Source organism: Arvicola amphibius, chromosome 3, assembly GCF_903992535.2.
Source record: "Arvicola amphibius chromosome 3, mArvAmp1.2, whole genome shotgun sequence".
NCBI classification, from domain to species: domain Eukaryota; kingdom Metazoa; phylum Chordata; class Mammalia; order Rodentia; family Cricetidae; genus Arvicola; species Arvicola amphibius.
In genome coordinates, this window is record NC_052049.1 from 154,863,233 (window position 1) to 155,007,411 (window position 144,179).

Below are 144,179 nucleotides of genomic sequence, written 5' to 3' on the forward strand. Positions count from 1 at the left end.
AGAAAATTCTTTTATAGACCGACATGCAATGGTGGAGATTGCTCAGGGAATCTCAATTTGGATTGGTGTTTTAACCAGTTTCTCCTAAATGACTTCTGTGTGTCCATTTGTTCGTGGGGTCCCGGCTGGCAGTCTCACTTGCATGAGACATTTCACAGTACTTATACATGACTGCAATGACCGTGTTCTTCCCAGATACACATTCTAACATCTCCCAAGGAAAATATTTAAAATAATCCCAACAAACAACAACAAGAACAAAGGTATTTGGGGAATCCTGGAGGTACGGCCTACTTTAGGAATACGCAAAGGTGAGGTGTGGGCATCGACTGAGGTTCTTCCCGCCCTGTGCAGTTGCTGTAGTTCATGTCCCTGCTGTGTGGCCGCACTGGATGTACATCTGCATTGCTACACCACAGATGCTCAAGACAGATGTGCTGGCAGTTCGGTCCTGACACTGATGTTACTGCTCACAGGTCTCGGTGATGAGGCTGATGCAAAATCTCAGAGGTGCTGACACAGTCTCTTCTTTCCCTCCCTGCTTCCATCTCCCAGAAGTTTACACGGACTGCATGCCAGGCATTCGGTATACACACTCACAAACAGCATGTCTGACTTCAAATATGTTCTCGGCTATGGAAATAAAAGGAAATAGTGGCTACATGGTGTGAGGTCTAGACAGCTGCTGACCCAGTGGCTAAGAACTAGCGACTTTTGGCCCCACCCTCTTGCATGCATCTGAGAGCAATTGGGGTAACTGTGAATGGACTGATGAGTTCTGCTCTTGCCTTTCTCCATGTGTGCAGGGTGGAGATGTCTGCCCAGAGGTTGACTTCTAACAGAACGTCCCTGCAGTCGGCTTCTAATTCTGACTACACCTGGGAGTATGAGTACTACGAGATTGGACCAGTTTCCTTTGAAGGACTGAAGGCTCATAAATGTAAGTCTCGTGCTGCTCCCTGGGGTCACCGTCATATGTTTCTGTTAACCTGTGAAATCCCTGTGACTGTCTTTCCCTAATATACTATCTTCTTTCAGAATGGCCTTCTATCTCTAAACACCAAGTACCCCTTCCACAAAGGCTGGTTGTTCTGGAATGGTATAATATGGGGGCATTGGTAATTCTAATTTTCAAGGAACCTGAAACAATACCCCCTTGGTGGAAGAGTGTGGATTCGTGTTTTATCCTTAGAAAAATCTTTAAAAAAGAAAGCATTAACTATTCAAAAAAAAACTGCTCCCTCAAAGCCTCAGTGTTTGAAGAGCAACAAAAAAATGTGTATAGAAATAGGATCTAGAATGATTGCATGAAGACTCTTCTTTTGCAATAGACAGTAGTATCATTTACAAACCTATTAGAATGATGAAGAGACGGCTCAGCAGTTTAGAGCACTGGCTGTTCTTCAGACAGACCCAGGTTTTGTTCCCAACACCCACAGGGCTGCTTACAACCACCTGTAACTCCAGTTTGTAGGGATACAGTGTTCTCATCTGGCCTCCATGAGCACTGTACAAAGATGGCACACATATACTTACAGGCTAAGCACTAAAGCACATAAAATAAAAATAAATCACTATTAAAAAGCATTTCAAAAATCCCATTGGACTGCTGGATTCCTAAAGAGCGGTGTTCACAGAGACAGATGAGAGCAGCCTCCCCACATATACTGTGGAGATGTAGGCATCAGTTGCATTCAGGGAATTGGTATGGTTAGTGATCTGCCACAGAGCAATGCAGTTCTGTAAGAGGGCACTGCCAACCATTCAGGGTCATGCTGTAACTATCCCTGTGATGTCCAGTTGTTTTGAAATGTATACATAAATACTGTAAACATTTTATACTCATTGTTAAGATTTGTTTTATCTATCTATCTACCTACCTATCTACCTACCTATCTACCTACCTATCTATCTATCTATCTATCTATCTATCTATCTATCTATCTATCTATCTATCTATCTATCTATCATCTATCTATATCTATCTATCTATCTATCTATCTATCTATCTATCTATCTATCTATCGTGTGTGTGTGTGTGTGTGTGTGTGTGTGTGTGTGTGTTTCCTTCAGAGGCCACAGTTCTCCTGTAGCTAGAGATACAGGTAGTTATGAGTCACCCGATCTGGGTTCTGGGAAATGAACTTGGAACTGACGCAAGGACAGAACGCGCTCTTAACTGCTGAGCCCTCGCTCCAGCTCTCCATTTTAAGCTCTAAATTGATCCAGACCAAGTGGCACATTGGGAAATGTGAAAGATCAGAATCATAGGCATGCTCTTTTCCCTCCCTACTTCTTCTCCCTCCCTTCCCCATGGGCAGCAGTGATCCTTTTACCCACCAGCAGCACTCATTCCCTCTTTCACTGCAAGGAGGTTTCTCTACTTTGCTTCCTTAAGCAAAGCCACACACTAAACCACCTCTTTCACACTTGCAGTAACAATGAAGTGCTTTTCTTGTTCCTTTGTTGACATCTGCTCAGTACGTATGGGGATGAAGAGGAAGTGCATAAACCTCTTAGGACCTGCAGTCGTTAATCATATGAATAAGGGTCTTGTGGTCTGAGTATGAAATCACCCTCCTAAAATCGCTAAGTCCGTTAATCTGTTGTTTTTAATGGAATAACTTCCAGGAAAGGACACTTGTCTGTTGTGAATTTTGGTGGAAATCGGAAAGACTGGCAGAGTACCATGTTCCCTGTCATGTGAGCCTTTCCATCAGCGCTATGCCCATCTGGTCCTGTCTCTTTTCCTTGGTCTAAGGAGCTCCACAGGTAGCCCTGCTGCTCTCATTTCCAGAGACAACCAATGCAGCTCTGCTTTGAGCATTTCTTTTTTGTTATAGAAATGATTATTGTTTGAAAAAAATAGAATTTCCTTTAAAAACCAAGGCAAAACTGTGGCACATTGCATATTATTAATGACAATTCTTTTGTTTAAACCCTAACGTCATGAAAATACAAAGGTGTTCAGGCATTCGCTGCGCCAATGGGAAAACTTTGACCAAAGGAAACCTGACATTATATGAGGCCAAGAGGGAACGGAACATACACAGCTGTGCCTGTCCCCTTGATACACAGGAAATCCACAGGAATGTCCGCCATGGGAATGTGACCATCTGTACATTCTTCCGTTTTATTAGTTTTATTTATTGTACGTGTATTAGTGTTTTGTCTGCATGTATGTCTGTACACCATGTGTGCCTAGTGCCTGCAGAGCCCAGAAGAGGGCGCCAGGTTGTCTGGGACTGGGGTTACATATAGTGAGTCATCATATGGATGCTGGGAATCAAAACCTGGTCCTCTGCATGTGCTCTTAACTGCCCGCCCATCTATCCGAATCCTGGACTAACATTTAAAAGAAGCAGTAACCCTTAATGGCATGCTGTTTTACTGTGTGACCCAGAAAGCTGGTCTGGCAAGTAGAATGACAACAGACCGTTTCCAGAGGAAATGTATATTGTGGGCAAGAGTGGTCATCATGATCCACTCCCTTTACGTGGACCTCGTTTGGCAAGAGCAGGTGCGTCCTCAGATGACCTTCTTCAGCCTACAAAGATCATGGTTGCTGCTCGGTGTGGAAATCATTCATTCATGATTTCAGCATATATCCTGAGCACCTATTATGAATGGAATCATGTTAGGCACTGGAGAGACAGCAGTGAGCTGAAAATCCAAAAGCCCCTCCTCTCACAGCTTGGCTTCTGTTATGCCTTGGAAGGCTTTGGTGAAAGGGAGAGATCTGAAGGAACTGTGAGATTGAGCCGTGTCGGAGGGAAGAACAGGCCAGAAAATGCTCCATGGCTGGGATGAACTGGAACATGCAAGGAAAAAGGAAGTCATCCTAGTGCCAGGGAAGTAGATTCCATACAGAGTGGCAGAAGCCAAGTGTCAAGGAGAAGGGGACAGGGTGGGGGTGGGGAGCATAGAGATTCGGCTAAGACTACTGGCTTTTCTCTAAGGAGTCAGATAAGGCTTTGAAACAGAGGAAAAGCCTCTGCTTTAGGTTCTACTGGGATTACTGTGCCTGAGGTTGAAGTGAGCGAGCTTGGAAGCAAGGACCATAGCCACTGATATGCCAGGGTGCAGGCTAAAGTAAGCTGGCAAGAAGTACATGCATTTCAGAGTTTAGAAATGCAGGGTCTCTCCAGATTTGTCATGCTTGACATGGCTTAAGAGAGCAGGTAAGGTTGCTTTGAAGTTTTGTGACCAGAGAGAGTAACTGGCATATTGGAAATGCCATTAACTGGGATGAGGAAGTAAGGGAGAGACCAGTGTCAGAGAGGAACATTGGAGCTCAGTTTTGCACCTGTAAAATTAAGACACTTACAAGACATCCAGGAAGACAAGGCGGGGGTGGGGGGATGATGAAGGCATAAATCTGAGAGTTGTCGGCATTTAAATGCCTTTCAAGGCCAAGAGGTTAGTGAGGGGGTGTGATTAGGAAATGGGGGGTGTCCTGGGATTGAACCCCAGGATACAGCTAACATCAGAAGGTGGGCATCTGTGTAACTTAGTGTCTGTTAATTTGTCACATAGTGGAGTAACCTGAGCAGACCGGTCTCTCAGCCATCAGATTTGGCCCTTGTACAAGTCTGAAGGCATTTTCTTGATTAGGGATTGATGTGGGAGGGGCCAGGTCACTGTGGGTGGTTCCACCCCCTGCAGGTGGTCTTGAGTTGTAGAAGAAAGCTGGTTGAGCAAGTCCAACTCAGTAAGGAAGGTTTCTCCTCCGTGGCTTCTGCCTCAGTTTCTATTCAGGTTTTAACCTTGAATTCCTGCCTTGACCCCTCCTGCTGCACTGTAAGGTGAGACAAGCCCTTCCTTCCCCAAGGTGGTTTTGGTCAGTGTTTATCATGGGGTTGGGGGTGGGGAGGAAGCTAGCACAGCAGTTGGTACCAGGGAAATGGAGTGCTGCTGCTTCCTACCTGACTATGGAGGAGGAATTTGGAGCTTTGGGCTGGGAGCTCAGTGAGCTCTTGCGAGAACCTGGAAGGAAATGCTGCGCACAGCGCAGGTGACGCAAGTCTGGACTGTGAGGTTTCAGAGGGAAGCACAGACTCTGTTGTGCTCTTTGTGAGATATATCTCAATTAAGACTAGAGAAGCAAAACCTTTGTTTTCCTGGGGAAATGGATGAAGGTGAGCTGGAGCTGAGAAATCAGCTGTGATTGAGACTGGCTTCTTCGAGGTAAAATCTGGTCTGATTTCCAAGTTGGCAGCTGAACTTTGTAATCTGTAAGTCTCCCACATGGTACTGGTTTTTAAAGCATGAAGGAATCAAGGAAAAGGGCTGAGGAGCCCAGGAGAGGCTATGGATGCAGGTGCTGTGGAAACCCCAGGAGCGAAGGGGTCATGGAGAGAAACTCACACTTGGCAGCATGAGGCAGAGTTTGAGTCCTAAAGAGAGCAGAGGAGAGGCCACTGGTGACTGTGTGGCCTCAGAAGCAGTGGCCACTCCAGGGTTTTAGGGACGCTGGGCTACAAATGGCAATGGCAGTTTCAGCTCCTGGCTGTAGCGTCACTCCCAGCATCCCTTCCCTTCTCCTCTGCACTCCCTGCTTAGGAAAGTGGAGGTGTGCTGTGGATCAATCTGCTGATCCCTATGGAAGCTGCAGCTGTGGGCTCTGAACAAAGAGACTCGATACTGAGGCTTCCCTGGGAAAGCAGCTTTTAATCACCATAGCAATCCTGGGCCAGACAAACAAACAAACAAACAAAACCCCAGAGCAACCAATACAGTGAAGTGGGGCCTTTTATGTGACTTTTGTTTTCTGTCTGTCATATTGGCAAACATATAATTTTATTGACCATTTTAAATCTTTAAGGTGGGAGTCTAAAGATGGCCTGAGTGTAGAAGAGAGGGATGTTCCCAGATGGACTAGTATCCTACATACGCATTTTAATAGAGAAGAACCCCCAGGGACAGCCACTCTGCTCTTCCTTTGAGGACTTTGGGAAGGCTTATTAAACAACAAGGGGGTTACAGGAGAGACATGGTCAAGTTTTGTATAGTTCAGGACATTGCTCAGCCCATGAGACTATTTTCTTTCTTTCCTTGGGTCTCAGGGACCCCCTACTTCACTCTCCTCAGGAGAGACCCTCTCAGTAAACAGATCTGGAAATCCCACCCATCACAGTGGGACTGCCTGCTAACTTTAGGACAGAAGCATGACACTGGCATGTAGTTTGAGGGTTTGTTGTGGAATGTTACTTTAAGTCGGCAAAGATGTGTTACCTTTGTTTGTGCTGTGGAATATTATGGAATGTTACTTTAACCATGTAAAGATGTGCTACATGCATTTGTGCTGCATTTGTTTGATTATGTAAAGATGTGTTGCTCTTTCACCTTGTCTGCCTAAGGCACCCGGTTGGTCTATTACAAAGCGGAATGGCCAATAGGTTGGTAGAAGAGGGATAGGCAAGCCTGGTGGGCAGAGAATAAGTTGGCAGAGAGAAATCTAGGTTAGAGGAATGAGAGAGAAGACAGAATGAAGGAGAAAGAGTGGGGGAGACACTGGGGCCAGAAGCCAAGGCCAGATACAGAGGAAAGGAAGATATGCAGAATGAGAGATAAAAAGTCCTGAGGCAAAAACGTAAATAAAGAGAAACAGATTAAAACAAGAGCTAAGATAAGGCTGAGCATTCATTACTAATAACAAGTCTCCATGTCATGATTTGGGAGCTGGTTGGTGGTGGCTCAACAGAAAGCCTGTTACAGTTTTAGGGTTGGCTCTTTCTGTGAAGCAGTTGCTAAAATACAATGTGTAGACCCGAAGATAACCATACACCATTTTATCATAACACATGCCCAGGTGTATTGAGATTTATAATTTCAAGTCAGCTGTACTTGAGTACATATGTTTGTGGTGATTTGCTTTATGTCTTTTTATTTATTATTGTATGTGTGTATAATGTGTGGGTGGGCGCACACACATGCCCTGGTATTCCTGTAGAGGACAGCTTTGTGTTTGGTTCTCCCATGGCAGCTTTCATGGGTTTGGAACACAAGCTCAGTGTCAAGATTCCTCCACAAGTGCTTTTTCTGCTGAACCATCCTGAAGATACCTCCCACATCCTCTTTACCTTTATGCCTCATTCCCATTAGATTAAAAGGCAAGGGCTAAAGAAATCGCTGGTTTTTTAGCACCTGGAATTACGATACTAGAAATGAGACATTAATTTTCACCCAGAGTGCTAACTATGCAGAGTGGACCCTGCAGGGCAGACTTTGACCAGCTCCAGAAGGGTGAAAAATTCTGTTCAAGTGATGGTGTGAGGAAGGCTTAGCCAGGAGCTAACACAAACTCAGGGATAGAGTGTCCCCTCGTCTAAACGGGATTTCAAGTAGGAGTAAATTAGGAGACAAGGGTGGCCATTGTAATAAAAGCCAGCCCTGCGGGATATCTTCCTGGCTGCGTGGTAAAGTGTTCTGAGAAGCACTTTTTTTTTAAAAAAAAAATCTTTTATTTTAAAAGAAAACAAACTATCCTTTTTCATTTTATATACCAATCTCAGTTCCCACTCTTTCTCCTCCTCCCATTCCCTCCACCTACCCCCTCACCCCACCCCCATCTACTCCTCAGAGAGGGTAAGACACATTGCTTTGGGGAAGGTCGAAAGCCCTCCCTACTATATCTAGGCTGAGCAAGGTATCCATCCAAAGAGAATGGGTTCCCCAAAAGCCAGTAGAAGCAGTAGGGATAAATCCTGGTGCTACTGCCAGTGGCCCCGCAGTCTGCCCAGCCATGCAGCTGTCACCCACATTCACAGGGACTAGTTTGGACCTATTCTGTTTCCTTCCCTCTCTGGCTGGAGTTGGTGAACTCCCATTAGCTCAGGTAGACTGTTTCAGTGTGTGTCCCCATCATGGTCTTGACCTCTTTGCTCATATTCTCACTCCTCCCACTCTTCAACTGGACTTTGGGAGCTCAGCCTAGTGCTCCGCTGCAGGTCTTTGCCTCCGTTTCCATCAGTTGCCAGATGAAGGTTCTATGGTGAGAGGCACTTTCAACCTGCCAGTGTAGGCCAGCCTCAGCGTCAGAGCCGGGATAAAGCTGCTTGTGCAGAAAAGGGTCAAGGCAGGGAAAGTAGAAGGGATTCATTCCTTTGTGCTGATCAAGAGGCTAGGCTATACGTCCTTTTCAGAAAGTGGCCAAGACCTGAATTGCATCAATATGAACATGAATGAGCTGGAGTGGAGTCAACTCATTTTAAATATCTCTGAAAGAAAACAATCTAATCCAAGGCCGCAAAGTAGAAGATTGAAACGTGGGACAACCTGTGACCTGTCTTCATGCCCCATTGTGATGGTTGACTGACTTGTTATATTCTGTGCACCCTGGAATCTCCAGGAAGCTCAGCATCCTGAAATGTTTCTAAGCTGATTCGAATCCCACCAAACACTAATTTCACCATCCCTGTCTTGCAGATTCCATTGTGATCGGATTCTGGGTTGGTCTCGCTGTTTTTGTGATTTTCATGTTTTTTGTGCTGACTTTGCTGACGAAGACAGGTGCCCCACATCAAGAGTAAGTCTGGGCAGCTCTCTGCTTCACATAGAACTAGACAGGGGTGTTGGGGGCGGAGGGAGGACCAGTGCTGGGCCGATCCAGAGATGGGGAGGTGGGCAGGGCAGGGATTGCTACCCACCCAGATCTGGGTGCTATCTAGGAGAGATCACCCTTCCTCCCTGGCTTCTTGCCTCTTGTTGCCCTTATCAATTCAGGCTTCTTGGTCCTTCCCTGCCGTCTTCATGCTGATCCCAGATCTCATCTTTATGTTGACATTAGGACACATTTTCTCCCTTTCCTGGAAAGGGTTTCTGTGGAGGAAATTGGCTGCACATGCTGATGTGTTTACAGAGGTGAGCCTGGCGGTCTCTCCTGCCTGTTGTAAGTTCTTATATCTAGACTTCAACTGCAATGGAGATCCCAGTGAAAGGGAACTGTTCAGCCCATTCCTCGATTTGCTGGAGATGTCAGGAGCTAGAGAAATCCTCTAAATACAAACATTCTAAAGGGTGGGCAAATGCTGTTATGTTAAAGTATAAGCTGATATATGCTGGAGACCCCTTTAAATGTCACCAGAAATATTCTCCTTTTTCCTCTCTCCTCTTTCCCCCTCTCCCTTTTCTTCATCCTCTTACCTCTCAAAAAAAAATCCCACACACCTTTGCTTTTCATAGAATTGTTCTAGGAAATCCAAACATGTGGTGACGTTTGTAATAGGAAGAAAAGGGAAGGTTGAAACAAACAAACAAACAATACAAACAACAAACACAAAATAGATCGGAGAGATGGATCAGTGGTTAAGAGCATTGACTGCTCTTCCAGAAGACCCTGGTTTGATTCCCAGCACCCACATGGCAGCTCACCACCATCTTTAACTCCAGTTCCAGGGGATCTGATGCCCTCTTCTGACTTCATTTGGCATCAGGCACACAGGTGGCAGACATACAAGCAGGCAGAACATTGCACATATACCTAACGAGGCCATGATCTCTAGCTATTTGGACAGACACTACTCTAAGTGTTTCTGTACATGTACTTTTTTGTAAAGATGAAGTTAATACTTAAATCTGTATCCTTTAAGTGAGGTCTAGGCAGATTACCTTCTGGAAGGTGGGTGGGCTTCATTCACTCAGCTGAGCGCCTTTCAGGAATAACCCTGACACCCAAGACAAGAATCCTTCCTCGAGTCTACAGCCTTTGGGGCTTACAGAGTATGAATGAGTCAGTTCTGGAGTGAAATTTCTCTATGCACGCATGCACATAGTGGAGGGAAGAGGGAGGGGGAGGAGGGGGAAAAGGAGAGAGGGAGCGGGGTAGGTTTGCATTCTCTTGTTTCTCTGGAGAACCCTGTCTAGTCTACTTCCCTAAGGAGTCATCCTGAAGTGCGCTCAGCCATAGACCAGGACTCCCTGGGACCCTGAAACTCCTAACAAAGTAAACGGGAATGTCCTTCACTCTCAGGAAACTGGATCAACCGAGAGCTACAGTTTAAATACTGTTCACAAAGTCTGAGGCCACGTTAAGTTGTGGCACTGGTAGGGACTCATTGAGTTAATCTGGGTTATGGGCTGTACGAAGGAAGTCAGAGGCTGAGCCTTCAAGTGACTGGCAGTGGGGGCTTCCATTAGAGCAGTGGTTCTCAACCTGTGGGTCACGACCCCCTTTCATAGGGGTTGCATATCAGAGGTTTACATTAGGATGCATAACAGTAGTAAGACTACAGTTACGAAGTGGCAATGAAATTTTATGGTGGAGAAGACCACTACAGCATGAACTGTACTAACGAGGCACAGCCTTAGGAAGGCTGAGGACCCCTGCTGTGGAGCATTGCAGTCTCCATCCCTCAGCCTCCTCAGATGGGACAGCATACTCAGGGGTTCTGACCTTTCTGTCCTTTAGCTAGGAGTAGGTACACATCCTTTCCTCCTGCCACTCAGAGATCAGAACCAGCTGTGCCCACGTGCCGACTCGGGGCTGGGAACTGTGGTGGGCTTCCTGTCTAGAAGAGGAGAGCCAGGTGCCTATGGTCATGAGGAAAGAAAGGTTTGGAGGGAGGGATCCAGATGGTCTCCTCTTTATTAAAACCTTTTAGGCCTCAGAAGCAGCTTTGATGGTGGTGATAATTTTCCCATGGAGTATTTTTTTTTTTTTTTGGCGTGTAGTGGGGAAGCTCTTACCTGGACGTCGTGGAGACAGTGAGAAGCCATTTTGTCCTGCTTGTCAGCGGGGAGCCCGAGTGGTTTCTTGGAGCATTATAGCCCATTAGCACACATCTGACACAGAGAGGGGTGGGGTTAGAGAGGTCTTAGATCCATTTTTATGTTAGATATTTTAGACTTCTTAAAAAAAATTCCAAGCCTCAGACATCTATCATAAAAGGCCTCCTTTTGTAGCCTTTGCTAAATGACCCATATCCTGGTAGAGGTAGCTCTTATTTAAGGGTGAATACAGGCTTGCTCATGATCTTATAAAACTGGGAATGATATTTTGTCTCAAGTTGTAATTTAGCAGACTATGGCACTCACTACAGGATGGGGTGTGTAACAAGAGCAGACAGCATGAAAATATCAGTGCTGGGAGTCATTGGTGCTGACCGCAGCCTTGGAGCAGCTGGTAGGGAGCAGACATAGTGAGTGGTTGCTAGGGAACCCTGGGATCTCAAGATGCCAGTGGCCACTGTCAACAGGCAGAAAAGCCGTGTTGGGTCCAACCCCAGAAATCTTTGCTGAGTTGCCTCTGTTTTACCATCAATTAGGAGGTTTTACTACGTGTGTGCCACTGCTTACCCAGGGCCGTGCTGAGAAGAATTCTAAGGGTAGACTTTTCTCTGCCCACACAGCCCGACACCTCCCTGCTAATCAGCAGAAGGTGTACACAGAAAGGATTTCACAGGAGTGTGTGCTCGGCACCCCAGTCAGGCTGATTTATACCTGTGTATAAACTCTTGGCACAGGCTGTGTCTCCCTGAGTGGCGATGGCTATCTTCTCACAGAGTTTCATTCTTAAGAGGATGTTTCTCGCCTTATAAGAGCCCCGTGGAAGTGGCTGCTGGAAATGGCAGGTGCCCCAATTCTGCTCAGCTCACCTCCTTCCCTGAGTAGATGAGGAGGGTAATTGGTTTGCGGTGACTCAGCCCAACAACCAGCATTTCATTTGTAGGGAATCAGGGAAATTCTTAGGGGCTAACTCAGGGCATAACCTGTGTTGTGCTCTGCAGTTAGGGGTGTGTTTGACTTTCTTTGGGTTTCTATCACAAATCTGGGGATGGCTGTATGTCTCATAGCAGTGAGGGTTTGGGACAAGCCTATAGATACAGTCTTGATTCAGTGTTTTATATAGCAGCCGTCGAGGCCATGTCTTGCAAAGCCCTTTGAATGACACAGATATTTACCAATGTGCACGTCTGTGTATAGGAACAAAAGACCAGAAGCAAATGCCTCCTATGGAAGGCAGAAAAGCATAACCTGTGAGAAACCAGAAAAAAGACAGCAGGATAGGGGTGGGTGGACACATGGCTTCCTGTTGAGTCTTGCCTTGGAGGCAATGACCACATCAGGCCAGAGGCCTGATGCATCACAGATGCATGCATGAAGAGGGGCAATCAGGTCCATTGTGGTTCTACTGTGGAGTGAGGGGACATGGGAAGGGACGAAGGTGAGGGGCAGGGTCAAGAATGTCAGGCAGAGGGTGTGGGAGTTGAGGTGAGTAGAACTGGGGGAGGCATGTCAAGGAAGGACCATCACTGCACAGGTTAGAGAACTAGCTGGGCCCTTCTGGGAGGGGCTGTCTATTCTGATGCAGATAACGCCACAGGCCTGGAGACTATAGGAGAAAAGGCCAAGGTTGCGGACAGTGAAGTCTAGCTGGGGAAATGGGATGTTAGAGATGATTAGTGAAATCCAAATTAAAAATAAAGAATACACATTCTCAGAACAATGCGAAAACGGGCTCAGGTTTCTAGCAAAGTAAAGAGTATTTATTTCTCAGCCCTTAGGATGGTGTAGGAAGACGTCTAGCCAGATTCTGGCTTCAGAACAGCAGTGTAGATTGGGTGTGAACTGTCACAACTGACTTGGCATTCCAGGGCATAGTATTTCCTGGCAGTATTCTTTGAGCACTCTCTTACTATGATGGTACCAGACATTAGCCCACTCTTTCAAAGTTCCAGCTCTTGAATCTTGAGGTTTCTGATTTGAGATAGCATTTTTAGCTAAGGTGGAATTTAAGATGTTTGGACCTTGTAATTTTCTATTTTCACGGGCATAACCAGAACTGTGGAAGAGTTGGCTGGCCTTAAGCATCTTTTAAACTGCTATTATAGATGTTGTATGCTTTAGTTTCCCCCAGTACCTCCCAAGTTTGACAGGTTGAAGTTGCAGGGAGCCCCACCCCCCCCCCCCCGTCATGAGAGGAGTGGCACCCAGGCCACCATAGGCACACATTCTATGAATCTAGCAATGATGTGTGTATTTCATTCTTGACTACTGATGGCAGGGCACAGCTGCAAGCTCCCCCACTGCCCACTAGAGAGCATCTTTAGCTAGCCACTGCATCACTTACCTAAGAGTATTCACAGGTATGACTCAACAAGGAGCAAGCTGCTTTAAGATGACTACCCTCTAGCATGCCTGTATGAACTGAGGCCTGTGGGCTGTATGTTGCCAAGGATATATATGTATACATGTGTGTATATATATATATGTATGTATATGGCTCACAAGATCATAAACTTAAAACATAGTTTTTGTAACTTGAGGTTTTTTAATTAAGAATTTGTGTGTGTCTTTCTCTCTCTCTGTGTATGTGTGTGTGTATGTGTGTGTATCTGTATGCCCTATGTGTGCAGGTGCCCACAGAGGCCAGGAGGGGGTGTCAGACCCTGGGATCTGGAGCAATAAGTAGTCCTAAGCACTCAGGTTCTCTGGAAGAACAGTCAGCGCTTACTCTTGGCTGCTGTACCCTCTCTCTAACCTGTAAGCCAAGGTCCTTGAATGTGAACTTTGTAAACAACAATGCTGTGTTATAGCATTGGACATCCTTGAGGGCCATTTGCACCAATAGCTGGAAGATAGCCTGCTCCCATGGTATCTCAGCCTGTAAAACCACCTAGGCAGTCAGTTGTGGAAGTACCAGATGATCTGTGCTTGCCAAGTACCCTGGGGAGGAAGCCCCATGGCAGATTCTTGGGCAGCTCTTGGAGATGCAGGGAGCAAAGACAAGGTGGTTTCCTGTAGCCAGATACAGATGGAGGAGAGACCCACATGGGCTGGTCGATGGACTTTCCATATCGCTGTCTCTGGAATCTACACTCAGTACCAGTTCTCTCTCCATTCAGGTTCATCTGCTTCTGGTTTTGTGCCTTAGCTGAGCATACCTTTGGCTTTTTTCCCCAGCCTGTAGGATCTGTAGAAGAGGTATCTTGCCAAGATTTGCTTTAATTTCAGATATCTTCATAATTGATGTGTTCATTCATTTACTCATCCAACAAAAATCTGCTACACAATTAGTATCTATATACCGACACAAAAATATTATATATATATATATATATATATATATATATATATATATATATATATATGTTCTTGGAAGTGGGGATGTGGTAGGCAGGAAGCACACAGTGCCACCCTGGAGCACTTACGACATAAAAGAAGTGACAGAGAAGTGAAGAAATACGCATAACACAGAAAAAGATGAATGAGGAGAAGCACCCGGTATCCCTGCAGGTTGTAAGGACTGGGAAAGGTTTCTTGCAGAGATGGCTCCTAGATGCCTAAAAAGGGGCTTAGAGGAAGGAGGCAACTTGGCAGATACTGACAGGGCTCCAACCAGGAAGTGCTGTAGGCCTGTGCTGTCTGCTAGAGGCCCATGCTGTATGCTATATAGGCCTGTGAATTTGAACATCACTCTAGCAATGATCGTTGGGGGCTCTACGACAATGCTGATCACTGAGTATCTCCAGAGGTCCTGAAGGTTTGCAGGACAGGACTTTGTTTCTTCAGAAGCACCTGACTTGCCATTGCTGCAAGGATGAGAGACAACCTAGTTGCTTAAGTGACATCCATGCAAGTTTCAGGCCCTGATTCTGGATCCCCAGAACCCACATGAAAACCAGTGTGTGGTGTGTGACTGTTTTCCCAGCACTGGGAAGGCGGAGGCAGGAGGATTCCCTGGTTCTTGCTGGCCAGCCAGCCTAAGCTGAATCAGTGAGCCACAGGTTCAGTGAGAGACCCTGCCTCAAAACAGTAAAAAACAAAACAAAACAACAACAACAAAACCAAGAAGCAGAAGCTGTGGAAACAGGGTATCAACTCTTGGTCTCTACAGGTGCACACACACTAACGCATATATACACATAAACACCACATATACATAAGCACAAAATCAAGATTAGGAATTGATTTCAACTCAGGAGAGCTAAGAATCCCTGGAGTGCTTACGGGATGCTAGGGAGTGGGGTCCTGCACCCTATCTGCCCTCAGGAAAATTCAGCAGCTGTCCTCTGGAGGCTTTTGCCTAGGAGTCCTATGCTTAGTGCTGGTGGTAGTCCACATGCCCTTAAGGGACACCCAGGAGGTGCTTCATGGGAATCTCCTCCATGAGCCAGCAGGCCAGTGAGCTGAGGATCGGTGCCCTTTCCTTCTTGTCTTTACAGCAATGCAGAGTCGTCAGAGAAGAGGTTCAGAATGAACAGCTTCGTGTCAGACTTTGGAAAGCCACCGGAGTCAGATAAGGTGTTCTCTCGTCAGGGCAATGAGGAGTCCAGGTCTCTCTTCCACTGTTATATCAATGAAGTGGAACACTTGGACAGGGTGAAAGTCTGCCACCAGACTACAGCCATCGACAGTGATGTTCATCTCCAGGAAGCCATCCGGAGCAGTGGGAGGGCTGAGGAGCAGCTGAGCAGGTTTATGAAGTTCGACATCCCCAACTTCGTAAACACGGACCAGAACTCCTCTTTTGGGGAGGATGACCTTCTGATTTCAGAACCACCTGTTCTTCTAGAAAATAAGCCGGTTTCCCAGACCTCACGTATAGACCTGGGCTGAGAAATGGCGCTTTCCTGAGTTCTGTCTCTGTATAGCAAGAACCCTCCACCACCCCCTCCCACACCCTGCCCTCCTGCCCACGTGTGTGTGTGTGTGTGTGTGTGTGTCAAGGGGAGAGAGGATGATGTTTAAAGTTTAAGGCTTAGGCTAGGGCTGGGACTTAGTGATAGCCATGTAGAGTTTAGAGATGGAAGACACCATTTTGTTTTTTGGGGATGGTGGTGACTTTGTTTTTTTTCCTTTTCAGATTAAAAACACAGTATTAAAGTTTACTTATTGAAACTATTGGCCACATATGCAGTCGAGCTCCCCTAGGTGAGGGTTAGGTCACTGCATTCTCATCTAGCCCTTAGCCACTGTTCTTTGCCTGTGACAAGCTGCTTTACCTCTCTGGACTGCCATGGCTTTAAAGGTCAGGTGGCATGTCTGCGGTAGATGACCCATCCCAGCTCTAGTGTTTTGTGACGTTCAGATTTAGCATCCAACATGAGCTAATGTATATATAAGCAGTAGAACATAGAACATGGCATCCTGACTCTGATGGCAGGCTCTCCAGGCCTCTGTGCCCCCCCCACCCCCGCCCACCTGGTTCTTCACTAAGTCATATTTTAGATGAGGAACCTTTACCAGGATGCCAGGAGACTCACACACACTGTGATAGTGTTTCTGCTGAGTTACACCGAGGCAGTTTACCTGAGGAACTCCATCCGTCTGTGCTTTAAACCTGGGACAGCTCTGGCCCCATGGATGCCACCCTAAAGTATTTCACAAGCATTTCAGCTCTCAAAAAAATGGTAGGGCAGATTGTTATTTGACTGACGTGAGTCTCTTCTGGCTGCCCGTGGTTACGCTGCTGGATTGTTTCGCTTCAGAACAAGATACTATATGCCATGTGGTCTGTCTGCCTGGCATGGAACGGAGATGGCCAGTGGCTTGTGTGTACAGTAACAGCTGTTCAGGGTGAGGGAGCAACATGATGTTCATTTCACAAAGGAATCCGCCCTACATTGCTGGTGTCGAAAACAACTCAGCTCTGCACAGTGAGTTGTGTGCATGGCCAGCCGCTAATCTTCGGGTGGCATCGTCTTTGTCCACCATTTGTCTCGCTTCAGTTGCACAATAAACGCATTTATCGCACAGGAACTTTCTCTGGTTTGATTTTTACACGGGCAAGTTTTCATTTATCTAACAAGCTATCCCATGTCTGCAATGTCTCTTGATTTCTGAGAGTGTGTGCTGGCAATGTCATCTCAGGGATCCTAGACTCTGTCATACAGGAGCAGGGTTGGGAATGACTCCATCCAAGTAAATGCCTTTCCCAAAATGGCTTTGAAGGGAAGTTCGATTCCTTAAGAGACTAACAAAGAGTAGCAGAACAAAGCATGGACTATTTAGTATAATATAATTAAAACCACTTTAATGAATCCTTACAGATACATGGTACCTTCATGTATATTTTTATGCAACACAAGAAGACCTTATTAACTTGCATGAGTAGTGACAATTTATTCAATTAAATATAAATCATGGGCTACTTCATAATATTGATCAAAAGGTATTTGAGATCATATTGTGAAGTTGATTAGCCAGAAGAGAACTTGGAGTACTAATGAGTAGGAGGAATGTTCCCGAGTGCATCTTAATTTTAAGTACTGAATGTTAAGGACCATGAAAATCCTAAGACTTTACAACCCCTTAAAAGTTTAGTTCTCTCAGCCTTATGGATGCTTCTTGAAGATACAAGATTTCTGAGCAAGACCAAGAACTTCATTCCAGCCCAGCAGGCTGCAGGTAAATCATGTAGACGTTGGGTTTCTGAGTTAATTTTCCATGGCTGTTATAATGAATTAGGGTAGACAGTGGCTTACGTATTTTCTTACCATCATAGTATACAAGTCTAAAATCAGCCCCAGACAGCTAAAAACAAAGTACTAACAGTGCTGTGTTTCATTTAGAAAAGTTGTGGTTTGGACTTGGAATGTCTTCCAAGGGCTCATGGGTTGAGTACTTGGTCTACAGCACAGCAATAGCCAGGGTGGGATTCTGGGAGGTGATTGGATCATGGGGGCTATATCAGCTCATTAATAGATAGTGGGTTCCTAGTTTAATGAACTAATGGAGGTGTCAGAAACTTAGGAGGTAGAGAACCTCGTTGTTAGTATACTTTTGGAAGCTGCTGGCCCTTGTTCCCTGACCACCATATGCTCTTGCTGTCTTGATGTATCCAGAAGGATGAAACCAAAAGACCATGGATTGAGGCCTCTGAAACCATGAGCTAAAATACACTCTCCTTAATTTCGTTTAGGTATTTTGCACAGGAAGGGAAAGAGACTAACATAGGAGGCTCTGGGAAGAATCCACCATCTTGCCTTTATTAGTTTCTACAGTGGCTCAATCTTTGGATCATGATCCCATGTTACTGTGACATCTTTCACCATGTCTCTGACTGTAGTGATGAGCTGCGGGCAGGCCTGCTTTTCATCCCGCCCGGATCCCACACGGCTAGCTTTACACGTGAAATAATGACATACAAATTGTATTCTTTTAAACACTGCCTGTCCCATTAGTTCTAACCTCTTACTGGCTAACTCTCACATCTTGCTTTAATCCATATTTAGTAATGTGTGTAGCACCACGAGGTGGTGTCTTACCGGGAAAGATTCAGCATGTCTGACCTGGTGGCTGGCTTCATGGCGACTGTCCCAGAGAGGAGAGGCAGCTGAGGCATCTGCCTCACTCCCAGCATCCTGTTCTGTCTGCTCCACCCACCTATGTTCTGACCTATCAGGCCAAGCAGTTTCTTTATTAATTAACCAATGAAATCATCAGATAGATAGAAGACACACCTACATCATCTGACTGCCCTGCTTTTCACTGACAAGGACTCTGGTTTACTTCCATTGGATACTGAGGATAACCCACTCCAAGTCTCCTTTTTGTCATGGAAAGTAACATAGGACCAGTTTCCAGAGATGAGGATATGGATGTGTTGACAGCCATAAGCCTTTCCTGTCTTCTTTGCCCAGTTTGTCTTCCATGTAAAACATCTTTCAATTCATATCAGCTTCAAGCTATATATTGTCATTATTTTTTAACTATTCCAGCCAGTGTCAGTCCTGGGTAGAAAGTCATCCCCATCTATAGACCTGTAGAACTAGAAAATATTTTTGGTCCCCTGGTGTGAAAAAGTCTAAGATGGAGATTATAAAATTCCTGTTCATGGGTCATAGGTCCCGTTAAATTTCAAAACTCAAGGGAGACAATCCCACTAGGTTTCAATGTAGCTTGTGATCATACATCCTCTCACCTAAGAACCTAGCCTGATGCTGAGCTTCCCAGATCAGACGAGATGGGGCATAATCACGGTGGTACAGCTACAGACTGTTATGGAATGGTCCTTTGTCCTTCAATGGGAGAATGTGGCATTAACTGAGTATTTACCAGCCTGCTTCTTCATGAATAATTTTACCTTGCTCTCTTTTTTCCACCTTAGCGTATTCAGACAGTCAATTTCCTACATAATGTAAGGGGCACTTAAAACATATTTGGAATTGTGTAATTCATTGTTCAACTTCTCCAGCTTTTCTTTATTGCTGCTGCTTCACTTTCAGGAATAACGAGATAATTATTTGCCAAAGTACCCAACCTCTAAATGGCTTGTGATGATGTGTGGCTGTATCTCAGGGACCTCTCCTCTCCTCTCTGTACCCTTGGAGGAATCAGATCCTTAACAATATCAACAGCATCTGGCCTCTGAGCTGCTGTATTCCTAGCCCTGTTCGGGCCCTCCTTTAGGAGGCACATGTGCCCCTGCTTGTAGATGCCTGCTGCTGTCTGGAATTTTGGTTCTACCTTTCTCAGTGATGTGCGTCAGCTGCCCTTTGTGTAGCTTCAACTATGTCTGAGTGGAACGGACTGCAGGAACTCAGTGTCACTGCATGAGAGAATCGGCCTTCCCACTGTACTCAGATGACTCTCACTGGGGGATGATTTCTCCCGTGAGCAATGTGAAGCTGAGGTCACTTATGAAGGCTCCTCATTTGGATTCTTTCCTTTCACTCTCACTACTTCTGGTGATATTATGGAAACCCTATTTATTTGCAGCACCCATTAATCCTTAGAAAAGCATCATGATTTTAAAGGCTGATTTATAAATAGAAAAGCGCTCCCAGAATTTTGTCCTAAGTAGAATTTCAGATAATGATTTGGGAAATCCAGAGCATTTAAAGTCCAGAATGGCATGCCTATAATCCCAGCACTTAGGAGGCTGAGACAAGTGCAATGCCAGGAGTTCAAAGCCATCCTGAATCACATAGCAAGCGCTGTTAAAAAAAATTCTCAGAAAATGTAGTAAACTTTATTTTATAAACCACTATAGCAGCATAGCCATTGCCTTGGAACTGCTATTTCTGTGGCACTTTGCTAGCAGGGTTTCTCCTAGGAGTCACGGTACTATTAGGGATCAGGAGGCTTGAAAGTCATCCAACATAACCCAATCAAGTGTCAGAGCCAGAGTCCTGTCTCATGTCCTGGTAACACCAATTTTGCAAGTGATGGGCCAAGTATTATACTTGGATCTTCTTATAATTTGCAATACCAAAGGACACAGAGAGATCACAATGTCACTTTTTAAACTTTAAGACACCACACAGAGGGAAGGTGGAGGCACCAAGGGCTTTGCCGAGGCCCATGGGAAGGCCCTTCCCTCCTGGCAAAGCATCGCTATCTCATCCCTTCAAACATACTTTTCTTTCTTTCTAACCCTGCTAACATTGCTTTTGGTTAGAAGGGATCTGAATTGTTTCTCAGACCCTGGAGACACGACTTTCTGAACTGCTAGGGAGATTAGCAGAATTCTGTTGAACAGGAAGTTTCCTGGTAAAGGGCAAAGATGTCATTGTCCCTTTGGAATTAATTCAAATGTGCCTGTCATTAATCAAGATGGAAAAAATGTACTGCAAGAAGCTGTTTGTTACAAAAAACTTAAGTAAATAGTAGAAAGCCCACCTAAACATGTAGCCTGGCACAGTGTCCTCCCGGACCCTAGCAGTGTTTTAATATTTACGTGACAATTACATGGTAACATTCTATCCCTAAACGTCTCTAATTTACTATCAGTCATTTTCGATACTGTTTCAGCCAAGCTGTTAGGAGCCCTTTGTAATTCCTTGAAATGCAAAGTTTAGTTTTGAGACAGGATCTCATCTAGTCCAGCGCTGGGATTTGAACACAGGTCTTGGTGCATACCAGATAAGTACTCTGTTGACAGAACTACATCCCCAGTCAGAGGAGCTCTTTATTCAGAATCTCTGCTTTGTGGGTATATATCCTTATGTTTGGTCTGAACTGACTTTAATGTTCCTTCATATGAATTTTTATATCAATCCCTTAAATTCTACTTGAATAAGAAACCCCACAACTCCTTGAGGGTTACAGGTTCATATCTCACCTTTGGGAGCTTGTTTGGACTCAAGTTCACTTATAGGTGTAGAAGCAACCAGGGTTGGTGGCTCTTTACCTCAAGGTAAACCAGCTTTAGATGGCTTGCTTAGCACCTGACTTAGGATAGGCCATTAATATTTCAGTCAATGCAGGGCTAATGCCCTCTGGTGGTGAAAAGCTGTCATTGCCCACTTGCGAATAGAGTTCACCAGGGTGGGGATGTGCAGCTCAGTCAACAGAGTGCTTGACTAGCATGTACAAAGGGTTCAAATCCCAGCACTGGACTAGAAGAGAGCCTGTCTCAAAACTAAAACACCACTACCAGCACCATCAGAAACAAAACCATTGGGAGCCCACTTGGGTGATGTTTACACCTTGCAGTCCCAGCCCTGAGGAGGCTTAGGTAGGAGGATTTCAAGTTTGAGTTAAACCTGGGCCACACAGCAAGACTGTCTCAAAACAAAGGGGCATGCGTATGGTGCTCTGGATTGGATGCTCTGTACTGTCAAAAAGGGGAAAAAACCCTCACTGGAATTCAGCAGCTCCACATCCCCAGCCCACTCAGTCTTCACACCATGTCATTCCACTGTAGGTCACATTCTTTTCCAAGGAACACCTCCACCCTAGCGTTGAAAACTTGTGTTCTATGCTCTTCACTTCTCTCTCACTCTCCTAAGCCATCGTAGCCTCTAAACACATTTGGACCAATAAAGCCAGGATGCCTCCACTTTTATGTTTCCAAGATGAAGCTCAAAAAGATAATTAGACTTTTAAGGACTACACAGTAGTAAATAGGGCCCTCTCAACCCCATTACTTCACTAAGAGTCACTGCGTAAGCTATGCCACCCCCTCTTGTGCAGTCTCAAGACCACTGCAGCAGCCCACCTTACAAGGCAAGGATGCTGAAACTGGATGCGGCCAGCAGGATTGCTATAGCTCCTGGATACGCTAATCCCCATTTCTCAAGTTTGTGCAGGCCATCCATATACAAACAGAAATAATGCCTTTGAACTTGGCTTATTAGTCAACATTGACCTTTTCTGCAATTTCCTTGTTTTAGAACCAGCTTTATACTTTGAGTGGCTCAGGCTCATATATAGAACCAGCTCCCCCCCCCCCCAAAAAAAACTGGGATGGGGTGGGAAGCTATGTATTCATAGCCATGTATGCTGATAAACACAAAACACAAATAATAAATTATTTGTATTATAACTTTGAAATGTTGTACAAGAAAAAATTGAAAATGTTTCACTCCCCTCTCAGAAACAAAATACATTATAAAACGTTGGTGTTAAGACAGTAATTACACTTCTTATATTTAGCAGGTGCTGTATATACTTCCCAACCTTTGCTCACGCGGTCACTCACTTGTCCCTTATGGAACATTCTACTTAGCAAGTATTACCTCAGAACTGCAGTTACTGGCACATGCAGTTGGAATGTAGTCCAAGTCAAAATGTGCTATTAATGTAAATTATATTCTAAAGATTTAGCTCACAGTTTTTACATCTTAAAGTGACTAAAAATTAAATTTACTATGCAGCTCTTATGCTGCCTGGGGCTACTAAGAGCAACCAGATGTCCTGGGTGACCAGGGAGGACCCAGTACAGACACCAGGTGTGTTTCCATGGACAGCACACTCTCCAGCAAGGGCTGTACGACAGACTGGGAGAGACACGGGAAAGCCAATTGGCTGTGACATTGACTTACCATATGTTATATATCTCTGATTTGCTTTTAAAGATGGGATTATAAAATAAGCTAGCTATTGTTATCAGATTTTTCCCCCAATGGACACAATAGCTCTTTTTCAACAGAAAAAGTAAAACTTCTTATATTGTTTATAATTTTAGAGCTGCCAAAAAATAGGACTGTCATTTATAGACCTGACAGTAACGGACACATCAAACTGTGCCAGTAGTTGTCACTTTAAATAAGGTCCAAAAAGCCCAAGAAAACTTCTGTTTCCCTGTACAGAAGTTACAACTGTCATCTAAATTACCGAGGATGTTCTACCTCAGTTGACAGTTGATGAGACTGTCCTCAGCACTCGGCCCACATTCCTTTCCCCAAACATTTCCCAGAACACGAGAAAGAGCAGATGTTCTGTCGTATGGAAAATGAAAAGTACACACGTATGGTATGGATAAAACGGGGCTGAGGATGAGCACTGCTTTCCTTCCCCGGTAGCCTGGGAGCGAGCCCTTCTGCAGTAAACCTGGCTAGTCACGGTCTTCTGACATTAGGGAACCTGCTCTGAGTCATCTCCGATGTGACTAGCTAATGGTTTTCAGTAAACTCCACCATGACCAATGTTCTTTTCCTTGCTGGTTCCAGGCAGTTTATTCTGACGTAACTGGTGCTGTTCACACACATCTGTACTAGAACCTTGTTTTTCCAAAGCTGTCCCTACAGTGGCACATCTTCATCGGTCTTGTGGTGAGGTCACTCAGATCCAAGTTCCAACTAAAACCCTGCTGTGTTTACTTCATCTGCAAGGGCAACCGGCACGACCACCCCTTGTCGGTGCAGCTCCCGCAGCACATCTAGGATGGAGTCTAATTCTGTGCGGAACTTGTCCAGCTCCCGATTCTTCAGCTGTGCAAGTCTCTTCCATTTTTCAACTTCCTTGTTTTGCTCAGTTTCTACTACTTGGCGTGTTTGCTGTATTATCTGAAAACATAAAAATTTACATTATTATTAATCCAATTCATAGTGGAAATGAGAAACATTTAACAGTTTTAAAGAACAGGAGAATATTGAATAGGTATACCCAGGGCTTCTTGGGGGAAACTCAAACTCAGAACCACCATCAAGCTTATGTGTTTGGGTTTTTTTTTTTTTTTTTTTGTTTTTTTTGGCTTCAAAGTTTTATGTAAATTTCTTACTACTTGTTATGGACTGAATGTCCACATGTTGTGGTGTGGCTGTATTTGGAGTAGGAAATAAGGTTAAATGAGGTTGTACTGATGGGGCCCTGAGCTCATAGGAGCAGTGTCCTCCTAAGAAGAGACACATCAGAGAACTTTCTTGCCTCAAGTAAGTCATTCAAGAATGCAGTTTGTAAGCCAGGAAGACAGCTTCATTAGAAACCCAAAAGCCATAGTCCTGGCTTGACAACATTTGATCTAGGAGACTTGTCATGACAGTCTGAGCTGACTGACTGCGTAAGTAAAGCTGAGCATCAGCACCAAGGCAGCCCTAGAACATCACATTCTCTGTCTTTCAGCACAGTAGCCTGTGCCTAGTGCTAGGGATGTACCACATCAATGACCACCTTTTAACATAAATTTTATACATATGTGAAATGATTTGAATATCAAGTACTATTCCCAGGGTAACAAGCATAAAACTTACTAGGTGCCTATCAGTGCTTAAGGACATGATAAAAGTTTTTCCTCTCAAAATATAAGGAAAATCAATATTAAAGTATTTGAGATTTTAAGTCTTAGTTTTAATTCAAAACTATACTCTTAAGGAATTAAAAAGACAATGGGGAAGTTGCTGGAGAGGTGACTCAGTGGTTAAGAACACTGTCTACTCTTCAAGAGGTCCCAAGTTCAATTCCTAGCACAGCACCCACAAGGTGACTCACAGTTGCTTATAACTGTGGTCCCATGGGATCTAATGTCTTTCCTGGAGTGCAGACGTACATGCAGACGAAATATTCATATACATAAAATATACAAATAAAAGATAATGGAAACACTTGAAGAGTGCTTGGTAGGGATGTAGAAGTCCCAACAAGGAAAGTTGCTTAGAGTTCCTGCTCTCCTGCAGCAGTGTCCCCAGCCCTGCTGTGTTTACCTGCTGGAGTTCCTGCTCTCTCTGCTTATGCCTCATTTCCATTTGCTGGATTTTCCTTTCTAAGCCCATGAAATGTTTCATCTCTGGTGTATGGTTTTCTTTGGCTTCTTTCAATTCTTCCAAGAGCTTTGTAATCTAAAATTGAAGTTAGAATGGAAAAACCACAATCACAAGGAAACAATTATTTTCAAAGAGATAATCTTGAAAATGAAGAATATTTGTATAAAATTTCTCAAGTGGCACCTTGGATTCGTCTAGAAATTAACAACTTCCATTCTTATGTTTAAGAAGTAAAGAGTCACTCTAGCTGGGCTGAGCTCACATTCTAATTGGTTCCAGATGTCCAGACCACCTTCCTCCCATGACTATTTCGGGGTTCAAGAGAGGTGGGTGCTTTCTTCGGCTTCAAGGTGTTAGTAACTGTTTTTAGAATTCGAAGTACAGCTCAGTCATGCAGCACTGAGTGTTCTATGCACAGAAAGAACTCATTTTATTTGTAATTCTCTGGTGACCCCTATATGACTTAGAATTTTAGTAATTTGCTCCACAGATAAAGGCTGCTGGGCAGAGGAGAATGGATTAGAGCCAGGGTGGGGAAGGTGGAAGGAAAGATGTCTTTCCTGGTTGACTGCTCTTTGGGACCCCAGGATATAGAGAGATGAAAGGCACAGTCTTTGCTCTCATGGGTTAGGACTGCAGCATCTCTGTCTTCTCAGCACAGGGAAAGGGAGTTATTTTTATAGCACTGGCAGCAAAATGGAGGGGTTGAGAGACTTTCATCTTAGACTCAGTGAAGCAACTAACTGCATTTTCTATCATATAGTGAGTCATTCTACCAGAGATCTGATTCCACCAATTGCTGTATCAAAGGCAATAATAATGATGGATAAAATGAAGATGGATACATTACCACAATCAATCATGTTTTATATAAAATACCCACTATCTAATAGTCACAATGCTACTCTCTCAATCTTACCTGAATTAGTAGGGAAAGTGAACACAAAAGCATATTCAATCAGAGGCAATCAAACTATTTTAAATGAGAAACATCCTGATGATATCACAGTCGCCACAGAAACATGCTGTCTTGAGCTGGGGGTGGTTTGCAGAAAGCCCAGGAAGAGCCTAATTGCTGGGCATGAAGATGAAGATGGTATATACTATGCAATGATTACTAAAAATTATTTAAGAAAAAAAAAACCCAGGCATGGTGACAGAACAAAAAGCTGACGGAGTCATAATCACATACAGAATGGATGATCAAATATTTTGATTTTTGTAAACTTATTTTTGGAAGTGAGTTCTGAGGAATGAGTCAGGGGTTTCATGTACCCTGCTGTATACTATACCTCTGAACTACATCACCAGTTCCTCATAAAGTTTTCATGGTTGGAAAATAATTTTGTCATTCTAAGTTATTGCTGTCTTGCGTAACCACCCACAGTGCATTCCTGGTCTTTTGAAGCCAGCAAGTAAATGAGAATTCTAACATGGCCAAGGATTTGTAGGGTGGGGAGAACTCCTAAGAGGTGGGTGGCAGGATCCAAAGGCGGACGCCACTGGCTTGAGTTTTAAAGAAGTCTTAGTGGACAAACTGCAGTGAGTTAGTGCTAAGAACATTATCGATACCAGCATCTTATTATATTTACATTTGTTTACTGTTATTCCACAAAATGTAAGGGTCACAGAGCAGGACTTGTTGACAACTTTGTCCTCAGTATTTCTAGAACCTAAGTTTTTCTACTACTGATGGGCTCAATGCTAGCATTTCTTTCTGTATGCTGGTCAGTAACAATGGTAAAGTTATTTCATTTTCTTGACATAAACCACCTTTATAATGGGAAAAACAGTAGCCACTCCTTGGATATGTTTAGAATCAGATACACTAATCCATGTCCTTAGCATAATCCATTCAGACCAAACATTCCATACTTGTTTCTACTATTGTCAATCTTGTTAAATGGTGTAAGAAACAGCTAATGAAGCTATACACCAACAGAAAAATCTATCTCAATATAACATTTTAGATAAGACTTTTAAATGTTTAAAAATCATATGCATCCACATACAAATGACTACGCCTACACAGTGCACCCCTGTATGAACAGGAAGAGACATGGCAAAATATATTTGGGGTATTGGGGCTACAGCTGATTTTACAGCTTCTCATTTCTAACACCTAATACTAGTATAAGATAATATACTGACCACTAAATCCATGCTCAGTAGGTATTAAATAGTATCAAGAGAAGCCTAAGTTATCTTAATAGTTAATAGTTATTTTAATAAAGAGGGTATTTCATGCAGATTGTATCAGCAGAGGTGGAGTTACAAATGCTTGTAAGCCATCATGTGGGTGCTGGGATTTGAACTCAGGTCTGGAAGAACAGCCAGTGCTCTTAACTCCAGTCCCTCAGTCCCTGTATGCTTATTTTTATGTCCTGAATTTTTTCTGAATTCTTGTAAATCACTTAACTGCTTTTTTAAAAATGGAGAATTTAGAGTTTTCAACATATAATGCCCCCAAATTTGCAAATATAAATCATTTACCTTCTTCCTTTTCAATGTGGATGCCTTCTGTTTCTTTTGCCAGGATCATAGTACTGAACAAGAGTAGTGACAGTGGCTGATTGTTTTTTTGCTTTGTTGTTCTAGACTTTAAGGGTAATCCTTTTGTTCTGTGGGGTATTTGATCACGTTTACTGTTTTGAATCAAGCCTAACTATTTTTGCATCTCTGGTAGAAGTTTCAGCTGATCACAGTGAATGAGCACTGTGATGTACTCTTGAATTCAGTTTGTCAGCATTTTGTTGAGAATCTGCATTCAGTGCAGATACAGGTCTATAGTTTTCATATTTTATCATTTGTTTGGTATCAGGGTAATGGTGGCCTCTAACAAGTTTAGCAGAGTTCTTTTCATTTCAGTTTCTTGGATTATTTTAAAAAGAACTGGAATAATTTTCTTTATAAAGCTTTTGTAGAAATCTGGGTAACTGAGTTCTGATTTTAGACAGAAGACTAAATTATTGCTCCAGTTGTATTACCATTTGTTCTACTTATATTTCATACTTCTTGATTCAATTTTGCTATGTGTGTATGTGGGATTTTATTCATTTCTTTTTGGCTTACCAGTTTCCCATATAATTTTGCATAACCATTTCTTACGATCCTTTATTACTGAGTCAGATCAGTAAAAATGTCTACCTTTTGGTCTTTGGCTATTATTTTTCTTGATTAGTCTAATTAAAGGTTTGTCAATTTTGTGTTTTGCCAAGCAAGCACTTCTGCATCTTTTGTCTTGGTTTTGCTCTCTTACCAGCTCAGTGCTCTGGCTGTGCCGCAGACTCTGATCTTCCGGCTTGGGTTTGCATGCTGTCTTCTGATGTACACATCTGCTGCTACAGCTCCGCTCAGCGCTGCTGCGGCTGCAGACTTTCATGTTGTCCCTTTGCTTTCCTGTTCAAGACTGAGTTTTTGATTTCTGCTTTAACTTCTTCGCTTTCCAATGTGTCGTTTGGGAGAAGGTTGTTCATTTCCCACATTTTGCGTATTTCCCGTTGTTCTTTTTGTTGACATACAGTTTTATCCTGTTTGTTGTCTAAGAACATACAGTAAGATTACAGTTATTTGACTTGTGGCCTAATGCATGATCTACCTTGGAGAATGTTCTGTTATTAGATGAGATGACTTTGCTCCATGGCGTTTCAGTTCATGTTTCCTTACTGGTCTTCTGCCTACATGACTTGTCAGTATTGGACTCTGTCTCTTTGGAGCTGATATTATTTGCTTTATGTATTTCAGCAGCACTGTGCTGAGTACCTAAACCTTTACAACTGGTAAACCAGTCTGTTTTATCACCATGCCATGATCCCTTGGTTTCTCTATAGTTACTGACTTAGCACAGCTAGTCTTGTCTGCTTTCATTTTATATCATTCCAAGTTCTTCATTTTACATTTGTGTGTGCATCTTTTATTAGTAAAATAGATAGATGCTTTGTTGGCAGCACGAGTGCCCCCGCGAAAGTCCATTTTGTCAGCCTGTGTCTTCTGATTAGTGAATCTATTCCATCTATGTGAAGTCAAGATTATTAATTACAGGTATCAACTTCTTCCTGTCATTTTGTTAACTGCTTTATGTATTCTCTTCCTTTCTACCTCCTATTATTTACCTTAGTGGTTTAATCTGATTCTCTTTTAGGTATGTTTTCCTGGTAAGTTTTGTAAGTAGCATGATTATTATTCTTTTTAGTGTAGAATATTAAGCATTTCTTGAAGGCCTGTTCTGGTTGTGATGAATCCCTTCAAGTTTCTGCTTATCTAAGAAAAATCGGTTTTCTTCTATTCTAAAGGTAGCTTTCCCGAGTATAGATTTTTTCAGCAATTTGAATATATCATTCTATTCTCTTTCTGTCTATAAGAGTTTATCAGAAATATGGACTCTATCTACTAGGCCTTATTTTAAATATAACTTGAAACCTTCCTCTTGGAGAATTCGGAATTTTAGTATTTCCTGTTTTGCACTTTTAGTACATGACTGTATTATGGCCCGGTGAAGGTCTCTGTTGTTGAATCTAGCTGGGGTCCTTTGAACTGCTGATACTGGAATGTCCATTCTCTTGGAAGATTTGAGACACAGTGGAATATTTTGTCAATTTTTTTAATGCCTCTGTCTTTTTCTTCTACAACTCCCACCATGCAAACACTGGCTCACTTAGTGGTGCCCCACTGGCTTCACAGATTTCCCCCCTTTCATTTATAATCTCTAGTTCTTTGGTAAATTTTTCATTCATATTTGGAATTGTTCTTACTTCTTTGTTCTGGTTTCTTATATTCTTTTGCATGAATTTCTTTAGGATCATTAGTTTGAATTCTTTTCAGGCATTTCATAAGTTTCCCTCAACATAGGGTACTGGAGATTATGTTTCTTTTTTTTTTTTTTTTTTTTTTTGATTTTTTCGAGACAGGGTTTCCCTGTAGTTTCTAGAGCCTGTCCTGGAACTAGCTCTTGTAGACCAGGCTGGCCTCGAACTCAGAGATCCGCCTGTCTCTGCCTCCCGAGTGCTGGGATTAAAGGCGTGCGCCACCACCGCCCGGCGAGATTATGTTTCTTTAGGCATACTATTTCATGCTTCTTATATTCTGGCATTGATGCTTCTGTACCCACTGTGGTTGTTTCCCCCAGTTTTGGGGAATAGATTTTTTTTTTTTTTTGGTTTTTCGAGACAGGGTTTCTCTGAAGCTTTTTCGTTTTTTCTTTTTCTCCAGTCAGATGTGATATAAAGTGTCAGTAGGGGTAGTTGCTTTGGTTGCTGTTGTAGATGAACTTAAAGTGCAGTGTCTGAGATGTCCTTGGCAGTGACTGTGTCAGCACTGACCACGAGCATCTCCACAGTGCACTGCAGACTGTGTCAGCACTGACCACGAGCATCTCCACAGTGCACTGCAGACTATGTCAACACTGACCACGAGCATCTCCACAGTGCACTGCAGAGTGTGTCAACACTGACCACGAGCATTTCCACCGTGCACTGCAGAGTGTGTCAGCACTGACCACGAGCATTTCCACCGTGCACTGCAGAGTGTGTCAGCACTGACCAGGAGCATCTCCACAGTGGACGAAGACTCATGAAACTAGTTGTAATCACCGACAGGTATGAACTTCGTGTTGTTTGGAGACAGGTTTCCAAAGCTGTATGTCCTTATACCCCACAGGTGAGTGGTAATGGCACCAGAGCCCTTGCTGGCAGCTGCCTTGTCTCTGTGGTTCAGGATAGGGAAGAGATCTAATCCAGGTATTATATGTAAGAGCAAATGACAAGGACTATATAGCACACATAGCCACAACCACAGGATGTCAACAGAAACTTTTCCAGTCCCTCAGGCAGAGCATGGGAATGCTTGGGCCTATGTTCTCGCACTGCAGGAGTAGCTCCAGTTCTGGCGGCAGGAGTGAGGTTCCTGACCACACTGCACCTGCACTTAGGAAGCAGAGAGACTCATCTAGCTTCCTTCTCCTCTTATTTCAGTCTAGACCTCAGCCCATGTGCTGAGATGGTGCTGCCCTCTCTGAAAACATCTCCCCAGGCAGGCAGGCCTATAGTGTGCCTCCAGATCCAATCAGCTCCCACTGAAGATTAGCCGTCAGATTTAGGCCTATAGTGTGCCTCCAGATCCAATCAGCTCACACTGAAGATCAGCCGTCAGATTTAGGCCTATAGTGTGCCTCCAGATCCAATCAGCTCACACTGAAGATTAGCCGTCAGATTTAGGCACTGAAGGACGAGCACCAGTGGTGCTGGGGCTATGGCACTAGGGACACAGAACTGAGGTGATGAAACACAAAGGGAACTTTCCTTAGGTCTCGTGGGGCAATGATATAGTCTTGAGGCTTGTGGCACTGGCAGCTGCTGGAACTGGATGGATATTCCCCAGATCTGAAGTGACACATGAACCCAGTGCTGGGGCTTTTGGCACTGAGTTATGGAGGAACTGTTTCTAGTTCTGTGGATGGGCATTTGTTGAGGGATTGTGGCTGTGTTGTTTATGGTCCTGGAGGAGCACAACATGGAAGGGGATGTTCTTAGGTCACATGGAGAAAAGTGCTGGTGGAACTGGCATTTGTGTTGGCAGTCACATTCCTAATTTATGGGCCCGGATGGGAACACTGTCAGGTCCAGAGGAACAGGCATGAGTGAACAGTTAGCTTCCTGCATCAGCAGCTGTGGGGGTGAGTGCTGCTGCTGCTGTGGTGAACGGCTACATTCTTGCAATTGTATGACATGGATGGAAACGTCTCCTGGGTGTGAGGGGACATAGTGAGGTGACAGTGGAACTTTTTGTACTACCAGCTCCACTGGTGGGCGGGAGTTATTAGGGAGATCTTCCTTAGTTCTGGTAACGGGCAGTAGACTTTGGTGGTAGCACTCCTGGAGCCATGAGACACAGCTGGAATCTTCCTCAGTTCCTCATGCTCAGGCAAAGGTTGCTGTCAGGGGTTTCTAAATTATAAGTAGCAATCCCAAGGCTTCGGGGCCATGGGTTATAGGGAAGAGCTTTTCTAGTTCCCATGGGGCAAGGCAAAGGCAGCCTTTGTCATGGATCTGCAGGACACAGAGAAGTGACAGCTGCAGACACCAGGATCCATCTGCTGCTTAGATACCTAGGATGCTATCTAGCAGTGGCTGATGTCTAACAGGTTTGCCTCTTCAGTTGCAGGGGTTCCGACTGGGAGCAGAACAGTCATTCTTAGATTAGCCAGCTACCCAAAACACACCGTGAAGAGCATGGGCATGTTCTGTAGTGAGGACTGGCAGTCTGCAGCTATCACGGAAGCCACTGGTGTTTTCCCATCTATCTCTTCTAGCAATTCCCCCTCCCCTCCCCTCCCCTCCCCCATGGCCAGGAAACCAGGCTTGCACCTGTACTTTTCTTTGTTCTCTAAGTTGCCTTCCAACTCCAATGCTGTTTAGGGAGTGCCCACTTCCCAGTTTTAGACCTTCCCCTAATCTCTCTTCTTGAAATACAAAGTTTCCCTTTGTCAAATGATTCTTTGGTGGCCATTTTGCAGGTAGAGTGTCCCCATTAGTCATCCCGAATCTAAATGTTAAGAGGTGGGATCTAGTGAGAAGTCTTTAGGTTACTGGGAGGTTATGCCTTGGCAGGGGATTGGGTGATTATGGGCCCTTCCTTTCTTTCTGATCTTCCTAGTCACAAGGTGAGTAGCTCTGCTCTGACATATGATCCCCCATGATGTGTGGACTTCATCCTGCTCTAGGCATCTGGGCCAACTACTCCTGGATGAGACTTCAATACTAATTTTTCTCCCTCTTAGCTGGCTGTCTCAGGGACTGCGACAGTGATGGAAAGCGAATGACACAGTTAAGGATACAGACACATACAGATCTTACCATAAACCCCGCCATCTCCCACTGCCTGCTCAGGAAGTCACTGCCTCCAGAATATCTAAGATAAGTTACAGTAAGCACAATATTTTTCACATTTTTTTTTTAAATCATGGGCCTTAAGAGTCCCCAGGCTCAAGTCAGATTCTGGCCTTAACTGATTTCTTTATTTTTCCTTTTGTTCTCTTATTCAGACAGGGTTTCAAATGTAGTACAGGCTAGCTTGGAGTTTGTGCAGCTCAGACGGAGAATCACAAGTACTGGGGTTACACTCATGCCACCATCACACCCAGTGTGGCTTCTATGAGGGATTGCGAGCCCGCATCACTATGCCCAGCTCGGTTTCTATGAAGTGACTATAGACTTTTTCTCAATGGTGACATTTGTAATCAGCCCTGCATCTGTCTTTAGGAAGTCTGTATAGAGATTCAAATCCTTTCTCTACAACTACAGGGTGCGAGGAAATAAATGAAGACTTGAGTAACTACTGAAAATTTGTAATGACTACTAACTCGAGAAAAATGAACCGTTTTTGTGAAGGGTATCATAAATCCCAAGATAGAAGCCAATATGTGCCTGAGTTTGCAAAGATCGATTGGCAAGATAGCAGAGGTTGACTAAAAAATCTGCACCCTTTTGCAGCAGGTGTGACCTTAAAGAGCTGTGTGATTTAAAACATTTTAGATAAAAAGGTTTGGACAAACATGCGGTCTACAGCAAAGTCCTTCCCAGCATCAGCACAGTGAGTGAGAGAAGTAAATTCCCAAGGACATCGAGGGCATTTGCTTTAACTAAATTTTGAAAACAACTAGGTCACAGCTTTCTGATGGTCCTTATACAAATGCATAAACAAAAGATCTAACAGAACTCACCACTGTTAGTGCACCTTCATTTGTGGCTATACAAAGTGACAGGGATTAAATCCTTCCCCGAGGAACTAGAACACAAAGTAAAATACACCAATCAGCTGCTTTCAGATGCTGGGTAACAGCTCACAAGACTGTGACTCCTGAGAACAGGGCTCTGTCACTGCCCAGTTTATCATGGTATAGTTCAGCTTCAGAAAAGCAGACTCCTAGTTCCTGGAGGTCAGAAGTGGAAGAGTTCTCCCTTCTAATTGGGATGCCCAGGAGCAGCAAGTGCTCATCAGTGGTAGGACTCTATCAGCCACGCTATGCAGCTCCTGTAAATGAACTGCGCATTAAGCAGCAGGTATCAAGACTAGGCGCACATCAGTCGCCTTACACAGTCGTAAAGGGACAAGGCTTCAACACACACTGCAGCTGTTTGGCTTTCAGTGCGTCCTCCCTAGTTAGGACTGAAGTTGTCACTGGAGGAGCGAGTGAGTTATTCTGGAAACAGGCTGTTAGAGAAGCAAGTTTGGCTCTTTCCTACCCCTCTACCCTCTACCATGGGATGATGCAGTATAAAGTCCCTCATCAGATACTGGCATAATGTTCTCGAATGTTTGAATTAACAATGGTTTTTGGTTAATTATCAAATCTAAGGTTTGCTTTTAACAAGACTATAACTTGGGTTAACATGGACCTTGATTAAGGCTAAAAACGTTCTGTGTGCATCTTGAGTGCTGAAATGAAAGCTAGCACACGCGAGTGTGCGCACACAGACATACACAGACACAGACACACACACACACACACACACACACACACACACACACACACACACACACACACACACACCTTTCTAGAATCAACGGGATGGATCTTAGGCTGAGGAGCAGCAGTGGTTTTCCGGAGGAGCCTGTGTCTAATGATATTGCTGCTGATGACACTGCATGACTGCATTTCTTTGACATGTTTTTCAGTAGATGATGACTGTGACAGAACAGGAAAAGCCTAAGGCAGGATACAGTCCTTTACTGGCAACAGTTTAGTTCCTATCAGATGAATCTAAAATCAAGTCTCACTCTGAAAGTTTTCTCCCATTTATTCCTTCCCACAGTTCCCACCTTTGGAACTCTGGCTTTCCAGTGTCCTACTGGGTCCACACGGGTTTCCTCTTCTTTGCTGAAGGCAGAGCTCCAAGTCACTGCACAGTCACTTTCTACTGAGTTTTCTCCTGCTTGGTGAGCACTGTGAGTGCCAATCAACTCGTTTGCCTTCTTCAAATCTAATTAATCTGTTGCTCATTACTGTCCCAACTGAGAACTCAGGGCTGAGTAGCATCATTATCTTTGAAACATCAGTTTCTAGAGACTCAGACAGGGCTCTCTGGAAAACCCTTCCCGGAACCTAGGGATGGGATCCTAGGGAAACTGGCAGTAGCCAGTATAACAGAATTCTCACTAAAGCAAGTTTCCCCACATCTGTCTTTCTCTCTCTGGCTTTCACTCTGTAGCCTGGGCTGGCCTGAAACTCATGCCTCAGTCTACAGGATGCTAAGATCATAGGCACGAGCCACATGACTTGCCTCCCACAAGAGAGAGGGCGGTTCATCTTTCCCTGGCTCTTCCTTTACAAATTCCGAATATCAGCAGGAAACAAACTCAGCTCTTGATATGTGTCTCTCATAGAATTAATTGCAGGTGGTTATCAGCTGTGGACCTTGAGACTCCCAGAGAGGCCACTGCACTCACTGTCTTTTTTGCCATGTGCTGGAAGAGACTCACAAGGAGAGCATATACCAGGTCTTGTAAGTCTTACTGTTCAAGCCAGGATAAAGGACTGTGGGGTTAACAGTTTTTATAAATGGACACATTCCTCCCTCTTTTCTCTGTCCTGACAGGTTGGCTTTTGTGACTAGTGAGAGCACTAGTTTCTGCTAGCTAGAGGGGTATAAATGTAGGCAGTTTACTAGAGGGACTGGGGATAGACCACCAAGTAGCGTCCCCTCTAGCTGATGGCTTTGGGTCCATCAGGGGCCTTGGCTTCTCTGTCTTTGTTGGTTGGTGCTGCCAACCAGGAATAGCTGTGACTGCATCTACAGGTCTGATCTGACTGGAGTGGCCTACATTCTGCAGTCACTTGAAACAATGTCTCCATTAATACCATTCTCACCAACAGTGTAGTATGTTGCTGCCCAGATGTCTGTGGTCTCTGATGTCTCAGCCATTTTGGGAGGGGACTTTGGATCTTGAGCAGTTATGCCCAGGAAGCCTGTACTAAACACAAACTACAAGACTTACCAGTTAGAGAGATATGAAGGCTGACTGTAAAACAGATTTCTAGACTGATACATTAAGTTACTACTAATTTTTCTATATGTGACAGACTTCTAGGTTATGCTAGTATTTGCATCTCTTTGAAAAAAATCTATACATAAATACTAACATAATTGAAATCCCCAAGAAAAACTTCCAATATTTTGGTTATTTCTCACTTTCTTACCTGGTTCTGTAGGATTTCTTCCCGAACCTGAGAAACTGCAAGGGATTCTTGTTTACCTTGCAGCTCAGTAACTTGACTTTGGAAATGTTTTATAAGCACCTAGGGAAATAGGACAAGTAGGGTTAGTCTACAGCTACACATCCCTGGATGTGCCAACCTTGTCTCATCCTGGATGCTGAGCAGGTTTGGGCCTGGTCAGGACTTGGGTGGGAGATGAATTTGGTTAACAAGGCTCCCCCTTGAATACTATGTAGATAATATAACCCAACTCAAGACTGAAAAAAGCCTTCAGGCGTAAATCTCTGCAAAGTCTAAGTTTGGAAGTGGGTAAGTTATTGAATAAAGATAACAGTCATAATCTCTGAACTAAAAATGCCACATAATAATTTTAGACAAAGGAAGAGATTTCCATCAGACATTCCAAGGACGTGTGGAACGCCTGGCTCTCTTCTCTGCAACGCTGCACCTTCACTGTTCTAAAGAGCTGGCGGCAATGACGTCCATGGAAATCTATTACATTTATCATCTTGGGAAAACACATTATCTGCGTTACTATGGTTTCAGAAGAACACTGCTCTCTCACTGTCCAGATTATCCCTGCAAATCACATGGTGCAATGTCAGCTGCCTTCTGACACCTGGCAAGGATCTGCAGGGCTAGGTCAGGCAATAACCTGAAGAATACTTTAGAAAAGCATTTAAGATACGTCTAACTATATTACAGGAACTGTACTGAGTTCCTTACATCTCATCCCCCACGTTTCAACATGTACCTCTTTGTAATAGGGCATTTCTCCAAAGGTATAACATTTTTACATCTGATAATTTACAATGATTTAAAAATGTTTAATAACCCACCCCTCTTTAAATTTCCCCAACTAAGGCTTTGTCTGTATTTCTGCTGGTAATATATTACAGAAAGGAGATGGTAGTAGCTTCTTGAAGCCTTCCCTTAAGCTTGTCTTATCAAAGTAAAAACCTCCAGGAAGGATGAGGAGCAAAATAAACACTCAGCTTCATTCAGTACTGCTTATGTTTCCCATTTTTAACAAAAGTTATTTTTATGCTAACAGTACAGAAAATGGCCACAGGGGAGTTATTTTCAGATAGTCTGAGTAGATGTACCTGTTATCCAAGAAGGAAGCCACTGATTGAAGGAAATGCTGATGGGTTGCCAGCATTGCCCGTCACAGCTGTTGGAAGGCTGTGTTTCCCATGGCTGGAGCTGTGTGTCTCTATGTGCTACTTTAGCCCTAGTGCCTCACCGTCTGGAGCCTTTAGTTGCTCCACAATGAAAAGTAACAAGCAGGAAGAATGCATGAAGATAAGCACTGATCATTTGGGACTTGCGGTGGAGGGAGGGAGGGAGGTCAACATATGCAAGTTCAAGGGATACGGTCCACTCAGCTAGACATAGACAGCTTTATGTGACAGCCTACGTAGAGGAAAAGCTGAGAAGTGTAGGGACAGGTCTGTAGAAACACTTATTTGTAGTACATATTTTAAGGTAAATGTTAAAATATGGTAATGATAATCCCCTCTATATTATAAAAATTAAGTCAATAATTATTTTCCATTTGTATCACCAACCTGAAAAAAATGTTAAAACATTTCCAAATTAAATCCTGTTCTATCAATAGACTTAAAAATACATTAGTGAGCCGGGTGGTGGTGGCGCACGCCTTTAATCCCAGCACTTGGGAGGCAGAGGCAGGCAGATCTCTGAGTTTGAGGCCAGCCTGGTCTACAAGAGCTAGTTCCAGGACAGGCTTTAGAAACTACAGGGAAACCCTGTCTCGAAAACCCAAAAAAAAAAAAAAAAAAAAAAAAAAAAAAAAAAAAAAAATTAGTGATGTTTGAGAAGGACCAGCTACCTCTTGAGTTGTGATTTTACGAGTCAGTTCAGCTACTTTGGAAGAGGAATTTTCCACTGCATTCTGGCAAAGGAGTTTCTCTATTTCCCTCTGGTGAGACGCCTTGAGGGACGCGATGTGTGCCGCAGTGTCATCCTTGACCCTGTGGAGGAAACACAAGAGAACATGTGAAGTGGCTCTCACACCTCTAACTCAGGAGTCAAGACCTGGAAAAGAACGCAGCAGAGGGCAGCTACTCCTGGCTGCATGTCAGGAGTGCTCAGCAGCATGTTGTGAGCTCCTCCGGTCGCTCACAGGCTAGCATGTCCCAGGCTTTGCAAGAGTACTGCCGAGGGTGCAGATCTGAGAACTGTCTAGCCTGAGCAAGTCAAGCACAGATGGAGTTAAGATGTGGGCTTTCACTCTCCTCTGCCTGACGCAGTGTCCTCCAAGGGACTCCGACGTTTCAGTGCCCCTCCCTGATCTCAAGCAAATGTTCAGCCACTCTGTTTCTTAAGGTCTACTCAGACTGCTCACTTGGGTTCTTGTTTGGATAGCCACAGTCCATAAAATCTTCAATGGCTTTTATTGGCAGCTCATCAATATTTGGGCATGCAAATGATTACCGGGATAGTTGCATGTTATGAGAATACAATAATTTTATGGTAATTCTCAGGATTATTTGCTTCATTTGGAAGGTACATGTGATAGTAAAGAACAACCTCAATCTGGGACAAGGAAAACTCTTAACATCAGAGAAATAGACTAACAACACTAGCAAAAACTTAAAGAAAATTTCCTGCAAGAAACCTGAAACTACAAACCTGAATTTCAAGTTGTTTCTAGGAAAGAATAACGACTAGATTCAGTACTGGAGAAACCAATTTCCATATGGTGCTGCCATGCTGATTTAATTGCCAGCACTGCTATCAATCAAAAAATAAAGTAAGCATTATGGGTGCTACTGCCATGCTCATCCTGTTGAGTGAAATCAGGTAATTGCAGGCAAGGGCATGCAAAGCAGTGCGATCTTCTCTCCGTTCTTTGGGAGCTACAAGGCTGGTGATGATTAATGCTTATGTAGGCGTTGTGGGTGGAAGCAAGCAATTTTCTGAGATGGGCCAAGAAATGTTTTGTGAAAGAAGCAGAACTTCAAACACAACTGAGCAAGAAGCACAAAGAAACATGGCAGTTAGGCACAGAGATTAATATGAGAGTAGCCACAGAATTTGAAAAGAGAGAAATTTAGTATTGATAGTTAAGGAAGTTGGTAGTTACTAAAAGACGTAATGACCCAGTGACAATGAGAACATTTAAACACACACACACACACACACACACACACACACACACACACACACACACACACCCACCCACCCCAAGATGACTGGGAGAGAAAGAAATGAAGGATGATGGGGTGGGAAGTATGATGTCCTGTTAGGTACAGAAAGGAGGGAGGTACGGGTGGGAACAGTGACAGGCAGTATCCTATAGACAATGAACTCAAGCAATAAAGGAGATAAAACTGACTGGCAGTTAGAATTAACAGTTAGCAATCATGGGCAGGGATGGGAGCCGGGGAGGGGGGAGGGGAGGGAGAACTAATTTATGAGTAAAGAGAGGAAACCTGCCAGTCACCCCAAAGACATGGCTTGGATTAGCATGGAGGTTTCAGTTCATCAGAATCTGGTGCTTCATCAGGTAGAGGATCCTACACTGAGAATCCTTTATCTTCACACACTCCACTATGTACACATAATATAATAAATACTGTTTTTTAAGACCAGTCACATGTAATTTGCTATGTAGCCAAGAATGACTGTTATGATCCTCCAGCTTTTACCAAGTGTTTGAGTGTTAGGAGGACGTGGATGCTCCCCACACACCGTTTCTGTGGTTTGGGGGATCAAACACAGGATTCCATGTACACTAGGCAAGTATTTTAGCAGTCGATCAACTATAGTTTCTTAAAATGTATGAATGCGTTTCAAAGTCAAGATATTATAGAGAAAATACGCCTTATAATTAAACTGTGTTCCCATATATTTATCAACAATTTAACCTTTTACCTTTTCATGGAGTCTTCAAATTGCTGTGCTGCTGCTTCAGAGTCCATCTTCAGCTTACTTCTCTCTAAAATCAATCCCTCTAGTTCTTTCTTCAATCTGTAGTTTTCTTGTAAAACCTCTGAAACATGGGAGTCAGTAAAGGTGTGTGGGTGGTACAGTTTGGCATCTAGGGTTCCAGGGAAGGAGTGTGCATTCCCTCTATCTGGGTGCAAAGCCTCTTTCTTCAGCCGTTTGGCAGATATTTCCTCTCTGCTCCTGGGGCTCTGCCTAGACAGCATCATTCTTCTCTCTTTCTGGAGCCTCTCCACAGTTTTTGAAAGGTCTTGTATCTCTCTCCCCTTTGCTGCCAGTTCTTCGTTGAGTCTTGCCAGTTTTGCTTTAGCATGTGCCTGCTCTACCTGGAATTCTATACACTGGAGGTCCTGATCCTCTTTGCCATTCTTCTTGTGTTCTAACTCAGCATTCTGATGTTTAAGAACATCAATTTCGTCTTCTAGCTTTTTTACAGTGACTTGATGGGCTTCCTTTATTTCCACAAGTTCTGTCTCAAGAGCCTTAAGCCTGGATGAACTGTTGCGCTGGTTCTGTGGAGCTTCCTTTAGTCTGTGTGCAAGCAGCTGCTCCTGCTCCTCCAGCCGCTGTTCATACTGGATCTGAGGAGAGAATTCAGGTCCTATCAAAACCCTGTTAAACACACCACTACTTACAGAAACTGCATTTTGTTGTGTCCACATGAGTCCTCTGTCCAAACACTCATATATTCTTATGTCTTCAGCTTTCTTTGCAAATCAGATATATTGATTTTAGTCTCTGAAAGGTGTAACTATATCATTTAAACATTGATTCAGTAGGTAACATGTGCGTACTCAGTCCTCAGGTGTTAAAATTTAAGTTTAAGAGCTGGGCATAGTGCCACATGCCTGAAACCCCAGAGGCAGGAGGATCAGGAGTTTAAGATCCACTGGGGCTACACAGTGAGCTCAAGGGCAGCCTGAGATATATGAGGCTCTGTCTCAAAAAGAAAATAGTTGAGGCTTAATAAAATAATAGTATTGATACTTTATACTGTTAAACTAATTAAATCAATGTTAGCCTATAATTCTGCTTCTCCATGCAAGCTGCTATACCCTGAGGATAAACATGCAAAGCAACTGGAGGTACTGAAGTGTTTGAGAAACAGTACATTTTCTATTTGCGTTGGTTTTTAAAGAGAGGGTCTTGCTGGCCTTGAACCTGTGATCTATCCTCTTGCTTCCAACTCCTGAAAACAGTACATTTTCAAAACAGGGAGTGCAACAGCTTAGAATTTTATATTGGACCTTTAGTGCAAAATGAAATATACGGAATAAATAGTTTATTCTATTTGGAGTCAGGTACCAATGTTTGCTCATTTATGAGCATTTACTGAGCTACAACCAAGTACTGTGCTTGGTTCTAATGACCTTTAGCTGTGATTTCATAGATAACGGTCTAGAGGAGAGCAACACAGCAGCCGCCATGTTTTAGGGCACTTGCAGTAAAGACATACAGTACAGGGCTGAGGCGGTGCTGATGCCTGAAGACCCAAGGAAGTTGGGAAGACTACACAGAGACATCACATTTACATTTGGTCTTCAAGGCTGAGTAAAAAAATAGGGTAAGCAGAATCAGAAAGACAAATATCATATGTACTCACTCGTAAGTGGCTTTTAGACATAAAGCAAAGGAAAACCAGCCTACAATTCACAATCCCAGAGAACTTAGACAACAAAGAGAATCCTAAGAGAAACATACATGGATCTAATCTTTACGAGAAGTAGAAAAAGACAAGATTTCCTGAATAAATTGGGAGCATGGAGACCATGAGAGAGGGCAGAAGTGGGAGGGGAGAGGGAGGGAAGCAGAGAAAAATCTATAGCTCAATGAAAACAATAAAAAAAGAGAAAAATGGGCTAAGTAGACACAGGGTTACCTAGGAGTAGAAGGGGGATAGACAAAGGTTATTGAATATTAGTGTCTATTGAAAATAAGAACAGAAAGGAGCAAGGGGTAGGTAATGTGAGGAAGGGGAGGGGTGGAAAGGTGGTAGGGAATTGTAAGGGGAAAATTAGTGTAGGTAGATTTATAGACACAGAAACATGGTAGTAGGCTAGAGTTATGCTTTAGAGTCCCCACTTGTTTAGTGAACTGTTAATAGTAATTATAATCACGTGTGGCAGTAGGAATGTACTTAAGCACATATGGGAAGGGTGACACTTGATTTACTAATACTTATAATTAGTAGCTAATTGATTAAATCGTTATTAAATATCTAGTCTGGATATTTAATGTGATCACAGAAATTTTTAAAGGGGTATCAACAAACGTGGATGTACATGGGGCTGGGCTGTAGCTCAGTGGTAGAGCACCTGATTAGTATACACAAAGCCCCAGAACTGCTACTTAAAAGAGGGATGGTGGCAGTGTGTGCGTAAGCACACGGAAGGGAGGTGTGAGGGGGCAGGAGGAGCCTGATGGAGCTGGAGTGAACATTTTGATTCATTTCTGTTCCAGTAAAGAATGGAAAATTCAGGAATTAAAAAATTTCTGAGCAAGGATGCTCTTTAGTAACCACTCCCACCTCCAACACGGGTGCCTCTGTCTCATCTCCTTACCCCCCACACTACTAGAGGAACTTCAACAATGGCAGTGCCTTCTCTCCTCTGCTTCTGAACACACAGAAGAGGTCTTTTAATCTATTTTTCCTGACTTATTTTCCTTTGACTCTAATACTGACAGGATTGCATAATAATATATTGTGCAGAACTTCATATTTTTGAAGAAAGAAACTGAAGAAGATATCAGAAGACAGAAAGATCTTCTGTGCTCATGGATCAGGATTAAGATAGCAGAAGTGTCCATCTTACCAAAAGCAATATACAGATTCAATTCAATCCCCATTAAAATTCCAACACATTTCTTTACAGACCTTGAAAGAACAATACTCAATTTCATATGGAAAAACAAACAAACAAAAAAACCAGGATAGCTCAAAACAATCCTGTACAATAAAAGAACAGGGGCTACTGTATTACCCCTACTAATGGCGCAACTTGAGTTTTTAAGAAGCGCTTAGCATTTAAGAAGTGCTCCTGGACATTAAAGAATTGCAGATTCACAACAGGACAGATTCATACATGAACTCTAAATGGGTCACAGTGTTGGATAAACGTACATAGGCTTGAGAGAGAGAAGAAAAAGAGTACAGTGAGTTGTACAGGAAAAGAAGTAAATTGTTTAAAAAAAGTCTTTAAAGAGACAGAGTACAAACAGTCATAGATTAAAAGGAGTAAAGGAAAACAAGCCACATAAAGATGGAGAATACATAGAGAGTGTGGATTTATGTATAATGAGTTTTCTTCGAATTTTTTGACTGTGAAGGAGCTAAGTATAAAGAGACATTTCATTGTATGGGCTGCTGAGCTAAACCAGCACGTATATTATAAAGGTATCTTGACTTCAGAATTTGGGTCTCAGAACGTGTTGCTTGGGAAGAGGCTTTTCTTTTGTTTTCACAGAAGATGAGAACCTGTGGATTGCTTCTAGACCAATATGGTATGATAGACCATGCCCCCTTGAAAGGCTGCCGTGAACACCCTCAAAAAATTACTTCACCCAACTGCTGATTGAGAGGAACCAAGCACAGGATACACCATAAAATACCTGATTAACAGCGCCCCCATACAGCAGGAAGCAGTATGAAAAAATTACATCCATATTCCCAAATATTGTTTATAACTGTTTCTTTACATTTAAAGGGGGATACGCTATAGAGATTTGCATTGGTATGAATCTTGGTTTATTGATACAAATTTAAGGTCAATTTTGTTATATGTATATTTTGGCTCTTGATTAAGGTATTGTGACTGCGTAATTCATTTAAAAAATGTAATGTATAATTAAGAAATATAGGTTAACAGATAATCATCTATAATAGTCAAGATTGTAGTCATGTTAGATATAGATATATTTCAGTTAGTTAGGTATTTTTCAAATCTTTCAGAGATCTTCAGAATATGACATTTAAATGTTTTAAAAATTTAGGACTTTTCATGACAATGAGACACATCTGATCCTGGCAGCACCAATCTACCTCAAGAGGAAGATGGGCATTGAAGAGGCTCCTTATGGAGTTGGTTAGCCATTTGGGCAAGAAACTGCTCTTGCCTGGACATGCAGAACCCACAGAGAAATGATTGCTGAACTTGCCTAAAGGTGAGATGATCCTTTGGTGTTCCTGCTTCATGAAAGAGTCTGCGAGACAGTCTGCAGGATATAGAAGAAAGTGACTGAACTGTCTTTGAAATTTCCTGCTTCATGGAAAAGTCTTCAAGATAGTATGAGCCTGTAGGCTGAAGATTGATGTCCCAACGGTACAGAAGATATTTGGGTAACTCTCCAGGCAGCAAGATGTCTCTGACATTTCTAGAGTTTTGGAAGTTGTTTACAATGCACTTTCTGTTTACTTAGGTAGTGTTATATCCTTCTGGAGTCTTTGATGGGGTTGAAGAATTTATAGATATAGTTTTACTTAGTTATCATAAAAGATAAAGTAGATATAAGTATTGTAACTATAATTCCTGCTTGATATATGTCTTGTTATATGTAATTTTACTATGTTAAAGTTAAAGCCTTCCTTTTTGGCTAAACAGAAAAGGGAAAATGGTGTAAGAGGCCCTTCTGTCTTTGTGTTGCTTTCATTGGTAATAAAGAAACTTCTTTGGGCCCTTGACAGGGCAGAACTTAGGAAGGCCCGAGAAGACAGAACTGAATTCTGAGGGGAAGAAAGCAAAGGAGAAAGCCACCATGGAGCCACCGCCAGAATAAGACATGCTGAATCTTTGCTGGTAAGCCACTGCCATGTGGTGATGTACAGATTAATAGAAATAGGTTAAATCAAGATGTGAGAGTTAGCCAATAAGAGGCTTGAGCTAATGGGCCAAGCAGTGATTTAATTAATACAGTTTCCATGTGATTATGTCAGGGCGCCAGGACAAACAAGCAGGCCCTTCTCCTACAGAGAAGACAACTTTCTGAACAGAACACCAATAGCACAGGTACTAAGACTGACAATTAAAAAATGAGACCTCATGAAATTGAAAGGTTTCTGTAAGGTAAAGGATGTTGTCAATAAGACAAAATGGCGGCAGCCTATAGAATGGGAAAAGATCTTCACCAACCCCACATTCAACAGAGGGCTGATTTTCAAAATATATAAAGAATTCAAGAAACTAGATCTCAACACACTAAATAATCCAATTTAAAAAAGGAGTACAAATCTAAAGAGAATTCTCAAGTGAAGAATCTCAAATGGCTGAGAAACATTTAAGGAGATGTTCAACATCCTTATCCATCAGGGAAATGCAAATCAAAACAACTTTGAGATTCCATCTTACACCTTCATAATGGCTAAGAATAAAACCACAATTGACGCTAGACGGTGGTGACACACACCTTTAATCCCAGCACTCGGAAGGCAGATCTCTGTGAGTTTGAGGCCAACCTGGTCTACAAGAGCTAGTTCCAGGACAGGTTCCAAAGCTACAGAGAAACCCTATCTCAAAAAAAAAAAAACAAAAAAAAAAAAACAAAAACCACACCTCAAGCTAAAGAGGACATGGAACAAAGGGAACACTTCTCCATTGCTGGTGGGAGTGTAAACTTGTACAGCCACTTTGGAGATCAGTGTGATGGTTTCTCAGAAAACTGGGAATCAATCTACCATAAGACCCACTCTTGGACGTATGCCCTAAGGAAGCTCAACCATATCACAAGAACACTTGCTCAACTATGTTTATAGCAACTTTATTTGTAATAGTCAGAACCTGGAAACAATGTAGATGTCCATCAATCAGCTGTTAAAAACAAGGCAAATGGATGGAACTAGAAAAAAAATCATCCTGAGTGAGGTAACCCAGACTGAGAAAGACAAGCATGGTATGTACTAGTTCATAAGTGGATATTAGATGTAAATAAAGGATAACTATGCCATAATACACAGACTCAAAGAGACTAGGTAACAAGAAGGGAGCCTGCATGGGACAGACCTAGTAACTCTGTATATATGTGACAGTTGAGTAGCTTGGTCCTTTTGTGGGATTCTAAACAGTGGGAACAGGGGCTGTTTCTGACTCTTTTACTGGCTTTTGGGAACCTACTCCTCATACTGGGTCGTTTTGCTCACACTTAATACATGGGGAAGTGCATAGTCTTACTGCAAGTTGATACGCCATATTTTATTGATGCTCATGGGTGATCTTCCCTTTCCTAAACAGAAATGGAGGAGTGGATTGCAGGGTGGAGGTGATGGACTGGGAGGAGGGAAAACTGGGACCAGGATGTAAAATAAATTATTTTAAAATAAAGATATCTTGCACTTGATTATTCTGTCAGAAACAGAAAGGAGTTGTTGATGGAGCTCAAGAAGACACAGTGGATCTAGACTTCTTTTATATGGAATCACACTGGACAAGGATGCTCTGAGATGTTTGTTAAAGTGAGGGCTGGGAATGACCTGCTCCCATACTCCATCTCTGCTACCTTGAAGCACTTACCTTCATTTTCTGAAACTGTTGTTCCATGGTGCGAAGGCTTTTTTTTGCTTCTTCATCTTTGCCCTCCAGATCAGCTTCTAGCTTTTTTATCCTTCTTTCCATAAACTCGACTGTATTTCTATCTACTGAATCACCAGCTGCGGAGGCAGCCAGAATCAAAGCAGGTAAAGAGTTGGGGTATCTCCTCTTCAGAATTCCTTCCATTTCTTTAACCTATGAAAATGTGTTAAATATCTGTAAGTTGACAAATATACATAAAAAGCAGTTTAATGTCTAAGCTTAGATTATGCCACACCAGTCATGTCAAAGATGTTTACAACCAACCTCCATTCTGAATCAAAGGCACAGGAATGCAGTCATTTCAGAAGATTACCCTCTAACATCTAATTAGATTGTTCAACTTACAGAGATCTCTTACACTCACTCAAAGCACAACTTCAGCCTTGCTAATCTATTGGTAGTAGCTGGCCTGGAGTACAGAGCTCTTGTTCTGCCCACTGACCCCTTCATGTGACAGCATTCCTGGTACCTACTGGCTGAAAATGTACTGATCTGCATAGAGCAGGCAATGTACTACCACAGACATAGACCATCCTAAGCACCTGCCTGTCTAGGACATCAGCCCTCCCTGCCAAGGACACTTAACATTATCCTTTAAAAGAAAAAAAAATAAATATATGGGTGTTTTGTCTGAGTACCATGTGCATGCAGTGCCTATGGGGGTCAGAAGAATCCCCTGAAACTAGAGTTACAGACTGTTGTGAGCTACCGTGTGGGTGCTGGGAATCAAACCTGGGCCCTGTGCAAGAGTAGCAAGTGCTCTGAACTGCAGAGCCATGTCTCCTTCTCCTAAAATGACCTTCTTAAAGTCTTCATAAAAGACTACCTTCACTCAGTCTACAAACCAATGATGTATTTTAAGACTTTTCTGTAAGAGAGTGCTGTGCTTCAATGCACAGAAACTGTAGCTTGGTATTACAGGAGTCAGAGCCTGCACATACTTTAAAATGGTATTATGACAGCCATGGCATTCTGTAAACTATATATTAAACCTAACAGTCTTTGTTTCAATACTTTCCTATCTCACAAGCATGCAATAATACAAAGCTGAGACACAATAGAGCACAGTGGTTAAGGTCGTGTCTGGTTACAGTGCTCTTCACTGAAGGACCTTGATCTCCTCAATCCAAATTCCTTGCTTTATGGGCAAAACAAAGGTATCAGCAATATTAACCCCCAGGAGTCAAACAGGGAGGATCAACTAACTTCTATCTTGATAAGCATTTGCTGAGTATCAGTATACAGTTAGCACTGATAAATGCTGGCTTTTAGTATGAATTTGCCTAAAAAGGGACTAAATTTCCTAATTGTTGGAGCTCAAAAACCTATGAGCAGACAACACAACACACAGTAGAAATTCTGGGACATATTGGCTGCAAAGCCAACAGTAAGCATTCCTATTTCTTAAAACTGCCTGCTCGCTGCACACTATCAACTGAGCTCTATCCAGATACATATCACAAATTTACTTTACCAGGACAGCAGCATTCAGAGCTGTTTCCTCTGGTATTAACAACCTAGTAATCGGAGTGAATTACTAATTAGGGCAGGTATACATGACACATATGTTAAAAAGAGAACTAGATTAAGCTATTTTAAATTAATAGATTTGTTTTAATATTAAAATGTCATATCATGAAATACATAATATTTTTTTGGGAAAAAATTAAATTTTGTCTGTATCTTCTTTAATTTTGGGTTAAAATTTTATTCTTTGGTTAATGTCTGTCTGGTATACAAGGTCAATTTTAAAAAGATCTCAGACAGTTAAACTATGAAATAGTCCATTAAATAAAAGTATGAAGAGATAATGTAAATTTTCTTATAAAGTATATCCAATTAGCCCTCATTCTTACTTACGTTCTATTTAGAAAGTACATTTTACTTACAGCTGATCCATTTCAGAACATGACTTGAAATGATTCTAACTATACTGTGATATATTCTGGCTGTAAAGCAGATGTTCAAACATAAAATCATTACAAAAGAAGTGCTCATGGAGACAGAATAAGTAAGCATATCAGATATGCACAGGTAGCAACCTAACTAAAAATATTATCAAAGAGTATTTTTCAAGGGTCTACCTTCAGATGGATAATCAACAAATGTTCAACCAGAGTGCGACTGTTATAAACAGTGTGTTTCTGGCCAATATAGAGCCCCACCTGGGGATGGGAAGGTAGGGAAAGAGTGTGTGTGTATAGACCTGCACTGGCAAACACAACCCTTGTCAACCTTGAGCGCTGGTCTTCAGGTGGAGTCTCAGGAGACAGGATTTTTATAGGATATTTTACGGGTGTCTGGGGCTTGTGGACTGGGCTTGTTGGCTAGATGCCCAGTAAACCCCTCCAGAACTGGGAGGACAGGCATATGCTGCCATGCTGACTGTTTCTGGAGGCCCCGAGGAGTGACCTCAGGTCCTCAGGCTCACACAGCAAGCACTGAAATGACTGCGCATCTCCCCAGCCCCACCATCTGCAGTCTCATACACACGTCAAGTATACCACTGCTTTCCCCGCACACATCCAGTTTGACACGGTCTCTCTTGAGGAGATCATCTACTGGACTTAATCCTTCGCCTCCATCCCCTCCCAGTACTGGACAGCTATTTCCACACTGTCCTGTAGACAGCCTGGACACAGTCCCACACTGCACTCACTTTCAAATACTTCTCACTCTTCAAACCACTTCTGTCCTGGTCTTCTCTTTAGCCAAATCACTAAGTCATACCTCTTAATACCAGAAAAGGTCCCGTGAAGGTAACAAAGTTCAGTTTTACTTCCTCCTAAAACCACTCAGCTATGTGATGACCTCACAGTCTTGGATCTGTGATGAAATAATAGCTGTCTGTTTAAGCACCCGCAGGCAATTACAAAAGTCCTGCTCCCTCAAAGGCTGAAAAATCATACTTTAATATTCAGCTATGAATATAAATGCTACATAGAATGCTTTAAAAATAAAAGGAAATTGTCTGTATCCCTCAAAAACTACTTCAATAAAAAATTCTTCTTCTTAAGAAGTTCCACAGTAAGAGTTTAATGAAGTCTCTTTGCTATAGCCACCCTGAAGTGAACACGTGATGAGCAAGGTTCAGGCTGATGGCCAGCAGATGGGAAAATTGAATGTTCTTTGTATACAGTGTTTGTTTTGCAACATTTCCCAAGTGTTAGCCACATAATCCAGATTCTAGGACCTTTCTTTCTATACTCCTTTCTCACCTATTTTTGGTCAGGATATTATGGATTAATCTAAAAAAAAAAAAGGATTTTGCTATGTTTCTGAGATTGTCCTGAATTCCTGAGTTTGAGTAATCCTACTTCCTCAACCTCCCAAGAAACAAGAATTAAAACTCAATACCCAATGTTTCAAATTTCTGCTTCTGTCTTCCTAAAGCTGAGCAGCAGAAGGACCTCTCATCAATAGATCTCTGTCTTCCGACAGAGAACAACAGCCTAACATTTTTCATATCTGAGCCCTGGGTTATGCAATCTGTTACACACTTTATTGCTGGCACTTTAAGGATTTCCTGAATAATTCAGTCTGTATACATTAAAGGTGCTTCAATAAAAATTCATCTCTGACACCTACCTGCCGCTCCAGATCCTGAATTCTTTTGGCATCAAGAGCTCTTTCCTTTGAGCGTAACCTTTGCTGAGTAGTTGGGCTCCCGGACTCAGTTTTCAGTTTTTCAATCTGTTGGCAAGGGGAGAACACGGTGATGTAAGAAGTGTATTTACAACAACAGGAAAGCACCAAAGGTGGGGGCCGCACAATGTTAATTCATTAATTCACTCTGTAACAGACACTGATCGAGCAAATCCTTTGTTCCAAGTGTCTCCAAAGCGCAGTACTGGAGGCAGAAGATGGCAGCAAACAAGAGAATCTGGGTCCTTGGCTTGTAGAGACAGATGGATGACCAGCTAAGTAAATCGGCGGGTAAAGAGAATCACTGGAGTGAAAGACAAAGAGCAGGGTCAGGCTGGGGTGGAAGCTCAAAGAGTACAAACTGGAGCTGAGTTTTGACAGGAAGAGAGGGAGCGAGGCATGAGAAAACCCAAGGACAAGGCAGCAAGTGGATGAGTCTGGAGGAGCTGTGTGTCTACAGATCTACTCACCGAGTGGCGCGGAGGAGGTGTGAGGCAGGCCCTGTGGCTCAGGCCAGATGTCCCTACAGGCGGTGATAAGCAGCTGGCATTTATCCACAGTCTATCCAAAACGACTAGTCATTTAAACTCAAACCAAAACCCAAACTAGCTATGAATTCAGACTCTAGGAGCAAGGGGTCTAGAGGTAGGGATGTGGTGGCACAGCAGAGCATCTCCAGTATGGGAGACAAGGCACAAAGCCTAGGGGGCGGTGACAAGGTCAGACATGAGGACATCACAGCGCGAGGGCTCATGTAAAAAGTACCTCTAGTTTCAGCTTCTCAGCTTCTTCAGTGACCTCTCGGAGACGAGCTGCATCTTTATCTAGAAGCTCCTGATTCTCGGCGTACCACTGTAACCGCTTCTGCAGACGACTGACTTCTTGTTTATGTGTTTCTTCCAAAATTTTTATTTCATATATTTTTTCACCTAAACAATAAAGTAACTCAATAACCTGATGGTAATTTTTTAAAATATGGAAATAACAAAATTCCAATGTTTTAAATAAAAAGCCAATGTCTATCTAATGAAAGCATTATTAAAAAAGAGGAATGAACAAATAATCTAAATATACATCTAGTTGAATCTTTTAGTAATAGAGACAAGAGATTGTGTTTATAATCCAAAGCTTCTACTTCATAACAAGGATGGCTATCTAGAAATGTGTGATTGCTTCCCATTGACATATGAAAATCAAGTTGTTTCAAGTGGAAAAATAGGTTCAAGAAATAAAAATAAGGAGTGTTTATAATTAGTAAAAATAACATACATTAGTAAGTGGCTTATTTTAGTTAACAAATTTATATGGAAAACATTTTTTTGAACTTTTGAAAAGTAGTTTACTCCTCCACTTCAGAGATAAGGGAAGGGAACACTGTTTTCTTATACGTAGTTAATGGCTTCTTTGTACGGCGTTTACACTGATGCTGACGGCACTGTAGACAGAAGACTAACTTTGGCAGAAAGCCTAAGTCCTCTGACCTTTGCAGCCGTGCTCTGCTGCCCTGACCACCTACTCTGCAATGTGCTCAAGGCACACACCCAAGCCCCTCTGTTCCTCTACTTCCAAATCTCACTGTCTGGGCCTGACTCCAATGCCATTTTTCTCCAAATTCTTGTCTGTACCCCCACCTCCCTATTAAATTCTGTTTATCCTTATCTTTCTCCCCAGATGTTTACTGGTGGGTGCCATGCCATGTTTCTTTTCACTTCTATAAAACAATGCAGTGTTAAGTGTTCATGTGGCAAAAAAACCCCAAACCAACCAACCAAACAACCAAACAAAGCATGTTTCAGTCCTGCCTTCAGGAAGCTCAGAGCCAGGCTAAGACCACAGGCCTCCAAACAACTCAGCACAAAGCTATGAATTAAATTAGTGCTGGGTTCTCCCTTGACGTTACAATTGTTGTAGTTAAAAGTAAGAAGTATATATCATTTTATCACCCATTTTAAAATGTTCCAAAGATTACAAGTTACCTACAGGGTAAGGATTTTAATGATACCATTCAATTTCTATTTACTTCATGATTAGAACCAAAAGAGAGCAGTCTCAGCCGCACTCACCCGTGGCATAAGCAATCTGCTCTTTGGCTTGGTCTCTCTCTTTCTTCACTTTTTCCAAGTCCACTTCAAGAGCTTGTTTTTCCTGCTTCAGTCTTTTGATGTCTTCCATCAGATGGTTTTTCTCTTTCTTGATATTTGAAGGAATATAAAAGTGGTCTACTTCCAAATACAATAAATCATGGGATTCTCTCCTCTCAACCCATCAAAAATACTGTTGTAAAATTTCCTGAATTTCAGGTCACATTTTATGTAAAAGGGTCAGAGGGTGCTCTATCCCTAAACCATTAACTTCCCAGGTTCTAGTACTGATTCCTGTCTTCTCACCATTGCATTGGAGATCCACACTCTATTATCCTAATGTGTTCTTTTTGAAGGCCTTTGCTTGGACTGCTGTAATTACATCTAAGCATATCCCTAGGCCTGTTCTTGCAGTAGTTAGCTGGACTAGTTACAGTGCTCCAGCTGAACCCCCAGCGGTTCTTCTCTTAGGGTGAATCCTAAGTGAACCATGACTTTGAGTGTCACATAACCTGGCTGTGACTGTGACTGAGCACACTAGCCACAGAGGCCTCTTTGCTGTTCTCTGAACACCCCTACCTCTAGAGCACTCCTACCCATGTCTGCCAAGTATCCCTCTGCAAGGTAACTTGCTCCTTCCTGTCATGACTGCTCAAAAGAAGCCTCAGCAAAACCTCGCCTGGCCACTTTCTCTGAAAATGTAAGCTTTTCCTCTGACTAAAACTCATCACTACCTGACCTATTACCTATTTAACTAAAAGCAGATTTTTTTTTTTTTAAAGGCAGATTTTCATATGTAACCCTAGAACTCACTAGGTAGATCAGGCTGGTCTCCAACTCAGAGATCTACCTGCCTCTGACTCCCAGGTGCTGGATCACCATTGCTGAATTATTTTGATAACTCGTATTACAATTACATAAAAGGGTTGGGCACTAAAATAAAGGTTAAGGGGCTGAGGAGATGTGTGATAGTTGGGAGCACGTGCTGCTGTTCCAGAAAACCCAGGTTTGATTCCTAGTATGCACACAGTGGCTCACAACAATCTGTAACTCCAGTTCCAGGGGATCTGATGCTCTCTCTGGTCTCGATAGGCACCAGATATATGTGTGGTATATAGACATACATGCAGGCAAAACACTCATGCAAATAAAATAAGAATAATTTAAAATTTAAAATAAAAGCTAAGTGAATCCCCAAATACCCTGTGCTCCACACCACTGTCAATACTTGGACTATGTTCGCTCTTCTGGTTTGCAAAATTCACGCCTACCCTTCAGAGTCCAGTGTGTAGCCAGAAAAGAGATTCCTAGTAATTCCTTCTATGCCCACACAAACTTGAAACTCTGTTTTATACAACACTGCTCCATGTAAAGATTCTTCTCACTTTCTGTGAAATTGGTTTATAATTTCTGCTTACTTTATGGTATAAGCACATGGCATGTACTCTGTGTACACACACACACACACACACACACACACACACACACACACACACACACTACATCAGACTTAAAAATGCTCTCACAGTAATAAAACTACAGATTCTCACAAATCCTGTATTATACTATGTTATGATTTAAATTAAGTCCGACAAAAGAAAATAAATATGTTCATAAAGCATCATGTCATTTTTGATTTTATAGACATCTCAGACTCATTTCATTGTTTAATCTGTGTAAGTCCATAGATGTCTTTTCTTTTCAAGGGTATGAACTTCAAGTTTTCAAAATCCATATACCTTTCTGAAAATACTGTATGTTTAATCACTCTGACTTAGAAATGCTATCTAGCAGTGCTTACTTCATTATAGTAGTCCAGAATTTAAAGTGTCATTGAATTCAACCCACAGTAAATACCTAAAGGACTCTGCTCTGGGTTTGTGTCTATGCAGAGACAGGGCTGTGTTATGTCAGTACAGCGTATGAGGGGTTCTACCTGGCAAATAGGACTTTCCCTCCTGGAGAGTGACTGTGCACACAATGAAAACTTTTAACCTCTAAAGAAAGAGGTAGATGCTAGAGAATGGAAAGACAGCTCATTCTCATGGGTTGGTATCATTAATATTGTGAAAATGGCCATTTTTACCGGAAGCTATTTACAGATGCAGTGTAATCTCAATCAAAGTCTCCATCTCAATTGATGTGGGATTCCCCGCTGTATGCTACGAATGTGTTTTATTACCATTGGTTATTAAAGAAGCTGTTTTGGCCAATGGCTTAGAGTGAAGCCAGGCAGGAAATCTGAACACAGATATATAGAGAAAGTAAGCAGATTAGGAGGGACGCCATGTAGCTGCCAAAGGAGAAGGACCCAGAAACTTTCCAGTAAGCCACAGCCTCATGGCAATACACAGATTAATAGAAATGGGTTAATTTAAGATGTAAGAGTTACTTAATAAGAAGCCTGATCTAATAGGCCAAACAGTGTTGTAATTAATATAGTTTCTATGTTGTGATAATTCAGGTCTGAGCAGCTGAGAAATGGACAAGCAGTCTTCGCCTATACTCAATCTTTACAGAAATAGAAAAAAGTTCTAAAATTCACATGGAACCACAAAAGACACTAGATTGCCAAAGCAATTCTGAGCAAAAAGAACAATGGAGGGATTACCATTCTAGATTTCAAAACACACACAGATTCATGGTGATAGAAACAGCATGTTACCGGGATAAACAGACAGACAAGTAGACCAACTGTACAAAATAAAAGACCCAAATTTGAATACAAATACTAGAGCCTTCTTGTAGTTGACAAAGATTTCAAAAAATACACACCGAAGAACATGCTTTCAACAAATGGTACTAAAAAACCTGGATGTCCATATGTAGAATAATGAAAATTATTAGACCCCATCTTTCACCTTACACAAAGCTTAACTTCAAATGGATCAAAGATCTCAGTCTGAAACCTGAAACACTGAAACCGCTATAAGAAAACATGGGCAGTGCTCTTCAACATACAGGCACAGGAAAGGACTTCAGGAATGAGATTGTCTGGGAACTAAGACCACCAACCAGTCTCCACCTTATCTTGGGTATCTGGGATACAATATTTACAATACACAGTCTGCTGTTCAGACGTGCGCTGAGTACTTTGGGGAAAAGATGAAAAGGAAATTACCTCCCTACTGTTTTTCTATTTCAGCACACAGTATATTACCACAGTGAATAATTTGTTTTTTAAGATTTGTTTTTAATTACATGCATAAGTGTGTGTGTGTACATCAGCGAAGGGGCCCTTGGATGGCAGGGGTACTGGATCTTTTGGAGATGGAGTTAGAGGTGATTTGTGAACTGTCTAAGTGGGTACTGAACTTGGGTTTTCTGCAAGAGTAGCCACATATTCTTTACCAACATCTGGGCCATCTTTACAGCCCTAGGAATCTGTTTGAAATAAAGTATATATGTGCTCCAAATGCAATGACTCTGGTCTGGCCCTGTGTGATAAATGGTGAGGAGAGTCACAATGTGGAGTGGGGGCCATTTCAACCAGTTTCCAAGGTTTTCTGTACATTAAAGTCACAGGAATACTAAATGCTAATCTTAGATACTTCTTAATTTTAAATATCTTTAAATATCTTTTTTATTTATATATTTATTACAAACATAATTTTCTGTAACACTGGAATTTCTATGATAACTTTACTAACCTCAATAGTTTAAATCCTTGTTCAACTTACCTGCACCACCCGTAATTCTGCAAGCAGATCTGTGAAACTCTGGTTTTTGATGGGTTCTACATTTTCAACTACTTGAGACAGGAAACGATTTTTGTGAACCTGTTCTCTGATTTTCAAAATAAAAAAAAGGCTTTATAAGACAAGGCATTCCTTTAGTATATAATATTCTAATGAACTCACACTACATCATCACTAGAGGAAAAAGATGAAAGTATGGACATGTTAAAGAAAAGTAGACGTGAGAGAAATGCCTGTGCTTCCTACTTTAGAAGAACAGAAATACTAAGATTTTTTATTTAATTGATATTTAAAAATATTTGCTTTTAATTCTAGAAAAAATGAAGTGTTACCATTTTTCTAGAGCTTTCTGTGCTCCTGGTCTCACTGCTGCTGACTGATTCCTTTGGTCTGACAAATACAAATCTCAATTTTATACATAGAAACAAAACCAGAAACATATCTAGACCTCAGATTCAAATTTTAGATTTTTTTTCAAGAAATCTCTATAAGATAATATAGTCCTAATGTTTTAAATAAATTATTTAAATAATTATCTGTTAATATTTTATCATGGAAGTTCACTTAATTTGGGATTTAGGAATAGTTCTTTCTAGAAGCCAGGTAGTAAAAATGTGGTATTTTAAAAGTTATGTTTACTTATCTAATATCTGACACACAGTTCAAACTGGACTAAGCTGTTGTGTGGCTGTGTATGACCTTGAACTTCCAAGCCTCCTGCCTCCCTCCAGAGTACTGCAACTAAGGCATGTATACCAGGACTAGTGCATGTGGTACTGGGGACGAACCCAACCCAGACCTCATCAACTGAGCTACATCTCCAGTTCAGATCGGATCTTTGCCAGAAATACTTATGAGCAGCATCTTAAAAAGAAGGTGTAAGTATCTTTAAGCATCAGATCAACATACCTGGCTTTGGGGCCACTCTGACCAAGAGAAAGGGACATTAAAACACACTCTGTCTCCGTCCCTCCTTCTCTCTGTTCACCAATCTGTATAGCTGTCACTTCTGTCTATTACAGGGTGTATATTTTTCTGTTTTACACGAAAGGTCAGTATATGTGAATGGCTACACTTTTCATGTTATAAGTCATCTAAAAATGAGGGCCTGTTAATAAATATGGTTAGTATCTGTGATATTCATGGTCACCAAAACTTCTGGAAGCATCCTGAATAATTGGACATTTATGTGGAATGATGTACTAAACAGTCATATCCTAGTGGAAGACAGTGCCCTCATATGTCCCTGTTTGTAGGTTTGGTGTTTGTTCTTCCACTAGTAAGATAATGGACCAGGGTTGGGCATGAGTAAGCAGGCTCTGGTGGCCATGGCTCTGTGGTGAGTGTCAGATTGTTGGATAGTAACAACTCATAGGTTGTTACTTGGAACAAGTTAGTTCATCTAAACCACAGCCTTTGACCCAGAAGATGTTCTGAGTTGCCTCCCAGCTACATTCCAGTCAAAGGTACAAACTTTGACTATTTTCTATAGTCTATTTTGGTCTATTTTCTAGGGCTCCCTCACGGCCTCAGGGTGAAGCCAGGTTCCAGCTCAGATCATACCTTTTGTATCCTCTCCCTCTCCTCTTTCACTTTCTTTCTCTTTTCCTAGAATTATGTTTTTTTTCTCTTTCCAGAGTTATTCTACAGTTATTCTGTTTCTACAGAACCTAAGGCCAAGGTGATACTGTGGATTTATTTTTTACTTTTGTATTATTAATCAAATCATTGTTTAGGGACCAGTTATCTACCGACAAAGGCAAGTGCTCTATTTTCAGTTCTTTGAAAGCAGCGTCAAACTCACATATGGATACACTGAGAATACTGAAGTATATACTAGCTATCAATTACTGAAAGAAAAATCCTCTGGATATGCAATGTAACATTTACGAGACAGGAAATCAGTGTACAAATGAAAACAGATACATGTAAAAGCATTTACCATTTCTAAGAAAAACCCTCATTATTAATGTGGTAACAATATGCTTAGAAAGAGTTAAGTATATTTAAGTGTCAGAAATTCAAAAGAACTTACTTTAAAGAGGCTAGCTCACTAAATAAATTCTGATTTTCCTTAAACATTCGCTCTTCGTTTTTCTTATTTTGTTCCTGGAGATCTTTTACTTGATTATACAACCTTTCATTTTCCTTTTTAAAAACAGAAAAATGATTTCAGCTAAAAGTTAGCAGTTCTTTGTGCCATGAAGTGGAGTAGATAAGTCACTTAGGTGGTCTTTACAATTTCCTCAGATTTTAATTTTATAAAATCCTTTTCACATATCTTTTATTATCTTAGAAGGCAACTTCTCTAGACATAACTCTTAAAATGTTAAAAATTTTAGAAACTTGCAAAGAAGTTATAGAATTCCCCCAAACTGAAGAGTCTAATGTCAGAGCGATACACTGAATTTTACCAGAGTAAAGGCAAAAGGGAGAGAGGAGAAGCCTAGCACTTACATGTGGGCTAGGGTGAGAAAGCCCAGCAGGACTATATACCAGTTCTGGTTTTGGCCAGAAAGGAAAAACATCAGGACTAGAGGAAAATTCCAGGAACCTGACTTCTAACAGTGCGGTAATTAGATATGGACCAAACGAATCTGTGATTAGAGCTCTGACATACTGACCTCACTTTATATTGAGAATTTTCTGAAAACTAAAGGCTTTTAAGAGGTGGTAACAAAAACTATGGATTATCCCAGCATGTGTGAACTAGTGCCTGGCAGATGGCATGTCAACACACACAAAGAACTTGTGTACTGTCTTCTGAGGGGACAGCTGACATACGTGGGGCCTGTGAAATCTTAAAGTCCCTCTGGGTATGGCAGGATGAGACAGGGGATGAGGATCTCAATGAGCTCCCTAAACTGAGGCAGAGCATCTGGTGTGGTGAAAATGCTTTCCCCAGTCTTCTCTGCTGATAAAGAGAGGCGCAGAGCTCAGATTACAGTAAAAGGGAAGGAGGCTACATCTTAAACATGCCGCTATCGACAAACAGCTCCCACTAAACAAAAATGAGTTCATCCTTGAGGCAGCAGCACTTGAGAGCAGACTGATATGCTGAAAACAATAGCAAGACTCGTCATGGCCTATTACAAACTCTGTAGAAGCTAAGGGAAATATGCTCATTTCTAAGGAACATGGCTATTAAAATAGCATGCAACAGTTTCTGGCTGGCTACTGTATTCCAGGTTAGGGGGCTGGTTTGTATTGTTTTATTTTGAATTTCACTATTCCCTTGTCTTATTATCCCTACTCATAAAGACAGAGGAAGTGTGAGAGGGTTGGACATGGCTCCACAGCAGGTGTTAGAGTTAAGATTTAAAACTAGGTTTTTATTTAAACCAGAATTGATGTTCTTAGCTACTTTACTCTGGCTAATAAATGTGCAGGCCAACTGGGCAAGACAGTACATGCCTGCACCCAGCACTTTGGAGGTGGATCACAACCTTGAGGACCACCCGGGCTATACAGTGAGTTCCAGAGCACAGGAGAGAGGGCGGGAAGGAAGGAGGAGAGGGAAAAGGTCGGGGAAGAACACTAGTCAAATTATTACCTTACTTCTATCTGCATGTTAAATGACTACAGCAGTATTTTAATATACCTTACATTTATAATTAAAGAGTCAAAACCAAAGCCGTCAGAGGCTGGAAAAACCGTCACACCTGCTGATATCCCTGAAGAAGTGTCTCTTGTTCTTGTATTTCTTTTTGGATTTGTTTCAGTTTTTCTTCAGTGATGGGATCAGATGTTTCTCCAAGCTGTATCCACCTCTGTTTTCTGCTTGTTTCTTCAAAGCTACTTAACTTTAAGAAAATGAATAAATTGCAGAGAATAAAGAAAGAAGTGAGGAAGATAGAGAGGTTCTCACACCCACACAACCTCCATTATGGTCGTCCTGGGGAGTGCTATGAGCACTGTCAAGTCAGCACAGTGCTTTGCTGGTGAGAGAACTCACAAACACTGTGAGTTGTGACTCTGGTTCTAGATCTTCTACTGCAGCTCTTGCTGGAACTCTCATTTCTCTGAAGGGTATAAGGAACCTACTGACTTGTTTTTAAAAGAAAAGCTAATACAGGAAAATCATCAAAATGGGCCCCATTTGATTTTAATTCATTCTGGAGAGAACCAAGAACCAAGTCTGTATTGTATATGGCAAATACAACGCGAACAGCTCCAGGAACCAGGATAACAAGGAATTTGAAAGGAAGCATAGTTGATTTTATTTATTTATTTATTTTTTAATAAATAAGAAATAAATAAGAAAGAAAGAAAGAAAGAAAGAAAGAAAGAAAGAAAGAAAGAAAGAAGAACGAAATAAGAAAGAAAACCAGAATAGTACATTTGGTACCTTGGCCTGAAGAATGTAATTTTCCTGGTTCAGTTTGAAAAGCTCTCCTTCCTGCTGTCTCTTAAGGTTTTCCAGGGTGTTCTCCAGCTCCTTCTCCTTCTCTGAGAATGTGATTTTAATTTGCTCAATTAGGGCTTGTGCGCCCCTCCATTTTTCCTCTGCGTCCTGAGCTCTTTTCAACATAAGTAATTCTTTCTCTCTGTTCTCACCAGAGGATCCTGAAGGCTCCTTTAAAAAAGAAGCATGACTTCATTACATGAGTTGCATGGTTAAGACCAGAACCCAAACAGAAAGACAGAGACTGGCAATGACATGGCAATAATGCTCTAGTGCAAAGAAACAGTGAGAATGATGTGAATAGGAAGAGAAATTTCATATTTGTATACATTAATCAACTTCAATTATGATATTTTCTTAAGTATGCAATTAACACATTTATAATCTAGTTTTAAAATGATTTTAAAATGTGAAAATTATATATATTAATATGAACTTCAATACTTACAGTCTGGAAGCCAGCTGTGGAGTCATCTGGCCTCTTAGGTGTAGCTAGGCTACCTTTACTTTGCGGGGATGGCTTATTCAAAACTGCAGGCTTGATGAGTTTTGTTCCAGATAATATTTCTAAATATTACAGACAATAGAAGGAAGAATCATAAAAGTAAGGCTGAATGTGCATTCAGCAATGATGGACAATAAATGAGGACAGTGGCAATGTGGAGGTAGAACAATCGCAACACAGGCTGCGGCACCACACCACGCCACACCATGGTCCTTTCGCTGTGGTCACTGCACCCCAGCAGTCACCCACAATCAACATCCACAGATGGAGCTAAATAAGTGTGAGGAGACGATGAATCAGGATAATTTCAAGACTTTACCACTTTTAACAAATTATGTTGTAAGAGGATCACAGTCAGGATGGCCACATAATGGATCAGAAAGAGCAGCTGGTAAGCATGAAGAATTTTAGTTCAGAGTCACTGTGTCTTGAGCACTCTTGAGACTCGGTGTGTGATAGGGAATCACAGCATCAATGGAGCAATGTACATTGCAGAGGATACCATAACAGCTAACCTAAGTCTGATTTCAAAGACTAACAATACTGTTCTAATCCAGTAGCACCATCTAGCAAATTAGAAAAGAATGTGACTAATATATATTTGGCCTAAATTTCTGCTTTCACAGTAACTTCTAAACTCCAACGATAGATGAAATTCTGAAGCCAGTATATACTATTCGGTTAGCAACAAGCAATGTAGGCAGATGCTTCTATGGAATATTTTAAAAATTCATTTTATATACCAACTGCAGTTCCCCCTCCCTCGTCTCTTCCCACTCCCACCACATTCCCCAACGCCCCCCATCCATTCCTCAGAGAGGGTAAGGCCTCCCGTGGCCTTACCATCCCCACTGCATGAAGGCTGAGGAAGTATCCTCCATAGGGAATGGGCTCCACAAAAGCCAGTTCGTGCATCAGGGATAAACCCTGATCCCACAAACAGACCAAGCCACACAACTGTCACCCACATTCAGAGCGCCTAATTTGGTCACATGTAGACGTACCAGTTGTCAGTTCATGAACTCTCACTAGCTTGAGGGCAGCTGTCTCCGTGGGTTTCCCCATCATGATCTAATTTACCCCCTCTTGCTCATATAATCCCTCCTCCCTCTCTTTGACCGGACTCTTGGAGGTCGGCCCAGTGCCTGGTTATGAATCTTTGCATCTGTTTCAAAACCATCAGTTACTGGATAAAGGTTCTATGATGACAATTAGGTTAATCACCAATCTGATTACAGGAGAAGGCCTGTGCAGGCACCCTATCCACTATTGCTAGGAGTCTTAGCCAGGGTCATTGTTGTGGATTCCTGGGAGTTTCTCCCTAACCCCACAATGGTTCCCTCTATCAAGATGTCTCTTTTACTGTTCTTGCTCTCTGTCCCTCCCCAGCTCGACCATCCCATTCCCTCACGTTCTCATCCCCCATTCTCTCTCCTTCCCCCACCCCAGTTTACCTAGGAGCAATACCACTCTTACGCATATACACAAAGGATGCTCAGTCACACAACAAGGATATCTGCTCAACTCTGTTCATAATAGTCAGAACCTGGAAACAACCTAGATGCCCCTCAACCAAAGAATGGATAAAGAATATGTGGTACATTTACACACTGGATTACTACTCAGCAGTAAAAAATAATGACATCATAAAATTTGTAGGCAGATGGATGGAACTAGAAAAAATCATCCTGAGTGAGGTAACCCAGACCCAGAAAGACAAACAGTGTGTACTCACTCAAAGCAAAGGATAACCAGGCTACAATCCACAGCCCCAGAGGAGTTAGGTGGCAAGAAGGACCCTAAGAGGGACGCAAATGCATCGCCCTAGGAAGGGGGAATAGGTGAGAGCTTCTGTGGAATCTTAGAGCCCACATTCAAATGTGTCAGGTTTAACACTCTATAAACGCTATCCAGCTGCTTTAAAGGTAAATAAATAACCTCATTTTTTTTTACAATTATTTCCTCAAGATTTGTTTAAATGTATTTCTTAAATTAAAACTATCTTCAAATATTTGGAAAATACAGAAAAGCTAAAAGAAGAAATAATTCAATACTTCCTCACAGAAAGATTCATTTCTATCTTTTTGTAGGCATATAAAGGTTTTCCTTACAGTCGTCATAATACTTAGCGTGTTTCATAATAAATGTCTTAAAGCATCCAAAAAGACTAAATCCCTGTAGATGCATGTGATCCCTTCCAATCACTGGCAGGTTATACAATGACCAAGGGCTAGGAGTGTCCTGCCAGCATACGACTCTCTTAGGACCAAGCAGCTACAAAACAGGTGGTTCTGTGTGTAGACATTCAACCTGCCAGTCTTTTTATAACAGAATTTCCATTCCTGAATCTTTTTTTCCACAGGTATGAGTGTTTATGGAATATATATCTGTGTCTGGTGCCCCAAAGAGGCCAGAAGTGGACACTCAATCTTCTAGTACTAGAGGTACAGACAGTTGTGAGCTACATGCTGGCAACTGAACCAAGTCCTCTGTGAGACATCTATCTGCTATTTCCCCCCTTACCTAAGAAAGGAAAAATTTTAATATGAAAATTCAAACAGAAAAACCCTGCAGAATTAGAACTCTAAAGCCTTCTTTGAAGAAACAATTCATTAATCACATTCAATCAAAAAGAAATGAACCAAAGTAATTCCGCATTGACGTCAATCGGTAACAGACATTCAATTTACTTAATAACCAGAAGCAAAAACTAAATCTCCAAACTGAAAGAGATATAGTTGCAAGAGAAAATATACCTTGAAAAAGTAAAATCCCTGGTTGGGTGGCATGGGGATGCAGAATATATTACTTCATATTTCACAGAAGGGAAGGAAGTGATTGGCAACACATAAAACTGAAATAAAGAGACAGATACAAAAAACCCATACTGAACAGTCTAAGGAGATACTACAGTAGTTCAGTGAAAGAACAGGTCCACTGTTGTGGAATGTTCTAACTGGGCAAAGATGTGTTACGTCTGTCTGTGCTGTGGAGTATTACTTTATGTGGAGGTGTGCTACGTTTGTTTCTGCAGCCTTTGTTAACGATGTAAAGAGGTGTTACATTTGTTTCACCTTGCCTGCCAAAGGCACCTGACTGGTCTGATAAAAAGCTGAATAGTCAATAGTTAAGCAGGAGACGGATAACTGGGGCTGCCAAGCAGACAGGTATAAGAAGAAAGGAGAGAACGGGGAGCAAGAGAGGAAGATACCCTGGGCCCGTGAGGCAGCTGGCAGTCAGCAGACACAGGGTAGGACATACAGAGAGAAAGGTAAAAAGTCCTGAGGCAAAATGTAGATGAAGAAAAATAGGTTAAGTTATAAGAGCTAGCAAGAAATGAGCCTAAGCTAAGGCCAAGCATTCATAAGTCTCTGTGTCATGATCTCGGAACTGGCTGGAAGCTCAAAAGAAAAAGCCTGGTGCAGTCCATCACTGCATGTTTTAGTACAAAAATGAGTAATGTGTTTTGATTTTGATAGTCGCAAATACTTTAAGATTTTGAAATATGGAAAACAAGTTTAGAATATTAGTTAACTCTACTCATAAAAATATTGTTGTCTTCATCTGTCAACCCATCATTTACATTGATAGCTTCTCAATCACTGGGACACCTGTCTTCATTTGCAAAGACTTCAACATACTCATACTCTGCCAACTCCTTGGCTTTGGTTCCTTAATGTTCCTTGCTCTTAGCTGCTCACTCACACTTGTGTGACCTAGGTTCATTTCCAATTATGCAATGACCTGCTAACCTCCAGCTCAGTAATCATTTGGAAGTGTACTTCATATCTTCCCTTCTTTCCTTCTTCACTGCTCTGTGATGGCATGGTGTTTGATTCTGAGAAGACTGAAGCAGACAGAGGTAACGTTCATACTTCCTCCCTCTCACATCTACCCAGCTGCCAGTTGGTGCTCTCTTCCTGTGCTTCCACATTTCCTAACTCAGAACTGTCCACATTCCTAGGTAATCAAGTCCTACTGTGCACCATTATATTCTAAGTCAAGGACACTGCCCTGGCAAGTATTCCCTCCATCTACCACACTGTCCGTTCTTTCTCTTTCCATTCAGTCTTTCTTAAGGGCATACATGAGCAGTATGTGTATGAGTATGTGGAGGTGTAGAGGCCAGAAAACAACTTTTAGGAGCTGGTTCTATCCTTCAGGACTAACTTAGGATGCTAAGGCTGGAGTAGCAAATGTATTTTCCCACAGTGCTATTGTGGTGGCCCCCCAAGTGTCTCTTAACTCCTTCCAAGTCAGCTTCTGCTCCATCTTCTGCCTTTAACAAGAACTTACCTCCAGAACGTCCTATTACTTGAAGCACTAATTCTATCCACATTCTTGCCTACTCCCATTCAATCTGCCTTGCAGTCAGCTCTGCAAGGAAACTAACCTCCACTGCTGATGGCCACCAACTTGCTAAAACTGAAGAGCAGTTCTCAGTTCAGCTTCTTCTCCTGTGGGCAGCCAAATGGCAGAAGAGACCCTCCTTGAGCTTCATCTTCCCTAGACTGAAGGTTCTGTCAGGGTTTCCCTCCCTCACTCTGCCTGCCTTGCAGATCCTTTTTGTTCTGTTTGATTGGCTAGAGTGAGCCTGTTGGTGTTTACCTTCTAGTTATCCTGTCATAGCTTCAGCTGCCAAAAGACACAGCCATAAGGGTCATATGGAAAGAAGGAACCTCCATTAAGGAGTTGCTGCCAACAGATTGGTCTGTGGATGGCATGTCTGTGGGGCATTTCCTTGACTACTAAGAAATTGAAGAGTCCACTGTGGGCGGTGCAACCCCTAGGCAGGGAGACCCCGGATGTGTAAGAAAGGTAGCTGAGAAATCCAGGACAAGCAGGTCAGTAAGCTGTGTACCTGTGTGCATTCTGCTTTGAGTCCCTGCCTTGGCTTTCTACAAGGACGGACTGTAGCCTGTAAGTGAGAGCAATTTCTTCCCCAACTTGCTTTTGTATCATAACAACAGAAAGAGGTAACAAGAACATCCTCCTGCTCTGTCAGTGCTTATAAAAACGCCTCTTCTAGTCTTTCGTAAGCTCTCAAATGGTATCTTCAGTTCACACTTCCGCTTGGACGGCAGACTTTCAATCTAAGCGCCTTCTCTTCATCACTGTGAGTCAGAATGGTCATCTCAAAGTCGCCATCTCCCCATCCTCTCAGCCCAGAATTTACCTCCATTTGCCTGACCTCAGCGAGCGGCTGCTCCATTCCTGCAGTTGCCCGGACCAAAAACTACAGCAACCCAAACAAGATTTTCTATTATCGGTTCTACCTTTAAACCTATTTTCATCAACCCCTTTTCACTATCTTCATTGCTACTGTCCTAGGTCAACAGCTATACACTACACACTATTCTAAAAGAAAAAAAGAAAGAAAATGAAATAATATGCTATATATATGTCAAACTCTACCTTAAAAGGAATGTATTCTTACCTTTTTTCCTGAATTGATTTGACATGGGAATGGATCTCACATTTTTACTTTTTATATTGTCCTTTGAAGATTTCTTTTCAAAAGCAGAAAATAACTGGAGTGGTGAACTAGGTTTGCTGTAGCCTGAATTCCGAGTTGATACATACAGTCCACTCTGTGGCTTTCTCTTAAGCAAAGGAGGTGCACTTCTGGCTTTCTTGTATGGAACCTGTTTGCCAGTTACAGGTCCCTCTTCCCCAGCACTGAGCAGAGTCTTTGAAGTCTGTATACAATAAGAACAAACTCTCTAGTATTGGAATGAACTTCAACTACCATTGTTAAAAAAAAATTAACACATGGCAAGATTGTGACTGGCAAATAACGAGGTTTGTGAAGGGCAAACTACTACAGCAACGTTCTCTAATTTATTAGCATTCCAGTGTTTTGAAGCCTATCTTCACAGTTAGCATTAGCACAAAGTACTTTAAAGTAAAAATAAGCTAGCTGGAGAGTAAGGTGTGTAGCTGCTGGAATAATGAAGACATCAAGGAGGAAGGTATTTTGAAATGAAACCAAAATAGTACCTTCTTTTCTCTGGATTTAAGGTACATTAAAAATATCAAGACTTGTGATGGTTAGTGGATTGTCTGGGTGGGAGACAGGCCTAGGATCCTGCTATGAGAGGCTCTCCTTCCCTGATTGGGGTCCTGAACTTCACAGAAGGGGAAAGGAAAAGGAACTGTGCTGCATCTGGAATTCACTGCTCTCGCCTTCTCTCATGTCTGCTGCCTTGACTTCCCACCAAGACAGGCTGTATCTTCAACTATCAGCCAACAAACCCTTTCTTCCCCAAGTGGCTTTTTCAGAGTATTTTATCACCGTAACAATATAGTTACACAGCACATCTACAAAAATGAGATGCTTCATAGCAAATACTAAATTAGACAGTAAAAATAAAATACTGGAACCAAGCTAAACAGGGAAAGAAGGAACAATGAAATGTGCATTTGTCACAGTTGCTGATCACAATCCTATAAATGCCAACTCTCCTATGGTGCAGACTGAGGAGGAGAGCCCTGAGCTGCAGAGACTGTTTTCTGAAACGATCCAAGTCTTAAACTAGTTACCAAAAGGAAATAGAAGGAAAAGGCAAGAGGGAATGGACATCCTGCTATACTCATGGATCAGTGCCTAGCCCAACTGTCATCAGAGAGGTGTCATCTGGCAACCCCTGGGAACAGATGCAGAGACCCACAGGCAAATGTTAGACTGAGTCAGGGGAAACCTGGAGAGGGCAGGGAGGGGCATTCAGGGGCCAGAGGGGTCAAGGACACCAGGAGAACACGGCCCACAGATTCAACTAAGCGGAACTCATAGGGGCTCACAGAGATGGAAGAGACAGTCATGGATCCTTTATGGGGCTGAGCTAGGCCCTCTGCATATATGTACAGTTGTGTAGCTGGGTGTTCTTGTGGGACTCCAACAGTGAGATCTGGGGTGTCTCTGACTCTTATGTCTGCTCACGGGACCTTTTTCTTCTACTGTGTTGCCTCATCCAGCCTGCTATGAGGGTTTGTATCTAGTTTTATTCTAACTTGTTATGCCGAGTTTGTTACACCTCTGGAAGGCCTGCTCTTTTTTTCTTTTAAGAAGAAAAACAGAGAAAAAGTGCTTCTGGGGGAGAAGGGAAGTCGGGGGGTGTTTGGGAAGAGTGGGGGGAGGGAGAACAGGGGTAGGGATGTAAGGTATGGGCAAAGAATAAAAGAAAAAGGAAGTGAGTGATCTGGCGGGCTCTGACCTTGGAGGTCTGTAAGAAGTCCCACCCACAGCTGACGGCAGCAGCCCCACAGCTTAAGTGCATACTTCTTACCTGGTTGGTTTTGTCATCCTGAGGTAATAGTGAAGGGTCAACAGTTGTTTTTTTCTTCAAAACCTCAAGGTACACTTTGTCCAAAGGATCCTCCATAGCAGCTGACGCTGGACAGCCGCCACCCATGCTCTCACCTGCTGTCTTGGGTAAAGCCACGTTCTCCTCATGTTTGTGAAGAAAGTGGCTCACGTGAGTGGGGTCTTGAGACACAGTGTTTCCACTCATCTTAAGAGGTAAAGAGCTCAAAGATTCCTCTTCTTTACTGTCAGCTGCTTTCTTAAGGCTACAGAACAAAGTAGAACACAGTAAAAACTGCATGTAACCTAAGTCCTCAAGTTCCTCAGTTATCCACCCACATTTGTACAGACATGAGCTGTAACTACTCAAATGAAGTTACACTGTTAAACATGCCATACAACACAACACAACACAACACAACACAACACAACACCAGTTAGCCTAGGATACTCACCGGTTATCACGTAACTCTTTATACTTTTTTTCTGTTCTTTTGAGGCAGGGTTTCATGGAGCCCAGGCTGGCTTCTAACTCACAGAATTAATACCTGCCTCTGCCTTAGTGCTGGTATTAGTAGATGATCCCAAACTCCCGATCCTCCTGCCTCCACCTCTGACAGCTACTGATATGATAAGCCTGTGCCATTATGCCCCACCAATTTCGGATAATTTTAACGCAGCACAGTAATTTTTACCCACAATTTCTTACTAAGTCAACACATGTTTTGTTTTGTTTTTCAAGACAGGGTTTCTCTGTGTAACAGCTCTGGCTATATTGGTCGCTCTGCAGACCAGGCTGGCCTTGAACTCACAGAGATACCTGCCTCTGCCGTAGTGCTGGGATTAAAGGCGTGTGCCACCACTGCCTGGATTATATCAACATGTATTTGAAGTAGATAAATTTTATATATATTTCCATAAGACTCTAAATTGACTATAATTTAGGACAAGAAATCAAGGAGTATAAATACCAAAAGCATAATGAAATTTCAAAATAAAATCATAAAAATCACCAGGATTTTAAAATTAAACCATTTAATGAACTAAAACAAACTAGACAAGTATTAAAAATGTCAGAAACAGGTTGGAGAGATGGCTCAGTGGTTAAGAACACTGCTGCTCTCGGACAGGACCTGGGTTCAGTTCCCAGCACCCACAGAGTGACTCACAGCTGCCTGCAGCTCCAGTTCCACGGAAGTCAGTGCCCTCTTCTGGCTTTTCATGGGTATCAGGGAGCACATGGTACACTGAATTATATGCAGGAGAACATTGATACACACCTTTTTGTTTGTTTTTCAAGACAGAGTTTCTCTGTGTAACAGTCCTGGCTGTCCTGGAACTCACTTTGTAGACCGGGCTAGCCTTGAACTCACAGAGATCTACTTGTCTCTAACTCCCTAGTGCTGGAGATTAAAAGCATGTGCCACCATGCCTGGCTACATCATTTATTTATTTATTTTTACATTTTGGGAACTGTATTTCCAAGGAATGTCTTATATTTGGTTAAACACCAGTAAACCACAAGGTCTCTAAAATATGACTATCTTATGATTTGTGATTGAGGAACAGTTTAAGAGGCTATCATTTTTATACTATGTAGACAAGCTACTCAGTAAATGCTGGAAACTTCAAGTACTTGGAGCCAGTGGGAAATGCACCAGCTCCTTACTCTCTAGGTGCTAATCCAAACTGTTTCCTGTTCTGTTCTTGCTGAGTACCAACTCGACTGCATTTCTCTGACATTTACTAGTTCCTGCCATTGGAATGTGAGCACTAGCATGGACGGGCTCCAGGTGCCAGGAAACTGATGGCAGAGACTAGAGAGGGGCATTTTAGTGCAAAACATTTGCGAATCTGCCACTTCCAACTTCATTTGAGGCAGATCTGGAGCAGTAAGATTAAAAAGTGGAGGGGAGGACATAATGACACTAAGTGCTGGCTATTACTAGCTGCTTTCAGCAGGGCATTACAAGAAACCGGATGAACTCAGGACAGAATGGCTCTTCTAGAGAACCGACAAGGAATACTTAGAAACTTAAGACTTATTGGGTTTACTCTCTGCATATAGACATCAGCAATAGGGTTCACTCTGGAAAGATGGTATGAGAAAGAGAATTTCATTAGATTTCTCAACTGAAAGAATGCTAAATGTTTCTCATAAGGGCCATAGATCCTGTGTGTTCTTCACATAGGGTTACTGTTCCCAGATGGTCAAGAACTAAGCATCTCAAGTAGACTTAAAATTTAACCTAGCAAAGAACTTTGAATCTAGTTTCTGGCACATGGAGCTGACTGGAGCCGAACAGACAAGAAAGCTACTGAAGGCTAACACTCATGATCAAAAGCAAAGGAGAACCACTCCCCAGAGCCAGAAAACGGGAGTCTGAGAACTACCTGCAGGTAGTAGAAAAAGCGTGTAACCCAGCATGGCATGTGCTTCTCTACTGTGGCTGGCCAATGTCGATAACCTGAGATAAATCCTCCAAGGAACAGGAACAGCAGCTATCCAGAGAAATATTCATATGTGGTTCTGGAAAAGTGGAACGGCCTAATCCAGGCAATCTCGTTATTTCAGGTTTTTACAAGATCCTTCCAGTCTTTTCGAAGTGGCAACCCTTACTGCTCTATTCCCCACAGACTTTCCATTTCTGAATGGAGCCAGTTCCATTACTTGATGTTGGCTGGGGGTAAGGAAACACATTGCCTGTCTTTTAATTCATTTAGTGGTAAAGAATCACGCCCACACCGGAGAGGGCTGTCCTTCACTTGGATATCAGGGCCTTCCCGATGGTTAAGAGCTCTGAGTAGGACTCTGTAAAGAAAAATGACGGCCACTGGCCATCTGGGTATTATGAGGGTACTAACTAGACACTACCAAGCTAGGACATTTTTCTTTCTAGGTGCACAAGCAAATCATATTTCCCACCTTCCTTCAATTGGTTTCCTCAAAGTTTTGGTTCTGACAGACGCAAGCTTATAAGACATGCCACTCTTCACTGTCTGGATAACACTACAGTCAAAGCTACAGCTGGGGACCAAAGCACTGGGCACTGAATGCCCACACGGAGCAGAGCCCAACCAGTCTCACTGACCATGCATGAGTGAGAAACAGCTGTGTGATGGTCTACTACTAGGACTCCAAGAACTGTGTGTTACAGCAGTTCAGTTCCTTACCTTACACTTCACTGGAGATTTTAAAAGACGTAATGGTGGCATTATTGACATTTCTGAAATTATAGTTCCTTGGATCATATAAGTCTTCAGGTTTTTTTGCTGTGTGTTTATTCTATTATTTTTCTTGTGGTATGTATATTTGAAATAAAATTTATCATTTAACCATTTTATGTGTACATTTCAAAATCTGTTCATATATTTGACAAACTTTACCAAATTTATCCCCATATTCCTTTGATTTTGTGAAGCTGAAATTCTACAAGCACCGAAGACCATACCCTCCACCTAACTGTGAAATGATAGTCAGCTGCTGACTAAGTCAGAACTTATGGTTCACATAAAAATAGAATAAATTTTCCCCTGATGGTAAATTAGTTATCCATGTGTCACTGAAAGAGGAGGAATCACATTTTCAGTGAAAACATTAGGACTAATTAATGGCACCAACTTTCTTTTTCTTTCAGTACTGGGAAAGTTTTGATGGATGGAGGATAAATACAAAATGAGATTAGGGGCTCACAGGTAGACACATACAAGCCTGCATTTTGATTAATCATTTACGAGGAATGGTTCCACAGAACAGATGGTTCTAAGTTCCCTGTGACAAAACAAGAAGCAAAAATAGTAAACACCACTCAGCTAAGCAACCGTCCTGCACAGGGCATTGCTGAAACCTCATACCTGAGCAAATCAAAGCCACTGACCCCAAAGGAGTCTATCCTGATGGGTCTCATCAGCTCCTCTACTGTGGGCAGATCTAAAAAGGAGAAAAGTTAAACTGCCTAAATTGTTTAAATTATACACTAAGTAACATAAAAATCAAATTTTTCTCTATTTCATAGTTAACAAAATGGCATGTGCAATAAATGAAATTTACATCACAAAATTGCACCAGGAACCCTCTCTTTGACCTTATAAAATATATCTTCATTATCTACACCTAGATCTCATATACACACTTGCTATGTAATTTTTTTTAATCTTAAAATACTACTTCTATTAAAAAGCATTAATGCACATACATATATATGCCAAGCTTGTTGCTTAATTTGGCTAAGGCTCATTGGAAGGTGAGCTGTATTCTGTGTTTAGCTCTAACTTTGGAGTTAATCCAGGTGGGGCTTCCTTTGATCATGTCCTTTGTAATGGTCTGTCCTGTCCCTTTAAGAGACAGGCACTGCCCACTCCCTCTCCAGTCCACTGAGGGAAGCAGATCTTCCTTCAGCTTCCAGCCTGAGTTCTGAGTTCCTTCCTTTCTGCCTCTCTCCCTTCTCTCCACTTCTCCCCTTCCTCCTCTCTCTCTGCTCTTCTCCTTTCTTCCATTCCCCCTCCCCCATAACCCACTAAATAAATGCCCACTTTCTCTGTATGGTGCACTTCTCACCCACCACACGGCTCCCTGCCTGGGACCTCTGCCGCCACTTGGGGACCTGTGGCGTCTTACCAGAACACCCGTTACATTCAAACACTAAGAAGTCATCACCACAGCAAACTGTATGCAGAATATACTCCAACGGACACTATCTAAAGAGGGTAAATAGTAGAGACAATTTGTCCATTCATCGTCCATCCATCCATCCATCCATCCATCCATCCATCCATCCATCCACCCATCCATTATCTTTCTACCAAAAGCTGTCACCTTTACCGGATTCTGTGGTAGAGATGTTCTTTGAAGACTCTTCATTTTCTTGAAGATGATCTTTTACTGTGCTCTTGACATTTTCCACAGTGCTAGCCTTGATTCTTGGTTCTCCTGTGTCTCCCAGAGAATGAGCTATATGACAGTAAGCCCGATGCAGGGCTTCAGTGTCACCACTGCTCTGTCCGTAAGACACACCTGTTGAAATAAACGCAATTCCTAGGTACCACAGGAGACAGATGAAACACTGAAGTCATTCCTTAGGCTCTTAGGAATGGTGAACAAGGCTGCAGGTCAACGGCAATACTAGAAAAGCAGAGTTGAGCAGAAACCTGAGTAGGCTATGATTATGAACTCATAGCAAGTAAAGACAGTCCTGATGTGGCAATTGTCAACTCTGACGTTACCAGTACCTGCTGTCTCACTGTCCTGAACCAGCCTCTCTGTGCCAGGTAAAACTGTTCCCATACCTCCTAGATGGACACATTCCTCTGAAGGATCCTGCCCTTGCAGGATAATTCTCACCCCGCTGTGTGGTAATCTCAGTCTGCAATGGTTCCTACTACAAGCATGCTTCTCTAACCCTGCAAACTACTGATGGCTCTGTCATTTGGTTGAAGGTGCTATGACTCAAAGCCCTTTCCTGATGGCAATGCCCAGTCCTGTGTCTTTTCTGAGCTTGTGAGACATCTGACATCATCCTCTACCTGGTCACGGTTTTTTTTACACCCTTTCTTCTACTTGAAACTCCTACCACTCCAGTCAGTGCTTTTCCATTTTTTATTATCAATGGCCCATCAAGTGGTCTATTTCTAGTCCTTTTAAAATCCTCTGAATACTTTTGAAAAATCCAATTGATTCTTCCCTTTCTCCTCCTCTCCATCATCCCTTTGTTTTAAAATTATTATTATTATTTATGTGTATATAGTGTGCACATACAAATACAAACTACACAGTGGAGGTTAAAGGACAACACTGCAGTGGTTCTCTTGGTTTACTTATGTTTGTTCTAGAGGTTGGGTCACCAGACTTGCATGGCAAGGACCTTTACCCACTGAGCAATCTCTCTGGACTCTTCCCTTTGTTTTTGGAGAAAGGATCTCATGTGGCCCAGGCTGGCCTCAAGCTTACTATACAGCTGAAGATGACTCTGAACTTCTGATCAAGCATTGGAATTAAAGGCATGCACCATCTTACAAAGCCATGGAGACTGAACTCAGAGCCTTGTGAATCCCAAGCAAGCATTCTAACAAATGAAGCTAATTTGTAGCCCCTGGATAATTTCATCTAGCTCCTTATCTATATGCCTGCTTCATTCTTCCCAAATCTACATTTCTGTCATTACCTTTTTAAAAACCAAACTCTCTAAAAGACATTTCATTGTCTTGTAAAGTCAATCAGACAACACTCTTCCAACTAAGTTTGTTATAGTCCTCACCAAAACTTACCATAATGGTACCATTATGTACTCAGTCACACAAAACAGAAAACCTGATGTCACCTCTTACTTTTCCTGCCCTAGTCCCTTCTTTCCAACAGCTGACAAATTTTGGAAAAAACTAATGAGAATAACGACCCAATACTTTTATGAATATTTTATAATTTTAACAATGAATTTTTCAAAATTAAAGAATAAGTCATAGAATGGGAAAATATAAATACGGTGATCAGTCTCCTCTTTTGATCTCTATGATTAATGTTTTAAAATAAAACAATACATATAACATTATGTTCTACACACAACAGAAAATGTACAGAACACAGCCTGTAAGGGATTTTTTCCCCATACTAAATGTTGTTGTGGGATGTTTTAGTTGCATCCTGACATTCCTGAGACTGCCAATAAAGCTTACCTTGAATCAAAGGGTGGAGCTAGCTCCTAGCTGACCAAAATTAGCGATAGAGAGTTTGAAGGACCCAGGACTTATAGAAGACACAGGAAGCAGTAGGGAAGTGTTTAGAAAGACTCTCTAGCTATTAGATTGGGGAAGAAGAGAGAGAGGAGGTCACTGGTTGCTTCTCCACAGCTTCTCTGATCAATCAGGTTTTTACCCTGATACCTGACTCCCAAGGTTTTATTGATAAGAGAATAATTAGATAAACACTTAAAAGTGTAGCCAGAAATGAGTGCCATGGAGGTAATAAAAGCCAATTTGCACAATCAAGTGTGCAACTTCCATAATGCTGTAGTACTCTGTAGAAATCATGTACTAACTCTTGCCTTCTTTGTAACATGCACATTTCAACACTACTCTGATTATTCCCCCCACAAACCGAAAGTAAACCCAGACCAGAAAAGCTGCAGTTCTACCCTCACCTTTAAAGAGCTCATTACTGCTTACCAAACACTGCGAGGAGACAGACTGAGCTAGCATGGAGGTGCAAAGGTTGCACAGGCAATAGCAGTAAGATCATGAGACATGCTCTGCAAACATGCCATCATGGTAGACACCCGTTTTGTGTATCAAAACTATGGCTTGATGAAATGTCTGTCTTTTAAGGTTTTTTTTTTCTGTTTGTTCGAGACCTGGTCTTTTTCAAATTAAAAAAAATACCTTCCTTTTTTCCTTCCTTCCCTTCCTTGATTCCTTTCTTATTTGTGTGTACTTGCCATGGTGCATGTGAGGTCAGAGGACAACCTGCTGGAGTCATTCTCTTCCCCCCTTTATATCATGCAGGTTCTGAGGACTGAACTCAGGTAGTCAGGTTTGGCAGCCAATACCTTTACTGGCTGAACCACCTTGCCAGTTACAAGACTGGGTCTTATTATATAACCCAGGTTAATCTTAAATTTGCCATCCTTCTGTTTCAGCCTACTGAATGCTGGGATTAGAAGCATGCACCACCACACCCAGAATTTTTTTATTTTCTATTTGAAGAGGAAAACTGTATGAAACAAATCTAGACAGTAATGACCCTTGGAAAATGTTGATTCAAAATAAGAGTTATGACAAGATAATGTAGTTTGAGTCTTCTTGATATTTGATCTAGAAGCTGATTACATGGGAGCGTCCAGTGTTAAAAAATTCATCAAGCCAGGGACCAATGAGATGGCTCAGCAGGTGAAGGCGATGCTACAGAAGCCTTAATATATGAGTTTGACCCTCAGAAACTATGGCAGAAGAGGGCTGACTCCTGAAAGTTGAACTATGACAACATGTGTACCATGTCATTCAAGCCCCCAGAGATACACACTATACACACATGCACACAATACAAATAAACAAATAGATAAAAGTGCACTATATACCAACATACATGAGCTTTTCTGCAACAAGAAAATAAATAGTAAGGTAAGCGGTGGTGGCGCATGCCTTTAATTCCAGCATTTGGGAGTCAGAGGCAGGCAGTTCTCTATGAGTTTGAGGCCAGCGTGGTCTACAAGAGCTAGTACCAGGACAGGCTCCAAAGCTACAGAGAAACCCTGTCTCGAAAAAAGAAAATAATTAGTATAAAATTAGTATAAGTAACATACAAGATGCTTAAAGTTGGTTTGTGATTTCTACTGTTTTTTTTAATCCAAAGGTCTCAGTTTACTTGACTAATATAAATTAAGTACTCTGAACCCCTAAAGCAAGACGGTTAAAAAGTTCCCATCTGCAACTACTAATGTGGGGAATCAAGAATATATTATATTCTATAGGAAAACAAAATATGCTGCCTGGCACAATCCTAATTTCATGGAAGATCCAAATGACAATTTGGATGGTTCTACTGCTTTACAGTTTGAAAGGGCAATATCCCAAAACTGTTAGGAGCTTTAGGGAAAGTAGTTCAGAATCTAAGGGTGTGACATAGCCTGTGCCTAAGGAGGGGACAATGTAGAGCACAGCGGGGACCCATGTCCACTCTCCTACTCATGAGGAATTGAAGAGAAAGCCATGGATGGTACAACAACTACTTAACCCTCACCTACAGCCTCCCCTTGTATTGACAGCATATCCAATCTATGGGATTGAATGTCTTCAATGTCCTGATGGTATTTCATGAAATTTTCTAAAAAAGAAGCCATCTACTCACAGAGCATTCTATAGTTAGAGAGTCAAGTTTTCACATGCCTTACCTGTTCCTGCTAGTTCACCATCAGTCATTTCTGAGATGACCTTTGCTTTAGAGATTGCTTTATTTTGATCAGCAAGGTCAACATCCTCAACAGAGTCTAAAGAATCAAGTAGCACAACTGCGGGAACATAAACAAAAAACAAAGAGTGTAGGAAACTCTGCGTGTTTCTTGGTCCAATAAAATTAGGCACATGCAATGCTTAAAAACAAATATTTACATATAAATGTTGTTAGTGTATAATCACGTGTATGTTTCCACATGCATGATTTTAATGGTACATACAAGATAATAGGCTAATATCAAAACAAACATAAGTGATTCCATATCTCTAGGCATTTATTTGGAAGATGAAAGGTTTGAGAAAAGCAGAAAAGGAAATATTTCAAACATAATAGGGTCAAGAAAGGAATAAAGGACAAATGACTGAGAAAAGTTAAGAATTTTAATTCTTTGAGAAAGATATTCAAAATAAAAACATTTTATTCAAAATTATTTAGATGAGATTTTTGAACAGTTTACTTGTCAATTAATATTTACCATTAGCCAGCATGCCAGTTTTCTCTTCTTCCTAAATTAAAAGAAAATTACATGATTTGAGAGCAAGATTATATGAAATGACCACAGTTCTGAGAAGCAGGAGCTATGAGAGGACCAGAAACAACATTTTCTAGATGACTTCATCAACACTTGTCTGATCTACAGCTGTACAGAAACTTCTACATGCTCCTTCTAAACCTGGGCAATTGCTAAACCTGTTTTAGGTGTTAAGAAGATTTGCCTAAAGTACCTGGAGGTCACCTGCTCAAAAATAATGTCTTTTTTAAAATATCAAAGTAAAAGGGCTATGTCACACAGGAGCCTACAAGTATAACATCAATCAACTGTTCAAAAATTAATTACCAAATATACATCCAATTTCCCATTTCCTCTACAGTCTGAAGGACAGACCTTCAGACAGGCATGCTACCAAATGGCAGGAGAGATGCAGTTCTTCAGTACTAAGGTTTTCATGCAGCATCGCCTATGATTCTCTTCTTGGGCAGACAGTGTAGGGTCTTCTAGAGTTAACACTTCAGCTTTTTATCATTTTCATTTTTACTCAGCTCTCTGGGAGGGTTCCATATTATTATGCAGATTATACCCTCTTGATAAATGGTAATATCCTGCTCTTTATTAATTTTTATAAAATACTGGGAGTGCCAAATTTCAAACAGAAATACCATGAATTTCTAAAGATGTCATGAGGTTACATTAATTTTCTGTTAATTTAAAAATCATCTTGCTTCTTGAAAACTGATATATGTGTATACACTTCAGGAAATGTATTATATAAATTAAAAAACCAAAGCATTCATGTATAACCTCAGTGTGTTTCTATTTTGATAATCTATGGCTTTATATAAGCTTAAAACATCTTGTCCTAACAGTGCCCAAAAAAACTGCCCAGATGAAGACCAAAATAATAAATAGTAAAGATCCCATTAACTAGTAGTATTATATAGCTTCAATGACAAATTATAGCACATAGGTAGTATTTAATGGCAGTCTTAAACACACCTTCCTAAGAACTGAGGGATGACAGAACTAGAACAGCAGCCTGCATGTGAACAACGGAGCAGTGTGGTTCTTTATCTTAAGTACAGGAGCTCCAGATACTGACACTGCCAATCTTACCAATCCTGAGAAAAGCTATTTACAGCTTCCACAAGGTCAGTTCTTACAATGATGTCAGTTCATAGACCAACTGAAAAATAACATCAACACTTAATTGTGCTCAATTGCTAAAGTTTACCTTAAAGAAATTATGCAGCAAAGGTCATCCTATAAAAAAGCATCAACTATTATGATTGTTTAACGTATAACTGATATCCTGAGACTTTAGGTTAGCAATGAGCAAGGCCACAAGGAACTCTGTACCTCAAGTCTTCACATGGTGAGTTTGCCAAGCTGATAAAAGCAGTCACAAAACTGTTAAAAGACAACTGATATATACCTGTGTGGGAACATCTGCTTTTCCTGACTCAGAGTGCTCTTTGGGATGGGTCTCTTCATCTTTAGTTATCAAAGGTACATCAACATCCTCTGCATCTTCAAAATCATCACTGTATGTTTCTGAAGGAGATTATTGTTAGAACCAGAAAGATAATACTGTCAAAGTTAAATTTCAAGAAAGTACTACTGGCTTACAAAGACAATATCTCCAAATATAATCCACTGGAGTAATAGCACAAAGGTACTCGCTCCTTTCCTTCCTTCTTTTTTTTCTTCCTTCCCTCCCTCCATCCTTTCTCTCTCTTTCCTCCCTACCTCCATCCTCTCTCTCTCCTTTTCTCCCTCCCTCCCTTTCTCTTTTTTTCTTTCTTTCTTTCTAACAAATAAGTTCAAACTAAAACAAACACAATCTTGGGTTTATTTTATTTTCTGTACTTTGACATATCCTTACATAAATACTGGCCCTATATGGCCTCTGCTGTTCTTCAGTCCTGAATAATTCTTGGTATAAAGCTCTTAGACTATGTCTTAGTGCCTTTGAGTGGGAGAATAGGCATCTTCAAGTTAACTGATCTCATCAGTCTACTCATGGGGCAGGTGGGGGCAGGAGTTATAACAACATCTCTTTCATCAATTTTTTAAGTTGTTTATTATTTTTAAATCAAAAGGCTGACTGAGATCAGTGGGGAAAGGAAAGGAACCCTTTTTCAGAATGCAAAGATTTACAGTGTGGAGACAGTATGGAGACGTATGTGAAAGTAGTACTTAAGAATGTGACCTGGAACCAGAGGGCTAGACTCAACTCTCCACCCCACTACTTCCAGCTTCCGAATGACAGACCATTACAAAACCCCTGGCCTTACTTTCCTCACCTGTAGAGATGACAACAGCACTTATCTCAAGGAACACTGAGATCTGAGAGCTAAGTGGTATCTAAGGAGTATTTCTTATATAACATGCACAAATATGATGTGTAATAGTATGATTGGCAGTATTAGAGCTAGTTTTGCTTAATCTACATTAAAAGCTAATGAAGACATATCATTTTTTAATCTTTTTTCTCTTTGCAGTGGGAAATAAACTTGGACATGCCAAGCAAGTAATCAGCCCCATCTTCTAAATGGGAAAATTGCTAATGTACATTATTCCAAACTACATTTTAATGCCTTCATTTAGAAACTGAACAAATTATAGGAAAATATTCCCATATAACATAAATGGCAAGCCTCCTTCCTAGGAATCTGTCATGAACAGAGTAGGTGGGAAATAAGTCACTAGCAAGTGAAACAGAAATGAAAGGAAAAAGTAAAGGGAAGGAAAACATGTCATAGCGTTCAGAATCATCAACGTGAATTAAGCTGACACAAAAATGAAGGAGCAAGCCGGGCGGTGGTGGCGCATGCCTTTAATCCCAGCACTCGGGAGGCAGAGGCAGGCGGATCTCTGAGTTCGAGGCCAGCCTGGTCTACAAGAGCTAGATCCAGGACAGGCTCTAGAAACTACAGGGAAACCCTGTCTCGGAAAAAAAAAAAAAAAATGAAGGAGCAAACCAAACAGGTGGTCATTCTGAGAAGCATCTGGGCTGGTGCCCAGTCTTCCAGTCACAGCGACACTGAGAGTGCTGCCTGTAGAGTACTACACATCCAAATATTCTCCATGCTTAACTTCAAAATTATGACTTTCAAAACAAGAACATGTTCTTAAAATTTGGAAAGTAAACCATAGGCAATTGAAGTCTAAATGCTCCTTTTTGGAGATATTTCCATCCTTTATTGGCAAATTTACCTGTAAACTCTGAGTATAATGCAATCTGAAAAACCTCCTGTCATGCTAGGACTGAAGAAACTGGATTTAAATTCCATTGTGAACAATTAGACAAAACTGGCAGTGGGCTGTCAGAGGAGCCGCAGTCAGCAATGAAATTTATGGCGTACAACTCACTGGTTAGCACAGCTACTCAGATACGGTGAGCACACCCCCAGAGGCAAAGCCGCAGGGGCTTGTCTCCAGAATGCCCCCTGCTTCTGCTGTGCCGTCTTCCACTTGCTGCTACCGCACTCTTACTGCATTTAGCATGGTGGGACTATTATGTGAAAGAATCCCACTGTATCTAGTACAGTGTGGTTGTTTTATGGGAAAATTCTGGCTTTTCACTGGGCAGTTTACATGCAAATCATAATGAAGATGGTTTTTATAGAGCAACAGCACTTAGAGATGTGAGAATTGCTGAGGATGGAAAATAACAAGTTCCGTGCAATACAGACCTGTGAATTCTGCCTGTGGAAAAAAATCAGGCTGAGACCAAAAAGGCAATTATGTTCCTGCACCCAAGGTTAGGTCTGAGTTCTTTGGTAAGACCTAATGTAGCTTACAGAATTAATCACAGATTTCAGTGTGTACCTTGTAAAATCAAAGTTGTGAAAAGAAATTAAATGACCCTATTGTTTGTAAAGAAAAGTAGATGGTTAGCTAGACCACTGGAGTAAGGTTTTGAAGAGCGGAAATAGGATAGGAGTCCTATCTCCTGAAACTGCAATCAAAGGTAGGAAAGAACTGGCTGAAATATACTTGGCTTGAATAAAGTTTTGTTAATCAACAATAATAAAAAAAATCATTGTTTTGGAGTAAAGCTGTTATAGTGGAAAAACTAATACAAAGAAAAATGTTTAATTACATAGGGGCTTCTAAGAAAAACATGTAACTTGTGAGCATAATATGATTTCTTCCTATGTAAAGATTTTGTTTTTGGAAAATATGTAACTTCTGTTTGTGAGGTGATTTCCTTCTTGCATAGAGATTTTTGTCTTAGTATAAAAGGGTTAAGAGAAAAATAAATGAGAAAAGAATTAAGTTTTGCCTCCTCAGATAAGTCTCCTGTGTGTTTGTAGTAGCTGCTGACCCCACATCTCCTCTCCAGTTCTCTGACCTCCTAGAGCTGGACTCCGGCACAAAATATAAGAAGTAATTGTTTTTAGACATCAGATAATTGGCAGGGAAAAATGTAATTCTGAAGAAATATAAACAAATGAGACATGAGCTCGCTCCATAATCACTCAAGGTGAATACATTTTTGGAGTATGGGGGAAGGTGAGGCGATTTCAATGAACTGAGAAAATGAGGAGTTCTGAGAGGCCAAGCCATGCAGTAGCTATGGGGCAGTAATGAGGTGGGCACATTCAGCAGGAGTTCCAGGGGAAATCTGCATGGGTCCCTGAGGATGAGGGTCCTTCTGAGTTGTCGCAAAATACTAAACCTTTAATATGAAGGCTGTGTCAGGAACTGGGAAACTATAGCTTGGACAGTTCCTTCAGAAGACACATGACAGGGAGACTTTTCAACCCCAACCTATGAGTAGAAGGCCCTCACTGAGTACTGTGGATTATTAGAAGAACCCTCGAGAGGGAATGCCACAGGACAACAAACAAATGATGCCCAGAGTGGCTGCTCTAGACACCCCTAAGTGAGATAAGAAGAGCCTAAATGGACCAGGTTGCAAGACTGTCTACCAGAAAAGGCTGAACACTTTTAAAGAAGAAAATGAAATCCAGATATCATAAAATCTACAACATCCAACAAAAGAAAGGAAAAACAGTAAATGGAAAAAAGCAAGCATATTCAACAAATGGTGCTGGCACAACTGGATAGAGCATGTAGAAGAACGTAAATAGACCCATATCTATCACCATGCACAAAAAACTCAAGTCCAGATGGATCAAAGCCAACCACACTGAACCTCAGAGAAGAGAAAGTGGGAAGTATACTTGAACACATTGGCACAGGAGATCACTTCCTAAATATAACCCCAGTAGCACAGACACTGAGAGAAACAGTTAATAAATGGGACCTCCTGAAACTAAGAAGCTTCTGTAAAGCAAAGGACATGGTCAAAAAGACAAATGGGAAAAGGTCTTCACCAGCCCCACATCAGACAGAGAGCTGATCTCCAAAGTATACAAAGAACTCAAGGAACTGGTCATCAAAAAACAACCCAATTAAAAAAATGGGGCACACACCTAAACAGAGAACTCTCAACAGAGGAATCTAAAATGGCTGAAAGACAATTAAGGAAATGCTCAACATCCTTAGTCATCAGAGAAATGCAAATCAAAACAACTCTGAGATTCCATCTTACATCTGTAACAATGGCCAAGATCAAAAACACTGATGACAACTTATGCTGAAGAGGATGCGGGGTAAAGGGAACACTCCTTCATTTGGTGGCACAGCAAACTGGTAAAGCCCCTTTGGATATCAGTATGGCGATTTGTCAGAAAATTAAGCCTACAAATCACAATCCCAGAGAACTCTGACAAAAATGAGGACTCTAAGAGAGACTTACATAGATCTAATCTACATGGGAAGTAGAAAAAGACAAGATCTCCTGAGTAAATTGGGAGCATAGAGACCTTGGGGAAGGGTTTAAGGTGGTGGGGAGAGGCAGGGCAGGGAGGGGAGCAGAGAAAAATGTAGAGCTCAATAAAAATCAATAAAAGAAATTCTCAATCCTTCTGACTTAGGTTCCCAAGCCTTGATGTCAGCCACCATACCTAGTATAAAATATTCTTTAATAATGAAGATAAATCATATTCAAACAAGGAAAGCTAGGAGACTTCTTTTTTTTTTTTCGAGACAGGGTTTCTCTGCAGCTTTAGAGCCTGTCCTGGAACTAGCTCTTGTAGACCAGGCTGGTCTCAAACTCACAGAGATCCGCCTGCCTCTGCCTCCCCAGTGCTGGGATTAAAGGCGTGCGCCACCACCGCCCGGTGGAGACTCTGTTCTTAACATTAAACTTGATGGTTTAAACAGGGTTCTTCATGCTGAAGAAAAGAGTATGTGCAGAAACTGAAATCCATACACAGGAGCAGAATACAGACCTGACAGTAAGCAGTGGAACAATGTAAATCTTTACAAGGATACACTTCACATTCCTTAAAAGATTTCATCAATAATATAACATATTCCAGTATTGTAAGACAAGTAGAACAAAAAGTACCTAAAAACAGACACTGAGGGGTCCAGTTTTGATGCTCACATATTCATATAACATGTATTTGTATATGAATAACAATTTATATAAAGTAGAATGTCACTTGAATACCCTTTAATAAGGTAGAAAATATGTATGATTTGTATCAATTCAGACAAAAATACAACAAAAAGGTTTAACTAAAAAGCCAAGAGGGAATAGAATCGAGTTTTATAAGTAAACCAGGAGAATGCGGAGCAAAAACAATAAAAGAGACAGAAAACAAGTTAGATGTATAATACCAGAACTTAAGAAGCTGAGGCAGAAGGATTGATGTGCGTTCATGGCAAGTTTGAGCTATACAGCAATATTATTATTTCTAATAACTAAATATGAAAACAGTTCACAATCATATCAGTAAACACCATTTGTAAAGGGTAGATGTGTAATGATATTTTGTGTTTTAACCAATAAAGCTTGCTTGAATATCAGAGTGCAAAGCTAAGACACTAGAGGCCAGGGAGTGGTGGCACACACCTTTAATCCCAGGACTGGGGAGAGGGAGGCGGAGGGATCTCTGTTAGTTCAAGGCCACCCTGGGCTACAGCAGATTGAATTTGTCTAAAAGAGAAACAGAGCTCACATAAAGGTGTCACAGTCCTTGGGTCCACTTTAATTGCAGCACTAGGGAGGTGGAGGCAAGAGTGATGTGGCTGGGCAAAGAAGACAGGGTGGGAGGAGACAGGAGCTCACTGCGTCTGAGGCCGCAGTCAGTGCATGCGATCTGAGGACGGGATGGCCCCTTCAGTCTGAGCACTGGTGGAGGTAAAAGGTCTCCCTAGTGGCTGGCTGCTCTGCTTCTCTGATCCTTCAGCTTTCACCCACTAATATCTGACTCCGGGTTTTTATTAAGAACAATTAGAATCCAGGCTAGATACTTATCAATTACACACCAGAGGTGGCCATGTTATTCAGAAAAAACATTTTAAATGTAAAAACAGACATACACACTTTTAATACCAGCACTTGGGAGGCAAAGACAGAAGGATCTCTTTACAGAGTAACGTCAAGGTCACCGGGGGTGGGGGGTAGGGGGGGGAGGCAGGGGGTAAAGAAGGAGAAAAGGACCACTTCCTGGCACCACAGTGGAGGTCTTTCTTCTGCTTTTGGATCCCCACTATCTTCACACAGAACTTCACCACCAGCTTCACCATATGAAGCAGTGGTTTCCTCTTAATAATTTCTTAGTTATTGAGATAGTAACACAGGCACTGTACACTCTGCTGATCACAGCACTCTCTAAGACAATGTGGTTTGATACTGTTCTTATCAGTGTCTGTACTATATGTTGTATTATCTTTTCAGTGAAGTTACCTGGCAGTCCCTCATGTTCTGATTCATTCTTATGCCCATCTTCAGCTGGGTCCACATTAGATTGATAACTGGAAAAACATTTAACATGCAATATCACAAGTTAATATGTATTCATACAATGTATGTTACATTATTTGTTTCAAATTTTCTAAAATTATGTCTTCTCAAGTACCATTTTTCTACTTAATTTTTACCAAAGCTAAAAATTAGGGTGACAGAAGGAAACTGTTTTAAAAACAAGATTCTTAAAGCCTAAAACTAATTTGAACTACAAATAATCAAAAGAAAATGCTATTTTTCTTAGATATAAGTACACACAATTTTATGTGTATATATTAATATGAACACATCTCATCCCATGAACCAGGTACCTCTTCTTCATTAGAGATTAGGAATTATGAGCTATGAGGAAAATTACAGGAAGGCCAAAACAACAACAAAACTCCACAAAATGAAGTTAGCATTTATATGCTAATAAGCAACATAACTCTTAGTGGAAGCTGATAGGGACCTGCAGTGATTTGGATGATAATGACCCCCATAAGTTCATATATTTGAATACTTGTTCCTCAGTTGGTGGAACTGTTTGGGAAGGATTTAAAAAGGTGTGGCCTTGTTGGAAAAGGTGTGCTAGTAGGGTGGTCTTCAAGGTTTTAAAAGCATTCTCAGTTAGCTCTCTATGGGGGTCTTCTTTTCCTTCCCAGTCATCAGTTCGAGAGGGCAAAGGGACAGTAAGCTTTGTACATGACCCATGATCATGAACGGAGATAGCCCTCTGGGAAACAGACTTCAGTAGTCAGTTCAACTTATTCTAGAATATAAGGATCATAATCTTCATTAAGTGGCATGCTCCTATTACAAGGCTTAGTATGTGGCAGTAGGGTCCTATCAAAATGGCTGGAGCACTTGCCTACCTGCCCTGTGGGTCATCAAGGGAAGAGTGTTTGCAGGGAACTGTGTCGAGGGTCACTTTTGAGATAAGGTCAGTCCTCCAGGCCCAGAGACATTCTCCAGACAGGGCTAGGTAGACTGCAAGGAGCTTTGCTGGGGAGAGGGAGTCTTCCAGTTGCCGAGCTTAGAGAAAGCTGCCAGGCTATGGTAGACTGCAACCTCTGATCAGCCAGCAATGCCTTCCAACATCTCTCCCTGCCTGGGGCTTGTGGATCTAGATGGGAGCTTTTAGGTGTTCCTGCTGCCGGTGACCACGCCTTTGCTCCACCATCATGGACTCTGAAATACTAAGCACGTGTAAACTTCTCCTTCTACAAGTGGCCTCAGTCTCGGTGTTTCACCAGAGCAACAGAAAAGTGACTAGGACAGGGCCTTAAACCAGTACCTGGCACGGCTGTGAGAAAGAAAGTCCACCGCTCTACTGAAGACTCTTGTTAACTGTCACCTCTACAATGCTGGATGCAGCTGGTTAAGTGTGCTGCCATCTCAGAACCCCACAGCCCATGCCCGTCTACTTCATCTGTGAGACTCAGTTCTAATGAGCCACATGCTGTGATTCTCCCAGCTCTTTCAATTTCATTTTTGTGTTCTTAAGATCCTAGATAAGACCACGACCCGATTTTCATTTATGAGAAGAAAAACAGCCACATGGTTAATTAAGTAAGATCTTTGGCACCAAACCCTGGCCTTCACATGCACACACACACACACACACACACACACACACACACACACACACACACACACAATGGGATTTGTCTGTTATATGTTTACCTATTAGAATTCATGCACATACAGAAATATAAAAAAGCACAAAAATTAGTTAATGTTTTTATTATATTTACCTCTGTAAAGCTCTGAATTGTGCGGAGTCATCAGAATCTAGTTCTTGATTTAATTTGGAATAATCAATAGAAGATGTCAAGCCTTTTTCAAGTCTGGCAAAGAACTGCTCTTTCTCTTCTTGTTCTTCTAATGTGTCCAACCCCAACCCCAGGGTACTATGATGGAGCTCAGAAATGGCTAATTCTACACAGAAATGAATGATAAACATATTCTGTTAACATGTACAACTTTGATAAAATTAAACAATCCTTTTGCTGACGTTATAGAGGAAACCCCCCACCCATCAAGCAGATCAACGAAAGGCTATAATGTAGACTTTGTGTCTAAGTTGTGATCCTGATTCTCTGGGGAGATCATATAATATGATATGTGATGGAAGCTGGGGGACAGTTGAGCCCACTGTTAGGAAAGTCTGAAGTTCAGTAGCAGTGACTTCCCGATTCACATCTCCCTTCTCACCATTTGCTTCTAAGCTGTCAACACTTAAGATGGAGGTTCCACTGCTCTTAAGAAATTGAGCTTTATCAGCAGACTCCTCTTCTGTGTCCATAATAGGTTGGGAAGCCTTCTTTGTCTTCAAATAGCTCACATTTGTCCTAAGCACTCCTAGGAACAAGACTTTATAAGTTGGTATTCATATTTATATTCAGGTAGTTCTGTTTAGAGAGCTGTTATGATCATTATGGCAATGCAAGAAAACTGTCTTAATTGATTTTGTGCATAATGGCTACACATCTGTCATATTAAATAAAAATAATAACTTCAACTAGAATTTACATAAGAAAAACTGTAATTCTGCTTGATTACAGTACCCTTTGCTTTAAAAAGAACATTTTAAAGGTTTGCATAAGATTCCTTACCCAGTTTTGCTGCTTGACACCGACTATGAAAAATATGAACCAACATACACAACTCAAGACAGGAAGAGTAGGTTCAAGGACAAATACCAGGGCTAGACAAGTTCCTTGTAAATACAATTTCAAGAAAACACCAGAACACCTCTGAAGTCATCATTTCTCAAACGCTGGGAAAGTCTCACACCAAGGTATGTGTAATATTTTTTGGAGAGTCTCTAACACATTTCTGAATTTCACCCTTTCTCTGAAACTAAATTTTAAGAGATATTAAACGTATTTCATGATTGATTTGTGTCATGGTCAGCCTCTGCTATCAACCTGACAAAAGCCTGGGCTCCAGAATCAAGTTTTTCCTGGCTTTACATGAATAGTGGCCTTACTAGAACTCACAGTAATTTCCACACAGTTGTACAAAGTTAGGATCTACCCAGAGCCCGCAGATGACCGAGTGCAAACCACAGTGGTCGCTGCTGTGTCAGCTCCTCACTCCGGCTCTAACGCTGGGCTCAGCAGACGGGACCCTGACCAACAACCAACAACAGAAACTCACAGATAACTTAGTGACGGACCAGCAGAGAATCCCAGTTTCACTCACTAGAAACTGTATAGAGTTTGTTCAGTTTTAATGTTTACTGCACTTGGAGTGGAGTGGAGTGGAGTGCAGCTCTCATGTGCCACAGAAGTCTAAGGGGTTGTGCTTCACCTAGCTTTGTCTGCTTTTTTATTTACTGCATCTACTTTGAACTGAGACCTTCTTAAAAACAATTTATAGAAGCCGGGCGGTGGTGGCGCATGCCTTTAATCCCAGCACTCGGGAGGCAGAGGCAGGCGGATCTCTGTGAGTTCGAGGCCAGCCTGGTCTACAAGAGCTAGTTCCAGGACAGGCTCCAAAGCCACAGAGAAACCCTGTCTCAAAAAATTCAAAAAAAAAAAAAAAAAAAAAAACCAACTTATAGTTTTAGTTGTTACAGGTGTTTCTGTCCTAGGAGCTATTCTTTCCTTTTAGAATATTTGCATATTTCTGCTCTGGTTTAGTAATTTCTAGACAAAAGGCTTCCATGCTAATTAAACCCCAAATCTTTGGCAACAGTTTCCAAAGTACTTTTATCCTATGATATCTTTTTTGAACACTATGGGAAAATTCTAGAAAAAAATTTCTTTACAAGCATACTTGTTACGTGGTTTAAGGAATTCATGAAAAATCACCTGAAGTTTTCACTGAGAAATTCCTTTAAAGTACCACAGTTAACAACAACTAACAAATAACATCATTGTCAACAACAACAACAAAATCTAAGGAGCACTGTGGAGTCTATGCTAACACAGGGAAGAGGGAGCACTGTGGGGGGTCTATGCTAACACAGGGAAGAAGGAGCACTGTGGAGTCTATGCTAACACAGGGAAGAGGGAGCACTGTGGGGGGTCTATGCTAACACAGGGAAGAAGGAGCACTGTGGAGTCTATGCTAACACAGGGAAGAAGGAGCACCGTGGAGTCTATGCTAACACAGGGAAGAAGGAGCACTGTGAAATCTATGCTAACGCAGGAAGGGAGTACTGTAAAATCTAAACGCAGGAAAGGAGCACATCCCATCCACACAAAGCTCCTAAGTCCAGGGTACCATACAATGTGGAGGTGCCCTGCGGTGTTCAAGGCCCAAAGGAACAAACCCTTGTGTTAAGATAGAGTGGGGAACCCTGATGGCTCCTTGGCCTTGAGAGGGAGGGAGGGGAGGTATGGGTGGAGGGGAGGGGAGGGAAGGGAGAGAAGGAGGGGAGAGAAAGGGGAGAAGGAGGGGAGGGAGGGGGGAGGAGGAGGGAAGGAGATGGAAATTTTTAAATATAAAAAAAAAATAAACCATGAGAAAAAAAAAAAAAAAAAAAAAGAGGGAGCCGGAAGGTTACTGCAGGACTGTGGGAAGCAGTGACATGAGCCTTACTGGACAAGAACATTAAGACAAAGGCCTATGACAGAAGGAAAGCAAGGGCTAAGCAAGGCATAGAGGCTGGGATCCAAAGATGTTTCTAGAAGACAGAAGAACTGAATGTGGTGGAATCACTCGATGTAGAGAGGAGGGATACCATCAGAGTATACAGAACTTCAACTGTCACTTGAGAGAATCCAGGCTCAATATTGTTGTGGAAAAATGAAAAAGAAAAACAAGCAAACAAACCCCACAAACAACAATAAAAGCCATAGGTAAAATCCTCCCCTAAACAGGAGAAATAGAAATGCTATTCGTCAACATTATTGTGCTTAACCCTGACCCACAAATAGGGAGAACACAGTACAGCCATGGTTCTTTACAACTGGGGCAGCAGCAGAAGCAGAAGTCTACGTCATACACAGTGTGATTTGCTTCATGTCGCAGGCAACACTACATATGATGCACACCTGTCAGATGTGTGAGCAACACTTAAAGTCACACTGCAGTTACAAAATGTGACCAGGAATATCCCGGGGAAAGTATAAAGACAGGTCAGAGAAGACAAAGGCATGTGCTACAGTTGAGGCAGTAAATTATTGCTTTTCACTACTTAGTAGCAAAATGTGATTCCAAATCCTACTTATTTGTTAATGTGGTACATGAGTATAGTGGCAGATTAGTAAAACACTTGAAGTTTACTTATATCATCATATATAAGATATGATAATATGTAATTATTTGACTAATCTTAATTTAAATGATCTTACTGCAAATTAATGCAATAAGACATTCTGAATTACATAATGTGCAACAAAGTAGAACAGTATGGAAATCAACTCAAACCTCAGCTTTTTTTACAGTTTAATGATGCAGTAACTGCAGAATTGAGTCTTGACTGACCTCTTGTGGTCAAATGATTTAAAACAACAACAAACCCATCATTTCTTACCCTCATGAAAATTGCCGTCAGTTGCCCACCAAGGCACTGTATCTTTCTTCTTCATTTCTCTTTTAGGCTGTGTTGGTGTTTTGCTTGAATTTTCAAAAGAATCATCTGAAAGCTGAATAAGATACAAATTGTTAAATTTTAAAATACATTTCAAATTACAAAATCCCAGATATGTTTTTCCTTTAGCTCTTTCACAGTTCAATTATCACATAATAGTCTAAAAAAGAATGTGTAAATTCCATTTCTAGACATAGGTGGTCAAACTTCAAAATCAAGCATGTCTTGGAATACCAACGACACATCTGGGATTAAACAAGGAAGGAACCATGGTGGTGGAATGAAAATGGCCCCCAAAGGCCTACAGGGAGTGGCACTACTAGGAGGTGTGGCCTTGTTGGAAGAAGTTGTGTCACTGGGGGTGGGCTCTGAGGTTTCAAATGTTCACACCAGGCTCCATGTCACGCTCTCTTCCTGCTTTCAGCAACCTCTCCAGCACCATGCCTGCCTGAGTGGCACCATGCTTTCTGTCATGATGATAATGGACTAAAACTCTGAAACTGTAAGCCAGCCCCAATTAAATGTTTTCCTTTAAGAGAGTTGCTGTGGTCACGGTGTCTCTTCACAGCAATAGAAACCCTAAGACGGGTACAAAGCAAGAAAATATGATATACATACTTGCTTAGAAAACAAAGAATAGACCCCATATTTTGGACATTTTCTAGGGTCTAAGAGTAAGTGGCAATTTAGACTTACTACAATGACTCTAGAATACAGTCTCTGTGAGTGAAAAATGAGATCACAGAAATAAACATTCTGTCCCGGATATTAACCAACAGGTATTTGTCCCTTCCTACTCCTTAGCTGTTTTTTTTACTACAATTCTGAATCCCTTTTTCTAAGCCTAACACCTCCTTCCTTCTAGTCAACAAAGGTAGCCTCCCTCTTCTGAGAAAACAGAACTAAATGCGACCCTTCTCCTCAGCCAACTCATGCTCACACTGGAGGTCCTTCTCCTCACCTCCTCCATGTTCTCCACCTGGGAGGTCCTACTCCTCACCTGCTCCATGCTCTCATGCTGGGAGGGCCTTCTCCCCACTTCAGAGACACCATTCTTTTCCTCTGCTCTCAAAAGAACCTGCAGGGGTCACTTCTCCCCATTTCTTTGCTTCTTAGCCACCCACTCGAACTGTCACCTCCTTAGCTTCCTCTTCTCCCACTTTCCTGATTATAAATCTGCTCAGTACCGGATCTCCAGTACCTAGCAAGTGGTACCTGGAGCAAATGTTGGATTAAGGGAGGAATACTAGAGTCTACTTTATGTTGGGGTTGGGGATACAGGATGAGTTCCTCATTTCTACCTCTCTTGTACTGTATCTAGCTTTTCCTTTACAGAGCAATTCTTAAATTAACTGCTCAGTCCCATAAAATGTGGTTTCATCCAAAATGGTTTCCCTCAGGGACTAGGAGGCTTTCTAAATGCCTGCTGCAAACAAAATGTGATCAAGTCATCCTCTGACCACACTGTGGAAACCAACACCTTCCTGGAAGGTTCTAACTATGAACTGAGGCGCATCCTTCTTCTAGGCTCCTCTTCAGTTCTGTGGCCTCACACATAGCTAGTTAACAGTTAGGGGCTCCTGAGCCCACTCCTTCAACATGAGATTTTCCCTACACTATGTTCCTCTTCCTTTTCCATTCTTACTCTGCATCCCACCTCATCACGTGCCTTCCTAGGGTCAGGGCTGCACCTGGTTCCTCTCACTTTAAACAACCTTGCAGAGACTACAGATGAGAAACTGAAGCCCAGAGGGAACAACTGCCCCCACTGCAACTGTTAAAGAGTGATAACAAGTGGGATCCAAACTAATTAAGGACTGCGCCGAGGGCTGTCTACTTCCCACTACTGCAGACAGCTATCCACTGGGACGATACCAGGGCAAGTGACTAAACTTCCAAGATGATGTATTTTCACCTGCCACACAGAAAATGCTATCTCAACAACTTGATGGAGTTTTAACTTTTAAATTGCTTAAAAAGAATTCATTGTCTTCTAGGTAAGAAAAGGGGAAGGTGTAAGAAAAAAAAATCACTTTATTTCAACCTGGACTTCTGGTATCTCCTCCACTTCCCAGTTTGTCTTTAAACATCACTACCATATTGAAACGTTCCACCCCTTGCCCTCAGCTCCGCGGTTTCTCTGTCTACACACAGGGCTAGAACCATTGCCCATTCAGAGCGGTGGCAAAGATAGAAAGACAAATGATGATGGGCCACCCTTCCAAAACACTGGAAGTGAGAATTCTGCCTTTCAAAATCTACACTGCGTAGCAGGCTATTATCATCAAACAAAAACAGAAAGCCTGGCCCATCCATAGTATCAGTATTAGAGAAGATAATAAAGACTGGACCCTTCATAAATGAATACGCTGTTAGTGGGAATAATAGTGTATGACACAACAATTTCACTTCTAGGCAAATATTCAGAAGAAATCAACATTCATCCACTCTCAAAGTTGTGTGGTTATTCACAGCAGCATATCCACAACTGTCCAAAGCAGAAGGATCTCGATGTCTGTCATCTGTAAACTTAACAAGATACAGTATATCCACAGAATGGCAAGCTACACATTAAAAGGAACTGATGCCAAGACACGCTATAACATAGGAATGTTTCATTGGAAACACTATGTTAAGTACAAGAAGCCAGCCTCCAAAGACCAGACATACAGAAGGGTTCCATTTGTATGAAGTCAAAATAGGGGACAAAAAGCCAATAGTGGTTACCCAAGCCTGGGGGAGGATGAGTGATGAATGCGTTCTACAGTTGACTATGGCGAAGGTTATGAAATACTAAAACAGTGGTCATATACATTTTAAATGGGCGAGTTGTATGGTTTATGAATTATAACTGAAAAAAATTAACTTTAAAAAAATTGGGTTTAACTACTCTCTTAAAACCAGATATTGAATCATATCTTTGAGCAAAATGTTTGTTCAACAATTTATCAAAATGATCAAGGGAGTTAGCATGCTTCTTAGAAACCATGGTGTGGGGTGTGTGTGTGTGTGTACATTCGTGCTCATGTATGCATGCCACATGTACCATGTAGGGAATGCTACATTCACTGGGAACTGCTGGGGTAGACTAGATGATAGCATTGCGCTAACGGATACCAGCATCTGAAATGATAAGGAACCGAGGGCTCCTGGGTATCTTCTGGAGGTGAGATGACAACATTGAGCTCACAGGTGCTAGCATTTGAAATAGGAAGGAACCAAGGGCTTCTGGGTAGCTTCTGGAGGTAAGATGATGACATTGTGCTAACAGATGCCAGTGTCTGAAATGAGAAGGAACCGAGGCTCCTGGGTATCTACTTAGGGAGGAGCTGAAGGAATGAAGAAATGTGCTTGCTGATGCGGTGGTTATGTCTTTAGATGAAAGCACTTAAGGAGGGGTCTTAGGTGAGAAATTTACAATAAAGCTTTAGAAGGCTTGAACTTACCTCCTTCATAAATTGTTCAAATTCTTCATCAAGTTCTTCTTTGGAATAGTGAGCCATAATTAGTTAATTTTCACTTCACAAAGAAAGCATCCAGAAGTATTTAAGGCACTGGAAACCCTAACTGACAAGACAGAAAAATAAATCTCTTGAGGAAATCATCATTGAAACAACACTAAATGTCTGAAAAATTTCATTAAGACAGTATAAAAATCACAATTATGATACGCTAGTGAAGTCCTAATTCACTGGAGCAAACTGTGAGTTTATCTTCTATTCACGGTCCATAATTACATTTCATCCAATTGTCAAGGGGAGGGCTCCACATTTTCCACTGTGTTTGTATTTGTCTCTACTAAAATCTCTCAAAAACCAGGTCCTCAGAGAGAATTAAAAAAAAAAAAAAGCAGGAAGTGGAAACAGTACTTTCTCCTTGTAAAGAATAGCACAGTTCGTGCTGCTTGATTCAAATTAATGGTCTTGCAAAACAGATTTCCTACAAGCAGGGATGATGTTTCCAGACATAAAGTGAATTTATAAGACTCAGACTACAATAAAGAATTTAGAGATGCATGCCTGAAATCTCTACAATAAGGAGACATAAGGCTTTCTAGTTGGAGGCCAGCCTGGGCTACGGCCTGAGTTCCAGGTTAGTCTGAGCTACACGGTGCTGCCCTGCCTTAAAACATACAAAACAAGCACAATTAAGTAATGCCTAGTTTAATGATATACGCTAATCATTACGAAGTGTTTCTTTGGAAGTAAAGGCAGGTTAACAGAAACAATGCCCTGAACATCTTGAGGGTGATTTAGCCAAGTTGCAGCTCAGAGCTCAACTCTTTCCCCTGGGTGAGCCCATCTTCAGATCTGTCCTAGCTTTTGGATTTAACTCTCTGGGGCAGCACAAACCCTGGTTGCTTTTCTAAGGGACTTGGGAGAGGACTCGAGGTATAATATTCACTCCAACCTGCAGGGCAACACCTAATGCCTTTATTTGCATTTCTGACCAAGAGGTCCAACGGTCAGGATAAGTAAGGAGTTGCACAAATAGCTTGGTCAGAGGTGGACCCCACGAAAGGGCCCTCGGACTGGTGGTGTTCAGGCTGCAAGAAGTGCAGGTTTTGGCGGCTGGCGCGAAGCAAAGACGCATCCGACTTGGAGTTCGGGCAGAGGAGCGGAGTAAGGCGCAAATAAAGTTTGGGGCCCGGCCTGAGGTACAAGCTGGAAATAGCTACAGGGTCGATTGCAGCGACAGCGCCTGACCTACCTGCTACCAAGAGCCCGCGCTTTCCCGGAAAGTCCCGGCAGGCCAGCTGTTGTCAGGGCAACAGACCTCCACTGGCGGGCGGGCTTCCGGAGTCACGTGACACGGCCGGCCACATGACACACTGAGCAGCCACACCAGCTCTAAGTTTCCCGGAGACTTTGCAAATGAAGAACGGAACCACCGGGCTCCGCAGGATGCTACGCCCGGGAAGGGACGACTTGGGCAACGCAGCAGCGGGCACACCCCACCATTCCTACGCTCTTTGTAAATTCCAGCGCCGCAAGCCTGACGCGAGGACGGGACGCAAGCGCACAATCCCGAGCCAGCGCACGGCTTCCTGGGAGTTGTAGTTTAATTCCCCGGTGCTGCTCCTTCCGCAGAGGCTGCTCTTCTTTCCAGTCGTTCCCACCCTTTGCATTTGAACGCTGTTTTCTAGGTTAAAGGGTTTTTTGTTTGTTTGTTTGTTTGTTTGTTTGTTTTTCGAGACAGGGTTTCTCTGTAGCTTTGGAGCCTGCCCTGGAGCTAGCTCTTGTAGACCAGGCTGGCCTCGAATTTACAGAGATTCACCTGCCTCTGCCTCCTGAGTGCTGGGATTAAAGGCGTGTGTCACCACCGCCCGGCTTCTAGGTTGAAAGTTGTACAAATAATTTACGAGGTTGCATCTCCTTCACGTAACAAGCCATGTTTGGGTGTTGTGAGAGAAACACAAACCTGGTAGAACTAATTCTAGTGTTAGGAGAAGAGAGCTCCGCCACCTAGTGGACAATCATTTGAAAATACACAATATCTAGATTCTCAGTAAGACAGCAGCACTTGGAGAGCTGCCCTGGTTTTTCTGGTGTCCTGCTTTTCAAAGCTCTCTTCTATGGTGACTTGCTTGAGTTCTTGCATTCTCTTTCTCCCCCCCCCCTTTTCCCCCTCTTGATGCATACATGCACAGACACGGTCTGCATCTCAGAGAAAACCATTTAGGAATCAAAGTAAAAATCTTCAAACAGTAGAGGGGCTTGTGGTAAGCATTATTCTGTACTTCCTTTCTATTTATAAAAATTTCTAAAAATTCTGAACGTCTCACCCAACAGTACGTACTGCCATCCGAATGTTTACAAGCCAGGGACTTTCCTATAAAAATATAATAGAAACCTGTTTTAAGCTACCATTTTTTTTGAGCACTTGGTGGGAACTTTCCGTGCATTTTTAAATTCTTAAAATTTACAAGTCAATTTAATTCAGTTCATGGTCTGGTTTTTAGTCTTGCTCTGAGTGAGCCCAGTCCCTGTCCTGTGTGTCACACTGGCTCTGTGAAACAGACAAGTAGCCCGGGCAACGGCGAAAGGAGTGCAGGGAAAAGCGTTACCGGGACACTTCATGTAGACAAAGAAGTACTTTGTGGTCTAACTCCAGTCTCGCTCAACACACACTTCTTTTACCATCCATTGAATATTCAACTAGTAATTTCACTCTTTGTACTATTAGTAGATTTTGCTTCCCCTACCGCATATGAGGCCCATCTTCTATCACCTATACCTTGCTCAGATTCTGAAATTAGCAACCTCTACCATTTGCTGGAGGTTTGAGTCACTGAAACTCCCAATGTGGTAGTTCGAATATAATTGGCCCCCGTAATCTCATAGGGAGTGGAACTATTAGAAGGTGCAGCTTTGTTGGAGTGGGTACGGCCTTGTTGGAGGAAGTATCACTGTGGGAGCAGTTTCAGGTTTCCTATGCTCAGGATGCAATCCAGTGTCTCAGTCCATTTCCTGGATTCTCAAGTACTTCTCCAGCGCCTTCATTTCGCCTTGCTCCCTATCATGATGATAATGGACTGAACCTCTGAAACTGTAAGTGAGTCACCCCAATTAAATGCTTTCTTTATTAGAGTTGCCATGGTCATGGTGTCTCTTCAGAGCAATAAAAACCCTAAGACATGCCCAAGCCATGAGAACAACTTTAGTTCCATTGCAAACCCAGAGTTGTCTCATCTCCTTTCTTGATTCATCCTCTGATAGCACTCAACCATTATGAGAAGATGTCCTTGTCTGTCTTTCAGAGTAGGTTTCATGAGGCTGTAATGTCGTCATGCCTTTCTCACTAAATCTGTAAGCCATGACCCTGCCTGCACTACCCTGACCTGCCTTGTCTATTTCAGTGACTCTCCTATCTCTCTTCCAGCACATAATTTGGAGCTTCACCCATTCTTACTACCTTAAACCTTACGAGCTGTTTTCATGTCTCACTCTAGCTGCCGGTGGGAGTTAAAACATGCTGGGGATCCTCTGTCTAACATGCCACTTTCAAAATACTCACCTTGTTCTGTATTTATCTGCTGTTGAGTGTACTCTTTCTCCCTATTCAGCTTGCTCTGAGGATTCCCTGTCTCTGTCTTCTTGAGTACTGGGATTATGGGCAGGTTACCACTCCCACCTAGCTTTTACATAGCGCTGGGGATCTGAACTCTGGACCTCATGCTTGCATCACAAGTGCTTTACACACTGAGCCATCCCCTCAGTCCTATAAGCCTTGCTTTTATTCTCTTTCTATACCCATTTCTTCTGCTGATGCTTCCCATTGCACTATGTGGTACAGCATGTAATTACCTGGCAGAAATCTTGGAGTTTTCTCTTCCCTCTATGGTTGGTAATGTCAGTACTACCTTCACAACATGTCTCCCTTCTATTCCCTTCTCTACATCTCAAGTGCTGATGTCTTGACCCACAACGATATTTCCTGAACTACCTTTCTAGCCTCCTATTTCTTCACTTGTCCTCCTCTAGACCCTGGTCTATATAATTTAAGAGGGCATTGTTTAACAACACAAATCATGTTACTTCATTATTCAGAAGCCTTCAATGATTTTATATTTTACTAAACATCTGTGAACACCTGTAAGGCCTTGTATGATGCATTTGGTGGTGTGACCTATCCATATAGACTCATTTCATTTGCACTCACTAAGATGGACACAATTATTTGAAGCTCAGTTGTGGAGTTTAGTTCTTTCATTTGACTAGTAGTCTACTAGTAGTCCTGAAGAGACTATAATTACAGCTTTGAGGTAGAGGATATATAATGAATGTTACTGTGTCTGAGCCAAAAAAGGCTCAAATGTTTCATACTGATTTATATGGTATACCACTCACTAAGTTCACCCAATATGGACAAGTTTAACAGAAGCTGCCCATGAATGCTCAGCATTGCCAGGGCAGAGGCGGGAGGAGGGAGGGAGGGAGGGAGGGAGGGAGAGAGGGAGGGAGGGAGGGCGAGAGAGAGAGAGAGAGAGAGAGAGAGAGAGAGAGAGAGAGAGAGAGAGAGAGAGAATCCTGTTTAATTATTAAACTTCATTTTTTTAGTTAGGTTTTGAGAGCTTTGTGTGCTGGGCATGATTGCATACATTCTCATGCTACTCACTTTTCCTGACTCAATTTTAAAGCAAGTAGTATTGACTACACCTTAGAGAACCTAACATTTAAAGAATAAATTTCTGAGGTTCACATAACTAAAAAGAAGCATATCTAAGACTCCAGCTCTGACATACTGACTGAATGATGCCTATTTTTAAATACTGCATAATACCAACTCTCATGGTAAGCATACATCTTGTTAAAATATCTATAAAATTCTATGAAGTGGAAAAGTAAGTAGCCAATACCAGTAAGTACCATTTGGGGTAGATCAAAGAGTCCTACATTTATGGGTTTTCATAATTGTTAAAGATTTCATATGTGCTTTTTGTCTGAGTGATTCTTAGACTGCATATATATATTTCATTATATATATGTATATATATAATGTTTATTTAGCTCCAAGTTGAGCTCTCCAGGATAAGAACTCTAAGTAGCCCTCAATTTATTTTTTAAAAGCGCAGTACAGTGCACTGTACAGTGTGAGAATGTGGTCAGTGTAGTCAGCATCCACAGCACAGCTGCAGCTGGGACCTGAAGCATCAGAGGGACGCAGACTAGGGGCATCCTAAGATTCAGTTAAGGAGCAGCAAATTTACTTAGTTATACAGTAGTTAAATTTAACAAAGTTCTGTTTCTTTACCTCTTCTTCAGATGTGGGTTCCCTTTACTTGGGTAGGTAATAGGAAAGACAACTGAATGCTTTCTATTATTCTGGTTACAAGAAAATTAAGTTTAAAGACCATAGAGTGTTGTTTTTATTTATTTATTGTTACTGTTTACTTTTCTCCATTTGTCCATTATTCTGATTGCTTTAGTTTTAATTAAAATTTTTCTTAATTCTTTTACATATAAAATCTGGTGTTCAAAGTTTTAGCTGATGCTATAATTTTCCCTAAGAAAAATAAAAATAATTATTCATAATAGAATTTTGAGAAATTGTGCAGTCGTCTTTTAATTATTTAAATGTTTTTGAAACACAGACAGATGCTCTTTCCCTAGGGCATGCAAGGCTACCAGTTTACAATTATATTGTGATGACACGGATTATGATTCAGTTATGAAACTCTTAAAAATAATTTTCCAAAAATCCTGTAAATGGCCACTGGGGGTGCCAGTAACCATGACAGTTTGACTACACTTCTAAGTAAGATAATTAACATGATTTTATATTCATTATTCAAATGGAAAATTACAAAGTTGATAAATTGGGCTTCGTCAACTTAAAAAAGTGTTATTTTATGAAAGCCCTTATAAGAGGATGAAAAGATAAGCTAAAGACTAAGGGAAAATATTTGAATATTAGTATACATAGTATACATAGAGAACCCTACAGGTTCAGTAGTAAAAATAAAATATGAAAGTGGAGCCAAAGCAGGAACAGGCATTTCATGAAGAGGATCTGAGATTGGCTAATAAGTACATTTTTCTAGGTTGATTTCTGTAACTGAGATAAACACCATGACCTGAAGCAAGCTGGGGAAATGAAGGGTTTATATAGCTTACACTTCTGTGTCACAATCCGTCATTGAGGGAAGTTAGGGCAGGAGCTCAAGCAGGAACCTGGAGGCAGGAACTGAAGCAGAGGCCATGGAAAAGCGTTGTTTGGCTTGCTCAAGCTGCCCTTCTTGTATAGCCCTGGTCACCCTGCCTAGAGATGACACCTCTCATGGTGGGCTGTTGCAATTAAGGAAATGTCTCACAGATATGGCCATAGGCTAATCTGATGACAGTAATTCCTCTGTTGAGATTCTCTTCCCACGTGTGTCTAGGTTTGTGTCAAGTTGACAACTAACCAGCACACACACACAAAAGATGTGTTTCTTCAATGCAAATCAAAACTAGCCTTTGATTTTTATATATAATGATTTACCAGTTTACCATTTTTTGGGTAAACTTTGATATAGCAATACAAGACTAAAGATTAAATTATTTTCAAATATCTAATATATAGCTCATTCTTTGAAGTAAATTCATTTTGTGATTAAAAGTAAATCAGAAAATTGTTTTGGAAGTTGTGAATCTAAATAACCATCTATTATTTTCAATTCTGAGCTACAGTGGGATTTCTTTTAAGCATTCTTCTTTATCTGACACCTATGTGGATTCGGACTCCACACCTACCGGATGTCTATGTGTTGCTTTTGTTGGTTAATGAATAAAGAAACTGCCTTGGTCTGTTCATAGGGCAGAACTTAGGTAGGCGGGGAAAACTGGACTGAATGCTGGGAGAAGGAAGGCAGAGAGAGAGAGAGAGAGAGAGAGAGAGAGAGAGAGAGAGAGAGAGAGAGAGAGAGAGAGAGAGAGAGAGACTATAGAGCCACCACTGGGAATATAAGTGCTGAATATAACTTTTCTGGTAGGCCACGACCTTGTGGTAATGGACAGATTAATGGAGATGGGTTAGCTTAAGTTATGAGAGTTAACCAATAAGAAGCTGAAGCTAATGGGGCAAGCAGTGTTTTAATTAATACAGTTTCTGTGTCGTTATTTGGGGTCTAAGCTAGCCAGGCGGCCAGGAAGAACAAGAGGCCCCCCTCTTGTTGTATGTTTCTTTGAACCCTCTACATTTAAGTTTTTACATTTAAAATTTTACATCTAAGAAAGAGAGAGAGAGAGAGAGAGAGAGAGAGAGAGAGAGAGAGAGAGAGAGAGAGAATTCAAAGTTGAAAGGTATAGTGTGAACCAGAGGGAGTGAGGGGCAGAAGGAGCTTACGAATATAACAAAAAGTCATAGTATATAATGCATGTGTGAATTAAAGTATTATATTACAAATAAAATATTTTAAAATAAAAATTAATAGCCCCTTCCAGTCTTAAAACTCTTATGAAGGGATTTTGCTAACTCAGCATTAGTCTCTGCTTGAGATAAAATACATAAGTAATGATAACTCCTTGCCAAGAATTACCACTTTTCTGAAAGTCATTTTCTCAATTGGGGTTTCGTCTTCTTAGATGACTCTAGCTTTTGTCAAGTTGACATAAGACTAGCCAGCACAGCAGTCTTAAGCACACCTAGACCATGTATGGAATCATTTACTAACCCATGCTATAGAATTTGTTCAAATTCTGATGCATAGACTTCACTTATCATAGTCACAATTTTGACAGTGACTTATCTTTCCTCTCCTCCTGCTGGGATCAGCCTTTGACCAGCTTCACACAGCTGTAACTCAACAGCATGTCTGCCTTGAGAGCTCTCACATGAACCTTCTCTTCTGTTCCCCAAAGACTTCTCTCATTCTGGAGAGAGCCTGTACAGCTCTTAGAAGTCCATGGGTCTAATCCTCTGTAGGCCCATTCTTGATCATTGTAGTTGGAGCTAATAAGTGACCGCTCACCCATTCAGTCTTGGGGGTTGTCAGTCTTTATGAATGTTCCTAAGACTTCTGAGGATATCCAGTGTGATTCAGAACCGGTTGTTCACAACACTGTCTTAAGAGCACATCTTTGTATTAGCTTGTCTCCCTCCAATGCCCACTGCTACTTGTCAACTCATTCCCAAGTAATTACTTTTATTCATATCTGTGTCTTTTGTTCTATTTGAGGAACCCTGGGAAGAATAAGTGGTATTGTTAATAGAGTTCACCAAGAGACAGATTTTTTTTTAATGATGGGATTTGGAGATCAGATAGCTTATCATTCCTATGGCCATGAAGAACCTACTGTGATGGATAATGGGGTGGTACCAACCAGCAGCATCACTTATGAAGAGTCTCACTTGAGGTTAGCGGAGCAGAGACATGTGGGTAGGAAGACAAGGACTGACTCATACCCTCACTCTTTTACTTGGGTGTGGTGCTGGTGGTAGCCATAAGGATGATACCATGGATGGATTAGGTGCTTTTAAATAAAGAAAATGACTAGCCTATGTCAGTTACAATCAATGTAAGGAACACAATAAAAAAAAACCAATGCATTTTATGACATTTTAGGGTATCTTTTTTTGCAGCTGCAAAAGAGTGTGGTAAAAGTCCATCCCAGTCTAATCACAAGAGGGCACAGTTGCAAAGGATACTGAAGATATGATCTCATTTGGTGTCCTAAGCACAGCCCTGATGGGCAATGGTAGATCTTTGATTATGCAATATTTGGTAATACTGAACTTGCAGATTTTCCCAAATGACTCAGATTTTCCCATTTTCCTCATTAAGGACTCTATCATCTGTTTGCCTAGAGACCTTGAACAGACCTATGGAGTCATGTGGGAAAATTTACGTGGTGATGTTTGTCCTTCTCCAGGTCTGTAATGCAAACATTCATTGCCTCTGACCAGGATTCCATTGAGGTCTGGTGTGGGAAGTCCTTCTGTATATGTTGCTTTTATTGATTAATGAATAAAAAAATTTCTTTGGGTTTATAGCAGGGTAGAACAGAGCTAGGCAGGGAAAACTAACCTGAATGCTGGGAGAAGGAAGGGGGAGTCAGAGAGAAGCCTTGTAGCCCTGCAGGAGACAGACTCTGGGGACGGAACTTTACCTGGTAAGCCACAGCCAAGTGGCGATACACAGATTAGCAGAAATTGGTTAATGAAAGATATATGAGGTAGCTAGCAATACGCTTGAGTCATTGGCTAAGCAGTGCTTTAAATAATATGGTTTCTGTATGGTTATTTGGAGGCAGCCGTGAACAAACAAGTGAACTTGCCCAACAGATGTCTCAGAATACCTGGTAAAGGAAATATTCTTCCCCCAGGGGGAATGGTTTTTTGGGATTTCAGGTCCTAGATTACATACTAGAGGAAAATGTGTAGGAATGGATGTTAAAGGTCTTGACCAGTAGGAGAAATATGGTATTGTGGGTAGATAAGAATTTATTGACATTTGTAGATTCATATCTTAGCTTTCAATATCCTATGAAAGACACATGGAGATAGACCTAATATTCAGCCAGAAAGTTTTTTTAAGCCTGTAATGTGACAATAACCAATAGAAAAATGAGAAAAAGATTTTGAAATTACTTTAACCTAGTATTAAGGGTGACTTGAGAAGGGTCAGAGAGACAATGCACAGAGACATGACAGACTTTGAATTGGGCAAGAATCAAGTAACTTTGATGTAGGATGTCTAGAACCTGTTGCCTGTGTTTGCTGGGTGGACCAAGGGGAATTCATTGCAGTGAGGAAAATGTCGACATTTAAGCATTTTGTGATGTCTGTCTTCCACAGTTCAAAGTTTTTGATGGAAATGATTCCATGGAGCTAGTCTCCTTAGCACTAGTTGAATTTTAGGATTCCTGAATGGCAGAGTCCATTTAGGCACATTGCACTGGTTCTAATTATATAAACAGACACAAGTCTGTCAGAGAAATCAGGCTCCTTTGACCTTCAGAAACCTGTAGAGAAGACTGCAGATCATGTTATTCTGAAGGGTGAGATAGTGATCATTTGGGGAATGTATGTGTGTGAGAGAGGGGGGAGGAACACAGAGAGACAGAGATGAGACAGAGACACAGAGACATAGAGAGGGAGAGACACACACACAGACAGATTGATATTATCACAATGAAAATCCCAGGTTGATGCCTAGTTTATAGATCTGTATGATCTTACAGATCCAGATGCCATCAGTTAGAGGGAAGATGAGTGGTTATGACTGAGGATTCATATCAGACAATCTCTTTTTTTCCCACAAGGAGGCCACACTATGACCATAACACACCAGGGAAAGGATGTTAGATCTTTTAAGGACTCCGATCAGGACTCTGAACTGACACTGAAGACAAGGACAAGAAAATCCATCGTGGCTTTTGATGTGACATTTGGAGGTTATGTGAAATTAAAGTTCAACCCCAAGTTCAGATATGTCTCCCAAAGGCCACAATGGGTCTTTGGTTCACCCTGTGACCTTAATTGAATAATTGGGATGTATACAATTTACAAGTGTGCTTTCTAAATGGAATAGATCTTCGGATCCTATATCTGTACAGCCATTGTATTGGGAAGGAATGAATGCAAGTCCCACAAATGCTCCATCACCATGCAAGTGAAGTAGTTTTACGGCAGGCGATAACTGGATAGACTGTTGCAACAACTATAACCTGATAGGAAGGATGGTTTGGGTCCCTTTAGCAGACAATGGAAGATCAGCAGAGTGCTGGCCAAAGGTGAGAGGCATTAGAATAGTAATTGATGAAAGAGACGATGGCGTCAGCAATGCCTTAGAACCACTGAGAGCAGCAGCGCTGATGGCTAATGTCACAAAACCTCTTGCAGAGATCATGGCTGACCGACTCCTTACAGGAGTCTCTATGATAGATTGGATTTAATGAGCAGAAAAGGTGGATCGGAGAAGTGCAAAGGGCCAATCGTCTCAGATGCCACTCTGTTCATCACAAGTCCCCTCAGCCACACACAACAATCACTTCTCACAAACTTCTCACAAAATTGGTTCTCACAAACTTTGACCAGCTTCCCTTAAGTGTAATTGGGAACTGCTTCACCTCTGGCCAGTGTGGAAGCTTCTTTGTCTAGAATATTTGGCATTCAGCGTAGAGTGGTGTAGGAGGTCCTTCTGTCTTTGTGTTGCCTACAGGCTTCAAATAAGAAGACTTCTTCCATAGTTTAGAGTAGTTTGAAATTGTCCAATGTTACTTCCACATCATCAGGGGTGTCTGTCCTCTTGTCGAGGTATGCACACATGAGAAAGGGGCTGCAGTTCTACTCCACTGAGGTGAGTGGAATTTGAGGTACTTTGGTTGGTAATGTTTGTGATGTCACTTTCTGTTTTTACCATCAGAGGTTGTAAAGGGACAATGCAGGGTAGAAAATTGGAGTTTTGTGGGAAATAAACTCAAGTTAAAATTTTAATTATTTAAAAGAACACTTCAGAAGAAAATATCACAACACAATGCCATTTGTAAATAAAGATGTATTTTGAGTAATGGGGTTATCTGGTGGGTTATAAGAACATCAGCTGTTTTTTGACAACGTGTATTCACTTTTAATTTTAAGAAAAACATTTAAAATAAAAAATTATCAGTAACTGCTTGGATTGGAAACATAATCACTTGGATTGGAAACATAAATTTGTAACTTAATTATAGTTTGTATTGTAATTCTAAAATGGGCAAAAAAATTCTTTAAAATAAGACACAAGCAAGTAAAGTTAAAGCTTGGGAAATTCTTTGAACATATTTCTTAGTGTATTTCATGATGCATGGTAAAATGTGTCTCACACTTTTCATTGGACAAACTGATAATGTAAAGTGTATTATCTTATTTGCAATAAGTACCCTTTATTTTTTAATAATTTATTTTTATTTTATGTGAATTGGTGTTTTGCCCACACGTATGTCCATGTGAGGGTATCAGGTCCTCTAGAACTGGAGTTACAGACAGTTGTGAGCCACCATGTGGGTTCTGGGAATTGAAGCCAGGTATTCTGATAGAGCAGTCAGTGCTCTTAACTACTAAGTAATCTCTCTAGCTGCAAAGATCCTTTATTGATAAGTATTTTGGTTAAGTTATAGGCAACATATATTGGTTTAAAGCTTTTTTCTTTTGCTTTAGATAAATTATTAGAACTATGAAAGCCTAAGCAAATTAAAACAATTTACACTTTTGTTTGTCTTAATCATAAGATCATCCATTGGTGCTGCTCTTTGTTATACAATATTTTAAAACCTTATGCAATGATTCTTAGTGTAGTCTGTTTTGCATCAAAAGGTACTGTACTTAGATACTGTGGGACATAAACTAAGCCACAAACAGCCTACTGTGTGATTCCACATTTATGAATTACACGTAGTGGGCACAGAACAGAGTGGTGATTGACGAGAACTAGAATGGGGAGAGAATAGAATTGTTAAAGAATGTAGAATTTCAGCTTGGCAAAATCAAATGATTTCTGAAGACCAATTTCATAGCTGTGTGAAAGCACAGCTATCAAACTGCAAGCTTAAAAATAGTCAATATGGCAAACACTAGCTGAAACATCATTTAATTCATTAAAAAACTGCTGCACAGGGCCTAGAGTGATGACTCTGATTAGAAGCACCTGCTGTTCATCCAGAGGATCTGGTTCTAACCACCCATATGGTGGTTTACAGTTACCTGTCTGTAGGTCTAGTTCTAGGGTGCTAGATGCCCTCTTCTGGCCTCCCCAGGTACCATACACACACATAGCACACATACATTCATTCAGGCAAATACTCATATTCATAAAACAAATAAATCTAAAACCAAACTCTAATAAGTAGTTTGGCACATGAATGAATATTGAACGACCAGAATCCTTTTTCAAGAGTTTTAAGATTGTTTTTACTACCTGTGATCTGCTTGTTTTTCTTAGCTAAACTGACTCTGTTTAGCTCAACTCTACCCATCCTAAGGAGCCACCAGTGGACATAGGAACCACCGAAGGGCTGAGGTTTGGTTGAAAGACATTATGTTTGATCTAGAAAAGATCCTCATGGATTCAGCAGGTCGATTACCATCTACACAACACTTTTGTGAGCTCTGGATGTCCTAAAAACACATAGGAATTTTGAACAAAATCATGTACCTACTGACAACAAAGTTATTGTTTGTGAAGTACACCCCATAGTGTATGTGGACTCAATGATTTGATAACTACCACTATTACTATTGTTTTTTAATAAGTGCTATAAAAGACTTTTTAATGTTTGTGTCTTGGAAGCCTCATGGGTATCAAAAAGCCTTAATAGAACCCAGGGACAAACTTGATGGAATTAATTTTTATCGACTGCCTAAGCAGTCAAAACTTAGCCGTCACAAACATCCATGTGGTTACATCCCCTTTCTATGTCCCTTCCTCATCCTCCTGTCAGCTCTGTCTTGCTGGGATTACGATCCAAGATCGCAAATTCTCAGGTCTGGGCAGCCTCCATCTTGTTCCTAAAGGCAGCCTACTCATATCTGGAGTCGGTCTCTTTGCCTCAGATAGGTATAGTAATAGGTACAGTTGGGAAGCCAATAACCTCCCGGCAAGACCTAGGATTGAACACATAGCGCTTCAACCTGGTGGATTACACAGGTCAAGGGCAGGGTGGCAGGGTGAGGGCAGGGTGACAGGGTGGGAGACAGGTTGACAGAGTAGGGGGCAACTTAGCAAGAGTTCACAGGAAATGAAATAGAAACAAACCAGGACCAGATTACCAGGAACACTAGTATCTGGATGTCAGAAAAACGTTCAATTCTGGCTCAGATCAGCATCCTTCTAAGTCCTGAAAAATACAGCCAGTGTACTGTGAATCTGAGTTCTAGAAACTTTATGTAAACATGCAAGATTTATGCTCCACTCTTCACCCCCAAACAAGAGAGATGCCAATACTTCATTTTTTCTTTCAAAAATAGAATAAAAACACTGAGATTTTGATATTTAGAAGTGTTTTCTGAGTCTTGACATTTTTATTTTATTTATCCTTAAACAGAGTTTCTATTAGAAAATCTGTAACAGAACTACTTCAGAAAAAGGAAAAAATAAGCATAATCATATAATAACATTACAAACTTGAACCCTGGTTTGGAAACTCACTTCTTTGTGCAACTCTGTGGTGCCGATGGTGGGTTCCTTTTAGGGGAGGGTATCAGCCGTGGTTTAGCTAGAGACACAGACCTCATTTTATCAAGCTTGGATGTGTCATCATCATGAAGATGCTTTGTTTGAACCTAAACATCTAGTGGGTTTGCTTTGGTACCAGTAGTGGCCAGCCTCCAGTGATGTGGGCTGTCATGGAGGATTAAATAGGCTGGTCTGAGAGCTCCCAGCACCGCCTGTTGTGGAGGCCCCAGCCTGGTGGATGATGTGGGTAGGGGGCAAGTTGGCAGGAACTCTCAGGAAATGGGATGAGAGCCAGTAAGGAGCAGGCTACCAGGAACAGTAGCTTCTTCAACTTCAGAGGACCGAATAGTGTTGGCTCAAATCAACAGCCTTTTAGAGCCTGGATAATACCATCAGCATATAGCGTTTGGTGCCCATATTACAGTTTTTAGCGATGGCAACTTTTCAAGGGAGGAAAAGCCATCTCTCTCTTTCAGAAAGTTCCCCAGGCCTTATGAAATGAAATCTGAGAATGAGGCAAAATTTCAAATATTAAATTTAGAATTATAATTCCAATTTTGTTAAGTATGTATGTAGAGTGTCATGGAAAAATGCATGGGGTATATATCAAGACTCTCTGAGCTAGGAAACAATATTTAATTTATTTGTATTTTATCATTTTTTGACTGTCTCTATTGATCAAGGAACATTTTATGACGCTTAAACAATGAAAATACTTAGATTAGAACACAAATCACCACTGTATAGATAAGCCCTTGGTTAACAATGTATTATTTTTACTTAAGATTTATTTTTGGTAGCATCAATTATTAGAGATAAAACGAATAAAAATAGATAAAAATTAAACATTCTAATTTTATTTCCACACAAATACACCTACTTAGAACATATTCTTTATTTTAAATTATGTGTGCATATGTGTGATTGTGTGTGGATGTGTGCAGGTGCCCACACAATGCAGAAGAGAATATTGGATCCCCTTGAGTTACTTGACCATGTATTCTAGAAAAAGAACTTAGGTCCTTTGCAGGAGCAGGACATGGTTTTAACTGCTGGGCCCTTTATCCAGCCACGTCACTACTCTCAAAATCATAAAAAGAACAATAGCTTTTTCTGGGGTGTTACCAAGACAGCTGCACCCATGTTTATGCCTACGCCTTGGAAGTATCATAAATGTTAGGGTTTTATATTGGAAACTTCAGAATAAGGAATTATAAGTAATCTATAAGACTGTTTTAGGATATATGAAGATAGAGTACGTTATTTATGCTAGTAATAAAGATTTCATGTTGTGGAAAAAATAAAGTAATAACAGCCTATAATGAAAAAAATACAAAGATGAGAATGGTAAAGATATCAATTGAGGATTATAACAAAATTCTTCCCAGTCTTTCTTTATCTAGGTCATGAAGTGTAAACTTGAAGGTTTTTTTTTTTTTTTTTTTGTGTTGGGTATAATTCAGGGGCCCCATGCACTAAAGTAAACAATACACTTTAATAGTTTTATCGAAATACTATCTGCACCTCCATCAGCAGGACACAGTTAGACAGACCTGAGCCAGAATATATGCAATATAAAGGTGCCCAAAACATCACCTTCAGAAATACTGTAATAAAATTTTAGGCCTTGATGCCAATGCTTTCTGAGCACACTGATGAAAGTTGTAATTTGTATAAAAAAGCAGCAAGTGTGTGTGTGTGTGTGTGTGTGTGTGTGTGTGTAGAGGAGAGATAACATGAGTGTGTGGTAGAACAATCACATTCCCCCTGAATTTAGGCATAATTATTGTTCATACAGTCTTCCGATTTCAACTGTTGTATCTTTTCTATTCCAATGTCAGCTGTTTCAGTCCAATTTTATTTTAGCAAGTTTTGAACCTATAGGGAGTGTAAGGTACCAAGTCCACTATGTATAAGATGCCTAGACCTTCCTAAGAGATAATCCTGACCATTCACAATCCTGACCATTCACAGTGCTCCTTAAAAGTCTTACTCCTAAGAACAATGAATGGATCTGAGCACAGTGGTACATACCTGCCAGCGCTTGGATCATGGGGTTGAGACCAATCTGAGATACACAGTTGAAGTGATTACTTATATTATCTATTACTATATAAAACTCAGAATCAGATATCAGGGTAAAAACAGTGGAGAAGTGGTAGAGAACCGACCAGTGACCTCATCTCTCTTTCCTTCCTCAATCCAAAAAGGGCCCTCAAATCTTTCTAAGTCTCTCCCTACTACTTCTTGTGTCTCTCTCTATAGTCTTGGGTCTTTCGAAATGTCTATGGCTAATTCTGGTCAGCTAGTAGCTAACTCTGCCCCGGATTCAAGGTAAACTTTATTGGCAGTCTTGGGAATAATTAGAGTGTGATCAAAATATCCCACAACCCACAGCAAGTTCCAAGCCAGCCTGAGATATACAGAAATATTATGTCTTCAAAATACAAACACTAAAGAGGAAAAAAAATTAGCCTCTAAGACCAATGAGCATAATTCACAAATGCTGGTCTGATAGCTCTTGGCTGATATGAGTAACATAAAATATATTTAGCATTTCATCTATTATTGATAAAATTTATTTTTTCATTTTATTGATAATAGATATTTTCCTCATGCATTATATCCTGATTATAGTTTCTCCTCCTTCTACTCCTCCCAACTGCCCCTCATCTTCTTTCCCTTCCGGATCCAATCCCTTTCTGTCTCACATTAGAAAAGAACAGGTTTCTAAGAGATAACAACCAAGCACAACAAAATAAATTATAATAAGATGAAGCAAAAGCTATCATATCAAAGTTGGACACAGCAAACCAATAGGAGGAAAAGAATTCCAAGAACAGGCAAGTGTCAGAGACCCATTCATTCTCATAGTCTGGATTCCCATAAAATTATTAAGGTAGCACACTCCTTTGATCCCAGCAGAAGCAGGGATTAAAGTGAGTTTGAGGCCAGTCTGGTCTACAGAGCAAGTACCATACCAGAACAAGTGAAAGAGAAGAAGGAGGAGGAGGAGGAGGAGGAGGAGGAGGAGGAGGAGGAGGAGGAGGAGGAAGAGGAGGAGGAGGAGGAGAAGAAGGAGGAGGAGGAGGAGGAGGAGGAGGAGGAAGAAGAGGAAGAGGAGGAAGAGGAGGAGGAGGAGGAGGAGGAGGAGGAGGAGGAGGAAGAAAACAAATAGCTTATATTTTAGAAGCCTGTTCTTTTGTTCTTTTCTAATAAGAGACAGAAAGGTACTGGATCTGGAGGGGAGCGAAGATGGCGGAATTGGGAGGAGTAGAGGGAGGAGAAACTGTAATCAGGATAAATCAGGATCTATTGTAGAGGACCTGGTGCAGACCCATATAGGCGCTGTGCTTACTGCTTCAGTGTGTGAGCTCATATGCACCTGGCTTAGTTTATTCAGGGAGCCTTGTTCTCTGTTCTGCTCCATCCTCTCTGACTCTTACAATCCTTACACTTCCTCTTCCACAGGATTCTCTAAGCTCTGAGGGGAGGGATTTGATGGAGACCTCTAACTTTAGATTCTCTTTCTGCATAATATCTCGCTGTGGGACTCTGCATCTATTCCCATTTGTTGCCAGTGGAAAGAGGAAGCCTTTCTGATGATGACTGGACAAGGCACTGATCTATGAGTGTAGCAGAATATCACCAGGAAAAATTTTATTGCCTTTTTTTAAAGACCAGTAATATTTTGTTTTTACTTAGGTCTCTGCGTTGTCTAGTCTCTGGTTCTTGGTTACCTAATCAGTGACAGATGTGGGTCACTGATTGCCTTAGAGCAAATCAGACATTGGCTACTCCCACACATTCTGTGCCACCATTGCCCTAGCTTATTTTGCAGGCAGGGCAGATTGTAGATCAAAGGTTTTGTAGCTGGCTTTTTCTTTCCGTATCCTGCAGATTACCTTTCTGCATTGAAAACAATACAAGGGCGCGGTAAGTTAGTGCTGCAAGTAAGCACAGACTCAACTCCCAATGCGTTGTGCAGGTGCTGTCCTTGGCAATGGGGCTCCCACTGTCAGTTTGCAGAGAGAAACCTTTTGTTTTAGCAACAGCCTGTGCTGTTTGAAGATTTCCACAGCACTCTCTGCCTTGGCCAATAACTCAATTGAATGCACCCTAGTCTCACCGCAGGAAACCTTGCCTGGCAACTAGAGATGTCTGTATCCCCCCCCCCCCCCCCCCCCACCCCGCCATTGAGATGTTGAATTCCCCCTTACTAGGCATCCTCATTAGAATCACCTTTATAGATTCCAGGAAGTTTCCATTGAACTAGGTGTCCACACTACCCCCAGTATGTCCCACATTCCAGCTGTCTTTCTCTGTACCCTCTCCCTAGACCTCATGTTCTGACGCCACCCCCAGTCTGCCTATAAAATCTATTTTATTTCCCCCTCCCAGGGAGATCCTTGCAACCTCCCTAGACTTTTCCTTTTTGTATAAGAAGGTCTTCGGATTGTAGCCTAGTTATTTGCTTAGCAGCTAATATACCCTTATGAGTGAATTTGTGCTATATTTATCTTTCTGTGTCTGGCTTTCCTCACACAGTATGATTTTTTTTCAAGTTTCATAAATTTGAAAATTCCATGATGTTATTTTTTAACAGCTGAGTAGCACTCCATTGTGTAAATGTACCACATTAAAAAAAAATCCATTCTTCTGTTGAGAAACATCTCTAGGTTGTTTCCAGTTTCTAGCTGTTATGAATAAAGCCCCAATGGACATGGTTGAGCAAGTGTCCTTGTAGTAGGATGTACGCAAGAGTTTGGTATATCTGGGTCTTGAGATAGATTGGTTCCCAACTTTCTGGGAACCACCATAATGATCTTCATATTCCCTACAAATTGGCACTTCTACCAGCGATGAAGGAGTATTCCCATGCTGCAAATCTAGCATGAGCTGTCACTTGTGTTACTGACCTTAGCCATTCTGACAGGTGTAAGATGGAGTCCTAAAGTAGCTTTGATTTGCATTGCCTTGATGGCTAAGTGCTTGCTGTGGCAGGATAGCTGAGTTCTAGTGGAGACATATTGCACTAGCTGGTGTTGATTGTATTTTTGTACTGACATCTTGGCATCTTGATTTGGATGATTAAAGCTCTAGGAGATGATTTCTGTATTTGTCTTTGTTGGGTGGGTGTTTTATTCCTGGGTTCTGTTTCTTCTCTGGATTTTTAGAGAGTGGGATGGCTGTGTGTTGCCTGTTTTTCTTGCATGTTCAGCTGGTGTGTGCATAGAGAATGCCTGCTGGTGTTGGAGGATGAGTAACTGGGATGACTTGGGGGAGGGAAGGCTGGAGAAGGTATTTGTGATGCATTGGAGATGGGGTCAAAAAGGAAAGGGAAATCATAACAGGTTTCCAGCTACGGAGCTGCTAATGAGATTTGGGAATATGAATTTCAGGAGCAGTAGAAGATGCGTGGGTCTGCCTTCAGCCAACTTTTGCCCTGGGAAGAGCTGCCCTTGGGTTGGCCAGGGGTGCCTGCTGGAGTTGGGGTCTGCGAGATCCACAAGAGATGTGGGGAAGGCTGAGGGAAGGTTATAGAGATAGGGATGAGACTGGGATATTGGGTCTCTATTATTGATAAAATTTCAATGTTTACCATAAAGTTTATTAACTTCAGAAACTTGGAAGCCATATACATCCTGAAAATAATTACACACTCATGTTGTTATACTGGTATAGTGAAATGTTGTTTTCAAGAGTTTAAAATTTGATCTAATTTCCTGTGAATTATGGGTAAAGACAGCATGCTGTTGTTTTCATACCATAAGAAGAACAATATGTTACTGAGCATGTGAATTATCCAATAGGATTTGAGTTGTTTGGAAATTGTTTTAAGTGTCATCTGTGAAATGATGAAAAACTTTTCACAAGATGCTTCACTACCCAGTTCATAACTATTTGAGGTGGTAAAATAAATACCCAGCTTCTCAATGAAAGTGAAATGCCTCTCTTGTTCTCACACCCTGGATTTCCTCCCTAGGCAAGGGGTGGGCCTATAGCTAGGTCTGCTAGTTTAATGGGACAAAAAAGAAGAAGAACACACTGAAGAGAAATAATTTTCTGGTGTTCATGACATGACAGAGTTTTCACTTTCTGGTGCTGGTCACGGCAGGATAGGTGGCACTAGACCACAGATTGTTCTAGAGAGCCTAGCAGTGCCGTCTCTGAAGCTCAGGACCATTGTTCTATGATGATAGCAATGGTGTTCTTACCCAGCTTGGTTGCATACTCTGCTTTTGGCTGGGTTTTCTTGATGCCATTTTCCTTTTTCTCCCTGGATAATTCCCCTAACCCCCACCTATTTTTCAGTTTGGTTTTCCAACCTTAACAAAATTTCTGTGAGCTACTCAGAATATATCTTGTTACAGATTATTTTCCTACCCTTTCAACAATTTTTCTTTCAATTAAAAATGTTGCATGGAGGGGCTGGTGAGATGGCTCAGTGGTTAAGAGCACTGACTGCTCCTCCAGAGGACCCGGGTTCAATTCCCAGCACCCACATGGCAGCTTGCAGCTGTCTGTAGCTCCAATTCAAGAGAATCTGACATCATTATACCAATGTGCATGAAATAAAGTTAAAGTTTAAAAAAATGTTGCATGGATCAACAAATGTTCATATTTTAGTTGAAAATGTCAGGGGTAGAATGTGAAAGACCTCATAAACCTTGATAATATTTTCCACATAGAAGTCTTTAAATGAATTATATAATTGTATTTGTGCTTGAGAATTCTTGTGCTTGAACTGAGCTGGGCTAGAAAGATGGGGATGATGGCAAAATTCCACATTGAAGGTACCTTGATGGTCCAGCAAGAAATATGAAAAGAATGGGGTATTGACAAAGAGAGAGAAAAATCAATTCTTGAGCTTGTCTAGAAGAAACTGTATTGGTCTTGGTGACCTATGGGCTGGGATACAGAGAGAAGTTGATGAAAACTTGAAGATTTGTAGTTTGGATAAATGTATAGATAGAAGGGTAGAGGGAGGGGTGGGTAGATGGATGATATAATCACTGACCACATAATCCAGAATGTTTTACATCTACTGAGTTGCTGGATGTAAATAGCACTTGGAGATGTTGAGTGTGTCAGTGTATATGGATAACTGAATTTGTGCATCTTTTGAAAGTAACTTAAGAAACCCCACAACACTGTCATTAGCAACTACTCTTAAAGCTACTCTGAAATTTCTACCATCCATTGTAAAGTATTTTGTGTAATTTTAACTGGAGAAAGAGGTACTAAACTTTAGTTTTGTTAAGCAGCTGATTAATTCTTTAAATGATCCATTTTATTGGAGTCCTGGATTATCAAACATTTGAAAATGAATGTGCTTTTGTTGAAACATGCAGACTTCTTTATACACACACAGAAAAACCACACTGTACCCCATCAACATGTAGAACCAATGCATACAAATAAAGAAACTCTTAAAAGAAACCAGGATATGCCTTCCGGTCTCATCCCTGGCTCCCTTAAGTACCTCCTAAAATGTCTAAGATTCCAAGTGTAAACTACTCTCTATTTACCCAGGAGATCCACACAGCTCCTATTCAGTATGGCCCATCAATCCCTTCCCTGTGTTCATCAGTGGCATCTCCTTGCTTCTCCTCTGGTACCCCAGTTCACATTTGTCTTTGATATAGTTCTGCTATGTTAGTAGATGTTTTATACAAGAGATTCATACAAACGCCCAAAAGAAAGAGGTTTTGAATGTGTGAAATTTAATATATGTGGGAGAACTCTTTTTTCTGTTTATTATGGAGATTAAGTATTCAAAATATTCTACACATGCAAGATTCTACCTCAAAGTGACTTGCACTACATAAAATAAAATATTAGCTATCTATGTATCAACAATGAATATATTATTAGCAATACTGGGTAATTTATATTATATAAAATTAAATATATTATCATAAATAATAATATATTAATAATATGTATGTTATTACCATATGTATGTGTATATTATTGTGTGAGCAAGTCTAGATCTATTAAAATACTTTTGCAAAAGTATTCATGTTTTTTAATGTCCCAAGCATCTAACATGGTTGAGATAAATTTGTATGCTTTAAAATTTTTTTTTTCATTCAGCAAAAGAAGCTTTTGGACCGAAAAGAAATAGTAAAGCTACTGAAGCAGGAAAGAGAACAGAGATATTGATCATTTTTTATTTTCTTACCAAATGTCAATGCTTGTGGCTTGTGGCCCTTTTGTACCTCAGGCTCTTCTTCAAAGGGGTTTCCTGCTCCTCCCTAATCTATTCAGCCTTTCTTCATTTCAAACAAAATTCTGCCTGGAATAGCTATATAGTAACAGAGGATTCAGTTTTGCAGGAAAAGGGCTCCAGATTTCTGTTTCAACCCTTGCAAAATTTTACATTGGAAAGTCATATTAGCAAAGAGCTAAGTGAAACGTGGCCAATGCTCACAGGAAATATTGGTGTATCTCATATTCCCCACCAAAAATCTCATGGGAATGAGACCATGTCTACTGCGTCTGTTCACCTCTTCTTTCATCATTCAGGAGTATTTTGCAAGTACCTACTGTGTGCTGCTGGGTCTTGGAGGACAGTTAGTACTGTTTCATCCTTGTCCTAGTGCCACTTAAAGATGGTCAGAACTGGGAAAACGTTTACAAAATCACACAGAGAGCGCAGAATCTCTCCTAAAGCGTATGATTCAGTGTGGGAATTTTCACGCCTGTTCTTGTGCACTGACTGTGTTCTGTGTTCTCCCACTTAGGTCGCTTTTATTATGTCAATGTACTCATTGGGACAGCGTAGATATGGGGAAACAGTCATCAATTGACTATTAGGTATGTGGGGGGGTTGTCGAAGCTCGGTGTGTTTATTAGATACAATTGAGCAGAAAGGAGAAGTTATTGCATACAGATAAGCAGGGAAGCACAGTTCTATACAACTGAACAAAGAGGCAGATTTAACTGATCTTAGTAGTAGCCAACTCTGTAGGGGAGTAATCCTCAGGCCATAGACACCTGGGCATGATGGACATTTCCTGTATACACTGTCAACGTTCTATAGAAGAGGAACACTGTGCCACCCCTCCCCCAACTCTAGGCTTCGCCACTCCCATGAGTCTGAGGCATTGGAGTCCTTTACGTGGCTACGCTGACGTCACACAATACACATTCACCAAGGACGCAAGTTACAAGAAGTTGTTGATGCCATATTTACAAAGACTTACTAAAATTTCCATGTAACATTTCAATACTTTCAATTATTATTAATGATGATGCTATTTAATGTTATCTTGAGTGTCTGTCACCTTTTTTATTGCTTAGTTTTGTAAGACAGGACTACCATAGTCAACGTGATAGAGAAAGAAGGTCCAACACTGTTTGTTCATCCCTTTTAATCCAGTCTGAAACTCTTCACCTTTACAAAACTATAACCAGGGATATGGCTAAATATTTATTTTCGCAATCTCTAGTTTCACATGTGTGTTCAGAACTGAAATTCTATATCTTTTCTGAAGTCCTAGCAGAGCTAACAGTACAAACTCCACTCCCCACTCCCTTTCAAATTTCCCCCTGACTTAGTCTCTTTCATTTTTATGACTCTAAAAATTTAAACATGAAAAAGCAAAGCCAGATATGTTTTATCTTTCATGTATGACAGATGTTCCCTCACCATGTTTCATGGGTGTAATCCATCTTTGGAGAACACAGAGTTGGAAGTCCCGGCCAGGAGAGACTCGTGAAATGAATCCTGCTCTTGTTGATTAGCAAATCCTTCAAAATGAGTCTTGAGGCACACACTGTTCAAGTTCCTCTGCTAGGTTCTACATTAAATAAGAAAGAATTAATGTGAGACTGAAACATAGAAAGTGGTTCTAAATGGTAATATTGATTCTTCAGACAGAGGACGTTCATTCCTTAGCTTTTTGTGGGGGCTTAGCTCATATATGGAGAATACCTTGTCTATCAAGTCTAATGATTCAATTAGGAGAAAGGTCAGCATGACCCAGGAATAATTTTATTTTTAAGATGGTCATCGAAGCATAGGTGCTTTGAAAATGATTTATTTGTATTTATGTGCGCATGTATATGTTTGTGCAAAGGTGTACCACCATGGGTGCTGGTACTCAGGAGAGCCAGAGGAGAATGTCAGAGTTTCTGGAGCTGGAGTTACAGGTGGTTGTGGGGCATTACCTTGATGGTAGGAATTGAACTCTGGTCATCGGGAAAAGCAAGAGGCAGCTTTAACAGTTGAACCATCTCCCCAGTTCCTAATATGGCTAATTTTAATGGATGAAAGTAAGGAAAATAGATCGCATATGAGCATGAGACACATTGGGGCTCTAGCCACGCAGGCTGCTGTGAGCTACAATTTGCCCAGAGCAGAGAGAACCCCTTTCTGTTGGTTCAGCCCAATTCGATCTCCTGATGATACTGGCAGATAAAACAGCTTTGCCTTTCAGATTTCAACTCAGTTATTTTTAGTTCTTCTGAAGCCTGGGAAATCAGAAATATAACCTCCTTGCAAAGTCCAAGTGGGCCAACCCTAGCGGGGCCTCTGAATCTGATTAGATAAAACAACAAAGACATTCTGTTGGGGCAGAGGCAGGAAGAGCCAAGGTGGGTGGCAATCCGCTGAACTCAGGGGAAATGGAGCCTCAAAGAATTCAAAAGTGGGTGAAAAAAATAACATAAGCAATAGACAACTTTCCCACATCTCAGATCACTCTCTAAATACAGCTAGAAAAAGTTTCCCCCCACGAAACTTTTTTTAATTCCCAAAGTATAATAAACAGTATGTGAATGTGTGTTTGCTCTCAGCAGCACACTGAGGGAGAGTCTTTCTCTAGTAGCATTTGTCCTCTCTGCTAAGCCGTTTTCATTTCTCTTATGGGCTCAGGGGGTGAATTGGGACACCCCTTATGTTATAAAAATGGTTATTTGTTTAAAAATTCCCAGTATAATATTGGGGTAATGTACTGCAAGCTTCTCCTTTAGCTAGGATGGAAGAGAACCATGGGAATAAACCCACGGACTGACAATTCCCTCTCTCCCCCTCCCCAGTTAGAAAGAAAGCCCATTCCTGTTTGACTGCTTGCATTTTGAGAAGAGCATACCTGATTTTTGCTTGGCCAGTACTAGGCACAGTCTAACTAAGAAGGCGAGAGTGGGCAGTACTAACACTTGTGTCTGTGGCTTTTGACAGAACTCATACAACAGGATGCATCTCCAGCACCATCACACTGTAAAAGAAAACAAATAAAAAGGCCCCGGGTTCTGAAATACCAGACAGTGGACATCTGGCATTTCTGCTGCCTTGGAAGTTGCTGGAATATACTATGTGTTCCAGCCACACTCTTTAGGACACGGGGATTGTCTTACATGTCACATTAATTTTCTAACTCGGAAGTCACCCCGACTTCTTACCCATTTTCTCCAACATTGACAGTGTTCATGTTTAAATTTGTTGTGAAACTACGAAGTGGTAAAAATCTATGCAGATTTTTAATTTGTTTCTTCGGTCCAAGTAAAGTCAACCCTGCTAAACATCTTTCCTATGTTCTCTCAGAACCTTTTAGCTTCCTTCCTTCCCCAACAACATGCACATTCTTTAATCTGCTATGAGAAGCTGAGAGGCGTGGGAGCAGATGTGAGAGAAGGTTCCAGTAGAAGGACTGTGATGTGCTTGGGCCAGGCAACCCTGCAGTCTGCAAAGGGCTGCAGGCATCCTGGGGATGCAGGAGTGATGGAGAGGGGGGCTCAGCCAGCATCTCAGTGCACCTGTGATGCCCTGATTCCACTTGTGGGCACCTAGGCCTCTTTGGGCTGTTCCCTGGGGCACCGCTGGTTTGGGTGCACAGTCCCTACCTATACTGTAGCAACTGAGGGTGCTGTGAACAACCGAATTAATGAGCACCTCGTTTCCCTCAAATCCAACAAACCTGTGAACACCACGGCCAGGGCCTAGTGGTAGAGGCAGGCACACTTCCTGACTTCCCTGTCAGTGAAGCTTCCAATATGTCCACTTGAAGCAAGCCTATCTTAAACAGTTCTCTGGAGACTCCCAGTGTTATGTCACACGAGAGGGGAACCTGGTACTTGCTTGGTGACACAGTCGGTCTGCCAACCTTGGGAGGCTTGAAACCAGACTGGAATTGGAGGGGCCAAAGACGCAGCTCGGTCTGCCTTTCTGCTTTTTGGAAGTAACACCTCCTAATGACGTTGGGAAACTTCGGGTATGAAAACATGACCCAGGAATTTGCACCAAGCTCATTGTTTTCCCCAAAACAATGTATTGGTTCAATGTATAATTCTGTCCTGGGAGATGTGTGATATTGGCTGTATGAACACCTGCCTCTGCAGAGGCATTATCTGGCTGACAACCATTTTGGTTGAAGTATTATCGTGTATTGCTCGCCAGGTCAACTATGTGCACTGAGTCTCTGGACCCCTAATCCAAAACAAAAGGCACAGAACCCATGAACTCATTCCAAACATGGTAAGAAGTTTGTAATTAAAACTTCTCAACAAAGCATTAAGATTGATTATGTGGCTGTCTACCAACTGAAGGTACAACTAAGAAGTCACAGCTTTGTTGGTAGCTTTCCCCTTCTTTGAGATAAAAAATAATTGCTTTTGGGGGAAGAAGTTTTAGCATTATGAATTGTTTACACACATTATCTTTCTCCCCTCTAAGGAGTTTGGGATAGATGCTTTGCAAGCCGCATCCTCCCTACCCCTTTCCATTATGCTTTTGTTAAAAGATCCGGACCGGGAGGTGGCTTCTCACAAGAACAACAGACCATCCTGACCGCATGCAGCGGAGTGACCTATGAATGTGCTTCATAAAGCCCTCGTATCGCTAGATAGCACTCTTTAAATCACCATATGGTTGTCAGGCTTCTCTGTTTAAAGGGCCGGAGACTCATCACCGGAGGATTCTGAAGTGGAGGAGACAGACTGTCAGTGCCCTGGGAGCTGGAGCAGCTGAGTATTTGAAGTCAGGCAGCCACCCACATAGTGCCAAATGTGCCACCGTGGAACTGGCTGTGCAAGCCCTAAGCAAGCGTGCCGAGGATATGACACCTGTCCTTCGATTTACTCCCTCTCTCTCAGCATCTTTCTCACCAATCATCTAGTAACCGCAATCAGTTCAAGAAATAAACACTGGCAGAGGCAAGCCTACGCGTCTGATGGAGTGTTCAAAGTGTGTAAATCCTCTCTTCAAAGTGTGCCTTGAAAATAATACCCAGATTAAACCTCCCCAGCCGGGCTGTTCTCTTTGTTGTGAGCTTGGATTACATGTGTGGGGCTGTGTTTTGGATGGAGCACTCTGGAATAGCAACACTCCGTCAAAAACACAGTGACACACCTGTGGCCCAAATGGCTCAATAAGGCAAAACATATGACATCAAAATGCTGGCAGTCATATTAAAGGAAGGGACAGAAAGAACGCTTAAGCTGTGGCGGCAGCGGGACAGCACAAAGCCAATAATGCACAGGAAAAATGGAGCATTTTCACATGCGCTGTGCAGGACATGATTTATCTGTTATTTAACCCCTGCTTATAAGCCATGCTTCCTCTGCATGATGTTGACATGAAGATCACATGTACATTGTGTGAAAAGTTGCTAAGACGGATGTTCTATCCTAGAAAGTCAGTTATCATCACCGGCTGTACAAGAAGTGACTGTTGCTTGTATTTCCAAAGGCTCAAAAATGTCACCAAGAAGTAACGAACGGGCTTTGAATGGGCTTTTTGGTGGTACCCAATGGTGCAGAATAAATAGATGTTGCTATTTTAAGAGAGGAAGGCCTAAATTACTATTTACTTTTTAAAGGAAAAAAATCTTTATCATTGTTTTTTGTATGAGACTTACCCAGTTTTCTTAAAGCAACATGACAATATTGTCAATCTGAGTGTGTATTCATGTAGTTTGCTTTCTGTAAATATACTTTTAAACATTATAATGGAGACTGTTCTGTTTGCATAGTTCTTTTTGTTTGTTTAGTTGTTTGCAAGAAATATTTTTTTCCATGTGAAGAAATGCTAGTAGGCTCATGTATATGCAGGATTTCTGTCTTTACTCCCTTCAAAACCACTGATTTTTTAGTGACTGAATCTGAAGGTTTGCTCACTGAAACTTACCTTATTTTCCGGTTTTTTAAATGGGACAACTTCACCTAGGTTTGCTCCTGACCATGATAGCACTGAACCTCTTGGTAATATTCCCATGTCATTTTTTTCTAAAAAGAGCAGCTCTCTGCAGAGATGCATTGGAATTTATGTGACACCTGACACAGCAGCTCCAGCTGTCAATGCTTCCCCTGTGCTCAAACCCAGGTGAGTGAAGGTAACAACAGAGATTGGCAACACTGCTTTTCAGTGACCGTGTGCGTGTGTGCAGTCTTATGTAGATGGAAGTGAGCCCTAAAAACCTACTGCTTTCTCAGTGAAAATATCACAAGGGAGATGACTGCTAATAGCTCTAAGTGGGGCTGGAGAAATGGTCTAGCTATTACAAGCAGTTATAACCAGTCTTGCAGTGGATCCGGCTCAGTTCCCAGCACACACGTGGTAGCTCACAACCATCTGTAACTACAGTTCCGGGGATTCAGTGCCCTCTTCTGCCCTCTGGGGGCACTAGGCACTCACGTGGTGCACACACATACATGCAGGCAGAACATAAACACCTGTCAAGTGTAGCTAAATCTTCTAGAGAGGCCAACCACTTTCTGTTGGGCACCTGGAAGGCACATGCCCAGCCCCTAATTTGAGTTTTGGTGGAACCATAGCCTTTATTGAGACACATGCACTGGCAATTGAGATGCTGGAAAACTCAAGTGGATTAGAGGAAATAAATTATAAGCTGAGTTCTCTAAATCCTGAGGTCTGGTTGCTCCTGGAATTATTTTCACTGTAGTATGCACACCTGGGTTTTCTCCTCCTTAAGGTAACCTGGCTACAGGACGGAAACTGCTGTATGAAAATGTTACATAAATCCTTTGATGACCAAACCTTTAAAAAAAAAACCCAAAAAACAAAAAACAAAAAACACCACTTGAGGTGAGATTTTTGAAAAAGTACCCAGATATGTTTTGGTTAAGATTGTCAGATTTTTCTATTACACATAATCGATTCCAAACTGACACTCTCCTTGTGTGTGTTTTCTTTAGGTGTCACAGAATCCGTATAACCCTGCCTCTGCTTTGGAGTCCCAGAATATGTGTATATTCAACATATGCCAGCACTTTTTAGAGAATATAGACATTGTGCAAAAATGTTCAGGGCATGTAGAAACAGTTTTGTGATCACTATATTTCTGTCTTAAGTTTCTTTTTCCATTTATTTGTTGGTGTGTTTGTTTGCTTGTTTCATGCTTGTGCCTATGACCTCCCATGCCACAGCCTATAGAGGTCAGAGGACAACTTTTCACGTCTCTCTTTCAACCACGTGGATCTGGGGGCTGAGCTCAGGCAGCCAGGCTTTGGTGGCCCGCGTCCTTAATCACTGAGTTGACTCACTGGCCCCCAAAACACTACACATTCTTAATTTGACCATATGACAGTAGGAAAAAATAGTTTTTTTCTGTGTTATGTATATAGGAAAACTAGAAGGGAAATGGCACTGCTGTATTGGGGCCTCCACCTTGCTGCAATGTTCTGCTCAATACTTTTTGCTGCCCTTTGCTGGGTGTTCATGGGGATCTCACTAGGAAAATATTCTGCTGTTGATATTTATCAGATGAGGGAACTGAGGCCGACAGACCTTGATCTTGGCACTAGACTGCTTCCCTGTGTTCTTTGTTATCTTACATAGTATTTGTAGCATCCTACAACTTAGGTGGAAGCATCCTGTTATATGTGTGAAGGCCTTTAAGGCTCTGAGACTCCGCGATTTGTCTAAAGTTGTGCAGTGGAGATGTTCTGGTAGTGCCACAGCTCAATCCAGGGACAAGTGATGCCCAAACTCCTCACGCTTTCTAGTTGTGAGGTGTACGCTTTTGCCACTATACGAAGTCAGTGCACTTAGAGGGCATGGCCTGCCAGCAAGGAGCTCTTAGTGTCTGAAGCTGGGCCCATGACCAGGCAGAGGGGTGGGAGTCCTGGGTCTGCCCTGACCTTTTTCTGTACACATGGTTTGAATTGGCTTCCTTACCCATGCTGCAGGGTCAGTGCGCAGAGTGAACTGAGAAGTTCAAAGTGCTGTGCTTCCCAGAGCGGCCATGCCTCTTCAGACGGGGCCCTCTGTGGAAATCCTGCTGGGACTCCACATAGCACGCATATTTGCAATACCTCTTCATGCCTCAGGCTACAAGGGTGCTTTGTAGTGAGAGCCTAGTTCATTTTAGAATCCCATCTGGCCTTTGGTGGAGCACACCAGAGAAAGTGAACTATAAGATTAACCCCCAAGCTAGAAAATATTTTCACGGTTCCCATTTCTATAAGGTCACAGGGTGTATGAGAATAGAATGCTGCACAGGAAGTTACACCCCACAATCTCATAATTTTTTTCTAGTCCTAACTGTATCTCTTCAGATCTTGGGTGACCATGATTAAACTATAAGCAAGGGCCAGTGCAGAAAACATCACCTGGTTCTTGTGGAACACAATATAATTCGTTGTCTTTAGATAACAATATTTCTATATTATGGAATTTCCTATCAATGTGGGTGTTATAATGATCAAAGGTTCTTTAAGTACAACCTATTAGGTCTATTCATATTGTTTTGTAAATACAAATGTATCTCTTGCCAAATGGTTCTCACAGACTTTTGTTATTTTTCAGATTCATGGGCACTAGATGATTTCTGCGTGTAGTTGTATTTCTTAGGAGAAATCATCTCATTCAGTGACTGTCTCTTCTGCCATGTTATGCATCTTTAACTACATGTTGAGTCCCGTAAAAGTACAAGAGTTTTTTGTTGAGTCCTGTAAAAGTATAAGAGTTTTTAAGTATTGGGTATCTGATGCCATTGTCATAGAAGATCATCAACTTGCCTTGGCTGGGCCCGAAGTCCTTTAGGGCAAAAATGCTTAAGGTTATTATTATCTGTCAAATGACAGCAAACAACACAATAATAAAGAAATTCATGTACAAACCCCCTTTAAAATGTTTTCCTCATGAATAATTCTATTCTTTTTGCCTGCAGAGGGTGTTGTACATCAGTATGGAAATGGCCACTTCCTTTTGATGGCCAAAGATAAACAAGATAAGATTCTGTGTATACTTGAAATAAGTACATAGAATGATAGATTCCTTCAGCCGTTTCTTAACAAGTAATGCAGCACACCCAATGATATTTTCAGAGAAAATTCAAATGATTCACACATCATTCATAAATATATACTCCTATGATTTGGATGTGGTTCATCCTCTGTGGGTTCACACAAGAGAAGTTTGTTTCTCCATATGGTGATATTATGATGGGGTAGAATATTTAAGAGGCAGGGCCTGCCAAAGGTAAACCTACTATTCTTATTTTGATAAATGGACACAGTAACAAGTTGACCTCTACATCTTTACATTCACAGATTAGTGCTGCTCTCATCAGAGAAGTGTCTTTTGGAATGGATAATGGTTAACACAGACACTCACAACCAGCCAAAGTATAGGAACTGTGTCAGTGGGGAGCTCAGCTACAAATAGTACATCTGTGATGTGCGCCTCCCCACACAGGGGTCAGGGATCACTGTGGAAGAAGGGATGGAGATAGTCTAGAGTCAGAGGTAGGGGAGGACCAGAGTGACAAGTGTCTTGTGGACAGGGCTTCAGCAATCACAAATTCACAGCCATAGACACAAGTTTCTGCCCTGCTCAGTCCCACAGTTATTCATTACCAAAGAAACACACAGAAGCTTATATTAATTATAAACCGTTTGGCCTATTAACTCAGGCTTATTATTAACTAGATCTTACAACTTAAATTAACCCATAATTCTTGGTACCTTTTCTCAGTCCAGCATCTGGCTTCCTCTGCACCTAGTGGGTGACTGCTTCTCTGCCTTTCCTCTTCCCAGAACTGTCCTAGTCTTGTTGCCCCACCTGTATTTCCAGCCTGTCTACTGGCCAGTTAGCACTTTATTAAACCAATATGAGCCACAAATCTTTACAATGTACAAGAGCATTCTCCCACAGCACAGTGTAGCTCACCACTCTCGTCTGTGCTCCATGCACTATCATGCACTACCATGCAGTTTGCGAACCAGGCAAGGAGCTGGAGATTGAATCACGCAAAGACACACAGAGACACAGGTCATCCTTGAATTTCCCAAGAATGCCCCCTTTATCGTGTCCAGGGGCAGCTTTTATAGGGATAGCCATGCCGCAGCCGAACGCACCAGAAACCATTCCCCTGCCATCAGGAACTCCAGAGGGTCTCATGCTCAGAGCAGCTGTAGGCACTCAGATCAGGGGAAAGCAAGTTGTTTACAAGAAATTCAGGATCTGGGGGTTCACTGCTCCCAACACACAGCACCTGTGCTTGCTTACTCATGACTTGCAGAGGTTAATATTGACAAGCCAGTCTATGTTCTAACATGGATAGGAGCAGAGTTCATAAGTGCCTCCACATCTTAGGAACCATTGACAATTGATGGCTTCTTGGGAAAGAAAAATCAGAAAGGTGTGGCCCCTGGTAGGTGGACCATACTTCAGTAGATGTCCAAATATCCTGGAGTCAATGGGAGCACAAACTGGACTTGGTGGGTTATCAAGAAAGAAAAAAAAAAAGAGGACATGAATTTTTGAAAAGGAGGAAGGCAGGGTAGACTTGGGAAGATTTAGGGAAGGGAGTAAAGGGTGAATATGATCAAAATATATTGTATAAAGTTCTCAAAGAATGAAAGTATTTTGAAAGAGTAAGATACCTTAACACAACTTTGAAGATACCATATACAACCATAGGTAATATCTATGATGACTCTACATTGTCTTCATATTCCTGCTTTGTATACTGCTCCAGAACCAAGGAAATTACCAAGGGATCAATGAGTACTCTCCTTCACACACACACACACACACACACACACACACACACACACACCCATGAGTTTAGCAAATGGACAACAAACCCAATATTATAGAGAATAATTAGAGAAAAAGGAGGCGGGGCTTGTGAGAGGTCCTTAGCTCACTGAAGGGTTTAAGGCTGTTCTGGTTAGCTTTAGGAAGAGAGTTGTTAAAGGAGGGTAAGTCTCAGCCCTTCCCAGACTTTTGCTTCCATCATTGCCATGTGCTGTCTTATATGTAGTCCCACCACAGCCATTTGTCTTGAGGCCCTCACCATAGCCAGTGCCACATCAGGCTGCTTGGGCTTCTCATTCTCTTTTCCATAAATCACTCAGACTCTAATAGTGTGTTATCAAAGAGGGAAATGGATAATTGCTGTTGAAGTTCTCAGAATTAACTCACATTATTTATGCAGTTCACCACTTGGGAGAAAGCATCATTCCTTCTCAGACGGGCACAAAGAGACACACCCCCAAGGCAGCATTAAAGGCTGATCTTCAAGAATTGCATCCCCCCCTTGGGAAAGAATCCAGCAAACCCCAAAGCCTGTCACATGCCATAATTTATCACTTTCGATGTGTGTACATGCAAATGACTAGACAGGAGTAGCCACAGTGCTGCACATCAACACACAACTGTCCTTTCTCTTTATGGCAACCAGCTCTTGCCTCCCTCGGTGTCTTTCCTACCCATTTTGGATGCTTGTGACCACTTGTACGGCAGTCCTGATACTCCAAGTTCTACCTCCCTAGGATGGGTGTCCACTGGTTCATGGGGCAGGGGTAACATATATGTGAGGAAGAAGAAGCTAGGTCAAAGATGTTGTTGCCCTGTGTGCTATCTCTTTGTAAACCACGGTGGTCTCTCAAGCTGCGGTCATATCCTCACCCTCAGCTCGGTCTTTATTGCTTTCGCGATATCTTCTACAAGCACACACTGCCATAAAATGCAAGGTGCAGTGTTTTGTCATTATTGTTCCCAAGGGCACTGGTGGATGTTGCTCTTGTTTGCCCTAAGTCAGTGTTGAGGCCGGCTGACTCACTGGCTTTCAGTCCCAGGTCTTTGGCACTGAGACTTTGCTTTGTTCTCACATGTATATGCTCAGTTCTTTCATTCTCTTACTTCGGGTGTCTGCTCAAATGATTGGATCACGTTGGCTGGTCTTCTCATTGTCATTGTCATTAAATCCTTTTCAACCAACTTCATTGTTCTTCACAGTTCTTAGATTATGTTACAATAGTGTTTTATGATTATTATTATTATTGATGATCTCCTCCATCAGAGTGCTGCTAAGGGTTCTGTCTCCTGTACTGCTGGATGCCGAGGACAATGCCTGACACATATGGGCTCTCAATTACACCCAACACCACTTTTCAGGTTACAATTACTTTCATATAAGTCACCCTGAAACCTTCTTTATTGTCTTTGTCAGTGAAAAATATAATCATATCGTTCTTCCAAAAGGAAAAATTAATGAAGCCCTATGTTACTGTCTAGGAAAGTAGAAAATTAGGAAGAGAAGAGTCATTGCCTGGCACAAGCCAAACATCATGGAAATCCATTGGAAGGGGTAATCATTCTCTCTCTCCTTCTCTACCTCTCCTTCTTCCCTCCCCCTTCTTGTTTTGTTTTGAGACAGGGTCTCCTCTAACCCAGGCTGGCCTAGAACTCACTATATAGCCGAGGATAACCCTGAACTCCTGATCTCTCTACCTCCTTTGGTATCCCTGGAAGATTATAAGAAAGAACCCAACGTTAAGGAGGCATTTGAAGTTAAATAAGTGCAGTTGTTTTATTTCAGGGAATCGACCAATGCCTTTAACAGAAGATTTGTAAATAAGAATAGTGATTCTGGCATTTATATATATGATGGTGATCAAGGCTTGGGGGTAGAGCATATACTTCTGATCCCTAATCCTTATATTCTTTCTCAATAGATATATTTTATAAGAGGTGATTTCTAAGTAATTGGTAAGTGCAAAAAGAAAGGAATATGAATTAAATAATTTAATGACTCACGAATAGTTTAATATCTAATAATAATAGTAGAGCTAATATCTAATATCTAATAATAATGATAGCATCAAGCTTTTAGTGAAGAGCAAGCATTGTACTTACTTAGATATATTTATATTAATATGTGTTATATTCTTTTACAGATGAGGATATAAATAAAGATCAGAGAGGTTCAATGACTTCTATAAGATCACACAGCTGACACATAGTCAGGATTTAAGCAAAGGTTATTTTGAATCTAATACTGGTATGCTTTATACAGCCTTGCCCAATGGTGATGCTTTTTCCACAAGACACTGTCTGAAGGACAGAGTAATTTTGTTTTTTTTTGGTTTTTTCGAGACCAGGGTTTCCCTGTAGTTTCTAGAGCCTGTCCTGGAACTAGCTCTTGTAGACCAGGCTGGCCTCGAACTCAGAGATCCACCTGCCTCTGCCTCCCGAGTGCTGGGATTAAAGGAGTGCGCCACCACTGCCCTGCAGGACAGAATAATTTTTTGAACAACATTGTAGTCGTCATGCCACAGTCATCTTTCTGATCCTTGTTCTCAGGGTTGCACTATTTCTTCTGGACATAATGTGATTCTTCATGTGCATGTTCATGTGTGTGTGTGCATGGGTGTACAGGTGTGCATGTTCATGTTTGTGTAGTGTTCATGTGAGTGTGTGTGGTGCATGGGTATACTTGTGTGCATGTTCATGTGTGTGTGCAGGTTTGTGTGTGAATGTACATGGCCATACATGCATGCATGTTCACGTGTATGTGTGTACATGTGTGCATGTTCATGTATGTGTGCATGGGTGTACATGTTCATGTGTATGTGCATGGGTGTACATGTGTGCATGTTCATATGTGTGTGTGCATGGGTGTACATGTGCATACAAATGCCAGAGGTCAATGTTGGGTGTTTCCCTTATTTTTGAGACTGGGTTACTTCCAAAGGCAGAATGCTCCTTAGCTGATTTTCATTGAAGCAAGACATTTGTGTTCTGATAACAAAGTTAGACATGATTTTGGATTCTGTTTTTGGATTAACTTCTAGAAGATGCTTTTTGTTCCTCATTTCTAAGGTTTCCAGCTATCCTGCCTTTGGTATATCTTAAATGAAAACACTTCAGAAATTCTCAACTTTGTCAGAACAGTAGAAGCATCTTGGGAGCTCATAAATTATTGTTATTATTTTCAACAATGGATTTGTTGGATCCTGTATGAAACAGACACTCTCCTAGGCAATGTAAAAATGAAATTCAGGTCACCCCAACCAGTATCAAGTCCAGGCACAATGAGGATGGCCTCTGGACTTTTTGATTGCAGTAATTTGTTGGTAATGGGAGGTTCACAAGATGTAGTTAAATTGTAAGGTCAGATTCCCCCTGAATTTTAATATATTAAAAGAAAACTCAATATAAGTTATTGCTGGATCTTGGAGCACGTTTTTATAATTATTGAGTCTTTGATTATGCAAGATTAATATGGTCCTTTTTGGGAGCATTTATTTAATTAAGGATTTTAGGAGAATACTGTTTTGATTAAGTTAAATGCAGCTATAGTGCAGGTTTCTATCAACATGTACATGATGTTAAAGTTTAACTCCAAAGAATGAAGAGAAAGTTTCTGCTTTTGGTAACTTCTTTATGTATAGTATTCATTCTTAAGTCCTGTCTAAGGTGGACATTTCATGGAAAGAATAACAGTAAAGGAAACCCTGGCACATAGGTCAAAATTTAACATTATGTTATGTTGTCAGGATGGTAATGAGGTAAAGACAATAAGCCTGGGCTTCCAGGGAAGAAAGGAAATCGGACATGAATTATGGAAAACTTAGGGACCAACAACATACTCACTGAGCAAGTAAATCCTTCACAGGCTTGCTGCCCAGGACTGTCCTAGACTCTGGAGATAGAATAATGAATTGAATTTCAGAAACTTGCAGATGAGTGGGGGGGAGGGCAATTTTGCAGATCTTTTTCCAGGGGGCGATTCTGTAGATCTATTTGCAGCACAGGCTGGTCAGGGAGGAGAGGCTGGGAGGTGTAAACAGTATGACATGTGACATTACTAAATGGACGTTCTCACCAGGTCTCTCCCCTCAGAGCCCAGGGAACCTTGCAGGTGAGGAAGCAGAAAGTGTAAGAGCCAGAGAGGTTGGAGGACACCAGAACAAGGCTCTCTGAATCAACTAAGCAAGGCTCATATAAACTCACAGAGACCGAAGCAGCAAGCGCAGGGCCGGCACAGACCTGCACCAGGTTTCAGTTTAATGCTTTTATTAGACCTTTGAGTGTATGAATGAATGGGTCTCTGATTCTTGTGCCTTCTTTTGGGCTTTTTTCCTTCTCTTGGTTGGCCTTGTCCAACTTTGATATGATGGTCTTTGTTTTATCTTATCATATTTTATTTTGTTATGTTTTGTTGTTATCATTTACAAGGGTGTTCTTTTTTTTCTAATGAGTGACAGAAAGGAAGTGGATCCAGTGGGAGGGGAAATAGGGGAGGAAGTTGGAGAAGCAGAAGGAGGGGGAACCATTATCGGGATATAGTGTATTTGAAAAGAATCTATTATCAATAAACGTGGACATAGAACTGGCCAAACTATACGATGTGTTTGCATTGTTCTTCATGCTTTCCAAGTATTTCGTATGAATGGCTTGTGGATCCCCAGGTTTGAGGTGGAGCTGATTATCTTCAAGGAAGATATTATCTCGGAATCACTGCCCTCCAACTCTGTGCCCTGTTCTCTCTCTGCAAATCCGCTCTGTTTCCCATGACATCACCTCTTTTTAATGTGACCTAATTACATCACGAGTGTTAATTAGAACTTGAGAGAATCTCAATGTTTTTATTTCCCTTTAAAAAATTAAATATTCAGGTATGTTTGGTAGGAACAAATATTTCACTTCTTGACGCCTTCAGTGACCTCTGCACAGTGCTACGTTGGCCAGAATGTTTTTTCCAAATTAAAAGCTAATGACTAAAACCCCTGCCAATCGATGCTCATTCCATCTGACAAGTACAATCTGTCTTATTTTTTGAAATATTATAAAAAAAACCCTTTTCATGGCTAAAGGTTAAAGTCTGTCTCACCAACTTCCCTTAAAAATATGTTTTCCAATGTGTGCTCTCTGTGTTATTATAACAAATAAAAACATTATTAAGAGCCCTGGCTAAGCTTTTTCCTTTAGATAAGTGCTGTGCTACCAGAACATATGACATCATGTTTGGCTCCAGTCTTTGGAAATGGAGTAGTGTAAAAGCTGACAAGTTCATGTAGCCACATCACGACAGGGATGAAGTTTGAAATGAGACTGACCAAGTTTGAGGAAATGACTATTTTTTAAATTGTACATTTATCACGACACTTCAGAGTTAATCTCTGGAGCCAGGGGAAGTATGAATGAGGTAATATTTATACATGTTATGGATAAGATAACCAAGGGCGGGGTGTGAGTTTCCAAGCTAATGTACACCTACAATTATAAGCTGGATGCCTGGAAGCTGCTGTGTGGTAGAAAAACAGCCTTGAAAACACGCTGTGGGTGGAGTGGGAGGGGAGTAGGCACAGCCGATGTGAATTTCTGAATGGGCCACGAACAGAGGTGGAAAGAGGCAGGCTGGAGCCCACCCAGACAAAGATTAGGGTGCAGAAAGAGGAAGAAAACCACACCCCACTCCCAGCACACCGCAGAAATGACTCTAGAGGCGCTCATACCTAAAACTTTCCTAGTTTGAAACTGGATGATAAAGGATTGCTCAATGCTGGCCATGTGCACATTGGAGCATGACGCTGGCTTCATTCCTCACTACTTACATGGTCTTTCCGTCAGCGAGATGTCTGGGGGTCTCCTGTGGCCCCGCTCTGTTTAATTCTGTGGCTCTGATGAAGGGAAGAGAACACATCCTGCAGGATGTGTTGACTGAAACACACCATTAATTTCACGTCTCCTTTCTAGAAAGCACTTTTAAAGTGTGCCAAGGCATCGTAAGCATTTCAACAGCATGCTTCTGTTCGAAGGGAGAAGTGTATATCCACTGACATGGCATCTCTGAAAATATCATAGTCATTTACAGGGCCTCATTGATCCTTAAACTGTATCACCGCAAGGCTGGTTCAGAACTTGCAGCAACTGTGCTTTGTGCCTGGGCCACAGATCAGGTCAACGCGGTCTCTGGGATCTGAAGTCTTGGCAGAGGACTTGAGTTTTATAGAGGGCCTCAGTTTTTGAATCTCTTTTCTTACTACCCAACAGACCCCAGATTTACAAGCTTTGAGGCCTTAGAAGGAAAGAAAAAAAGGCATATTTGTTTCTCTCTGTTTGGTGTAGGGTTCCAGATGGAATGAGAAGCTATTCTTGGCTGAGAAGAAACACTTGTGTATGTGTCTCAGTCTTGTGCTTACATCTACAAAACTGGCAAGCAATTCATTAAATACCTAAACAAATAAAGCATTTCAGGGCTTGCTGACACCCCATCCCATTCCTATCAGACTGTGTCAGATGTAAACACCAAGAGCCAATCACTCAACTTTCTGTTCAGTTCAAAATTTCTTCAGAGACTATCTTAGTCACTGTTTTATTGCTGCGAAGAGACACCACAATGAAGGCAACTCTTAAAAAGAATTTATTGTGGGGTGGCTTACAGTTTCAGAGGATTAGTCCGTTACCATTGTGGTGGGGCATGGTGGGACTCAGAACTACTAAGCTGCAAAGAGCACTCTGAGACCTGACAAGTTGCTTGGTAGAAGCAGAAAACAGCCAAGCTGCCTGGAAGAGGTTTAGACCAACTGGGTCACCAGGAAAGGACACTCTCCACGCTGTTGAGCTGCCTGATGGTTGTGTAGTGTGCTCCAGGGTCCCAGCTTTTGTGAGTTGTCACCCATGCTGGGGGGTGGGACTCTGATGATACAACTCTCTTTGAATCATAAGGAGCCCCTGACCCATAAACTTGGAAGTAACCCAATAAATTCATTGTTTTTACCAAGTTGGACTTTGGGGGTAATAATCTATAGCATTTAAATAACATTTTAGGTTTATTTTAATTAATGTGTATGAGTGGTTTGCCTGTATGTGCATTTGTGCACCATGTACATGCCTAATGCCTGGGAAAGTCAGATCCCTGGAACTAGAGTTACAGGTCATTGTGAGCCATCACGTAGGTGCTCAGAATCAAACCTGAGTGCTCTGTAAGAACAGTCAGTGCTTCTTAACTGCTGAGCCACATCTCTAGCCCTGGGGTTTTAATCTAATACTGTGAAGACAGTAGGAGACTTGCGATTTATATCTGAAAAACAGAGGATTAGCCACATGGATACTTACTTTATGTTTCCTCCATGGGCTATGCTCTTTTACACCTTCCCCAAACTAGGATGTGTGACTGTGTTTTTTTCTCTCCATTGCATGGTTGGGTGTCACGGAGAGAGAGCAAGGGGTAAGGCCAGCTTGGCTCAGGCTCCCTGGGCCCTGGTGACCCATGTCTGAGCAAGGGGAATAGTGAATGTTTGGTTGGGAGACTAAAGTATTTGGAGGATTAGGTTCTAGACAACAAGGAAGACTCATACACGGTTTTATGTTTACTAACTAAATGATTAATGGACGTATGAAGAGTGCATCAGTCTTTAGCTTCTACAGTAGAGACAGAATAATTATATGATGTCATGTAGATGATTCTTATAGATAGAATATCGCTCAGATACCCCTTTCCACCATTGGAAATGAGCTGTGGTGGCGGTACCCGATACATGCCAGTTCATGCAAGTTCCTGAAGTGCTGATGGTGAGAGGTGAAAGATAGACCAGAAAAGAGGGTCACAATAACTTATCATTGGCACACCCATAACCATTTGAAACACAAGATAATTCATGTTATAGCTTACCAAACCCAACCGAGTTCTCAAATACTCTCATGTTAAGCTAAGATCAAAGGCTCGCTTGTCTAGCTTAAGTTTTACCTTCAAAAATACATTTATTTTGATCACATGTAGATCGGCTAATAATAAATGTCTGAGGCAATGATGTTCAGGTATGAGCATAACAGGTAAACAACGTACGTGAATTTGCAACGCTTTGGTTCATATTATAGCAGGCCTTTCAACTTAATCCCAGTGTTTTAAATTAAAACATCAAGCCAGTTTATACATCTGGCCTCACTTGGTGGTTTTCTACCTTGCCAATGTTCTACCTTAAATGTACTTATATTAATCATCATTCAAAATAGTCACATCATTAAATAATCACTTTTTGAAAAACAAACAAACATGTTCTTAGAACCAGTGAACACACCTGACTCAGTTTTTGTTGTCAAGTCGTGAGCTGGATAGGTGGGTTGGGGTAGGAGGCAGAGGAAGCCAAAATCTGAACTTGGGGCACCTCACTCCCTGCGCCTTTTGTGTGAGTTTCTCTGCCACTGGAAAAGAGAAGATGGAGACACATGTGGCCACACTGTCACACTCTCCTGCCAGCTGCAAACCTCATCACCATTCCTGTGAAGTACATTTCCACAGATCGGGTTTCTGCCAGGGAAGACTTTAACAATCCCCTACTCCACTTTCAACCGACAACAATTAGTATTAGCAAATGGCCCAGGCCACTGCCTGGGTTACATATGATTTCTATTCAAAAGAGACAAACTTTTACTCAAACCAGACCCACATGCTGAACATTTGAGCTCCCCTCTTAGGTATAATGAAGTTGAGACAGTTTCTATCTTTCATTTAAATGAATAAAAAAAAATCACTCTCACATTTGAAATCAAGTTGGCTGTTTTCACTCAGCTGGGTTAACCATCTGGGACTTTTGTAAGAGGAACTTTTGGGATGCTATGTTCAGATCAGGAGTTAGGGAGGACAGTCACTATCCTTTTGTCCTTTGGAGTCTCGCTCTTAATGTGGTCCACTTCTTTTTTAAAAATGTTTTCACAGCAGCTTTTATTTCTTCTTTGTTTTGGGTAACACGTGGTGAAGACGTTAAATTCTTAATACATTTCACAGCCAAAATTTATGCTCTGAGACTGTGCATGACAAAAGCCCTTGACTGAGACTATACAGCAATTTTGTTTTTACTGACGCATTCTTTTGCATTGTCGATATTGTTTCCCTGCTTTCTAAGAAAAGGTATTCTTCAGGAAGACGGGGTACTGCTCCCTTTCATGTGTTTTCAGAGCTTTAGGATTGCCTATAAGGGTGACTATGTCAGCATGTTTGTGAGCCTTATGAATGCTTCTCTGGTAGGTTAAAAGTATGTCTTGACGGCATCTGGGGATCTACTCATACATAGGGTTGTTTTCCTTGTGGGTACAAGCCAATTTTATCAGTTAGTTAAGAGATCTGTTGACAAGAATACACCCATTTTAACAATTGCTTCCATATACTTTGGCTCCAATAGTCATAGACAATTCAGGTGATTGCTACGGAATTGAAGGTAGCCGAAAAGATCATTTCTCTTCACTGATAAAGTAAATACAGCACAGAGGAATAGAGGCTGTTCTCAAGCCTGACCATGCCAAGAGGAGAGGGTATAAAAGCCTTTAAGATTCTTCATCGTTTTCCCATGCTGCAATAGGTATACCGACCCTTTGAGTAATTCTTTGTTGTGTGGTAGGGACAACTTTCAGATTTCCATACACGTTCATAAACTGCTCATCTGTGAAACTGCATGGGTCCCAGTTAGGAGCTTATTGTTAATCTAATAAAGATTCCCTTCCTAAGCCACAAATAAATGTGCATGTAAAAGTAATAGATACTCTCAAAACTCTAGCTATAAGGATTACTGGGTTTTTTTTTTTTTTGCAATTTTATACATGTACCCTAAAGAAATTATTTTAAATACACTCAGACATTTTACTATTAAGTGAAATTTCAACAGCAGTCAGTTTGGCATTAATTTCCTTGAGAAGAAAGAAGAAAATAAGATCAGATGTGAATTCCACAGGGCTGGAAGACTCTGCCATGGCTTTGCAGAGTATTAGCTTGGTGCAGCTGAACGGCAGGTTTCACAGTCCTCTTTCCTACACAGTGTGGGCCACAGGGAGGTTCTTAGAACTATCAGGGAAACAGCGCTGCTTCTGTGCCTCACTGCACTGCTGCCTTCTCTGATCCATCCCGTTGTCTTGGCAAAAACCTCTGGCCTGAAAGTGTTTTACCTACCCCCATCCTCCTTCAGTGTCTCTGGTACCTTGACCCCCTCAGAAGGCACCTGTTTAAGCTGCTCCTGCCACTCTAATAGTGTGCTAGTCATGTGGCTTCAAATACTTCATCATCCTGCAGTCCCTCTTTGACAAATATTCTCACTGGGGGAAAAAAATCCAAGCTGTTCACAAATTCACCTTCAGTTTTAGAAGGGGATCCTTTTCTTTTCTTTTTTTTTACTTTTAAGTTCAGATTTGATTTTTTATTGTTTTTATTGTGCTATATATTTTTCTCTGCTCCCCTTCCTTCCTCCCCTCTCCTTTTTTACCCTCCCCCGTGATACCCATGCCCCCAATTTACTCAGGAGATCTTGTCTTTTTCGCCTTGCTATTTAGATCCTTTGCCACTTCCAGGAGAGCTTCCCTATTCTTTGGCTCAAGATTTCCTTCCTCTGCCTCCAGTGTTAGCCATGGATGATGGATCGTTCCTGTAGTTTGTGGACCCTCACTTTTCTGCCTTCTTATTCTATGTTCAAGGAGCCTGTCTACGGGGGATCCGTGGACACCAGGATAGAGTCCTATCTTATGGTCAGCTGATTTCAGTGAAAACCAATTCATACCAGCAAATGGTGCAGGCCACAGCCTGGGACCACATATGATTTCTATCCAAAGAAGACAAATTTACTCAAATCAGACCCACATGCCGAACATATGAACTCCCTCTTATGTATAATGAAGTTGAGACAGTTTCTATCTTTCATGGAAATAAAAAAATCACTCTCATGTTTGAAAGCAACCTGACTGTTTCCAATTCCATCTGATGCCCCAACTGCCATTTGCAACATGTGGAACATATTCTCAGGTCTCAGGGACTTGGGCATCTTTGGAAGTTGTGATTCTACCTACCACAGTACCTTTGTGATCAAGGACAGAGGCAATGCGAGCCGACCTGGGCATCAGTAATGTTTGGGGAGGCTAGCTTGTGCTTATGGTTCAGTGAGTCTTGTTCCTTTTCATAATTATCTGTCTTTTTTTTTTCTGACGGTCCATCCTTTGCTCTTCAAGATCCAACATCACACTGCAAGCAGCAGCTCCTCAAAGACAGCCTTATCAGTTTCTGTTGTTGCTTAAGGCTGAGTCTGTAGCAAATACCTCTCTCTGTGTGTATAGCTATGAATCAACGAACCTATTGCCTACCATCTTTCTATCTAATCTATCTAATCTATCTATCTATCTATCTATCTATCTATCTATCTATCTATCTATCTGTCATCTATCATCTATCTATCAATCTATCATCTATCTATCTTACTATCTATCTATATCTATCTAAATATCTATCTATCTATCTATCTATCTATCTATCTATCTATCTATCTATCTATCTATTTACCTATCTTCTACATATATACCTGTCATTTCTTGTAATACTTAGTGGCTCCGTCTCTCTGGTTGAGCTCTAACTGTGACAGTGCACAGTTCTCTTTCACTCTAGGTGGAAGGTAGGTCCATTGGCAACATTTTGACTGTTGGCAGGCAGAGTAAGGTCAACATAAGGTCTATGCTCAGAATTACATTGGCTGTAGAGCCAGTCCTCCCTTGTCTCTGCATTCCTGCTGTTCATATTGCCTTGTTCAGAATAAGTCACACGGACACACCTAATTTCCAGGAGGTAGAATGTGTGAGAGACGTAGTCCGTGTGTTGTAGGAAATAAAGGAGAAGTTGAAACTGATGGAATGCTAGTAATGTATACCATGAAAGGGGTAGGAGAGAAATATGCGGAGAAGACGCACATTGTGGTGCACTGGCTGGAAGATAAAAGGAGTGGGTCCGAAAGTAAGCTCTGCCTGGTTCTCCTCTTTCTGTCCCAGCCAAAGGCAAGCTGCCAAGTTAACACCTTTGATCCAATTCTTTGTCTTGATGAGGCAAACTTTATCTTACCAAGCCTATGATGTCAGCATGATTGCTACAGAAAGGTAAATTGTGGAGGGATTTTTATATAAATACTTTTCACTTTCTTTTGTAAAATCTCTGTTGCAGTATGAAAATCATAATGGATATTATATGATTGAGCACCTTAATATAAAAACCTGTTACTCACAGGCAAATAAGACATCCCTTTACAGACGTGTGTTAGGCAAATAGATAATCATGGGAAATGAGTTTGAACAGCTTTGGGTGTGGAAAACTTGACAAGTGTTTTTCATTAAGCAATGAAGTTCTTTGTGAAAGAGGTGGGCTTTAAGGCACCTTTGTCATACATTACGGGAACAAACTACCCTGCAAATCTAGGAGAAACATGTAGATTGCTTCCGCTTTCCGTTTCCCTCCTCCCATCTGACCGTAAGTGGAATGCAGTGGCAGCTTTGCAAGCGCAGTCAAATCACAAAGGCAGTTTGGAAAGTACAGTAGTGTGTGTGTAGTCAAAAATTCCGATGTATAATTGGTGTAGACAGGTCTTTCCCATGCGAAGCTCACAGAGAAACCCTGGTAGTTACTCAGGACTGCCTGGAAATTTGACAGTCTGGAGAAATGTGGAAGTACGGTGGGTGCCACCCTTGGCTTATTGGAAAGAACGTGGCCAATTTGTCTTCTTGTCTAACTTCATTCAGAACTCCTGCCTTTGCTCATCAGCTGGTGTGATGAGGTGGCTCCAGGAGGGTCCCTCTAAGGGCCCGTGTTTAACCACCACATCCTGGCCCTGGCTCCCTGGTACTCTGGATCCCCTCTGTGACTCAGGAGGACTGTGTAAACCAAGTTGGCTATCCACATAAGGGCACATTCTTGGACCACGGGTGTCTAGACCGTTTCCTTCACACACTGAAGGCTCATGGGTCTTTTTATGGAACAATTACTGGAGCATTAAATTGCAAGCAGCAGCATCTTCAGCAGATTCCTTTTCAGTTTCTACAGGGTGTGGAATCTGCCTTCTCCACACACCAGCCTGGTTATTAACCTACCTGTCCCCACCAGCTTGAAACCCATTCTTCTACAGAGAGGGTCTTTTACCCCTCATACTCTCTCTCCAGAAAAAAGCCAAGTAACTTCAGCTCCACATGCCTCAATTTGCCTAACTTCAAAAAGGAGAAAATTATAAAATTTTCTCAACATCTTCCATTCAATCCTCTTTCAATTAACTTCCAAGATGGCTTTACCAATTCTGTCTCCCCAGAAACACCTGGGTCTCTTTCTGGCCACTTCACTTTGCTAGTGTTGTGATGTTTCAGTTACGATATGTTTGTGTTGAGTTACAATGACAAAATATGGATTAAGAGTAGTTGAAAAATCAAAACTAAACAGGAGGAACACAAACATATTAAATAAAATGGTAAGATAATGTATTCCTTTTGCTGCCTGAAGCTATGGCTCATTTAAAGAAATCTTTAAGGTATTTTCTATTGGCATATGTTAAGTATCCATAATAATGGGTTTAGTCACAACATTTTGTATACATGTCTCTAATATATTTTTACCGTATGATCTCCTATCCCCCTCTCTTCCCCCTTTCCCCTGCCACCAATCCCCTTTCTCTTTCCAACTATGTGGCTCATTTTCTGTCTGGTTTGGGAACACTTAACCTTCCCTCGAGTGATCAAAATCCCATCTCACACTTCCCCCTGTTTCTTTTATGATTTCCTATGCTTAGATTGTTACCCCAGCTATAACTTTTTGTTACATAGAGCTTAAGAAAGGTATTGTGCTGATTTTCTCTCACTTAATCTTCTTTCAATTAACTTTAAAGACGCCTTTACCAATTCTGTCTCCCTTGAAACACCTGGGTCTGTTTTGTTACGTTTCAGTTACAATACTTTTGCATTGCTCCTGATATTTGACAAATCAAACAAGACAAGTCTTGCTTACTTTTGTAGATATGAGCTTAGCATCAACTGCTATTCTTTAAGGAACCGAATTTGTTTCTGATTATGTCGTATTTGTACTTATAGATGTACCTGGGACAGTTGCCAATTTCCCATCTTTGAGTCCTTTTATGTACAAGCAGCGTCTGTCTAAATCTTCCTTTGCATCATTTCAGTTTGCTCAGTCGTTACACAGTCGACTTTAACTGCGTCTGAAGAACCGAAACCAAACCAAAACGAGAACATCAAGGTGAAATACCTCCAAGACCTTAGAATTTAGTCAAACCTCAGATCCTTTGGTGATAATTATTCTACAAGATGCAAAATTATTAAATGTATTAGTTTGAAAAGCGACAAAACTAAGAGACTTAGTTTGATCATTTGAATACACAAACTCGTTGTTCTTTTCTGGAAGAGCATCAGCCAATAACTGCTTGTTACTAGATGGTAAGGGCTCACTGGTGTTTCCAAGCTCCTCAGTTTTTGTCCCCAGTTCATAGCATTTCTCCTTATAGCCAGCAGGGGCTGCTCCTGCAGCAACAGGCTCTCCTACCAACATGGAATCCTAACACAGTTTGAGCCCAATTGGTTTATAAATTATCAGCTGCAGGTCTCACACGTTCTAACAGTCTCACATCTGTGGGCATTTTATGTAGAAGACAAAGTAATGGGAGAAGGTGAGATCTTCAAAGTGTCTTGTAATAGAAGAAGGCCTGTATTACAAACACACAGAAGGCAGAGGGTTTACAGCACGTTGTATTTGGGCTAAAAGTAGAGCCTCTGCTCTAGTGTCTGCTCCTTTAGACCCTTGTGCCAGCAAGCTGTTTTGTGAGCTGTCAGTTTCCTGATCTCAGTCCTTTAGGGGCAACATTTGTAAGGAGGTGCTTTAAATAAGGGAGATGAGCTCAGGAGAGTTGTAAGCTGGGGGCTGTGGAAAGAAACTGGTCTGGTTGCAGACAATGCTATGGGAAATTACAGGCTTTGGAGTAGTGGCTTCAAGTGCCAATGATTCTGATGTTGAGCACAGTGTTCCTCTGATCTCACCTTTCTTGCTTATGTTCCAGAGCCATCTGTACTTGTGTCTCCTTAGCAAATATCCTTCTGTGTGCCGTTCACTGGGGCCTTGTTTGTGGCTCCCTTATGGTCCAGCAGCATGAAGGAAGAGTTTTCTCAGTTGTTTTGTAACAAAATAGTTGTCTGTTTAATAGCGGAAAAGAAGCCAAGGGAGGGAGGGAACAAGGAAAGGATGGAGGGAGGGAGGGAAGAAGGGAGAGAAGGGGAAGAAGGAGAGGGATTGAGGAAGCAAAGGATGCAGGAAGGGGGAAACAAAGAAAAAGTAATTGTGGTATGATAGACTGATGTTTTGAGTCAAGTTAATTCCACCTCCCCCCCCCCCCGCCTCAACAGGGTTTCTCTGTGTAGCCCTGGCTGTCCTGGAACTCTGTAGACTGGGTTGGCCTTGAACTCACAGAAATCCACCTGTCTCTGCTTCCAGAGAGTCAAGTTAAGTTTTAAAGGCATCCAGAATCTGAAAACCACAGTAACAAAATTCACACAGAACTTTACTGGGTAGAACCCAATGACAACAATAATAACAAAAAGCAATTGTTTTCTAATACAGTTAACAGCAATATATGTCATAGCAAATATATGATGTAACCTTTAGGAACAGACTTTTCTGTTCCATCAACCAATTCCCAAATAATCACACTGAAACTTACTAATTACAAATGTTTGATCAATAGCTTAGACTTCTTTTTAACTAGCTCTGATAACTTAAATTAATCCATATCTCTTATGTGCACTCTACCAAGTGGCTTGGTACCTTTCCTCAATTTATCTCCTTCTCTCCGCATCTCCTCATTATTCTGAGACTTCTCCCTCCTTCTCTTTTAAGCTTTCTTTTTCATCTTCAAGTCCTGCCTAACTTCTCCCTGTCCATCTATTGGCCTGTAGATGGAAGTTTCTGTCCCATCTGGTCCCGCAGCTGTTCAGTCCCAAAGAAACAGAGAGAGGCTTATTTTAATTAAAAAATGTTTGGTCTATTAACTTAGGTTTATTGTTAATTAGCTCTTATAACTTATCTATGTTTAGCCATGTGACTTTGTATCTTTTCTCAGTAAGACATTCTCAACTTGCTTCCTCTGTGTCTGGCTGGTGACTGTGTCTCTGCCTTTCCTCTTTCCAGAATTCTATTCGTCTGGTTGCCCCACCTATACTTTCTTCCTGGCTACTGGTCAATCAATATTTTATTAAACAAATACAAATAACATATCTTTACAATGTATAAAATCATTATCCCATAGCATTGGCCAGTCAGCTTTTTTATTGAATTAATCACAATGACATATTTTTATACAGTGTAAAGGAATATTCCACATTTCCCTCTTTTGTCTAATTAGAAAGGGAGATTTTAACTTTAACATAGTAAAATTATATAAAACAAAAACAGTTATCAAATATAAATTACAGGTATAATATCTAGTACATTTGTACTTGTCAAATTT

At 41.5% G+C, this 144,179-nt stretch overlaps 2 protein-coding genes across 3 annotated transcripts; one reads left to right on the forward strand and one right to left on the reverse strand.

The window, feature by feature from the left end:
- The first annotated feature begins 813 nt into the window (after positions 1–813).
- Mrap2 (melanocortin 2 receptor accessory protein 2) lies at positions 814–15,558 on the forward strand. The gene is made up of 3 exons (XM_038322247.1): positions 814–940; positions 8,428–8,527; positions 15,165–15,558. Exons 1-3 carry the CDS (start codon positions 814–816, stop codon positions 15,556–15,558), a joined length of 621 nt encoding a protein of 206 aa, XP_038178175.1.
- A 6,630-nt stretch (positions 15,559–22,188) lies between these two features.
- Cep162 (centrosomal protein 162) lies at positions 22,189–95,832 on the reverse strand. 2 transcript variants are annotated; one of them, XM_038323840.1, is made up of 27 exons: positions 95,762–95,832; positions 94,498–94,618; positions 90,995–91,106; positions 87,721–87,867; positions 87,261–87,444; positions 85,465–85,532; positions 79,126–79,244; positions 77,670–77,700; positions 77,133–77,249; positions 73,076–73,267; positions 72,109–72,184; positions 68,237–68,519; positions 66,388–66,649; positions 60,894–61,012; positions 60,389–60,616; positions 59,703–59,843; positions 58,076–58,188; positions 56,023–56,128; positions 52,325–52,451; positions 51,027–51,190; positions 50,205–50,309; positions 46,557–46,769; positions 39,985–40,637; positions 37,937–38,078; positions 36,064–36,162; positions 24,810–24,944; positions 22,189–23,675 (listed from the first exon to the last, which is right to left on the reverse strand). In XM_038323840.1, the coding sequence occupies exons 2-27, from the start codon at positions 94,552–94,554 to the stop codon at positions 23,469–23,471; spliced, it is 4,200 nt and encodes a 1,399-aa protein (XP_038179768.1). In that variant the 5' UTR covers positions 94,555–94,618; positions 95,762–95,832; the 3' UTR covers positions 22,189–23,468. The 2 variants fall into 2 exon arrangements, with proteins under 2 accessions (XP_038179768.1, XP_038179767.1); XM_038323839.1 differs by having other exon boundaries at positions 73,070–73,267.
- Between the last annotated feature and the right edge of the window lie 48,347 nt (positions 95,833–144,179).

What these genes read in the sequence shown, in the direction of transcription:
- Mrap2 (XM_038322247.1), top strand. Translation starts at nt 814, where the DNA reads ATGTCTGCCCAGAGGTTGACTTCTAACAGAACGTCCCTGCAGTCGGCT. An exon ending in AGGACTGAAGGCTCATAAAT is followed by an intron (nt 941 to 8,427) that starts GTAAGTCTCGTG and finishes CCTGTCTTGCAG; the next exon opens with ATTCCATTGTGATCGGATTC. An exon ending in ACAGGTGCCCCACATCAAGA is followed by an intron (nt 8,528 to 15,164) that starts GTAAGTCTGGGC and finishes TTGTCTTTACAG; the next exon opens with CAATGCAGAGTCGTCAGAGA.
- Cep162 (XM_038323839.1), bottom strand. Translation starts at nt 94,554, where the DNA reads ATGGCTCACTATTCCAAAGAAGAACTTGATGAAGAATTTGAACAATTT. An exon ending in AGGATGACAAAACCAACCAG is followed by an intron (nt 66,650 to 68,236) that starts GTAAGAAGTATG and finishes TATTGTATACAG; the next exon opens with ACTTCAAAGACTCTGCTCAG. An exon ending in AGTGAGCTAGCCTCTTTAAA is followed by an intron (nt 56,129 to 58,075) that starts GTAAGTTCTTTT and finishes TTTGAAAATCAG; the next exon opens with AGAACAGGTTCACAAAAATC.